Below are 105,207 nucleotides of genomic sequence, written 5' to 3' on the forward strand. Positions count from 1 at the left end.
ATCCCTCAGTTTGTCTTTCAGCTTGTTATCTCTCTATGGTGTTGCTCATCTTTAAATAAAGCCAAGAGTCTTACAGTCACCTCCTAGTGAACTGAACAGAGACTAATACTCCAATTCCCACAACTGAAAGTTTTGTCTGTAATTTAATATTAAGTTCTGTTTTTGTACTGAATTTTGCTGATATTGAGAGAAATGCATTTGTAGGTACGTTAGGCAAAAGTGAATATACATAAATGTTTATTGCAGCAGATGGCTACACAGACTGCTGCAATCATTCCACCTTCTCATCAGTTTTGTCTTCTGTTCTCTCTGTGCTACATTTTTAAGTAAACCACAATCCCACAGTAAGTTCTTGTTAAGTGTTGTTTTAACTCTGCAGAGTTCCTGCAGGTTTGGTTCTCAGTTAAATAGATTGACAAGTTAATTAAGATGTGCCAAGGCTTTGATTTTTTTTTTTTTTAATCCTCTTCTCCTAACAGACATCTGCCTACAAAATTACTGATATACATCCCTTAATTATTGCAGAATCAAAATGTGCAAGTCAAATGAGGGATGTGTGTTTGTGCCTCTTTGTTTAAGGCTCTGCCAGCACTTCCATTACCAGCCCCACTGTCAGGAGTTCACAAATTCATTGTTTAGAAAATATCCTGCCTGAAACTTTGCACGTGAAACTTGAGCACAGCTGTTTTTGCCCTAATGAAAAGTAGTTTACTAAGCCTAGGTTGAGTGTTTATAGACTAAATGATGAAAGCCGTCACTTCTGTGTCAGCTTAGTTCAGAATTCCTCATAATTTTGCTCACTTATAGGAGGTCATAGTCAGCATATAAGGCAGGTGAAGAAACTATTTGCTTATATCAGGAGTAGCGCAGCCAGCAGGACCAGGGAGGTGATCGTTCCCCTGTACTCTGCTCTAGCGAGGCCGCACCTCAAGTGCTGTGTTCAGCTTTGGGCCCCTCACTACAAGAAGGACATCGAGGCCCTGGAGCGTGTCCAGAGAAGGGCTATGAAGCTGGTGAAGGGCCTGGAACACAAATCCTGTGAGGAGCAGCTGAGAGAACGGCTGAGAGAGCGGCTGTTTAGACTGGAGAAGAGGAGGCTCAGGGGAGATCTTATTGCTCTCTGCAACTACCTGAAAGGAAGCTGTGGGGAGCTGGAGGTCAGCCTCTTCTCGCAGGTGACTAGTGATAGGACTAGAGGGAATGGCCTCAAGTTGCGCCAGGGGAGGTTCAGGTTGGAAATTAGGAGAAATTTCTCCTCAGAAAGAGCAGCCAGGCGCCGGAATGGGTTGCCCAGGGAGGTGGTGGCGTCACCATCCCTGGGGGTGCTCAAGGAAAGGCTTGGACGTGGTGCTTAGGGACATGGCTTAGTGGGTGACATTGGTGGTAGGGGGATGGTTGGCCCAGATGATCTTGGAGGTCTTTTCCAACCCTAATGATTCTGTGATTCTACAGTTCCATGAAAGCGCACTACATTGTATGATATTTCATGATCTTCAGCATGGAGCAGCACCCATGTAAGGATGTGAAGCAGCAGAAGCTAAACCAGAGTTTACTCCAGCGTATTTAGGGTTAAAATCACCAAATAGCCTTTTAACACGCTCAGAATAGGCCAGAGGGGACACCCCGAGGCAAAGGCAGGGCTGCCGAGGGGCAGAGGAGCCCCAGCCCCACTCCTGCGGCAGCCATCACCTCACAGCTACCCGAGGGCCGGGCAGCGCCGTGCGGCCTCCTCGGGCCCCACACGGGGCTGGAGGGACGAGATCGTGAGGGGAAAGGACCGCGAGGCGGCCATGGGGAGAGGAGAGCGGCCGGCTGAGCGGGAGCCTCCCCTCAGTAACTCCCCGCTCGCCTCAGCCGAGGCCGCGCCGCCACCAGCGCCGCCCCGCGCCGCTCCCCGCTGCTTGAGCGGCAGCGCGGGCGGCCATTAGGGCGGCGGCGCTCCCCCACGGCCCGCCCTTCGGCGGCGCAAGCCGGGGGCCGGCGCTGAGCACGCGTGGCTGCCTGTGGGGCCGGGGCCCGGCGCATGGAGGCGATGCCGTGCCGCAACCAGCGCCTCGGCCCCGCGCCCGGCCCGCAGGACGAGCAGCAGCCGCCGGTGGTGTTGGCGGCGGCGGCGGCGGGCGGCGGCTGCTCGCGGTTGATCCGCTTCGCGGAGCCCGATGAGGGCGGCGAGAGCAGCCCCAGCCCGGATAGCAGCAGCAGCAATAATAACGGGGGGGTGCTGGTGGAAGTTCGCAGCCCCGCGGCGGAGATCGGGGCTCAGCTGAAGCTGCTGCCGATGAACGACCAGATCCGGGAGCTGCAGACCATCATCAGGGACAAGTGAGCGCCGGGAGGCCGCGCGGCGGGGCCTGACGAGAAACCGGCGGGCGGCGGGGAGGGAGCGAGGGAGGGGCGGGCGGCTCCGGCCGCGCTGAGGCGCTGGGGGGCGCTGAGAGGAACGGGGAGGGCTGAGGGGGCAACCGAGGAGCTGAGGGGGGCGTTGGGGGGCTGAGGGGGGCTGCAGGGGACTGAGAGGGGTGGTGGTGGGCTGAGGGACACGGCCCCCGGGGATGGGGGGGCGGGACCTGAGGGAAGCCCCCCTCCACCGGCAGCCCCTGACAGAGACACCATAAAATCAGAAAGTGGCTCGGGTTGGAAGGACCCTCATAAACCATCTAGTTCCAGCCGTGGAGAGCGCCCAGATTGGATCCGGGAGTGATACAGCGCCGAGGAGGGTTTTGCTGAGGGGCCCTTACCTCCTTAGGTCGCTGCCCTTTCAGAAGGCGTTGCTGTCCGCGCTCCTCGCTTTCTGTCACCAAAAGTCCGCGCTGCCACCACACCTGGTGGGACACGGAGGTGTCATCCCGCTTCTGCAGCTCTAAGGGGCAAAAATCCACGTGAGATTGGGCCCTGCTGCTGAGCACCTCCGACACGAGGTGCTTCAGGCACAGGGAAACAGCAGGGCTCGCATCGCACCTCACGTCAGGAGCTCTCCTCCCACCTGTCCTGTTTGTGTGCTATGGTTCCGCACGTGGAAGGTGATTCTACAGCATGTTAAATTTAGTCTGCAACGTAACACAAACGTACATGGAGAGCATCCATTAAAAGCACAATTTGCCTCCACTGATGCGAGAAGCCCCAGCAGATACAGAGGTGGGGAACAGCTTTTCAGTGGAGTGTTCCAGGTTCCCAATAAACCCTTCCTGTCCTGCAACACACGGGCTTCCTAACATCTGCAGTAACCAACTCGATTCTTCCCCTTATTTCTTCTCTGTTCTACCTGCATAGGCTGCGTTTTGGTATTTCCCAGCTCCTGAGTATTTAACTTTGCAACTGTAATACCACTAATATATTTTTATTTAGAATGAATCACCAAAGACAATACCTACGTTAATTGTACTGGCTTAGATATGCCTTGTTACCTTAAATTAGGAATTTTTGACTCTTCAAAGCATTGTGGAAAAAGCTGATCTCATTGCAGGCAGGAGCACAGGGAGCTAATGCTGGCTTGCTGCAAGGAGGGCAGTTGTGGCAAGACCACACAAAAGATCTCTGCAGGTAAGAATGTCTTCTGGCAGCCTTCCTGCAGAGCAGAAAGGGAAGTTTTATGCGGGCCAGAGACAGCGAGGCAGTCCAAACTCTGCTTGTTGCATGGCCTACAGAAGGGTTTAAGGTTAGTGGAAAGGGAATAACATTTAGCTTTGATATCTAGGTGAATACTAGCAACGTAGCTACTGTACCCACCTAGGTATTTTTATTATTGTTGCAAGTAAATTTTAACTCTTTCAAATATATTGAACAAGTTTCTGGGTGTATTGAATTTAACCAGAAAACAGCAGCTGATATTTTAACTCAGAAGAGATATTTTTTTTTTTTTAGAGTTGCATCAGGCCATTGCACAAGACTCCAGTAAGGCGAGGTGTAGAGTAAACCTTGGAAATAATGAAGCGCCCCTAGCAGCTGCAGCGCTAGCGCACCGTGCTTTATTCTGAGCGTGGCACTGCTCTAGCAGTGGGGATGTAGCCGTCGCTTCCAAGCTCCCTTCCTGCCCAGTGTAGAAAGCTGGACAGCAGACTGCTCAGAAAGGCTTTGTGTGTAACAACGGCAAGGAAACGCTGTTTTTATGTTCTGGCTCAGAAAGGCAGCAGCATTTCAGTGAAGAAAAGGCCTCAGATGGGCCTACTTTAATGCCCATCGTCCAGAAATTTGGTAAAATGTGTGCTCAGCTGCACAGGTGTGAGTATTTCTTATGCAGGGGTTAGAAACTGTTAGTTACCTTTCCTCGAGCAGGTGTAATCTGCCTTACGAGGACTCTGTCCAACTGTGCCATTCCAACCCAGTGCTAAAAGAAGCTCCTCAGAAGAACTTTCATAGTTCTGAATAAGGAGCTATGGCTAAGAGGAGTTACTGGTCTAAAAATCTGATTTAAACTGACAAAAGGCTGCATTCACATACAATGGAGAAGAGGGAAAAGCTATGTCACTGCAGGGCAGTTAGATCCCATCAGTGCATCTCTGTTTCTGGATTGGAAAAGAACAGGTAGCCCCACAGCTGGGCGAGTTCAAGGGGGGTGTTGGGATTACTTAGTGCTCATGAACACAGATGTCCCAGGTACAGCAATCGTGGAAAGGGCAGAAATTACAAAGCAAGCTGCTGGGAGAAACACCAAAAGGAGAAAACAGTCAGTTTGGGGCTATTCTGTGCAGTGAGGAAGGGATAGATGTTCTTGGTGCAGTGCAGACTCGAATCAGGCACATTTACATCAGCCTAAGGATGGACAGGCTGGATGCAGAAGACCTTAGGGACTCTGTGTTGCCCATAGAATGAGAAGCAAAGAAAAGTGGAAAGGAATTCAGGATGCCGAGGAACGCAACACAGCCTTTCAGTTGGAATTACTGTCCAGTAAAAAGCAAGACAAAAACCACCTTCATGTTGCTGGTCTCACATGCTGTGGCAGGTTCAGAGATGGCTAACTGAATCAGTGGTGAGCATTTCATAAGCTAAAATCACAGTTTATGTACTTAGCTTCATTTTATGTAGCTGTCACTACAGTTAATGAGGTCTGCGAGCCAGAATTAGGAAGGCAGATATGTGGCCTTGGCTTGTGCGTGTGGGTGCGCGCGTTTTCCCCCGGCTTGCTCAGTTCTGGAGCCTCAGCCATGCCAAACGGGTGGACAGGTGCCTGCTAACACTGTCGGGTGTGAATTCTGAGCCCTCTCTTAAACTGATGAGTTTAAGTACAGAGTGCCCGGGAGCAAGCAGTCAGAGCCTCTTCTGAGGAGGGTGTGACCTCGCAGTGGTGTCTGGCCTGCACAGGTTGGAACCAGCGATCTGGAAGCTGAAATGAATAGTGTGGCAATCTGCAGCCCAGAGCCCTGGTTTCTGCAGGAGGAAATTCATTAGCTCAGATGGGTAGTGGCATTTGAACTCCCGGTTTAACAACAGACGTGATTTAAATGCAGGTATTTAAGGGTTATTGTGTTTTTTTATGTGAGATGATTGTGCTGTGTTCTGCTGCGGCTTCTTATTCCCCAGGGAACGGAGCGAACAGCGCAGCAGTGAGGACAGCAGAGCAGCAGGACGTGCAATCCTCACTGCTATACAGAGTGTGATGATTCAACAGCGTGCCACTCAGCCGTGATGAGCAGAGATGGCTTTGCTGCAGGCAGGCAGGTTGGGATCCCTTTCACATACCACCCCCCCACAGGCACTGAAATACTGAGTACTTACACACAGGGCTCTGGTTCTCTCTCAGAGAGGATGTGCTCCTGTTCCCAGCTGCATCACTGCCCATTAATGGCACCAGGTTCCAGTGCCTACACTTCTTATAAAGGTCTTTGATGAATTCTGTTTGGGGAAGCAGCTTTTTTCCAGCCTTGCCTTCACAGCACCCTGCTGTCTCTGGAGGAGTTCTCTTGCAAGGTGAACGGGAGAAACAGGAATTACCGAAGTATGTCAGACCATGATGTGCCTACAGGCCTGGCAGTGGTTGTAACCAGTACCAGTTACTTTATTAAGAAGTTTGTAGTCTGCTGTAGATCATTGCTTTGTATCCTCATATCTGATTGTTAAGGTGAGCAATTCCAGCGTTTTCACATGAGCCTTTTTTCTGGCCCCTAGAAATCGATTTTCTCGTGGTGTGGGGCTTGAACTCTGGTCACAGCTTTCCAGCTGAAGGTGTGCACGAGGTCTGTCATTTTCAGTATTGTTATTATTTGTCTCTAATTTTTATGCATGCCACCACTATTGTCCTCCATCCCCTTAAAAAACAGACATAACTGACCACTGACCAAGGGTGTTCTGTGAACAGTTTGTAAAAACATTAGCCTCCCCGTGCGAGGACAGAGTAGCTCATTTAAAGCCTCATAATCTGTATTAGTAGCCCACAGTATGCACTCTAAACTTTTATTGCTTTGCAGTCAAACCCAGAGCTGTGACATGGTCAGGTTTGTCTTACCCTCCTTTCATGAAATATGGGTAAGTTTTCTGACGTGCCACACCCTAGTCTGGAAAAACCTAAGAACACACCACCTGCACACTTTGCTACCTGCTGTTATTTTTTTTTTTTATATATGCACACACCGCAGTTGGGAATCTGAATCCCTTTAAAAAATCTTAACAAAATCAGTTTGTGTGACTGCAAGCTCGTTTCTTGGTTATTTGATGGGGCTTTCTTCAGTTCTGGTTTTCTGATTAACATCAAAGTAGCAGAACATTAAGATTATCCCGTCATTGCCAGAAAGAGCAAAAACCGAACAGCATTTTGAATAACAAATACTGTGGTGTTGGCACAAGGAAAGAGATCAGATTAGGCTGCCGGTCTTTTAAAACCCAATTTTCTTAATGTGGCAAGGTTAGGAGCAGTACAGGGAGTAGGCGGACAAACGTCCTGACTTCCACTCTTGTAAATAGAAGATGTTGCAGAACCTTGGGGATTAAGTGCAAAACTATCTGTGGTATTTCAAGAGACATCCAGAGTATCGTAGCTTGAAGATGAGAGCGGGGTATGCCTAGTGTGATTAACAGACAGTTTCACTAAAAGTGGCCTGCCTGTGATGGTGATTCCTTGCCAGAGGATGTTTAAGGCTAACATACTGGAAGTGTTTTCTCCATAGTTGGAAGTTTGTCCTACTTCTGTGTGGTGAGAGTTGGTCTTGACACAGGAAGCCAGGTGTTCCAACCTGGCTTTACGACTGCAGCTGTCAACGTGGCACGTTTGCACAGCATGGAGCAGGAAGAGGTGAGCTTAACCTTCCTGTCTTCTGGACGGGCCACCAGCCAGCAGTCGTGGTAGCAAAAAGTTCCACCTAAGCCAGTCAGCCAAGAGAGAGGTGTTTTTGTAGCGCTGCCTGCTTGTCCCTGCTCATTTTAGGCTCAGGCTCACTAGGCTTATCACACTGAGTGCATTTCAGATAAGATAGGATATCCTGCTTGTCAGGTGCGGTGGGTCAGTCTCAGCACTTGGGATCTGCTTCCTCACTGTCCTGTGGTTCAACTGACTTAAGAACGGGCAAAGCAAAGCTCTCCTGCTTACAGCTGTAGAGAACCTGCCAGGCTGGCACAGGTCAGAGCTGCTGAGGTGTTTTGGAAGTAAGCTGGCATGGTGGTACAATGGAAAGCCTACAAAATATCCTGCTCATGTTTTCGTGCTTCAATTGCTACGTGTGCGGTGCAGCAACATGGCCAATGGTAAGGGCAAAGCCCTGCGTGAGCTCACTGCACCTCAAGCTTCTCCACCTGGTACGAAACACTCAGTGGGATCTCTGGGGGATGAAGTTGGAATGTGGCAGGAGACCCTTCTCCAAACTGACTCTGGAAAATGTTGTCCTTCGAGTAAAATTATATTTAAGCAATGTTCTTAATTATTCCCCAGTTTAAAATAGAAATTGTTACCTTTTTCAGGACAGCCAGTAGAGGAGACTTCGTATTTTCTGCTGATCGTCTGGTAGGTGAAGAATTTCTTCTTCTTGGTGTTGTGCTGTGTAATTCTTTTATAAAATGGTCTTGTGAGCTAGAATAATGTTAGTGTGAGGGCAACTTTTCTAAACAAAGGAAATTGCTGTTTGACAGCAACTTTCTGCATAGGGATTCTGTTCTTTGTTACAGTGTCTTCATCTCAAAGGGTTCCAGAAACTAAGTTATTATAAAATACTTCAGTACAGTGAGAAGTAGCAACATGAGAATGTGATTTAAAAACCGATGCACAGAGGCCGTAGATAACTTAGCGTTAGTTTGAAACAGTACTTCTGATCTTGTCAACAATTTCTTACAGTCTAGATGTGAACGACTGATTGCATGCAGAGCACCTCGTGACACTTGTTGTGTGGTAGATCAGCAGCTCTGGGTGCATCCACCCTGGGAGCGGGCTTTTAACCATGTGGTAGCTGCTAGCAGGGACAAAGCAATTTGAAACTTTCACACACTCTGGTAAGTCAGGACAAAGGCTGGTGGGAATGCAGCAGTTATCTCACGTAAATTAAATGCCTAAAGAAGCCCACAGCACTTGCTACCACACATGTACTGGATACGCCCTTATATTCAAGAGGGAGTTTCCTATTTGCGACTCCAGATTCATTACTGAGGAAATCCTTTCCTTCTCCCTCTAACAATCAGTCCAGAGAGCATTCAGTCACCGGCACTATTTGCTAAACCAGCCAGGTTTCCTGTGAGGAGCCCAGTCTTAATCCATGCCTGATGCAGGCTTGCTCAGGGCTTACATACGACCCTGACCTGACGTGTGACTGCAGTGCTTTTTATCTCTGCAGCTTGTTCCACTTTCCCCGCTGTTTTTCCCTTCTCGAGAATGTTTCTGCCTCTTCCATTCTCCAGGATCAGTGAAAGCCTGAGCCAACAAAACTCATCACTGTAACTATTGGGTCAAGTTACCCACCGCAGTGTCCCTCTTTGCCTTCATAAGGGGCAGCCACAGTCCCACCTTCTTTCTGAGCCAGCAGTTCTCAGCAGACATAATGTCCTTCGCAGCACTGTGCAAGTGGGAACAGCACGGGAAGCATCCACAGCCTGTGCTAAACCAGCTCAGCTGTGGGGCATTCTTCATCATCAGCCAACATCAGCAACCCCGCGTACTTACAGGGCGCAGGTCTCCAGTCCAGAGTCAGGCCCCCTCCCCACCAGCACTCCTCTCTGGTTAACATTCTTGTTTTACCTTGTAGCAGCTTCCCGTCTTCTCAGGAGCATTCCTTCCCATCAATTTCTTCGAACTAAAGCAAAGCAATAAAGATTCTGTTCGGTACTTTAAAAATGAGATAAACAATGGCTATCCTGTTACAGACAGGAGAACCCTTATGGGTCCAGGCACGATTTATCACCATTCATTAGTGTGACAGGCCTCTCCCACCTACCGTCTCACTCTGTTTGGAGGTGGTCTGCTGGTCTGCTTTTCATTCTGTAAGAGGAATATTACGAAAAGCAGTGTGTGACTGTCCCATTTGCTGTTACCACAGTTTCACATGGGACGTGGGCTCTAGTAGATGCACAACCATTGTTAAGGCTTGCTGCGCGTTTGTGATCTGACTAGCAGACAGCTGATTAATGACAAGATGCAGTCTGAAAACAAATGCATGGAGCTGTAGAGTAACAAACTCTTGTTGCAGAGAGAAAATGAGAACGGAGTTACGCTTGCTGCTAGTTTGGCAGTTACTGGTGGCAAGTATCTTGTAAGGTCACAATAGGGAGAGGGTTCAAGGAGGAATCTGATGGATGGGTAGCGGTACAGTTTTTCCATCTGGCAGTTTGTTTCTCACAGAAAAGGATGGCAAAAGAAATGGTCAAAGATATTTGTGGAAGGAGGGAGTTAAGAGGTGGTAAAGGTTAGCAGAAAGTTCCTGAAAGTGACTGCTGGTGGTGTGGTCCTGCAGCTGCAAGCTGGGGGGCTGAAATCATGAATAAGATGACAAATCATCTTGTGTCTGGGAAGGAAAAGGGGCAGGCGTGGGAAGTAAGCCCCTAGCACAAGAAAGGCTCGATCATTAATGACTTGTAGTAGTAGATACCTGAACAGATAGACCAGAAGGTGCTAGGGAGAGCAAGCTGAGAACCACCAGGCATCGTGTGCCTCAATTTGGGGCAAGGACCAAGCACAGTTGCCTTGCAGCCTGGATTCAGGCAGGGGTTTGTCATCTACACAGCACTGCCCTGCAGCCTCAGCTGACAAGTGGGGTGAGGTAATGTTGGTCACTCTGGATTTTAGAATAGAAAAGTTGGAAGGGACTTTCAAAGATCATCTAGTCCAAGTGATTCTTTAAAAATTCATTTTTAATTTATTTACATTCTAGCTTATTTCATTTCATTGCTTCACCTCTTTCCAAACTGCAGGCAGGCACAAGAGTTGTGACATGCAGCCACTCAGGATTACAGTTATCTGTTCAGGTGTCTCTAGAGGGGCTCTCCCTTTTCAAGGTTTGTCTGGTCAGAGACACGCCATCCCTAACTGCACCTCGGCTGCTTTCCCTAGTTTGTGATTGCACCTCTTGTAAACGAGAGTGCTGGCAGCTGCTTTCTCTAGGTGCCTATTATCCCCATTTCTCTGTTCGTGGTCCCTGAAGGACTGGCCCAACCTGATTTCTTCAGCGGTATTTGAGAGTGGTAAGGAGACTTGATCCATGTGTTTAACTGGCTGAGAAAGGGTAGGTTCACCAGCATCGTGACATCCTCAAAACACTTAGGTGGTGGTTAACTACAGCTCCTCACGCTCGTAGTAGCTGTGGCTTTTCCTAGCAGTTCTAACACACCTTGTGCTAATGAAGGTTCAAAGCAAACAGCATTTCCCTTGCTTACTGCAGGGGCAACCTTAAACATGTAACTAATAAATGAGCACACTGACTATATAATTTTGCATATCAGCATTAAATGCATAACCTAACACTTCAGCAGAAGTCTGTGAGCAGTGACAGTTTAACTAGGCCTGCTGGAACTTAACATGGTTAGCTCCCTCCCTCCTCCCAAAACCTCATCAAAGAGGGACTTTTAGTTTACTAACTCCTAACGCAGTCTGTGTGCGTGCTAGGAACTGGGGCAGGATGGAAGAACAGAAAAACCTTCCAGCCTGCCCTGCTTCTGGAGCGTCTGAAGTGAGCTCGGTCCCAGGAGCACTCACCTGGTTTCTGCCCTTATGCAGTGACTTTTGCTTAATAGGCTTCATCTTTGGCTTGGCGGTAGCTTTCCTTGAGCAGTCCTGGCCTTCGAACCTTTGGCTCACCAGCAGAGAGAATTCTGTATACCTGCCATACCCAGAGCTTCTCTCCTGGGCAGTCACTCTGAGCTGAGATGAATGCATTTCGTACCTTCGCCTGGGCTACGGCACAGGTTTCCTGCCCTCTGGAGGGCCGTGTGACGCGCCAGCCACAGCTCCAGGAGCGATGTCCCCACTGATGCTGGGCCATCTGCACCCTGTGAACACGCAGGGGCTGAGCAGTGTGGAGTCATCAGAGCTGCCAGGGGGGTGATAAAGAGACTTGCAGATCCACTGACACGTCTTTGGGCGCTTGGTGGTATGCTTACAGCGCTGCAGCTGTTCTGGGCAGCCCTGCTGCGGCTTCTTGGAAATATGGATGTTGAAACAGGCCTTAGGGCCTAGCTGATGGGGAACTGAAAGAAGGGGGATTTTCCTTTTTTTCCTCACTGATATATTCTGTCAGCAACATGAAGTTAATTTAACATGGGTGGTCCACTTACTTGTTGAGAAACATTTGTCTCTGGCTTTATCTGCCAGACAGAAGTTAAGCCGGTTTTCTGAAGGCATTATAGATGTACCCCTGCCCCCGTTTTGTTTTTTAATGCCTTCATTTCATGTGTGGACAAAACATACACATTGCCCTATAAAAGCCCTTTAAAGTCTATCCCTAACTACTAGTAAAAGAGGATGTTTTTGGCTGTTAGGTGTTCACCTAGTACTTGCAGGAACTCCTAATGTTTAGTATCTTACCTGGATAGGTGACAAACCCCTTTAAGCTGATCTCTCTGGTTCTACAGATCAGACTTGTGGTTGAAGAGGGACTGAATCAACTGCCGTACACGGAATGCACGGTGACCACTCCAACAGGTACGTGGGAAACGTAGGACTGGAAGTGGAAGCTGAGTTAATATAACCATGTGGAACTGTTACAAGAGGCTGGAACAACTTAACACTCAGGCTAGAGTACAGAGTTCAGGTCCCCTCAAGATATTAAAAAAACCAACTAGATGTGCAATGACAGGACTGAGCAGAACACAGTCACAGAGTTGTCACCTTACTATGGTTTTAAATTGGTCTTGCAAAACTGATAAAAACTTTACCAGTGTACGTGCAGGATCACCTTACTCGCCCGTATCACACCATTGAATTAAAACTGATGACATTTCACGTGCCCGTTACAGAAGAAAGCGCTCAGCACAAGCAGTTCTGTTGTGCCAGCAAAAATCTGCCTCTGTTGCAACCGTGAGTGATGGTAAGCAGGAAATAAGTGGCTGTGTTGACGTTAGAGGAAACCCACTGCAGTACTTTTGGTTTGCTCCTATGAACCTTACAAGATACGTAAGGTTGCATGGGTTACTCAGAGGTAGCGTGGTTGCTGCTCAGTGCATCAGCCACGTCTGGGGAACCTCAAGCACACCCAGAGCACCTGCAGTACCCCTGTAGGACAGGCACCGGCTGAGTCCTCCTCCCCTTGAGGATTTTGCTGAAAGTAGTTACAGAAGAAATGGCCTGAGAACGCTCGGTGCTGAAGCTAGCTAGAGTTTAGGAAGGCGCCCAGGAGCCGCAGTCACTTACCTTGGCTCGCTTTTACCTAAAACAGCAGCTACTTCTTGCGGCCTGGCTTCACGTCAGTCCCAGGTCAGTCGGTGAGGGGCGGTTTGATGGCTGTCGGCGTTACCCACTTTGTCCCAGGTCCCCTGTGAGTAACGCCCTCCTGATGCTCTGCAGTTGTTTCCCAGTGAGCCACTCGCCTGCCTGTGGGGAACGAGCGCCTTGGGCCTGGCCCTCTGGGCACACGTCGCTGCGGTGCGCAGGCTGACTGCTGTTACTGCTAGCCCTGCCGTCAGAGCCTCAGCCCTCCCACCCTTACCCGCGCCCAAGGAGGGAGCTAAAATGGCCTCAGACACACTCATCCGACAGGAAGCCTGCCTCGAGAACGCAGACACTTAGCTACGAATTGTTGCTTATTTATACTTAACTCTTTCCCTCCAAGCATCTGCAAGCTGCCACCAGCACAGATGATTTGTACTCGTTCAGAAGCAGAACGGCCCTCGAGGCCAGCAACGAAATGCCCGGTCGGCTCTCCTTTAAAAGGAGCCTTTGGACTTTTTTCAGCCGGGCAGGAGAATATGCAACACCCATAAAAACACTGCCACGTCTCTGCGGTGGTACTGGGCAAGTTCAGGTTAGATCTGAAGAACTCCGAGTGAGCTTACCTTGCTTTGCTGCCTTTGAATTCAGAACCTTGAACTCGCAGTACTGGCAATCTCTCATACACATCCCCTTGCCCACTTCTGTCCTTCAGTGATCAGGAACGCAGCGAGAGTAGCATCATGTTTTGGTTATGCCTCTTCACCTGCAGCACTGGAGTGCATTTACTTGCTTACTTCGGGCACGTACTGTTTATCCTTATTTTGGATAACATCCTTCATCTAAAACAATCACCTGCATTTTGAGTTATAAAGCATACAGACAGGATCACACCTGTGCTGCTCTTCTGATGTAACTGTCACAAGTAACAGTTTCATGGCTCTGGTCCTGTTCCCACGGCTTGTTTGAGGAGTGCACGATGTGGCGTGCAGATGGTCCCTGGGTCTGTGGGGGAACCTCGTTTCCATTCACACCAGGGTCACTTAAAACAGGATGGGGCAGAGGGGAGCGATCACTGCCACTGACCCTTGGTTTCTTTCCTTTTTTAGGATACAAGTACGAAGGAGTGAAATTTGAAAAGGGAAACTGCGGAGTCAGCATCATGAGAAGCGGTAGGCAGGTTTTGGTTGTTGAAGGGGTACGAATGAAATGCTTTTGAAACCAGTAAACAGCTTCCTTCTGAAAACGCGCAACAAACTTCCCTACAGCAAAGGTTTCCCCCAAACTGCTAGCTGACATTCTGTAATCAAGGATACCTAAGAAAGAACAGCAAGTAATACGTTTCTTCAACATTTCAGCAGACCAATAGCAGCAGCAGACTTCATCTGACCTCTTCTTTAACAACCATTAACTCTGAGAGACCAGGCCAACTCTCCTTCCTCGTTTGCCACTAGTTTTTCCTCCTCAAAGACAGCTCTCCAAATAAGCCACGCTCCGTGGTGCTAGAGGCAGTACTCCTTTGTCCAAAACTATGTAAAGCTTTTTATGATATTAAGTCCCGTGGCTCCGCAGGTTCCTGTACTGTGTTTTTTACCATGGTGTGGCTATGCAGAGCTCAAAGTTGTTTTTCAAACCACGCATGAATTACAACAATATTTGTTTTCATATTTCTACTTCTTTCCTTTGAAAACCTGCTTAGCACTAGAACATGGGAACACAAGTACCTGCGAGCCAAATGACACCGAGTAGGCTTGTTTTTCTGTCTAAACAGAGAGAACGAAAATAGCTTAAGGTCTTTTTAAAACTTGAAAGCAAGAAAAAAAACTCCTTTTGAGAACTCTTCATCAATACAGTATTGGGACGGTCCATTTAATGCTAACATCTTGTTGTTGTGCCCTTTGCTATCATGTAATATTTCTTTTTCTGCTCATTTTGAGGCGAAGCAATGGAACAAGGCTTACGGGATTGCTGTAGATCGATCCGCATAGGAAAAATCCTGATACAGAGCGATGAGGAGACTCAAAGGGCAAAAGTATACTATGCTAAGTTTCCCCCAGACATTTACAGGAGGAAAGTTCTTCTTATGTACCCCATACTAAGTAAGTGTATTATTTACGGTGACTGTTCTGTATTTAAATTAAAGCTTCTGAATTTCAGGGGCTTTTGTTAGATTTTGGCTTGATTTAGGTGACATAGTAGGGACCTGATCAGGCTGTGCCAGAATACACATCAGTCAGCCCACATCAGCGTGAACGCAGAGCAGATCACTTGGGTTTGGCTGCACTTGTGAAAAAGGCAGATACGTTCAAGTCCGATGGCAAAATTTTTTAAGAAATGAACTTATATGAGAAAAGACTTGAAATAGTATTTTCACTATTAAAAGACTTTTTGAGGAATAATTCTAAAGTAAATTATTTTAAAGTTAAATGCAATTAAAAGCACAAAATAAATCAATGTGGTAAGGGCTTTGTCAGGATGAAGGAAATTTTCCAGCCTAAGATGTAATTCTGGTTCTGCACATGGAGCTCTTAATTGCTAACTTATTATTTTAGATGAGTTTTCTTGCCTCGGGGCTTTAATAAAATCTACTGACTTCAGTGTTTAAAACCTGGCAGAGATGGCTATTTGGGTGTAAAGATTAAATTCCTTCGTCAGGCGACAAAAATTTTCAGTAATTAATGCTTGCCGAGGTGACAATCGACCAGTGGGACAGGACAGGATCGTCATTCAGCCCCACACCAGGATTGGTGCAGGTAACCCCGGCTGCCTTAGGAAGAGTTCTTCAAGCAGGAAAACAAAAAAATCTCACTTTTTCCCCTTCTAGGTACTGGTAATACTGTAATTGAGGCTGTCAAAGTTCTTATAGAACACGGCGTGCAACCAAGTGTCATTATCCTGCTAAGCCTATTCTCCACACCGCACGGTAAGTCAAGGGGCTGTGAGGGGGGCAGAGGTGCTCGCACCTCTGCGTTCAGCGGGGAAGGCTTCTGGCAGTCCCGCGCTCCAGGCAGCTGCCAAGAGCTCCTGTGAATGACACCAGCAGCGCTCTGCTCAGGAAGGATTTTTTTTCCCTCTGAATTTTGAAACGGAGAGCAAACACTGGCATGTGTGGCATGGGCAGGGGAGAAGGCTAGCAGAATGAAAAGGGCCTGTTACCCATAACGGCAAAACTGCGAGTGGTGAAGCATTCCTATGAGCAGGAATAGGTAAAGAAAAATGCTTCGACGGCGCACAGAGCGCTGTAAGTCTTCCCTGTTGCTCCAGAGCACAGCAGCCCGTGCTGAGTTGGTCAGCCACCAACTAACACCAGTTCTACAGAATGTAGATGTAAAATAAGCTACAGAACTGGACTGTCTGCACATTAAAGATCTTTTTTAAAAGATCTTTAAAGATTTAAAAGATGACCCTAAAAAGGGATATCTGTTTCTTTACGTAGGAAAATGGATCTTGTGGGTTGTTCTAAAAATTGCCCATGGCAGAAGTCACTGTCAAAAAATCGACCATGCTGCAGAGAGTTATTCCTGGCAGTCTGTAAGCAAAATAGTGATTGGATTAAATAGTGAATAGATTAGTTGGGGAAGTTAAACGTATGGTGAAGAAAAGAGAAATCCCTGTAAGAAACCCAGAAGAACAATCCACTGAATTCTGGAAGTTTTTCCTCACGGGCAGGCAGATAAGCCGGACATGAGGCAGAAGAACAGAGGCAGACTCACCCACAGCATTCTGCTTACCTTGATGTGGCGCTGAAATACGGCTGCGGTGTGCCATTGATTCCTTTGATTTCTCTCCTCTCTCTCCAAAGGTGCCAAATCGATCATCCAGGAATTCCCAGAGATCACAATTTTAACTACAGAAGTTCATCCTGTCGCGCCAACACACTTTGGACAGAAGTATTTTGGAACGGACTGAGGCACTTGGAACAAAGCGATATGACTGTATGATAGCACAAACGAGGTTTTTTCTACATTTTATTATTATTTGTAGCAGAGTTGATTGAGGGCATGTTTAAAAAATCTTTTTGGCCAAAGGGGGAAATACTTGACCTAGATTACTTCTGGTTGGTTACTGCCTGAGCACTGAACCAAGTGCAGTAACAAAGCACTCTGAATCATTGCAAAGTCAAGCGTCTTCATGCTGTACTCGTATAAACTGCTACACTCTCTGCTTTAATTTATTTATTCTTCTATAGCCTGTTTTGTGGCTGCTTGCAAAAGTGAAATAAAACAACTAAATCATGAAGGTGTGTCCTTCATTCCTAGTGCTGCCGTTGACATCGCTCCAGGTTAGGCAGCACAGCCACTCTCACCAGTTCCAGTACAACAGGTGCACGTGGTAGCAGCCTCACTGCATTCCTGGCACAGTTTTCAGTCTTGGGATGGTGGCCAAGAACCAAAGCTGTAACTCTCTGAATTTTGCTCTAAATAGATTATTTTCAACGAGTAGAACATCTGCAGTTATCTTGATCCGTGGTACTGAAGAATCTTCCTGTTGCAGTGTGTGTGCCCTAATGGGGTGGGAATTGGGAAGGGGAGGAGTGCTGTCTACAGAAGTTCTGCTCACACTGTGGTTGAGTTTTGCTTCTTAAAACTTCCGTGGACGAATCAGGATCACTGACCGTTGTAAAGACCAGGCAATGGCAAAAAGCTGGCCTCAAATTCTAGCTCTGTTCACAGAGCACCAGGGCTTAAAATCAGAAGACAAACACCCTTCCAAAACAGCCAGTGCAGGGACTGTGTGAATCACACCAGGCATAAATCTACCAATCTGATTTTGGAAAATTAACATACAAAGACAGCGCAGTCCATTATTTCTTCTTAAATATTCTAAAAAGTGCGGGATTACACAACGGCATCGCAGGCTGGTTACCTCTTTGTCAAAGGGCTGGAATGTAAGGGCTGGGCTGCTCCAGCCAATGCCTTGTAAGACAAGGGGGCACCATCTAATTAATCTATTTTTTTGGTACAGATGAAGCACGTTCCTCGCTCCAGACAATAATACCAATTAATTAAAGTTCTGTAAGGCTTCCAGCAATGGAGCGTTTGCCCTCATCATGGGCTAAGTCATAGGAAATAATCACTCACAAGTATAATAAATTAACCAAAAATGGTTTTAATGCAGTCCTTGCCTGCAGTACAGTATAAACTGTGCAGGCTTTCTAGTATAAACCATAATAGAAAATGACAGAGCAGAACGTACAGGATATCCAGCTGTAGAAACCATACAAACACTCGGAAAATGCCAGTGAAACATACACAAAGCATTTATATTAAAGACAAGGTTTGTTAGACAATAAAAACAAGTATCCAAAGCTTTTGTAAAAACCCATTTGATATCAAAAGTCTCAATGCTGGCAACAGCATTAAACTCCTGAACCCTACTACACATCCCAAATGCTGTCAGCGGACCATTTGCAATGTTCCCTGGAAAACATTTACTTCCTATTAAATTAAGGGATAAGAAATTAGTATTAAACAACCCAACACTGAGTGTCAAGTCCTCTGCTGAACAGAATAGTGTTGACTGTATGCAAAGTTTGCAGCCTCAAGATATGTATAAATACCAACACCAGGCCATCCTGGTTTCCTAAAACGCAACTGAATATAATAATAAATGAAATTTATTTTACTATTTTGAATAATTTAGTAGCTATTGGCACAGAGCCCACTAAGCCAGTCTTCCTTGGTATGAGAAGCTCTTGACACTACAGTGGTTTACAGTGAAAGTTCTGACCCGGCTGGAGAGGCAGTGTATCGGCTCCCAGATGGAGCTTCCTAATCCAAAAACAGCCATTTCAGTTCCTACTTCACGCAAGGTTTCCTGGTGCATCAAACCCCTTCAATTAACACCACTGAGGGAAACCCCCCGCTTTACTTGAAAGCAACTCAAAAACTCCTTTTAACGTTGCATTCTAACGAACAGAGAGGTTTGTCAATATCTAATCCTGAGATTTCATTTTTATATTTGAGACACCCATTTTCAAAAAGACAAATGATTCTCAGCTGAAAATCAGCTGGACAGGTAGAATAATTTATAGCAACCCGATCCTTCCTGTTTTACGTTACTAGCAAGAGGGAAGGCGCAAGAGAAGCTCCCGGCTCCTAACAATGCAATCTGGAATGACTGGGGATCGCTCGAGTCTGGATGATCAGGGAGCACAACAGAAGTTACACATTAACGTAATTATTGCAAAAGAAGAATGCCTGCGCACGGAGTTAATTCAGAACACCACACATTCCACCTACCTCTTCACACAATCTGAGTCAGAAACACCTTATCTCCTCCTCGTGGAGGCCACATCAGCACCCACCCGGGTTCGTTACCTCAGCAGGATGCCAGGTGCTGATACAAGAACCTCCTGTTGGTACACATCGTGGATCCTCCAGGAACAGCCACGACAAAGAAAACAAACCAACGTTTTCAAGAATCCACTGGATTTTTGTGTCTCATAAATTTAGGAAATGGCGATCTGAGGAGGTGCAGCACACAACCCTAATTCAGAATGGAGATGGGGAGGACAAAGTTGTTTTATTTTATTTTTTTCCCTCTCTCCAGGCTTCCCACGGGCCTTAGCCCCAACAAAAAGTTTTAAGTCTACTGAGTATCGAAATAGCAGAAATTCCACCAGGTAAAACACCTTTGTGTTACATAAGCTGTTTGGTATTAGCGTTTGATGCAATCAGGTTTCTTTGTTGCTCTTTTTTTTTTTTTTTTTTTAAGCACAATTGGAATAAGAAGCAAGGATAATCCCCTTGTGCTTTGTTTCCTTAACATAAACCTTTTTTTTTTCTGAACAGAGCTGTTATCCACTAAAGCTTTACACATGCTGCTGTAAATCTTAACCTTATACAGAAAAAAATAAACCAGCGTGAAGGCGTAACCAGCTCATATGCTCATATTAGAAAAGTGAACTTACATTGTACTTCACAAGGTTCACGTTTCAAACTGAAGCTAGAACATGAAGAAATAAGATTTATAGGGAAGGGAAAAGCAGTGCAGGAAGGTGGATCCCCCTGCCCTGAGCAAAGCAAGCTGAGTCTGAATGATACAAGTCACAAAGCGATACCTGACGAACATTAAGGTTAATTACAAACAAAGTACATGGCCCAACTGTTTCAAACGACACCTGCTCATCTTGTTAGTATCCAAAGAAAACAGCACAAACAGCTGAAAGCTGATACATTGGAGCTATGCGTTCGGGAAGAAGAGCGTAAAGGGAGATGGAGAAAGGACGGTTAAGAATAAAACTGCAGCAGTGGGTATGGGCTCAGCGTTCATTACCAGAAAAGGAACTAGCGCATTAAGCAGGAAGAGTACATAATAATGCCACAACCTGGAAACGCTCGTCACTGCCAAACTGTTTGACAGAGCGTTACTTTTAATGACAGAAGCCACCCTACCATGCATACGCTTTAATTGGTGGCTGCGGAACAAGTTTATTTTTACTCGTGTTCTGAAACGAAACGGAAGCTGATAGAATTGGAAAAATATCAATAAAATCCAGGTATGTTCAAGTACTACGGATCAATTTCAAAAATTTGTACCACAAGAGTCACTGAAATGAAAACGTGACTCTAAGTTAATTAATTCTGGCTTAATAAACAAGGTCAACAGCACCTCCTTAGCCTGCTAATTCAACACGTTCAGGAATGAGCCAGCTATGCAAACAGCAAATCTGTTCTGCTGGCTTAGCGACTACACTGGAGGCAGCTGGTCCCTGAATACATTCCCAGACATCTTCCTTTACATCTAACTACGGAGAGCAAAGGGTTAAGTTCTATTTTTCCCTGACGCTTTACATTCATACTATGTTACAGACGTTATGCATCGAGGTTTGTAACTACTACTAAGTTGTGCTTTCAGTCCACACCAGCATACAGAATATAAAAATCTACAGTTACAGACTTTGCTGAATCACACCTCTGGTTTGTTCCAGGAAGTAAACATTCATTGCTGCAGTGCTGTTAGAAAGCTTCCCGGCCTCCATCAGCTACAGCACACTACATGCACTAGTACGGGCCTACGACAACACACAGTACTGCTCCTTGCTTAAAGGAATACAATCTTATCCTACTCCAAAACCACACGGTGCCACTTCAGCAAGAGAAAAAAAACCTGCAGTGCAGTGATGCTAATTCAAGTCCTAATTCCTTGGACAGCACTCACTGGCCAGGGACAGGACTCAGCGTAATACAACCCACAGAGACATCAATATGATGTCTGCTCTAAGGGAACCGTACCTGAATGTCAACGGGAGAGACGGGGAGAGGTGAGGAGGTGGCTGTTAGTGAATTATTTTGGAGCATTAGCCTCAGAGAACAGGGATATCTACCCTGCAGACTGCACCAGTCGATTTTACCCCTTAAAGAGGTAAAATTTTATTTGCATGTTAAAAAATCTAAAATGCAATCAGCTGAATACTTCACCTGTTTTGTTACCTGCAGCAGTGATTACAGGCAGCCTGAGGAATTTGTGTTCCAGTGCATTTACCTGGTATATCTGACAGAACCTCACGCATCCTGCGTTTACCACACTCGTATACAATTTTCTTTCAGAAGCTAAGCAAACAAAAAGCCAATTAAAAAGTAAACAGGAGCCCAGCCATAGGTAGCAGGGCGTGCAATGAAAACGACTGCTTTTCTGCTGCCCTGGTCTCTAGTTAACAGTCTTAAAGGCCAAAAATGCCAGCTGAAAACACTGCGTTCTTCTTAGTAGGTCATCTGGAACCATGTCTGAATCGTCAGCTGCACTAATGCACTGAGCAGAAAGATCTCAGTAGCAGCATGTGGGGGAACACTGAGCTTCCCCAGGGTGACCCAGCTGTGCATTGACAGGCTGCCCTGAAGAACACAGGCTCATTGGGGCTTCAGCAGCCAGCCCCCAGACTCCACATTCCTGGGCACCATCACCTGCACGGCAGCTTTCTGCACTCGGCTTTAACCCAGGGGGGCAGAGGAACCTGCCCAACTATTCTGCTGCGCTCGAATTCAGCATTCGCAGGCCGATTACTAGGCTGTGGGAAGGGCACCTCGTCCAGCTCAGCAGAAGAGAACAAAATGGAGTTTGTTCAGTCACTCAGACACACCGGGATTTGTCCGCTTCAGTATCTGTTTCATGTTTCACTCTGAAGCTTTCAAAATCTGACGGGTGTGAATGTTGACTTATGGCTCTGCAGCTATCAAATTATTTATCATTTCCACCTGCACAAGAGTTTGTTCTAGCTAAGTGAGGCTGAGCAGCTGTTAAGAAAAAGAAAATTTGCCATTACCAACCACAAGAAAAATTACTTAATATGAGTATGTTAACGAAAGGTGTCAAAGCATCATTTAAGCACCTGGAAACCTTTTAAAGCTGCTTCTGAGCTGGAAAGCTGCATTATCATAAAGACATCTGTTTTAATAATAATTAGAAGACAAAATAGATTTTACTGGCTAAGGAACAAAGCTGCAGCTAGACAGCAGGCAGGGATCTGCCTGTAGAGCTAGGCAGCTCTTCTGCTGCTGTTTGGCAGAGAAACAACCCTGCAAGGATGGCACGGCTGTGAACAGAACCAAATCCGGAATGGACACAAGAACCTGCTCAGAAACTCTTGTAAATCCACTTGGCTTCAAACACAGCTTTGACGTTCCTGTCTTAAAAACACATTTCAGTTGACAGGATGGAAAGTAGAGTTAGCGATTTATCCTCCTGCTTTTACAAACAAGGAATTTAGTGGTTTAAAGGCACAAATACACAACTAGTGGTGCTAAATTCCTATACATTTCCTGCTCTGTTTAGCTGCCACCTTCCCCTCTAGAACACATTTTGCCAGCCAAGAAGTGACCAATTCTGCTGCCACCTTCGACAGCTTAAGATCCAGCACAGGATTTCTATTAGAAATGAAGGATTAGATTTAATAGGAAAAATAGCTTTGTTGGTCGACAGCTGTCTGATGAGAGAGCCACCCACCAGAAGTGGGAACATTCAAAGAGCCTTCGGTAACAGCCAGAGGAAGGAGAGGAACCTACACTGCGACTGGGAGAACCCGCCCCAATTCCTAAGACCTCAACTTCAGCAATAGTAACACATTCTAGAGAGCCTACCGCCTCTTCTAAACCTAAGTATAGAGCTTGATGTATAAAATATCTGTCCAAAGGGCACGGTTTATACCAGGTAGTTAAACTTCTACTCTTATGGACAAAAATCTCTGCAAGAGTCTCTTCTATCTCACTAACACATTTCCGCTGGAAACAGCAGCAGAGTAAATAGAGGAGAGAAGACAAGTATGTAGCCAAGGCCTTTGTCACCAAACAGACACTTACCAGGTAATTTCTCCTGACAACTGCTTCTGTAGTCAAAGTCAACACAAATGGGCTGATGAACAAACAAAATCAGGATAGTAAACACTAACAAATGATCTTAGACCCAGTATACAAACACATTAAACATGCACCTAATTCAAACATGAGATGGAGTTGCCAGGCCTGAATCATGCAGATAAAAGAACGACTCGGATCTAGAAAAACGCGTGTCATCCTGCCAGTACATTCTAGTTCTATTCCACAGAGTAAAAATAGCAAGACATTCCTTTGACTGCCAATGGAGCAAAATAAAGAAGAAAAACCATAATCACCTCTCGGTGCTGAAACACCTTTAAAATCCCAGTCAATACATTTACTGAGGAAGAAGTTTGAAATAATCAAGTTTACCAAATGTCTCTTCAGCATGATGGGATTAAAGCCACTGCTGCGGAGCGTAAACTCCAAACGCTACTGTTGGAGCTAAATGTTCAGTGCACATTTCTAACTCGTGTTTCAAATTTACTTCTTCCTTTCTTCCTTCCTGACTCTATGAACACAAAAATTTCCATCAAACACTGATCCAGGAACGAGCTGATAATGCTCTAATTACCATGCAAACTCTGTCATTTTAGCCCTAGTAATTAATGCACATTGTAATGTCTAAAATATCCGTTTGCATTTTAGGTACCTGCAAGTAGGATTGGGCTTAAAGGGCACTGTAACTCAAAATCTAATGTAATTACACTTTCCTAGGAAAAAAAAAGCATCTGTGGCCACAATATTCTTGAATCTTGATCCTGGCAGTTTGAGTATTTTGTTTTTGTACACAGTTGCACGTGTATATATACACGTTCAGCGCTTTGTCTTTCAACGAACGTACATCCAACTATCAATTTAGTGCCAAATTTACATGAGTCTGTCTCTCATTGAGTTGAGCTGACTCGGAACTTTAAGCACATTAGAAAATGCCACTTGTCAGAGAAGGTTAGAGGATCAGTCTCAATATAAATACCATCCCCAAGAATATTATGGCTTGGAAGAATTTTGAGAACTCAAGTCCCTGATGTTTGCAAAACGAAAAGGCCTTTGGAAATGCACTCGCATCAATACTTTTTACCTATTTTGAATAAAAAATATATATTATTTATAAAATAAAGAGAGCAGGCCAAAGAAGATTGGCCAGAATCACTCTATAAAACTGTTCTGTTCACTCCATAACTTAAACTTATAAAGCCTTGACACATCTGGATAGCGGGATTTCTGGAGAAGCACTCTAGAATGCAGATTCCAATCAGATGATACTTCATGATGTTTTCTCATCTTGAAGATCCACTTATTTTCTGCCCCTCACAACTGAAGTCCATGCAAAGAAAAGGGATGTTGACTCCTGAGAGGAAAGCTGAAATTCAAGCAAAGAAAAACGTGTAACTATAAGAGCACTGATCTGATCAGAAATACATGTCTAGTCTTGACTTGGAGCATCATTTTAAAGCCATGCAGAGTAACAGGGAAGGTGCTGTTTTTTCACCCCCTCAGTGGAAGGGCAGTACGTAGTCCTCATTGACGATCTGCAGCAGAAACACTGAGGTTTTTCTTCTCAGTGCCAGAAAATGGGATCACACATACAATATGCAAGAAGCCCACTTATAAAAACTTTGAGTTGCTCTATTCTTGTGCAAAACTAAGCAGTGGATTACAGTGCTTTAAGTCTCAACACAGAGTTATTCAACATCCAGAGCAAGTAGAGAGGTGAGCTCTATCTAATTACTCCACCTTCTGCACGTAGGACAGCAGAAGATACTCCTTGAATCCTGGGCAACAATACTGCACTGAGAAAAGGCTTCGTGGAGACCCAAGAGGACACCACGTGCAGCTGATTGCAAGAATATACGTGCAGGATACCTCCCCCCGTTACAAAAGTCAGGACAAATTATCAACCAGTGAACATTCTGGTAGCAGCAAACCGTATCATCTGTTGTTGCACCCAAGTTTCTTCAGAATGAAAGAAGACTAAAGAAGAGCAATGGGTGATGTGGGTATTACCAGCTACGTCCAATTACTCACAAGTGTCAAGTGAGACACACCACTGTTAAAGTCAAAACCCGTGCAAGATTACCTACTGAATTCCCTGCAGAATGGCTGTTCTGAAGATAACCAAGAAAGATATACTGACCTTTCTGAACAAGCTTTGTACTGCCACCATTTTCGAACCGCTATGTCTCCCTTTCTATGGCAAAGGATGAAGCTTCAGTGGAATCTATACAAGGAGAAACAAAGTAGTTAGAGATGAGTGTTTTTCTCACCAAGAATGTATTTTTCACTAAGTATGGGAGCGTGTCTTCAAGAATCATTCCAAAACAAAAATAGACAACCACTTGTCAGAGCTAACTTAACAGCAGTGTTTTAACTGAGATTACTCTATTATTGGCTTCATCTATTTCATAACCGTGTCACAAACTGTAAAGCCACTATGACAAATAAAGATCTTTCAGTTTTAAGGGAACATTTCAGACCCTTCTGATTAGAAAATTATGTTGGTTTCCTTGTATTGTGTGAGATGTAATCTGAAAACTCTAAGCTTAGAGCTTCATTTGCAAAACAAGAAAAGCAGTAGTGAGAAAACAAGCAAGAATGAGACACAAATGATGATGTTTACGATGAACTCTCCCCATACCCTTCTGTCAGAAGGGAGTGAGGGCACCAGAGCTTACTGAACCAGGAAATCACGTTCTCTGAATACATTTGCATTAGTACAGCAGAGGTAGAAATACATGATAATATATTAATATATGGAATATATCATTCATGGTAGTTTATTCCTAACATTTTCACCTGCAAAATAAAATCATCATGTTTCTATAAACACACACAGCCCAAGCCCTGGAAAACTGAAAGCAGTGCAGGTCAGATGTAAGCCAGAGGTAAGCAGAACAGACATTTCTACTTTAAACCTATAAGGTTGAGGCAGTTGGGCTTGTTTAATGTGGTGAAGAGGAAGCTCAGGGTCAACCTAATAGCGGTCTACAATTACTTAGAGACTGTTTAAAACAGCTAGTTTATCAACTAGTCTGAAAGCAGCTCATACCTCATGTTTACTGGAAATAGCATCCTTCTAATTGTAGGTGACAATCCCTTTTTGCTCTAACTGTAGAACTGTTATTACAGCCACTAATGCACGAGAACCTCAAAAGCAGTCTATATGCATAGATCTATCTTCACAGCCTGCCTGAGGAAGATTATCATACTGCACTTCTCCACCTGCAAAACACAGTTAAGTGAAACAAACTGTCCTATTAAAAAAATGTAACAAAGACACCCAACAACAACAACAACAATCTGCAGCAGCTGTAGGATGAAGACTCAATTCCCTAATGTAACTTACAGAGTTGATCCCATGCCTGTTAAAAACAGGATTTCAAAGCTGTATTGTTCTGTAGACATCTTAACTGACCTGGCGCTGTTCAGTTTTAAAATCCAGAGCTCACTGCTATACATGATGGTCAAAATGCAAGAGCAGCATCAAGCAGTGTCAAAAATCAGCTTGGCACTGAACTTTCTTAAGGTAAAGGAAGAAAAATGAACAGCAAACACTTCCCCCTTACCACTCTACAATACGTACACAATAGATTTGCCTAGGCCTTTTGTTTCTTTACTGTGCACACAAGGAACCACTGCTATTTCCATATTTATTAGCATAGACATCTATTTTATCATGCCAAATCTATTTATTCAGATGGGAAGTTCCAGGCAGCAGCCTTTTACACTGCATACCTTCAGAAAAAAAAAAGTTTGAAGTGTCAAAGGGAACTGATAAAAGGACATATAGATCTGCTACCCTGGGACATGCACCTCGCTGTAACGTCACTACCAACTTGTTATGGAGTATCTTTTTCTCAAGTAATTCATTTAGCAGCTGCAGGTCTGATCCACATACAAAACAATATTGGTTTTACTAAATATATTTACCGATGCATCTGGTTAAACCGATGCGGATTCCTGCACAGGTGCCCCTCTGTCATTTGAAAACTGATCCGAATGCAGTCAGTGACGCAAGGTTTAGCGCTGCTTTAACTTAATCCTTCTTCTGCCAGATGCAATTTAAACATTTATATCACGCCTGAAATCCAGAGATGCAAATCTAGGCTTTTGTCTCAGTTTACTGAATTGCACAACACACCATTGTACTGTCTGAGCAATCTCTGCTCGCTTCCAACATCTAAGTAGCTTTTTTAATTTCTCGATGGATAGAAATTTAATCCCTACAATCACAACAGATGACTTCTCTACTCAAAGGACCGCTACGCCAAATTAGCTGGTATCGCAGGACATGATGCTCCTTTAATTAGACTCCTACCAATCTGAATTGAAATTCCAAGCACATGCCTTCAGACACCTGAAGCTTCATCCCATCAGCAGAGATCACGAACTTCCACCTATTTCTCAGAATGCTGGTTTCTGCTGGAAAGATGTGACTTAGCGCAGATGACAAATTTTTGAAGATGACAACAATCGGGGAAAGATTTGATTCACACTGGAGCCTTTTGTACAAGTTAAAATGAAACATATTATTAAATTATTAATCAATCTAAGAGATCAGATGTTGCTATAAATGTACACAAACGGCTGTCCTACCCTAGGCTCCATGAGACAAAGAGCATGAGCATTCACAGTACTGACACATCCGCAACCAACGCGTCAAATGCATTATAGATGAATTCTTTGAAAAAACTGATAACCTTATAAAAGCTGCCAGCATGTGATTTGGGCTAGCTCGCTGGCTAGACAGATTAAACAGATGCCTGTGAATAAGGGATGAGCATTAATAAATCTGAAAAAAAAAAAATCACTTTACCATGACTTTGGAAGCAAATGTTTTCAGTCTCTGGCTAAGAAATGAAACAAAAGGTTCCCCAGAATATTTTTTTGCCCCTAAGTGAAACATTAAAAGCCTTAGCAAGTCAGGATATATATATACAAATATATATATTTATACATAAAATCCAACCAGGAAGGGAAGGGCAAACACATTTAAATATCTGTATCACAGAAAAAAAGGACAACCTTATGGTAAGATGACTAAGAAGGTGGCCTGTACACTCCTGGGACCCCAGACGAAGCTACCTCACCTCCCTGCTGTCAGTTGGGTTTGTCCTCTCCTCATGAGCCTCCAAGTCCCCTTAGTGACTGATGAGGAGAGCCCTCGTTACTATGCCCTGCTACATAACACAGGTGCATGAGCAATGGCAGGTGAAACTCCAGGAGCAGAGAGACCCCACATAAATACAACAGGGCAGTTATGACTCTGATCTTGATGTAGCTGGCAGTGCCATCTCCTACGACTGCAGGATCCAAATACCTGCCTTTCTGTGCTTACTCAGCTCCTGCTTTGTCTATGGGTGATTAATGTCCAGGTGATGTCTCCCCCAACATCTTTTACATTACTCAAAATGATAAAGAGACGTCTGTTATCTGCACAGGCACAATGGTACAGTGACAAGTTTAGAAAAAATGCTCCAAGAGACAGATTTATCATGTATCAGAAAACTACTTTAAAATATTTTACATGCGTTGGTACTGAATCAGTTGTGACCCTACCTGGTGGTCATGGAGTGAAGACTCAGACATCCCTTGTCTGCTACAGAGCTTTTTGATGAAAGCTCTTGTGCATCCCTGCGCTTGTGAAACTAGATCATTGACAGAGCTGAAAGCTGCATTACAACGGGGAGCCATGCAGGTCTATAGCACCGGCCACAGCAACATCCAGGCAAGGCCGCTAGCTTCCTCCCCTCCCAGCCACACACTCTCTCTCTAATCCCCTCGAGGGATTTTATCTTGCAAAATTCAGGTGTTCAGACTGAGAGGTGAGAGGAGGATTTGGCTGTTTGTAAGAATAATAAGGGAAGTGGATTCCTCTCAATGTTTGCACTATCAGCTGAATTCCAGCTCCAAATCACTTGTTTGTAGACACACAAGACACATTGTCCTTACCTAGGGCATTGTTTTATTTCTTGTTTCCATCTTTACTTCACACTCTCTACAGAAAGAAAACAAAAAAACCTTCTCCAGTCATGGCCCGAGGTCCATATCCTAACAGCTAGCCATCCCCGCATGGAATGCGCTCGGCCTGTTTTCTCACTTCTGTGTTTACCTGTGCACAGCCTCAGTTTGCCTTTTGTAAGGCAGACAGATGTTCTATTCTACCATCGTTACAGCTTTACAGGTTCTTGGATTAGAATTACAAATGTTTTTTTTCACCAAGAAAGACCAGTAAAGGCCATTTACTTCATAAGCACTGCCAACTGTGGGACTTCATGTAAGCTCCAGATTCAGATTCTGGGATCCGACTTGGCCAAAATTCATGTCACTGTCAAACATTTTCATACTTATGAATTAATTCTTTATTCAGAGAATTTTGTACTTTGGAAAAGTTGGAAGAACTTCAGGTTGATTCCTAAAGGAGTTATTTTAAGCATCATAAGCAATACACAGAGATGCCATATTTTGTTATTTTTACAGTCAATTTGTGTTACCTTATCACTGCCAAAATATATAGAACAAAACAGGAGGAACAGATAGTTTTCTACCCACACAAACACTAACTAATTAAAGCAGTTAATCTGAAGTAAAGCTGAAATGAGCCTCTTTAGCCCTATTCACAAAATCCTGGAGAGTACACTTTCCCAGCAGTTCATGCAGCATGCCTTGGAAAAAACACAGGCTGTTTATTTTGCAGTGGAACAAATGGTTGCAAGTAAAACCTAACCAGAGACTGAAGAGCAAATACTGTGCTGCTCAGATTAAAGAGCTCATTGCACGGTATTTCACACACCTATACAAAAAGTTCACATGGAAAGTTCTTGTTTTCCCTTTTAACCAAGACAACTGCCTTCCTCATGGGTTCCCAAACATACGTTGTGCACCTATCATTGAAACGTATGCCACGAGAGGGGACATGATGGGCAAAGTTTCTTAAAACTGTTCTGTAGCCATAAAGAAAGTGACTATGGAAACCAAGTCTCTGAGCAATAAAGCAGTGGTATTTGGTTCTCCAAGTATACTTGCTTAATCCATTAATTACAGCAACCTTAGAATTAAACAGGCTTTCACCATTCTGTAGAAGTGAAAAGAACAGGGATCTGATGATGTTTCTTTCAAGGGAATCTACTTGTCTTTCCTATAGCATGCAGTAAAGTTGCTGCCAGTTTTACTGTTACTCTTAAGTGTGGATGACATCCTTGGTCTACAGAAAACAAAACAAAACAAAAAAATATGAACTCTTGCTTAACTTAGCAGCAGGATTTCTGAATCCTGGTTACATGATAAATATGAACCCTGACATTAACCCTGATATTCTGCTACTTACTGTAATCTCCAACGACCAAAGCCTGGTGATAAATATGTAAGAAAAAACCCCTCAAGTTCGAGCAGAGAGTAGTAGTAGTAACAAACCATTAAACTAATTTTGGATGCATCTCACAAAAATCAAAACACAGATACATGTAAAGGCCTTTTTCTAATAGGACATCCATAGCATAAAAAATACGTTATCCTTTCAGAAACTGGTTATATCTATTGTACAAACATGCCAGTTCACCCAAAATTGCTCTCAGCATATATATTTCATGAAGATTAGATAGCACATAGGTACTGTCTAATCTGTCAGTGTTACAGCATCAAAACCAAATGAACTTTTATCGTCTTGTACTGAAACTGAACAAAGTATCAAGTAGCTTCCTAAATGTAACACTACATTAGGGTGCTTGGATGCACATTTTCAAACTCTCAGAGGATAAATACATGTAAAAACCTCTTAGGCTTTTTATTTTTGGAGGCACAGCTTTATGTCTCCAGTAACTGTGTTGCACACAACAGCGTTTATATATAAATAGTTCAGTTTGTAGTAATTTCAATTTCTTTCTTTCTGCAACTTGTAACAACCTCTCAGTCCATTTATTTGCAAGTATAAAGCTACTACTAAAAAAAGACAAACAAACCACACACCTGATTTCAAAGTAGGGCTTATTTTTAGTCTGTGTTCATTAGTCACATCAGAGCTGCCTAGTGATTTAGCCAACGCACTTTTTAAAAAATTTGATTAGCTCTCATAATTCAGGAATTAGTCACTGTAGCTCAAGACACAACTAATTTCCTTTAGGGCTACCTTACCACGAGGCTCTTCATCTATTCCATCATCTTCCCACTGCTCTTCATTTGCTAGGAGAGGATTCTGAGCTTCACATAAAGCTCTCATGGGGAAAAAATGTCCATCACCCTGGCTGCATACAAAAATATAAAAATGCTGTAAAGAAGTAGCAAGTGATTCTGAAGGATTATTATTTCTACACATGTTCTTTCTGCCTCTGCAATAAAGTTTTCTTTTGCCTGAATACCCAACATTTACTTAATATGCTTTAAAGTTTTGAAAAATACCGTGTTTATTTTTTGTGGCAGCTGATACTAAATTTTACTAGTTTCAAACCTGAATTCTTTCAAGCTCTTTGGAAAATAAAATTAAAACCTATGTCCTGAATGAAGTAATTTCTAGCTGAATTTAAACATGTAACTTGATCAAAATATTTGGATGCAATAGAAAAAAAATAACTTACGGACAGCTAGAAGCAAGAGGGAACTAAGGAAAAGATTTATGTAGAAAGAGCAATTTTACCTGTTTTTATCCATACCATAGACTCTTCAGAGCAGCAATTATACTTAAGTGTTTGAATGATGCCTCATAGGAAATGGCCCCAGTCTTAGTTAAATGTTACTGAAAGACAAGACCGACTTTCCTGTGACCTAAACCTGTAAATAACGTGGGAAAAAAATACCCCATGCAAAAAATCTAAAACTGGAAAAGCTGTTTTTCCTTTTCTCTACCAAATATAACTATGTTTGTGTGTCTGGATATCAAACAAATTACTGAAATTCATGTAAAATAAACTAACAAGGTTAAAAACAGGATGTTACAGATTGGTCTGCCCCGTATTTCAATTCTTAACATCCAGCAGCCTATACAGAGGGGCTGTAAATTAGCCGAAGTACCTTTCTCTTCTGATAATTTATCCTTACCCAAGGAAAATAACCTGGGTGTTCTCCCTAGGATTGCTACACGCTCTGTTAACGTGCCTCTAACTAGCATTCTGTGCTGCCTTTCATGAACAGAAAGGCTTCCTGTGCTAATCTTTTCCCTTGGACTATATTTAGAGGCAGAAAACAGATGGCGCTTGGGATGCGACTGGGTCTTAGATCTTACACACCACTACTTGAAAAAGTTTCAGGTTGCTGTGCTATGAAGTTATTTTAAATTGTGTGCAATAACTAAAGGAATTTAATTGGAGTATACTTTACTGCTGGTCGACCAAGTGCCAAAATGACACCTTCCCCTAAATTAAATAGCATAAATCGTTTCAGCCACAGGAGGGATGAAGAAATCAGCATCTTTGCAGTGAACACCCATCCACACGTTGCCAGGAGTCTGAAGAGAAAGTTCAAACACCCTGGTGCAGTGCGTTTACCTGACAGAAAGCTTTCACCTCCAGACTTCTTGTGTACAGGATTAACACAGGTGGTGCTTGCTGGTGCATTTACAGTGATCTACAACAGCAGGCAGCCAAGCCACACAGTACTAGACATAACACGTGAGGCCATGCGAGAGATTTAGAAGTCAGTCCCTTTAGTTAATTCTATCAGCTTTTAGCACTGACTCGATTATTACTTACCTAGAAGCAATAGGCAGTAACCACAGCTTTTTTTCTTCTCCAAACACTTGTTGAAGATTCTTTACAAAGCCAAGATTGAATCCGTTTTTATCTGGGCCGTTTTGAAACACTGGAGCTGAGAAAGCCTCTACATAGAGATGCAATTTCAGTGAAAAAATGAAAATCAATTCCAAATACACTGAAACAGGACTGTGCATGTTGTAGCCATCTAAGGACAACATGATTTGCCAGATTATTAGCTAGCATTACAAAGGCACAAAGTGTGAAAATAATAGTTTTTTTTATTATTATTTTGCAAGCCTGTAAAGACTTTTAAACTGAAGGTAGGAATTTGGTCTTGGAAAATTAACTGCCTGGAATAATCAAACTGAACTAAAATCAGCCTGTTTAATCTACAAAAGAGTTAGAAGATCTTTGCATGAAATTTGTTGAAATAAAGTGGGTAGAAATTTCTAAATCAAAAATATGCAGAATTAAGTAGGTCTGTCTTCAACGCATACTGCAGAAGTGGCACTGGAGACTTAAACTGCCCCATTGGTTAATGATATAATGAACAAACATATGCAGACAGGCCCTCTGTTATGCTGAGAAATAAAATTAAAAAAGAAAGAGAGGGGAGGAGAACCTCGAGTGCACTAGAAACAATTGTATCTACCTTCTAAGCTGCTGCAGAGGTCTGATGTTTTGGGCTAGATGAGCTTCAGTGCCCCTTGAAATGAGTTTTAAAGTTATTAATTACACAAAATCTGAGTATTTGCTCAAACTCTTGACACTGTTTTGTTACAGAACTTTATCCAAAAATCTTTAAAAATTGAACAGCTTATCTGAGGAAAGAAAAAGAAATCACTCCATAAAATCATACTGCTTCAGATTTTAATTTCAATGGCTTAATTTTACAGTCCTAATTACTTTGCCTTTGTTACTGAAGATGGACATTGTTTTTCCCAACCTCACTAGGCTTAGGATGCACTCCAGCATATGAGCATAAACAACCATTATTCCTGAAAAGCTGCACTCATTTCACAGCAAATGCAGTTACGCATATGCATAACATTTGTATAATTGGACTCTTACACTTTAAAGCTCTAGTTTCCCTAACAAAGCTTTTGTCACATCAGCTAATAAATGCAGCTCATTTGCAGCAAGAAATTTCTGCAGCACTGTGCCAAGACCTTAAATCCTCCTCCCCTCAAAAGCCAGCAAGAACATACAGCTGAACAGAAATGTATTTTTTCCCCTCTTCCTTGTTACAACACTGCTTAATGGTGTGTCTCACCTAAGGAAGACACAAGAGCCTTACCTAACGTAGATCTGTTTCTGCTGACAAGCCAACAATGGTAGCCAAACAGAAACATAAGGCTTACAAAGAACATAACCGCCACAAAGAGAAGGAAAAGGACATGAAATTTGGAACGTCCATTAGTCAGTTCTCCCTAGAAAGAGAAGAAACAGAACAAGTGATAAGAACAAATAAAAGCTGGTAATTCTTTCTTCCTAGAGAAGAAAGATATCCTCTAGAACACTTATTTTGAGTTATCAAACTATTATACAAAAAGTTGCACCTTACTATAAAAAGCAAGAAAAGACAAAGAAGTGACCTGACTCATTTCCCCTCCCATAACCAAAGCTGAAGGAGTGGTGTGCTACTAACTTTCTACATGTGACAGCCAGTAAAATCACACTGTCTTCCCACCTGCGCACAAAACTGTCCTGTGTCCACAGGGAAACAGGCAGGCACAAGCTCTTGAATTCCTCCTTATAAGTATATATCTACAGATGGGCTGTGGGGACCCCAAAGCAAAAAAGTTACCTCTAAGCGTTTGTACACCATACATATGCAGGCAGAGAGTTAAAGTCTCTGTGCCTTTCTTAGCAGGAAAAATAATTCCTGCCAGTGTCTCATGAATATCTCAGGAGGCATTTTATGTAGGTGATTAGCCATTTAAAATAAAAAATGAATTAATAAGTTAATGCACAGCAAAGTTAAGTTACTTCAACGCTGTCATGTAGAGTTGACAGCACAGGGGACATGAAAGAAAACAGACCAGAGACGTAAGGTCTCCCTTAGCTTACTGGAGTTGCCAGGTGGTAAATGATCATTGATAACTGAATAAGAAGCATGTTTTATTTCCATCAACTTTTAAATCAAGAAAGGAGTCATATGGGGATTAGAAAACGAACAAGTTTTTTGACATTGTTCAGTAAATATGTACAGATCAGTGCTAGGATGTTTTGCTTTGATATCAGAACAGAGAAGGGAGCTGATACTCTTCAAAACATCAAGCTGCTGGAAATCATCAGTTAGAGTGAGCAGTATGGTGGCAACTCCAGGTTCTGCAGTCTACACCTTCCTTTACTTGCTCTATCCCTATGGGCAAGGGACCTAATCCTTAAGACAGGAATATAGACAACGGTAAAAGAAATATGCCCACGCACTTCAGGAAACAACATAAAAGAAAAACACCCACCCACAATTAATGGTTTCCTGTAATAAGACAGAATTACATGGGATGTATTCTTGCAACCACTTTAAAGGCATCAAATGTTGACAGCTAAGAATTTCTACCTAGAAGACAACTATTTCCATAATCAGAAGAAGTTGGCTGTTGTTGGCTTTTTACACCCCCATCTCCTCCCCCCCCAATAAGGAGGTCTGACCAGCCAACAACAGCTGTATTCTGATGTGGGAAGATTAACCACGTTTATGTCTAGGAGGCTAACCCAACTCCAGCTGTGTTTATCCCTATGCACACCTCTGACTCTGGTGATAGGTCTGATGATACACCCTATTGTATATTGAAAAATCACCAGAACGTTTTAGTGAACTGCAATCCTGGGCTCTCTTTCAGTAAGGTGTATCTTCTTTTGAATGATATTTGAGTTTTCTAAGCTAATAAACTTGTGATAAATTCAATAGAATCTGAGATACACATGTTCATATACATTTCTACAAGAAATAACTTCTTTTCCAGAAGCTATCCCTACGATCTGAAATCCCCCAAGTCTATTTCTTCCTCACTATTGGGAGTTACACTCAAATAAGGGCTCAAAAAACCCCACAGCTTATGGAACAAACACAAACCCTCCACTGATTGAAAGCAAGCAAGTACCTAGAGTGCCTAAATCCCACCAGCTCAGAAGATACAAAAAAGTAACCAGATTCCATGACTTACTGTCCAATACTTAATGAAATACTTGAAGACTGTTGCAGCAATATACAGGCAATACAACAAAGAATAGGCTAAGAAGAGTAGGAAGAACTTGTAGTTAGAGAATCCAATGCAGTTATTCACCCTAGAGAACAAAAGCAAACGTAGAATCAGAATATCTGCAGCACAGTTATAACACAAGTTGAACTACCTGTGGTTGCACTACTACATTGTGGGGGAGGTTATTAACCCTCTTCATTACAGAATGTAATTTCATCAATAAACAGCTCCCCTTAGTGGTCTAAATGAAATGTAACTGAAGTCTTTTTGCTTTTCACTTGAAGACTTGTTCTGCCAAGTAAAAACAGTTTGTGTTTTCGGGAGCTGTTTTAAAGTTGGTACTGCTGGCAGATTTGTCACAGAGGTAGATCCTAATTGCTCATGTCTGTTTCTGGTCTGCAGAGGTACTCAGATCTGGGATTTCTGTTTTACTTCTATTCATTAGCACAGCTCAGAAACCAGATTCACCACTTGTTTGATTACATATAAAACAAACAAATTTGATTATAATTCTCCATGCACAGGGCAACTCTAAAAAGAGACAGGGGAGTGCAGAAAAAAACATAGGCATTTCTTTCATAACTCATATTTGAAAACCCCCTAAATTTAGGAATGTCACGGGTGTTCAGGTGGAGAAGTGTCTGTGTTGCTTTTGATTTCTGAGATCTTCCTTTTTTTTTTTTTTTTTTAAAAAAAGGAGAACTCTAAGAGATTAAGTGGCAGCATTTCTCAAAAAGAATAAAGCTTAATGTTTCCATGCACCATTCTACACACAGTATCTTTGACCACGCACAGGTGGCAGGCTTCATTTCACAAACAAATTGCGTGCAAATATTATTATTGAAAGCAACCACCAACTGCATGCTCAAAGTACTACATAACCAAAATTAAGGGGTAAGTTGAAGTCCATTTACAATTTGAGTAATAGTCACAGTGAATTAGCAGATGGATTTTAAATTACATCTATAAAACAGCTTTTTACATGTAGTTAATAGAACAAACATGAATGATCTGTCTTTCAAAAATAAAAATGTTTCAGGCGATTTCAAAGTGTAATTATTTTATAAATCTCCCAATATGGTCCAAACTGAAAGAGGCATACAGATGCTGTTCTATGGAATAAATTTATCTAAACAGCCTCCTTTTTCAGAAAATTACAAACCAGTATCTAGGACATACATACCATGGACAGTGATGATCCATTTTTAGCACACATCTGCAAAAGGACAAAAAGGAAAAATGGAAGACTTATATTTGGTACATAATTGGCAACTGCAGATCAGTAGCAAAAGTGTGTCCCCCCCCTCTTTTTTGGGCAGATTTCCACATGACACAAACTCAAGATGATACTGTCATTGAATTTTTTTTTAAGGTAGGTATAATTTTAAGATGGAACATTTATTACTTTTTCAAGACCTGCCAATGTCTTTGGTATTCTGCAAGATTAAAAATAAAATAATAATAATAAAAAGGTTCCTGCCCTAGAGCACCTTAAAACTTTTGCAAAACACCACTTGTAAAGGCCTACTATATTAAAAAGTAAAAATTGCACTTTATTTAACCTGCTACAGGCAATCAGTTCATCTTTCATCAGACAGCAAGCTTTCTATCAACTTAACGCTCACAGATTCGTAGGTGTGGGAACTGCAAACACTTCAGGTCCACAAAGAGCAGAATGCAAACCTACATGCTGTCACACACGTACATATGCTGTTGGCTGCAGCTGGATCAGAGCTACTTGCGTACCTTTACATCAAAGTATGCAAAAAGATACGTGAGGAACCGGCACATTCACATAACTTAGTGGGTACGTTCATTTCAGTGACAAACAATCCATTAACTTACATAGCACAAACAGAACAATGGTGACAACGATCTGGTTTTATTAGCTGGCATCTATCACAGAATCGAATACCTGTAATGAAAGACATGTTAACAGCAAATAACAGAGGTATTGGTCTCTTATTTTTTTCATATTTGTTAATATTTTGCTCATTTTCAAACTATCTATATTCTTTTCCCTTATCTTTGTAAAAAATGAGTGCATTTGCAGCTGAGATTTGCTGCCAGGTCATAATCAGATAAGCAATGCTCACAGTTCTTCTAGAGACTTGCAGGCACAGGGAACTCTCCTCACTGCAAAGCATGCGATCAGCATAAAACCACTAAAATGGAACTGTACACTTCCTTCTGGCTTCTACATTTACTCAGACTTTCAGTACATTCCATGTTGATAAGTGGCTATACAGCAGCTCCTTACTTCAGAATTCTTTGGCTTGTCTGACAGAAACGAACAGGCCAGAACTTCCAGTCTGAAAATGGATTTCCTTTATGCTTGGAAAGGACTGCAGTATGCATTTACTCACAGAACAATTCCATGAACAGATTTTTGGACCTTATCCCCTGCATCTCTAAGCTACTCTTTTTGAAGTAAAAATCACTACAGATTTTGGTATATTATTGTTACTACTGTGACTACTAAACTCAGACAATGTAAGTAGGCTGTTGAAGTACAAAGGACAACATATTGCTACTCAGAGCCAGAATTTGGTACTTCACTGAAGATGACCAAGGTGTTAAAGGCTTTTTTTTTTTTTTTTTTTGGTTTTCCCAAACATAAAACCTGACAGGGAAGATATGAAAAAACTTAATACAAATTTATGCAGTGGCATCAGGATTTACTATAATCTAGATTGTCAGCATATGCTACTTTAGACTGTTTGATAAGATTTTGAGAAACAAAACACTCTGCTTAGCTGACCTCCATTCCCCGTTCTTGTGTACACTGGCAACTTCCTGGCAATTTCAGCGAGAATCTGCCTCTGCACCTCTGGCCTTTCTTCATTTTCGTAGCGTTCTTTGTCAGCGTAGGACATATGGTACTAGAAGCAGAAGTCACGAGAGAACCAGTTACTTGGGGGCAGAGAATATAATTTTTCAAATCTAGTCAAGCTTGGAAGCATTTTTATCTCACACTCCTTCTAACAGGATTAATCTAACAGGAGAATATATTGGTTAAGGAGATAAAGTGAGAGAGCAAGTGCTGGACAGGCAGAATACTACACAGTACATCAGGAAAAAATGCAGAAGTGAAATTAAGATCACAAAGCAACATACTCTAATTGCTACTACTGTTGCTGCTTAAGACTTTTTCACAAACAGCATTAATAATAACAGTGATAATGACATTTCAAGCACTTTCCTTGTGAGCAAGAACCTGTCCCCCAGCTACATTTTGCTAACTCTGGAATTAGTTATTTATAAACTCATATTCTTGTCATTTGGATTAGATTATGGCAATGAATATTTCAAGAGCCACACACCATCATCCTCTTCTATTGCTCTAAACACAGAGTTTTATTGGTATTTTATAAAGCAGTAACACAAAATGCAAAATAGTTTGATCTGACCACCACAAAAAAGTAAGTATTTGGCAGAAAAACAATAGAAACAGATGTCTGCCTGACTGTCCTGCGCTCTAAATCATACTCTTGCCCTAAAATAAGCTACCTACATCAAAAAAACAATACCATATCCTTAGCTAAAGTATAACTTCCAAAATAACGTGCTTTTGTCACTGTGCACCCGTTTCTCTTCACTGTAGTATATTCTTGTATTTATCTTTTCTGATGCTGTCGACCAGGGAAGTAACAAGCACTGGTGTTACTGGAGCTATCCATCACCTAGCACATGCTATGCACATCGCCACCGTCCTCCCTCGCAGCCATGTAACATCAGAATTTCATCATGTTTAAAATTAAAATGATTCTTCTATTCCTCACTGTCACAAGAACAAGTCTGACAAATGGGACGAGCTTAACTGCTATGAAGAAGCCTACTCCAACTAGCAAAGGGTTACAGGCAGTGCTGAGCCTTGGAGGCACACAGAATGTTCCCACCACAACAATCCAGCTGTGGAGATCAAGAAACCCCACTGCCATTAAAAATGCACCCGTTTTTACTTGTGCTGTGACATCTTCAAGGAAGACAGAAAAATAAAGCCATAGTTCCTTACTCACAGGACTCCAGAATGGCTAGGTTAAGCAAGGTTCTCAGGATTTCACTTCCAACTTGTTAAATGCTTAGAGATCAAAGCCGCTATAAATATGTAAGTTAATAATCATAAATCCTATTATTCTCAACATTAACAATCCTACCTGTTCCTGGAACACCTAAAAAGTGTAGCTGTATACTTAACACCATGTCTGATTTAAATCATGCTCTTTGGGGAGTCAAAGGATTCTCAGAACAGTAAACTACTCAGTTTTTATGGATAGCTCTAGGTTATCTTTTCTGAGTTTTCATTAGTATCCCTGCTTCACTCTACATTGACTGCAAAGTGTTTGGATTCTTACCTTTTTGCCTGGCTGCACTGGGAGAGTAAAAATAGACTTCCAATACGTCCACACAAAGAGCACAAAGAGAATATGGAATATTATAAGATAGGCCACTAAAAAACAAACAAACAAACAAAAAACAAGAGCAGAACAATAATTTCTTAAGCAAAGTTTCATTTACAATGGGCAGAATTCCAATCTTTCACAACAATGACAAAAAAAAAAAAAAGAGGAAAAAAGGAAAGTTTATATTTCAACCAGTATTACAGCACTGCTAAACCTTAAGGCCAAGAGGTCAGTAGAACTTAAGGGCTTTGTGGCTGCAGTGAGGGGATACCTATCTCACAAACCTCCCCATCTCCACCCAGCCCACTTGTATGGGTAGAGAAGCACACAGCTATGAGAGATGTCACCCACAGGGCAGGCGACAACACTGCCACTGGGCATGGCAGGATTCCTGCCTCTTTTTCACGTCCTGGGCACAGGCAAAGCAGAACTGGCTGGTGCTGAGCAGCATGACGGCTAAATACTGCGATACTCCAGCAGCTCCAGGTTTTGGGTTCCGCTGCTACTGAATGCACTTATACTCACGGTACCACGTTATCCCTGTCCTGCTCATCCATGCAATGCATTTTTCACCACTTACAACATTTGAAAGAAATAGCATGCTCCCGCAGAGGTTTACGTCACCAGAGAAGTCAAATGTCTTATTCAACATCTTTTGGCCTGCCACAGTTGATACGATAAGATAAGACAGGAAAACACCCCTCAAAATAAGGAAAACAGGTCTTGTGATTCCTGAGAAAGAATTGTAACCCACTGGATACAACGTGGCCACATGAAATCCGGCATGCCTCAGAGTAACCTTATTTCAATACACAAAGCCTTTGGGCACGCACAAGGCATATCGTGGTTCAGAAAGTCACATTCAGAAAGGACAATTATCCTTCAGCTACACAAACTATTTATTTTAATAGTAAAGACTCTCTAAGACATCTCAAACAGTTTTATTTAAACACACCATGCAATTAGAGTAATATCTTCATTTTCCCTGTTTCTTTTAAACTTCAAATTCAGCAAAGTAAGATTAAAGTAACTACTACTAGTGGAAAGAGAAATCTAAAATCCAAACAATTCCTAACTTTCCAGACTGACTGTGTGAAAATGCTTTAAGAGTTTCTGAAGAGATGGGCACACCTCACAAAGTACACCTCACAGGAATGTGATGGGATGTGGGACTGATCACGTGAATCAATGATAATTAATTACTGCGCTCTTAAGTTTGAGATGTAATCCTCATGCTACGTGTAGATGGAGCCCAATCATTTTAAAATCAGTATTTAAGGGGAAAAATCTTACAACTGTTTAATTTAATTGATAAAGCAAAACAGCATATATTACAGGAGGCTGACCTAGAGATGCATGAAAATATTTGGCAACCAGTAACATTTGTTTGCTGAACAATCATCATCACACTTTCTGTAGTTCCTCTCTAAGAGTTTCAAGTACTAGGACAGTCCTCAAATGGAAAGAGAATTTACTTAATACAGGAATCCAGAGGATCCTTCAAGTGTTAGCTGGCACTGTTCTCCAGGGAATGGTTTGCCATCCGAAAATGGCAACACCTTCTGCTACGCTTCATAACCATGCCAAAGGAAAGGGAGGTAAGAGGCCATCGGTATGAGCCAAATGCCTAACGCCAAAGATAGCAGATGAATACTAAAATGGCCACTAACTCCTTACCCTTAGAACATACCGTGGCCTCCAATGGTGCAGCACTGGGAAAGGTCTCAACAAGCGATCTTGCTGCTCTGCCCGAGGCGTTCGGTGACCATCTGACACTGCCTCAGGGCTTTCAGAGCAATGCCAGTCGCGGCATGACCACGTGCACCTGAGAAACGCTCAGGTCGAGCAGTAACGGCACAGAAACCTTTGCTCCAACCCCTCTGTGGCAGTAACTCAGTTACTATGATCCTACTGATGTACGGATATTGGCTAACTGAAACCAGCAACATTTGTTTTTGCTAAGGCTTCCCCATACAAGGCATATGAAATAGCTTCCACTGGAAGATTAAATAAAACAAGGAAAAAAAAAGGCAAACCAAAGAACAGAATTGATCTCTTGTTTAGCTTGTAAAAGCAGCTCTGGAAACCTAAAATAGAAAGGAGGAAGAGATGCATGGGCATATAGGGACAGATGTGTATAGTTTTTTTTTTATTTTTTATTTTTTAAAAAAAAAAAAAATATATATATATATATATATATATATATATATATATATTTCAAGGAGATCATGGCCTTTTTATGTGGTTGTTCACATACTGCAACTAAACCGGGGTATTTCCCGCTATATCCAAAAGTTACAGCATTTCTAACAACGCATGATGTCTATACATCATGATGATGTGTAATTACAGGAGGGAAACACTGCAAGAATATGTAAGTTGAAAAAAAAAAATGACCGGACTGTATTTTTGGTATTTTAATTAAAACATTAATGAATCTTTTTACACAAGCACTTAGCATAACATTGTAAATTAAATGTACATACCTTTTTCCACAGGGTTGCTGAGAGTCACTGAAAAAGAAAAAAAAACACACATATGCTTACAGAGCAAATAGTATTCCCAGTAAGGTTTGTGCCAAATACAATTTCTAAATGTAAATACTTGGATTTATTTTTTTAAAAAAGTTCAAATTCAACACAGCAGACTAAAAAATCCTACAGTTTAGCATTCAAAGTATCCGTAACAATTGTTTACTCACAAATGACATCCACAAGATATTCAACCACTGCTACTTATGCTGTACATTCCCTTGTTAAAAAACACAGGTATCTTTGTATATTAAGTATCACAAAGAAACTGGTGACAGTCCTATTGCCCTGATACCGCCAAGATTATCTAGCAACTGCCCAAGGAGCATCTGTATGGATGTACTTTTAAGCCTGCTTTCCACTGATCTCTCAGTCGTCTTGATCCTCCATAGTAAGCCATGCCCCAATTCATTTCTCCACCAGCATACATAAAAATTAGCTCTTGTCTTGGCTTTGCTTTGTCAGACACAAAGGATACGTGGTAACAACACAACAGTTTTCATAGCTCCTACTCGCAGAGTTTTTACAACCCCTCCTTCCCTGACTGTAATCCTAACAGCCCCTACTAACAAAGCTACCTAGAGCAAGCAGCAACGCGGGCACTGCTCCGCATCTACCCATCCTGACTACTTTTAAAGGCAGTGAAAGCCCTCATCCAAGTTTAACAGAAAAGGTAAGGACACAGTGGCCACAGCTCACCTCCCAGAGTCAGAGTGATCTTAGAGAAACAAGATTGTACTGTTAAATGACTTGAAGATTTTCACCTACCTGTGATGACCTTTTTTTTTTTTTTTTTTTTTTTTTTTACTCTGATGGGAAAAAAAATGATTGAGACCGCAGCTTCTCACTTCTAGCCTGAGGCCAGCACCTGCAGAGACTCTACCCCTCAAGACTCACTCTGTCATCCTACTTGAAATCAACCTTGGAAAAGGTAAATCAGAGTAGGAACTAATACAAGTAGCTGTCCTCAAAACCATGCTAATAAACAACTTTGATCTGCAATCTTCGTGATACAAAAACGTAAATGAAAAGGGACCAAATATTTGTTGTGCCTCTGTGCGCTCAATTACAGATGAGCAAGACTGTCAGGAAGCTTTCAGTTTTTCCTTTCATTTGTTGCAAATCAACCTACAAAGAGCACATCAGCTTTTCACAAATACTGCTCTGTTCCCTCCTGAAGTTCACACCATACTTGCTGCAGAGCTCTCCTAATTTTACCTGAGAGAAGAGCAAACTCCGAAGTAAAGATTACACCAAAGTTTTATCCCAGGACACGAGGTCATTGTGCCCACTGTGGCAGCAACCACCAAGCAGCCGCGAAGCCACAGCCTGCTCTGAGTGCCAGCTGCTGGCTGTGCCAGTCACCGAGCGTTTAAATCCCAGCACCACGAGGCACCTCAGGACATCACCTCGCACCGTTTTCAACCCTCAGCAGTGTGCGCTACTAAAGATGAAGATCAGGAGTTAAAACAGAGTGTCAACGATTTGCACGCCTGCAACAGCTCAAATGGCAACACACAATGGGAATCTGAAGGAAAAAAGAAAAGCCACCAGAGAAACCCTTATATAAATTTCCTTATGTTGGGAATCTGGGCAGGAGGGAATGTCCTGAGCACTGATTTTCAGGTAAGTGCATATGCCAATAGTTCAGGTTCAAATCCTATAACTCAATTTACTCATTTTGACTTCTGTATAGATAATCTCTTCCACATGCAAATAAAATACCTGAGAGAGAAGGGTGAGGCAAAAAAAACCACCAGACAGTTGTGGGTAAAGCAGTGATTTTAAGCTGTGAACCTAGGCAATGAGCTGGGCTCCTGCCAGTCTAAGGCGTATTTTCAGAATAACACAATCCCAATCCAAATCCCACTTAATTCAGCAGTCTTGTCTAATGGCTACACTGAGACTTGGAATTAAGCAGTGTTAAGTATTACTGTATTGACACAGTGTTTCAGGAGTATACCCTATTTTTTTTTGTCACGTGGTTTAGTCAAGGGTTGTAGAGCTACTGGATATTGCCATGTGTTTTGGAGAAATGACTCCATGTGAATTCCCCAAAGAAAAAGCCCCCAGTTTCAGAGATGGAGTAAAATGTCACAGAGTACTTGGAGTTCCTAGCTGCAAATTAAACCAGACCAAAGCTTTTCTTTTTTTTTTTTGTCCCCATGGAGAAGAAACAATAGCTCTTACTGCACCACCACCCCTGTGGGCACCGCCTTTCAGTTTGCTGTGCCATGCCAGAAGGCGACACGGAGACGGCCCAAGGTGCCCTTCTGAGAGCCTCTGCCCCATTACCTGACTTTCCTCTGCCCAAGGGGCGCCACCTGCTTCTCCCCGCAGCCTCCCAAGCCCCCAGCTTTTGTCTCCACCTCTGCCATACCCTCCTCGGGAAGGCTTTTTGCACCCACACCGTGCCAGGACGTAACAAACAGGATAAAGTTCACAACTTACCGTGCGGCTTCGCGGCCACGTTAAGCTACAAATTCACAAGCCGCGACCTAAAATCTTAGGTCTGGCCGTGCCATTAACGCGCCGGCTTCGACCAGCGGCGAGCGTTGCTCAAGCAACCCTCCCCAAAACACGGGGAGCAAACCCAGCATCTCCCTGCCTCGCTCCCTGCTTCCCCAGGAGGCCGCAGCGCTACCGGGCGGCGGCGGCAGCCCCCGGGGGACAGGGGACAAGGAGCGGGGATTTCCACACACCGGGCCCGGGGCTGACAGCCCGGCTTGGCACGGATCGGCCCCCCGCCCCCCACCCCCCCGAAGGCCGGGGCCCGCTGAGGGCCGCTCCCTCCCCGCCCTGCCCGCCCCCAGCGCGGCTCACCCAGGCACAGCTCGCAGACGTAGGCGTAGTAGGACCAGAGGACGACGAGGGCGATGATGAGGACGGGCAGCCAGGCGAAGGCCCGCTGGCAGCACCGCAGCCCCCGCGACAGGGCCATGTTCCCCGCCCGAGCAGCCTGGGCGGGCGGCACCGGGCGCTGAGGCGCCAAGGCGCCCCCTGGCGGCGCGGCTGAGGCGGGAGGGGAGCGCCGGCAACGGCCGGGCCCGAGCCTCGGGGCGCTGAGGGAGGCGGGCGGTGCTGGTGTACTTACTTACACGAGGCGCTGCACACAGGTATTTTTTTTCTTTTTTTTGCCCTAGTTTAAGGCCAGACGAGGAGCCCAGACCGCGATGTCTGCGCACCCGCGCTCAGATGTCCTCGCCCCTGCCAGCAGTGCTGCAAGGAGAGCCCCGGGAAGCACAGCAGCCTTTTCTCAGAAGCATTCAGTTTGGAAAAGAGCCTTAACATCAAGCCCAGCCGTCAGCTAACTACCAAGCCCAACGCTACACCATGTCCTTAAGCACCACATCCACGTCTCTCAAAGGGGACTCCGCCGCCTCCCAGGGCGGCCCCTTCGGATGCCCAACAACCCTCTCTGGGAAGAAATTCTTCCTCATATACATCTAAACCTCCCCTGGCGCAACCTGAGGCCGTTGCCTCGCGTCCCGTAGCTTGTCACCTGAGAAAAGAGACCGGCACCCTCCTGCTGCAGCCACCTGTCAGGCAGTTGTAGAGAGCAGTAAGGTGTCCCCTCAGCCTCCTCTCCTCCCCTCCAGTTCCCTCAGCAGCTCCTCTTACATCTTTTCTTCACACAGCATCCCTGTGGCACTTCATAGGCCTCATACGCTCAGGCGTCATTCCTCTGTGTTGTGGTGGATGAGTCCTTATAGGAAAAGCTCTTCTTATTGGTAATTACCCAACTTGTACTTCGTTCATCTTGTTCATCTAGTTTTTCTTGTGGGATACCTTATGCTGACACCACCAACTCTGTATTCTCAGACTTCTCAGCACAAAACCAGGTTACACAGCAACGCTAGATTCAAGATAACCTGTGGAACAGAACTAGCATCCCCTCTACAAGCTGATAACATGGCACTTGATGTAAAAAACATAAACACCTTCTCAACTCCCCATACCTCACCCAAGCCTGTTCCACAACCACCTTTGAACTCCTGTAGGAATCTGTCATTTCCACATTCAGTAACGTGTTCTGAATTAATGCTTCAAGTCAATTAAATCCACTGTATTGCCCCTGTTAAGGAAATTAGTTTTCTCATCAAGAGAGATTTATCTAATTGAATGTACTGCTGATAAAGCCCTGGTGTGATTTGCCACACTTTCCAGTCACCTCTTTATTTTATTTTTTTCCCCCTTAGAATAGACTGCCTATTGTCGGTATCAAGCTTGCAGTCTGTCTCTATCAAATTTTCCCTCTTTTTGAGCGTAGATACTGCATTTGCCATTCTCCTGCCAAAATCCTAGTTTAAACATCAATTACAAATCCTTGGACCACACTGGTAGTTTCAAGTTGCTTTCAGTGTTTTAAGATGGAGATGATCTACAACCTTTGTTAAATAATTTGATCAGTAATGAGGTGACAGCTACCTTACCCTCCTGCTCTACCCCACTCAGAGTCTATATGGTCATTATTCTTTTCTTGACTTTTCTTGACTATCTGTACTGAACTTTGTGTTCAGTACAAATCTGAACTTTCTGGTATTTAAGTTTCTGCTTGTGGTCCAGCCTAACCAGCCTTTTGGATAATCCCTACTATCAAAAATTATTTGAAGGGATCATAATGTTCATTGGTCTGAGCTGCCTGTTACCATAAACACTGAATCTCAGGCATCCAGCGACTGAGATCCACAGTCTAGGTCCTAGCTAAAGTCAGTGGACAGAGAAATGCCCCCTTCCAGAGCATTCAGGAGGAGATTTCAGACAAGCAAACAAGATGTTCTGAGGATTCTGAATCATTTGATGTGACACCTGCTTGCCTCCTTCCACACACCGCACAGAGCTGAGAAGCCAACAATTTTGCCAGCAATATATTTTTCCAACAGTAAGATTTAAAAACAACTGTTGTGAGCTAAATCTCTACCTTAAGCAACGCATAGAATCTTCCCTCTCCCCAAATCTCAGAACTACCAGTCATATAGATGGGAGGCACAGCACATCCACGGTTCATTTTTCATGCCTGTGTGTTTATGAGGCAGGAAGGCAACCTGTCCAACAGATAGCAGTGGAGCTCTGTAAAAGTGAGCAGACATTTTCAGATAATACCTCTGTAAATAAAATTAAGACTATTTTTTTTGTTCAACAGCCAGTTTCTCTCTGTGTTCTAAGATCCACATGGATTGTCTTCAAAATTCTTTTGTTTCATGGGGTTCCAGGGGAGACTTAGTCATATAAACACAAGCTCATCTGAGGTTTGAGATTCCCAAGTACAGCTCTTTAAAACAAAAATAATCATGCGACCTTGAAATCTTGCAATTTTTATACCTTTTTTTTTTTTTTTTTTTTTTTTTGCATGTGTATTTCAAATAATAGCTCCCCACTTGAAATTGCCAGCTGGAGTTGCTTATAACTGGTACAAGCTACCTTGTGCCCTTTTCAGAAATCAACGCTAGAGATGTTATTCAAAATAAGTGTTGAATCTGAAGTTGAGTTACAGCCAATTTTATACAGAAAGCCCTCTCTGGATGTGCGGCATAATTAGGCTCCATAGCAACTACAACAGCTACAACTAGCCTGATTAACAAGAGTGGTTTAGGAAACATGGAATTAAATATAAACATGGGTTAGGATAATCTATAAAGTTGCATTCTGACCACGAGCAGTTTTCTGATAATACACACCACACAACTCTTTAAACAGGGAAACAAACTTCTTTAGAATTCAAAAAGCTGTGATTTCATCCACCTGCATGACTAGACTATTTAAAACTGTCAAAGAATGCAGCACTAACTAACACAGATGAAAAAAATCAAGTACTAGCAGCTTTAGGGGAATTTTAAAAAGCTTTAAACTTAACTTTTATACTGCAGAAAACTCTAAAGGACTACATGTACCAATTTCACCAAAATGGCTGTTATTCATATGAGGAAAAGCTCCGAGGAAAATCTACATATGGAAGAAAATCCTTAATTGTGTTGCCCTTTTAAAAGTCATGACTGGAAACTGCAGTTTATATTTCCAGTGTTGAACATGAAACTGAGCACAGACTACAGCAGACATTTCAAAATGACACCCAACTCCAGAAAATCAAAGTTGGGTAAGTTACTTTCACCACTGTTAATTTCGAAACCTTGCATAAATTTGTAACGTAAGCCCTGCGGGTATGTGGAAAGATAGCTAAAAAGCAGTCGTAAATAGCAATAAGCCCAAGCTTGTGAAGATCTCACTTTTCAAACTACTTTTGACCTGGTGTCTATAAAATAAACACAAGATGTTTGTTATTGTCAGATAGATTTATATCCAGGTATACTACCCATTGCTTATCAGTAACAGAGACATCCAAGAATTTGTGATAATCCACGACCTTAAAATGGAACCAACGACAACCCTGGCTGTCAGCTGAGAGCCCCACATTCCCACCTGCCCTGGTGATCTGAAAAGGGCCAGTGGGCCCAAAAGCTGGCCTATTTTATCATTTACTGACGGACCACAGTAATTAGATAAATCTTCCAACGCACACTAAGACCAATCCTATCTGATCTGGGCTTTATATCAGGAATGCTGCACCCCAGCTTCCACAGAATAGTTAGACTAGGATTTTTCAGAAAAAAATTGAAATGAAACAGCTGATTACAGAGAGGGAAAAAAAAAAAAAAAAAAAGTGTTGGTCCAGGGCCAGCCCATACAGGCTCTGGAACTGCTAATTAACATCTTGGCTGTTGTCCAGACTGTTGTGTGTAGTTACTGCAGTGTGAACCACAGCTCACATGGTTCACAAAGGCAGGAGCAGCTTTTTGCCGTGGCTGGAGATTCCTGGTAGCCTTCATGGTTTGTTGCAAACAGGCTGGGACTCAGCAATTCTGTCCGACTGCTGTCGTATCAAAAAGTTCAAAGGACTAATGGGCCAAGGAGACAGGATTACAGAACACTTTTAACAAGAAAAATTGCACGCAGCTGATCATCTTCAGACTTCAAAAGAGATCCTGTTACTTGTACTGGTGACTTCTCAGAGTCACATTTTACAAAAGCTTTCCCTTCTCTTTCCCATTTTTCTAGCTAAGTAGTGGGAGAGGGCTAAAGTTTAATGAGAATTGATTGGTACTAATCTACCAGAAAAATGCACTTTGCCATATTCAGTAAGAACTCTCCACATGTCCTAAGATGTCATATTTACACATCAATGCCCTCTCCCTTCCTGGAAATCCCAGGAATACCTATTTTCCATTACTTTTGGAAGGACCCTGCAGCTCTGTACTGTGACTTCTGCATTTTATGTGAGTTTGTGCACACATACAATGGTCTTACCGTACATTTATCCACATAATAAGATAGCATTATGATACTATCTTGCAGTGGATAAAGTAAATTAAGGAAACTGCTGGAAAGTACTGGCCTAACGTAAATCTGAAAAGCTCTGCTGAAGTGAGTAGAGCCCTGGTTGCACATTCCAGCTTAAGATCTCTCTCTGCAGCTCTGGGACAGCAGTCATTTGGACAACTATCCTACCACTAATATTAAAACCAAAGTGGACTGAATCCCCCCACACCCCATAGGTTTCCCAATTTCCTTTGTCTGGCAGGGTAGTATCTGCCCTGCCTTTGCCTGGTGTCATTGCCCTGAGTCAGCACCAGCTTCCTGCTCTCTCGGATGCCTCAGCCACCACTTCAACATTTAATCACAACTCGATGTGGAAATACGTGCAGGGTATCCGGAGCACGTAACAGGGTCTATCGGCCCAGATTGCAAGCAAAGCCGTTTCGAATATTACAAAACTCGTAATTATCACCAAGTGAAAAAGCAGCCATTTGCAGCAAAATCTGTCTCGTTACTACAAATGCAGTCAGCTTGTCTGTAACTATATAGGAACGTATGGTGAAAGAGTGCTTACACCATTAGAGGGTGCCGGAGTCCGCACGATACCGATCCACACTGCAGGCCATCCAGTTCTGTAGCTGCTCTGATACGGGTCTCAGCGCTGGTGACAGAAAGATAAGTCATAAGAAAGTTTTGAAGGAAAAATCATGTGTCACATTTAGAGCCTTGACCAAATATCTTTTGAAATATTTTCCCCCAAACTCTTCTCTTCAGATAACCCAGAGAGAGCAGAAATCTTAATAAACACACTTGTGCTACAGGTTTTTAGCTAAAAAGTCACATGAAGTGCTACAAATGTGACATTCCCTATTTTCTGAGTTCTTCATTTTTGCACCCTAAATAGCATCCTTTTAATAGGACAGTTAATACAAACCATTCCATATCTTTTTAAGGGCAAAATACTGAAACAGATTTAATTCCAGATACCTACAGCAAACCTGCCTTCCCCATCCTCCTTCCTCCCCTTAAATTATCAAGTGAACCCTAAACTTTTATCACAGACATTTACTATTTGACACCGCGATGATTAAATCTCTGTATTTTTCCAGTATATGGAGTCCTTGCCCTGTGTGGCACCCTCAGAAGAAGGAAAGGGAGGCTGGGGACAAACCCTGGGCAAGGACCTATTGTACAGCAGCTACAGCAATGCCAAGAGCACGGTGTGCTGCTGCTGCTGCTTTGCAAACCTTGGACTTCAAAATGGGCACGCACGTAATAGTTGCAGCACAGGCAATTTCACAAGGGGAAATACAAATAAAAGAAAAGCTTCCTTTTTGGTGGCTTAAATCAGTTGAGTGTCAGTGCAGTTCTCAAAACCAAACCAGAAGCATTTCCCAAGCCAAATAGCTTCACCGATCCCCAGCCATGCTGCACACTGAGCAAGCTCCTAAAGTTTCAAAAGAGCATCCCATGGCTTCTTACAACGTGTTGGCCCACGCGATCCCAGCCAGGAGCCCCACAAATCAGAGCCCAGTTCTGTTCCAGGATGTGCAGACAGAAATGGGAACAATGTCATCAAATCTCCAACAGAAGTACAGTCCTTTTGGTCCTTGATTCTTACATTGACCCAGTTCATACCAGAGTACTGTAGCAGGACACCTGTTTCTGGCTTCTAAAATAGCTGTATTTTATGGTGTTTATTTTATTCATTTATATGTCTCTCAATCAACCTCTGGTATCTATTTTCCCTCTCACTGCTGAGCTTTGAAACCAGATAAACACACTTGTAGCCAGTTAATTATTTCCTTACCTTTTAAAAGAAAATATTGTGAAGTTTTGGGTCTTCTGAACACAGTGAAGCTTCAGTAAAACTTTCTTTTTTATTTATTTTTTTTTTTTCTAACTTAAATCAATGCTGTCTTTCAAGAACGAGATACAGGCGATGTGTAAACTCGCCAGGTTTTGCAAATTGATCGTTTTGCCGATCTTTGGACATGGCAGACACGATTTCAGACCTGCACAGCAGCGCTGACTGTAGGCAGGCAGCATATGCCATGCGTAATGTTTTAATTTCCTGGTAGCAGCAATTCTTACAGGCACAATAGCAGGTTTGTTTGTTTTTTCTTCTTCATCAGGTCTTTTATTAACATTCTGTTAGATCTCTTGACTGCACCTGGCCTGTTGGTGACTGAGCATAATGGCATCTTTGCCCTGGGCTCTTGGAGACAGTGCATATGGATAGGAAAGGCAACAGATAATATGGATGCAAATTTCAAATTACTACTTTTGTCCCTGGGGCAGTTAAAAAGGACAATTCTCAAGTAAGTAAGGAGAATAGCACAACTGTGTTTTTAGTTCATACTGAAGGTATAGCCTTGAATACAGTGTTCATGGGCCTTGCAGTATTTTCCTTTGCAAAATACAGAATACAAATTTATTTCTGTCTGGGTAACTACTCTCCTGATGAAAGCTTAGTCCAGGGGCAGATCATCAAAAGCACCATGTTTACCAGCCAAGGCTTAAAGAAGAGCCAGTCACTTGCACAGGATCGAGATACCAGAAATCCAGCAATGTGGATTTCAAGTCTGATGACCTGATGAGCACACATTAATGATCACTGGCACAGAACACACTGATTTGGACTAATCACTGCAAGGAGCAGCCTATAATGAATTGAAAGGGAGGCATTTTCAACACTCAAGTCAATGTTCTCTTGTCTACAGAACCAGTCACATGAAAAAGGCAACTGTCTTTTTCTATTTATGTTATTTTGTCTTACTGCACTTTTTTTTTTTTCCTTCCTCCCTCTCCCCTTTTCATGGTTTCATACTGATAAAACACCTAGATATACCACAGAACTGATCTGGTGTGACCCCAGCAGCACACTGGTATTCAACCTATGAAAATAAAGCACAGCCTGAACCTCTGAGCTGGAAAGATTTATCAGGTTTTGCTATTCCTGAGATTGAGCTCTCTTGAGCAGTAATGTACATACTTCCCTAGTTAGCTGCCTCACATCTTCCACTGCATTCAAGCACATGATAAATGCCAGTGCTGTAGAAACCTCTCAAACATACTGCTACCTCCTCCACAAACTGCCAAGAGAGGCTTTGTAAGAAAAATGAGCTTCATTTTTAGGTATTTTTTAAGAATCAGTACGATAATTACTGACTTGATGTGTTTTCTTACTCTTTTCTCCATTAATGCATACCTATCTCCTGGAGGAGGCTCCAGCCTCATTTGCATCTGATGTTTCTTCCCAACTTCAGAATATGTGTCAGTCTGGCAATCAGTTTGAAGACAGAATTAATTAAATTAGATTAGTAGAATGAATTCCGTAATACCCTGGGAAGTCTGATATTTGTAATCAGCTATGTAGCTATTGCTAGGACACTGGAATTGCTTTTTTTTTTTTTTTTTTTTTTTTTTTTTTTTTTTTTTTTTTTTTTTGTTTTTTTTTGTTTTGTTTTTTTTTTTAAAAAAGGTCTACTAAAAAGCTTGCCTTTCTAAAACTACAGTTCCAAGGTATACAGAATTTTAGTTGGACCTAGAAGCAATTTTGTGGTGCTTTCATATAAGTAATATATTAACTATATTAACTCCTGATTCAGAAAATGCATGAAAAAATCCACAAGCATCTACTGATATACCTATCAGATAATTCCTAAAACAAAACGTAACATAGCTGATGAACGTTCAGTTCCATGAGCTTTTTCCTCACCTGCCAGGCAGCAACACATCATCCTCTACAATATAAAAAATATGCCACATTGAAATACAAAGGACTCAGTGATGAAGTTTGTGCCACCTTAACTAGATTGACTGGAAAGGACCAAATTTCTGATTCCACCCTCAAGTTCTTTCTCAATTTCCTGTCTGTAGCCCCATAGGAAATACTGAAGAGCTCTAACTTCCTCTCCAGAGCTCAACTGCAATTACTTCTAGAAGGCTTTTTCATCCTTAATTGTCATTTATCCAAGTTACAATTATTTAATCCTTTAATCTTTTTCAAAAGTCAATCATGAGCTCTTCCCTGCTGTTTTACTTTTCACAATGTTCAGCCACCTGAGCAGTAACAGACGTACTCCAGCAATAACTGCGATACGTGCAGGGCATCATTTTCTGGTGGTAACCACCCAGAGGTACCTCTTCCCAGCTGTCCTTAGCAGACTCCTTCAGTTAACTGCACTGCTCTTTGGCTCTTTCTCTACACAGTATTCTACCGCATAATTAATTTTAATTATGTCACGAAGATAACGTCCATTTTCTTTATTATTTTGCCTTCTATTCCAGTGTACATCTCCTTCCCCTTGATTATCTGGATAAAGACTTGGTGGCAGAGAAGCTATAGGTATAGAGAAGTCTATAGCTGATGAAATATCCTCAAAGCAATCAGAAGGAAAGACCACGTTATCCACATGGTTTTATTTCTGTTTTTCAACTGGCAAAGTGCGGGTGAAAGTCTGCTTGCACTGCAGCTGATTTTCAAAATCATGTTTTAATTCCTAGCAGAGACTATTTCTCTCCTCTGCACTGGCATACAATCCATCTTCGCTTCAGCCCAAAGTTACAGCAACTTCCTTTCACTGGGATACAACCGAGTCCTGCTGCAGCTTTATGAAAGCAATGAAGCTGTATCAGTGTCGAATGACCTGTTCACCCTACCATTAATCTCCAAACAAATCTATTCCATGTAAAAACAGGATACGAGAAAATACCTACGATTGTCACCTTTTGTCTTCAGTGTACAAAAACAAGTGTAGTGGTTAAGCCTGCTGTTGACCGTCCAAGTCATTTTTCTCTTGCCTTATGCAAGCTTTGGCTAGTCTCGATTCCGACTGCTACGAATGTAATGGATGTTGTGAATTATGGCTGATGACCCTGAGAAAAATGCAATTTATTGTCAATTGTCCATTATAATCTGTGGGAAAAACAAAATAATTTTCTTGAAATGCTGTGTGAAAAACAAGTTTTGGCCCAAATTTTTCGGAACATAACATAACCACTAGATTCACTCTTCTCTTGTAATGCCGATGAGCCCCAGGAGTGCTTATAAATATTGGCAGACTGAAGTAGGCAGTATTTTGCCAGTTTTTTCCTGTTGAATTATAGTTAGTGTTTTTAACATAGTGATACATAACAACGCCCTTAATGCTATTCCTTGGAACTTCATCCTGAAATTGTGTTTCAACTCCCTTCAATCCTAGGACACGAAGATCAGCTAGCACTATTGCTGCCAAAAAGTAGTTAATGAACTTGCTGATAGACCCCGAGAAGGGGGTCTACATTTCAAACAGCTGCACTTCAACTGCAGCAGCAGGAAGAAAACTCATTGTTGTACTTCCAAGTCGTAATCACTTTTGTTCCACGTATATCAATGAGATTGACTTAAAAGTAGCATTCAAGGTGTCCTGTTTCTGAAATTCTTACCAAAACAGCTTCTGCGTCTCTACCAGGCCCTGTTCAGACTGAGATGAAAGTGCAAGAAGACAGCTGAAACACGCTGTAGAGAAATCCTCCTGAGACTTCACATGAGGCTAAGAGCCTGTTGCTTTTCTTTCAATAATTAGCTCATGCTCAGTTGATTATTATGTTGAGATCTAAAATTTCATTTCATCTCAATTGGTATTTGCCTCTATCTGGACACTCTCTAGATTAACGCTGTCACATTATTTCAACAGAAGTCTTGTGAATGAAGAAACGAAATGCAAGCAGGGACACAGAGCTCATTCGTCATCATGGCTATGTTAACTAGAAACTCTGCAGTCTTCCCAATAACGCAGTTTGGGTTATAGTTGTCAAATCTGTTCCTGTAGTATCAATGGAAAGTTTGCTTCTTTACAGTTTCTGCTAGGATACCAACGTATTTAGGAATGCTTCTAGAGAACCAAATACAGAGTCAGTGGCTACACCGCACCAGGGATGACAGGTACATTACCAGTGCATCAAGCATAAGTTTGCGAGATGCTAAATGCTGTGGAAATGGCTCAATATCGTAACTGAGACTGAAGCATCAAACCTGGCTGGATCCATAGCACGTTGAATCATGAGTTGGATGTTTAAAGTCTCAGACTTCTCAGGGTTGCTGTTTTGCTCAGGACAACAGCCCACACATGGAATATTATCCTGTTTTTCAACCTTCTAGTTTGGTTGAAATTATTTCTCCTAACAAAACCTTTTCATCCCAAATTGAAACCATGGCTAGTGCGGCCTTCTGAACCACTAATGAGATGTGGCTGTGGGAATCCTCAAGACCAGTAAGTTTGAGTCTTGAAAGGTATTTGTGTTTATGTAGTGGAAATATGAGAAAGCATATTTTGACTAATGGTATCACCCTAGAGGGAAACATACTTGTTATAAATATGTTCCATTGCAATTGCTGGAAATCTAACAAGATTGCCATAAACAGGACTTACATCAATGTTTCTGCTTGACCTTTCTGGGAGAATAAAAGTACCTTCTGGGAATGCAAAACAAATGAATTTTTTGGAAACAAAATGAGTAACACAGCCCTTCCTCTTTATAAAATGGAGCCCCGCTATAGCTGCTGCTGCTTAGTAACAGTTCCTCAAAATGATTCATAAAAGCACCAGATGTAAAGGTGCACACGTGTGTTTAACTCCAGGCTCTGATGCAAAACTCAGAAACACTCATGCTGTGGGTATGAGAATTTCAGATTTTAGATGAATAGCATTTTCAAAATGAAAACCATATCCTTCTAGACATGGATAAGCTATGCAATCAACTCCCTTGACATTCTTGTTTCTGCCAGTTGATGTGCTGTTGGAACTGCAATAGCTGTTGCACAGCATTTCCTGGTGCTTCCCTAAAACAGCTAGATTATGCCTTTGATAGCTCTCTTCTACATTTTCCCCTTAGGAGAATATCTTGTCTAGAACAGAAAATCGGCCAGAAATAATCTGATGAAAACCCAGAATTTTTGGGAACTTGGTTAACCTACAAAAATACTATCAGCACCACTGAAGTTGAGTATATTTAATAGGACTGGAAGGGTACTAAGATGCTTCATGCCAATAATACTTAGTCCTTCTGTTCATAATTAAGTATTATAGCCTGAACCCTTACCCAGCTCAAGCTGCTGAGGGAAGAAACGTGAATTCCTCAATTCAACGTCCTCTTCAAAAAGCATCTTTAAAAGAGAATAAATAATTTAAACCCAGTTAGAATTTCTGATGCACTTACTGCCCAGCAAACACCAAAACCCCACCGCGTTTCTCTTATATGATTCTATGATTCTTGCAGAGCCCAGTAAGGTGAAGTGAGAAGTTCCCCACGCCACTCGCAAACCCTCCTGAGCAGACCTCTGCTTGGCAAGGCAGCTTAAACCCAGCCAGGAGCCCTGCCAGCAACAGCACAGACCCAGCGCATTTCTACGTTGGCTCTTCTCCGGTGGCTTCTGCCAACTGGCTCCCGCGCCGTGGCGGAGCACAGAGTGAACTCCTTCACTTAACCCCCTGCCACAACCCGGCAGAGACCGAAGGCTGGCTCCCAGCCTCTCCACGAGAAGATCTCACCTTTCTCAAAAAGCCCTGGGACCAGAGAGTGTGGATTGCACAGCAGCACTCGTGCAAGCGTTAGCAAATACACGCTGTCCGGCTTTTCAGAAGACATCAGTAGACAGAGTTATTCCCACTCACCCCATCCTACACTTCTCCTCTCCTGCCTCTCTCTCCACACACCCACGTGTTAAAATTAAGTGGGTCTTAACAGATCCATAAGTGGGATATACCCAAGTGTTTCCAATTTACCCTCAGTGAACTTGAATGAAAAACATTTGAAAATGAAATTCTGGGTGAAATCTTACAGCCCTGCTACAGCATATGGAGCTAATTTCAAATAGCACTTTGATAATGTCATGATCTATTAGAAAGTGTTCACCTTATACTGAAGATATTATAAACTCAGTTGCATCACTCAGTATACGTTCATCTTATGATCCATAAGAAAGCTATTTAGTGGATTGTGAAATGCGAACTTTGGCCAGAGCTGATTTAGAAAGCTCGGTGTACGGTGGATGGTGGAGCTCGTTTCTTCTGTGAGCTCCATATTATTCAACTGTTCACAGCTAGTAAATTCACATCTAATAAGCTGCAAAAGTTATCGGATGAAACCCAGCCTATTGTAATCCCCACATGAAGCAAGTAACTGCTGAAAAATTAGTTCCAGCATGTGTAACGTATTTTTGCAAACAGCATCTGATAAAGGAATTGGCTTTATTAACAACCAACTTACAACTCACACAACAGGGAAAATGCAAAATCTGTTCTCTCTCTACAGGCCACAGCATTTCTCAAATGCTTACCAGGGAAGAAAAGGGCTTAACTGGAAACAAAAGCACGTACAGACCACATCTCCCGGCAGGCACATAGCTTGGCACGGGCAACGTGGCGGTAGAACGACGGTGGAGTAGAAGGGATTTAGGAGAAGGGATTTGCAGGACATGAAACACAGGCGAAAAGGTGCCGGTGCTAATGAAAGCTTTGCTGTAGGGCTGCTGTAAGAGGCATTGACAATGCCAAGGAGGCCATTTTCATAAGTTTAGCCAAACCGTTCCTTTCTCTGGATTTAGGAGTAGTAGGTTTACAGCCCGCTTCTCGAGACAAGGGCCAGAGATTCCTACTGCGAGTCCAACTACCTCTGGGTTCTCCCGAACCCCAACAGGCAGTACTATAACCCAGAGCTGTGCCAGCAACCGGGGCAAATGGCAAGGTAAGCACAAATACGTGCTTATCTGGGGCTTTCCCCTCTGCCTCTGTGAGGACAGAGGGAGGTGTGAAGCTGCCTGAGTCAGATTCGTGCTCCCCAGAATATCCCCAATTTGCAGGCAGTTCTTAAGAGCCTCTTGACCCCGTGTACAACAAACACGGGGTGGCAGAGCCTACAAATCCTTGGATTCTCCCTAAAACAGGGAGCTTTCAGGCACTGTAAACTGGGATATCAGAAGCACTGCCTCAAATCTGGAACAACTCTCACAAGTCAACTTCTTTGCTACAGACCAAAATTAGGTCCACTGCTGAATTTTAGAAGCCTGCTTGCTGTGTAATACTCGAGACATCACCTGAGGGTTACAGAAATGTTCAGTGCTGGCAGTGATTGCTCCAAGCACTGAGGGGCACACCAACTAGTTGAAGTGAAAGGCTCTGGGTGCACGACAGCTAACACGAGAACAAGCACTAAACTCTAACCACGAATCTCATTCACTAAGTCCTGGGAACCTCGCTCACTTTTTGCTCTTGAATTCACAAACTCCCACTATCATTAGAGACAGCTGAAATAAGAATTAAGGAAGGTCTTTCAGGATTTAGCCTAAGAAAATCAGCGTTACGCCTTGTACTAGGGACAGCCTCACACACCAGAGGTGGTGGTAAATTTCGGTCAGTCGGGACAGATTTCCTTTCCCCTTCCCACTAAGGGACTGACTTCAGTCCCTTAGCGGGCAGCAATGCTTCTCCTTAACAGCCCCAGGGGTTCTCAGGTACTAAGGGGGGATCAGCCCCTTTCCTCTGCCTCATTTCTCCAGCAGCAATTCCTCGGCCTCTGAAGTCTGCCATCTTCTGTTGCCAAAGAGAAAGGAATTACAAGAGCGTTCAAAGAAAGAGAAAAACAGAGAAATCCCAAGCCTCATGTGTGACATAAAGAAAACAATTCACATGATCTTTATTTTTGTAACCCTCGTCCTCCTCTCACCCCCCTGCCTGTTGTTATCACTCAGCATGTTATTGTTATTACTTTAAATTTGTTTTTAAAAGTGCCTACCCAGTGCTGGAGGTGCCTGAACACACATTGAAAATATACAAACCATGTGTCTAACTTAGACCGTATGTTCCCTGGGGAAGGGCTTGTATCCTCTGTAGTACACTCAGCACACTTATGGCATGAACAAATTATAAACAATAATAATAAAGAATAACTTGTGCCTATTTATCTGTTTGGTCTATGAAACTGATCAGTCAGTGACCCTGAAAACTCTCGGTGACACACACTGCGGTTGAGTTAAAACCAAGCTGCTCTTTCCAGCTTTTTTTTTCCGAACAGCTTGAGTCAAAATCCCAGGGTAGGTGACACAGAGCGACCCTCCTGCTTTTGATGTGAATGGGAAAGGATTTGTCTTTTTGTATCAAAGCTAGCTGGGAAGAGGAGGTGGGTGGCCATGAAAGGGAAAAGCCATGAAATTGCCTCCATTGGTTTATAAGAAACAGCCATTCGATAGGATTTTGGGAGGGGGAAACCTTCTGAAAAATGTGCTCGTGTGATTCCTCTAGAGGCCAGCACATCTGAGCCAAGCACTCATATCAAGTGAGGGGGGGCAGGAGAAGTTCTTCACTTAATTGAGAACACACTTGTTTGCAGAGTTCAATGTCGGGAACTCCAACATTGTTTTTAAAAGACAGAGTATTGTGTAGGTGTCGGAATTCAGAAGAGGCAAAACAAAAGCGGATGGAAAAAGGCAGCTGTGATGATTTAACTCTCCGAACACCTTCAGCCGTTTCCCTTCCTGTGCCCCACCAACTGGACCTTGCTCTTCTCTCTTGGCTGCTGCTAAGGGGAGCGATCCTGTCTTCCCTGACCCTCTCCAGCGTGTTTTCCCTCCAGCCGCCCCATCCTGCCCACACCCGGCTTACCACACCTCGCCGCCTCCCTGCCTGCTGCTGCCGAGCCGAAGCACAGCTCCCCACATGCCGTACCCGTTCCTCCTTCGCCAGCCCTGGCTCGAGAGAGAAGGCAGGGACTGGTGCCACCAGAAGGAGTCGTGGCAAAGCTGGCCGTCTGCAAAGGAGGGGAAGTTTCTGGTGGGTGACATTCAGGTCAGGGGTTGGACGCTGCCTCGGCAGCCAGCCTTTCCCAAGCAGCCATTTCTGGCATCACAAGACCCTTATCGTTTATACGGTTCTTGTGAGCTTAATTAGGAATTAGCCGTGCTTCACCCGGCCAAACCCAAGTGGGATCCTCTCGCTGCGCAGAGCCTACAGCCTCCATCCCTCATGTTCTGTCTTAGGGAACTTCTAAACACAGAAGTCAAATGACATGTCTGTGTCTGCTGAGTACTTCTGCCAACTCCAACTGAATACAGTGCCACAAGATACATCACAAAAAAAATCCTTTTAAATCCTGATTGTTTTTCGTGATGAGGGCAGTTTCTATATGTTAGTGGGAGTCCTGTCGAAACACAGGCAAACCAGAGAAAGAGGCTGAAGATAATGAGGAACTTCAGGTGCTTCAGAATTCAGTTACTCCTGGTCCGATGCACCAACAGTTTTGTATTCCTGCTTTTGAGGCAGACAAATGAAGAGAAGGTAGCGTTACATAAATCAGGTCAACCTTACCTAAACATCACTTTTATCTGCCAGATGATGCAGTCCCTTTAAATGCAATGAAGAATTTGAACAGAGTACAAATACTGTTAGTCTTTTTCCTCAAAGGCTAGAATATTTCTAGGCCAAATCCATGAACTAATTGACCGCTGTTAAATATGTAATGAGCCTGTTCAGCAGTTACTTGCTCTTTACAGAAAGAAAGCAATCGTTCATCACAGCTGACCTGACAGCAGAACAGTGACACCACTTCTGACTTAAAGATAATGGAGAGACAAGCAGGTACCGATATGCAAAAGGAGTGCAAAAACCCTGCAGGGCAGAATGCCAGGTTCAGGCTGATGTAAATGTATCCTTCTGCGTGACTCCTTTTATCTCAGCCTTTACATCTTGGCTGCCTTTACACCAATAAACGCGGCTCCTCCTTCCCATCATCATCACGTAGTTAAATCGATGTACCAGCTCGATTGTATCAGGGGAGCTCTGCCAGAAGAGGAAAACTGGGAAGAGATGTTCTGAATGTGAAGATAATTAGTACAGTTTCATATAATAAATTAAATGACTATAGCTCTTGAAAGTCACGGTTAAAAGGTGACCTAGCAAAAAGTCTAAGCGCTCAGAGGGAGTAAAATTTTACTTGCAAGAACACTGAAGGACAAGGAAGTTTAAATCGCTCTGTTTTAATCACACTGCTTAAATCACAACAGGTAACTGGCGCTGTATCATAAAAAAAAGCTTCTGGCATAAACACATTTTATCGCACGGTGCATGTGCTTCTTGCCAGCTCAAGGCAGGCAGAATATATCGCCACTGAAAACCAATTTAATTCAGTTATTATAACAATATTAAAGTGTCTCTTACAATTACAAGAAGTATTTTATCTTCAAGATTGATACACAGGAAAGAAGGGGAGATACTGTGTTACCCCCAAAAAGGTGTGTTACAACTTGCTTTCGCATAATGTCAGTGATATTTAGAACCAAAAAGGCGTATCACAAGTTTCTGACGTGAATATTAATCACTACAGAAATCCCAATAGCGGGGATAAAGGGTTCAATTATTTAGTTAAAGGCAGTTTCTGGTATTACCTTGTGGTTGACTTGATTTGGAATCAAATTCACATTTCAAACTAAAAAAGCCTTAAGTTAAGCGCAAAGGTTGACATGTTTGCCCATCTCTTTCAGCCAGTAATTTATGTTTTCTCAGTATAAGGGCCAGAGTGGAAACGAGTTCTCTGATTTTTTCAGACTTCATTTAAAAGCAGGAAACATCTTGCAATATTTGTAGGCAGCTCAGTAATATTTAGCAGAACTGCCAGCTTCCACCACTGCATTAAAATCCTGGAAAAATTTAGGAAGAAATTGCACTTACGCATCATATGATTGCGTGTGCTCAGGTATAACCGTCAGGTATGGGTACAGCTCACACTAACGTTTATCAGGAGACCGTCAGTGTAACCAGACTATGGAGAGAGAGGTTCAAATAAAAACTTAATCCAAACTTGTGGTATTTCAGTTTTGAATTTTTCATTCCCTTAGGGGTGAGGCTGAAGGATTTGGAATCTGGATCTAGTTCCTAATTTTGTGGCTTGGTCTCTTTTCCAGTTCCCGCAGAAACATGTTCATCAAGATCTCCTGACATTTCTCTGCATTTTTTTCTTTCTTTCAATGATAATTTGAAGCAAGCCCTGCCCTTTTCCACATAACCTTGTGCTTTTTACATGACTGCAGCATGTAAACACTAAAAAATGCAAGCATAGCAACTCTGGGAAATACATAGAAACAGATCCGAACAGACCAGCCTGTTCCACATTTTTATAGGAGCTGCACAGACCTGGGAACGCAGATGCAAAGCAAAGCAGAGTTGCACATAAACCAGAGCCCCGGATAAGCAGACTGGCTGTGACTGCATGGACTGACAAAGATGAAGGAATAGGAGATTTTGGTCCTGGCCTGCCACTGAATCATTTTGCTGCAGTGGGTGTGTTGTGATGCCATGTATTATCCTTACCGATGCCTGTCTTGGGAACGCAGGTAAAAGCTTCAAAGAAACGGGCAGTTTGACTGACTTAAAAGATTAACAGTGCTTTAAAATTTGTCCAAATAAATGGAAAACAGGGACTAAAAAATAGGCTCACGTCCAAGAGATGAAATCAAAGCCCTGATACCTTTTATGATTGTCTCATCATAGCTAATAAAATTTCCATAATTATCTGAGGACACTGAAGCCTTTCATCTGTGATGAGTGACAGAACATTGTGTGTCTTGAGTTACCAAGATAAATACAATACATGCCTGTGACAGCATCTCAAGAAACAAAAATAAACAGTGATCCAATTACAGATGAATACTAGCTTAATCCCGAAATTGCTATTTCCCCTTCCTTGCTCTGCACCTTCCCAACCTCCAAATGACCACTGAGCTGCTTGCTTTCTCCCATGTGCTTCAATAGATGGCTATTTTTGCCCATTTTGGCAGAAAGTGGGCCCCAAAATACCTTTTTTTTTGTTTTGTTTAATCACTGAAAGTAGCCTCATCATTTAATCAAAAGCCTCTGCTTTAATCAGTGATCTCCTTCCACTCTAGGCTTACAAGGAACAGAAAGCATTCTTCTGTAACAAGCCTCTTTGCTCCTGAAAAATGAGGGATTGTGTAGACATTGAAGGCTGAAACTCCCAATTTGCCCCAAGGGATGCCAAGTGCAGCTCAGAGAAGTACAAAGGGAACCTGTTCTCATTGCTTTTCAACTGTGGCCCTACTTAAATTGCCATGGGGGTTTCACATTTCATTCTCCTAAGGTTACTGTCTCAGGCTTCTCTGTAGAAAACATTAAGGACGTAGGCCCTGCTTTAAACTGACTTCCCTGGGAATAAGATTGGGCCCGTAATCTCACAGTAACTAACAACTCACATGTTTGGTATTGTCTGTATTTCATGCATGAATCAACCGGCTAGATATTCAGAAAGAACTCCTAATTTAATCTGTTCATATATACACACAAACACACGCACGGCACACACGGGGAATGGAAAGAAGGTAAGATAAAATGAAAGCAGTGCTTTGTACTTCACGCAGACTTCACAGCTGAAAAATGCACATTCTTTTCAGACATTTGATTAAAAATCTCTCTCCAATCTTAGCGGCACAAGCCAGTAATAGATATTATGCAGGAGGATCACTTGATCTACCGTTGAAATGCTGCCACCGCAGAGTGGAACACAGCATCTGTTTTATACATTATAATGGTTTGGGACATGAAATGAAAGTTCTTATAGCCACCTGAAGCTGTAAAGGAAAATGTAGGTAAAAGGAATTTTAATTAGCTGAATCACTGCAGCAAGAGCCCTGGGAACGCCAATGAATAAAGCAGGTAAGGGCCTATTGCTAATATTTTGACTCTTCTGACAAGGCCCTAAATCATTTTATATTGCCTCTAAAAGATGTTCTCACTTACCTCAGCTTAAATCAAGACTAAGTCCACTAAAGTTGCAGAATTATGCCAGATTTAAACAGGGGCAATGACAGCAGCACTGCATCTGGCAAGTGCAGCACGTGTTACAGCTATCAGCTGCATCCCAACTGCAGTTAAGGCACCCTAGTGCCACGCTGCACTCTCCTACAGCCGGTGCAGCACGAAATATAAAACAGGAAGACCATTCCAGCCCAGGGAGCGACAGCAATTTCAGGGTACGTCTGCACAGACAGGTGCAGGCAGAGGAGAGCTCTCCAGGCCTGCGTGGCTCTGTGGGCAGGCAGCCACGCTCCCTGGGCCGCAGCCAGCTCCGAGGCCGGGCAGAGCTCGCGTCTGCGTCGCCCAGCATGGGAGTTTTGTGGGTGCCTGTGTTTGCTGACAGTGGTTAAGAACTGAAGCACAAGGGTACTGTTTATCAACTTACATTAATTGCAGCTCTGAAGGGCGATTGACTGAATGAACTAGGAGGCCTTTTCTGTTTTCTTTGCAGAAGCTTATTTAAGAGTCTGTGAAAGAGAAAGAAAAAAAAAGAGTATTGTTTTTCAAGGGTGGGTAAAGTGCACATACGCTCATCTTGTCTCCCCTCCTCACCTCCTCCTCTTTCAGACCCACTCCTTCTCCCCCTGAACATCCTGATCCCCTAACAGATCCCATAACTCCAGTTGGAAACGGCTGCTGCTTCCAGCATGCATGAGATGAAGAAAAACTTACACCACAGCCCACTCTGTCACAGTGAGAAGACAATAAATCGTGGATGGGGTGATCTGAGAAGTGTAATATGGTTTCCAACAAATTCAGCTCGATCCCTGGGTTCTCACTGGCACTAGCAATGTGCAATAGCCAAATAAACAGAATATTGCCAACACGTCCTCTCACCCAGCAGATGTGCAGCTCTTAGCGCTGGTGAAGATACGATATAATACATGTGCAGAAGATGACTACAATTTAATTTACACCAGTTGTACTAGAGAAACATAAGCCATCACACAGCGCTGAAATCATGCGGATGGTGCCATCTGTATGTAATTGTTAGGGTTACGTTTTCCATTACATTTTCTTCTGGAGGAAGGCGAGGATATACAACTGGGTAGCAATCATAACAATCAGGCCTTACGACATATCAGTCAGAAATCACACTTTCATTCGCTAAAGGGGTGATTTGCATTTCATTCTGACACATACAAATGGTCTATTTCTAAACAATGTCACAGAAAATTATATGAAATTAAATTTTTATTCCAAATATTGTAAAGCAATAGGCCAAACAGATGGACAGGTATGGCATTACTTCATCTGTGGCATGCTAAGCTTGGCTAAGGGCCTACGCAGCACAAATGTTTCAGCAGTCCTTAGGGGTTAACAGGCATTATATCCAGCGAGGCCCAGAAATTAAAAGATCTGGCAATTGTTGCTTTTTCTTTTAACCCTGGAAGAGGCTGCTAGACTGGGAAAGAGCTAAGATTAATCAGCTTGCTGTTTTTAAAGGCAAACTTAAGCAGATTTAATTGAGACAACTGTAAAGAAAACCAGAATATGCTAAGCCTGAAGTTATTTAATTTGTGGCATTCGTTTTCTTGGAAAGTGAGTATGTAACAAGACCCCAAGTAATCCTCGTAGATCTAAGAATATTTTGGGGTATATGGAAAAAAAGATAGCAAACAGAGTAACAGCATAATTTGGTGACGGCTTAAAATTAAGAAATCCCACTGGTTACTCACATGCTTAAAATTGTGTGTGCAAACACTGGCAGACAGTCCCACAGGTTCAGATAAATACGCAAAGCTTCAGACAGGCGGATCCTTCTCCACCAAGTCTTATCTTGCATCTTTCTAATGGAATCACTAATAGTTTACAACTAGGAGCTGAGGGTGCACCACCTTCCCCTCCCCACCCCGTGCGTGCCCTTGGTCAGCTCCCTCCCTGCAGCGCCGACATAGCTGGCTGCAGGGCTGAGCCCTGAGCCCCAGCAGGGATACGAGGGGATGGGGAAGCCTGGCACTAAGCAGGCTGTCTGAATGAAGATCACAGGATGCTACCCCAAGGCACCGAGTTCCTTAGGTCTCTGGTAAGAACTAACCAGGGACAGAGTATTTTCCTTCCAGAGCCCACGATGGCAGCAGCTCCTGCAGGGAGTCCAACACAGGGCGCTGTAGCTGGAGAGAGAGAAATGGCTTTGATTTGAAACACACTTTTGCTGTGTATATTTATCTAACAGTTCTGAGTTATGCCAACAGAGCCAATTATTTGACATTCCCCTCCAAAGTTTGCCCAGGTTTTGTGAGGACAATTTTTTTTTTTTTTAATCCTGCGAAACCTCAGATTTGCATCTACTATTTGCATTCCTAGCCAGAAAAGAAGAAAGAGGATAACCAGCCAACTGCACGAACCACGCACTGCAAAATGGTCTGAGCCATTTCACATCGACACTTGGACAGTCCAGAACAGGGATTCTTTTCTTTGAAACTTTGACCCTTAGCAGTCCCCTATGGATCTGGAAATACAAACACTGAGGGAAAAGAGAAGTTCTGCAAAGCACTTGCTCCTCCAAAATGACAGTATACCTGCCGGAATAAGGCCCTCCTCTGACATCTTTCACGATGAGCACTGCAGCCAACATGCACTTCTACCAAGAAATAGCTAGAAAAACCTACGTTGAACAGTTTTGCCAGCGTTCACCCATCCATCATTCCGTGGAACAAAACCTCTGGCAAAACTGTTGCAGCCCAAGACTTTGATGGATAGGGACTGGGTGCCCTTCCAGGGAAATCAAAGAACTTCAGCTTAATTGTTTTAACTGTTAAAAGCAGCAGTTTTAGAAATTATGCTTGAGAGATGCTACAGAAAAAATAGTTTTTGTTATAGTTAGGTTACAATGTTTTAAAAACCCTTCCAGGCATGTATATATGCGTTAAATAAAATTCAGGTCCACAGAATGCAAGGGTTAAGCTTTTGTCCCCTTCATGTTAAAGTGTTAAATGTTTCCAGAGAGGCTGGAACCATGACTGGGTAGTGCATACTTAAAGCTAACTGGCAAAGAAGTGTTGCTTTAGGCTTAGAAGCGCTGTCTTTTCACTTCTGGGGCCTGGGTCTGTTCCAGCTTAATCCAACTACAAATTGTCGTCTTGAAAAGCCTGCAGCTTCTTTTCAATGCTTCCCACCCCCCTGCCTTGTAGAGTATAATTACCCAGCAATTAACATTCTTGTTTACCAGTGGTGATTTCTGAGTTGTGTCAGTACGTGTGTGTTTACGTAAGAGACAGAGCTGTTATTAAAAGCTACATGAACTGACCCAAAGCTCTTGGGAAGGATAAGACAAATTGGTGAGGAAAACTGAAGGATCTTAATGATCCAAAGGGGAGTTGAGTATTAAGACAAAACACAAAAATAAAATATCTAATTTGTTTTTTGCTTTGTTTCTTTGAAAGACCTACCACAGAGTTGTTTCCCCTACCTGATGTAAATCACTGCTTCTGCAATGTCCAGTCATTCAAAGGCTGTTGTGTTAGAATCGCTGCAGGATGATAAAGTACTCTGGAGATAAGTTTACAGAAAGAGAAATTAGACCTATCCTGCCAGAATAGTGACTCAGCCTAATGTGCTAGTTTATAGGCTGCCCTGGCCTTGAAAATCACCGTTCAAGGCTTGGCAGCGAGATCCAGGTGAACATCGTGTCCTTCACGTGGAGCATCGAGTTTCTGGGGCTTTGGCTGCCTGGCTCACGTGCTCGGAGAGAGGTGCTCCTGCACGCTCAATTACACGGTCTCACTGCCTCAAGCAGCAAACCCCATCTGCCGAGTTTCTGTGCAGCGAGGTGCATTCATTCAGTAGCAGAAGAGGCCCTTCAGAAATAACCGCAGACTTTAACGAGATGCAAGGTGTTCCAGGAGGGTTACGCTCCAGTCTGCAAGAGGACCTGAGAAAGCACAGGACCACTGCCGGATGGTATGCAGCGCAGGACGAGGCCGTCTCTAACGCATACCGAAATTAAAAGAAGCAGGCTGGCTGCACGAGTCTCTGCTCCAGAGACAACCAGGGGAAGGTGATGAGGGCGCTGGTGTGAATCCCAGAGGAACTGACCGGCGGCTGCTTGGCATTCTGAGCCCGCTGAGGAAGTCTGGCCGTAACCTCTCGTTGGGAACCAGAGAAACAGTTGTACCTGCTGGTGAAAGGCCAGATGCTGTCGTGCACACATCGGTTCTGTTGATGCTGGTGGCATGCTTGCAAACCTCTGTTCCCACTGTGAGCACTGGCTCATCTATTTTCTGTCACCTAAGACACTCAGATGTGCCCTCTGCTCATATCTCAGCATCTGCTGCATGGAGGAGGAACAGGCAGTGACAGAAGAGAATTCTCAAATGAACGAGTAGAAGGTGAAGAAGGAACGTATATTCTTTTCTGCTTTGCCACTTTATATCTGCCACTTATTGACACTCCTCATATCACACTGCTTGTCCTTCAAATAACGAACTGAAAGGTGAATGAAACCATTTTAACAACACGGTGATAATTTGCCTTCTGTCATAGTTTCTACCTTCATTTCTCTTTTTCCTTTCTGTAGAATCTCAGTAACTGAGAGCCCAGTGCTCGATGATGACTGAAGAAAGAGGGAGTAAATCCAGTAACATATGAGTGAAGACAGCACACACAGTACCTGGAATTAGCGTCCAAACAGCTCCACGTAGCCCACTAATGGTCCGGGTACCAGAGAAAGCTTTCTGCCGCTCTCCCGCGGAGCTACATTACCCTCACTGCATTTTCAATAAGTAGTGTAACACTAAGCACGTGTAGCAGTCTAACAAATGCTGAGCTCTGACAACAGCCCCACTCCTGCAAGAAGAAAGTACCACTGATAGGAATGGAGTTAAAAGAGCAATGATGGAAGAACTCTTGCAGCTTGCTAGCCAGTGCAAAGGAGCTGTTTAACACCTGTTTGCTGGCTTTGGCCGAATAACAGCAACCTGGTATCAACCTGCATTCTTCCCACTAACAGTTGCTCCCCTTTCTACAGTTGACTTTGCAAGTGTTGTTGCAAACGAAACATGTAAGGGTATTTATCAGAAGGATGTTTCCTTTGCTTAACTCCTGCTGGATGTAACGGCCCACTAAAATTCATTCATATCTTCCAGTGCCTGGCATCTAGTAGCTATTCTGACTCTTCCCTCTAAAAAGATAGGCAGCGTGCCTATAAAACGTACTCGCTGTAACAAACAGCGTGTCACAACCAGCTACCAGCAAGTGCAGGGCACCGCAGTGACACTGCGATGCTAGAAGGACATGAAAGTTTAGCTGCTTTATTTAAAAATCGATGCCGGTGGCAAAGCTACGTTTAACAGCTACCTGTTCTTGCAGGTGGTCAGAGACTGGCCCAGACAGAGGTAACACAAGGTCTGTGTCACCTCCCCATCAGCCCCTGCCACCCCCCTGGGGGCAGCAGTGGAGTGCTCTCACCTTTGGGATCTGCAGCCTTCAGCATCTCTCAACAACCTGCTCATGTTTTCCTTTAACTCCTTTCCTCCTGGAGGCCTAGGAACCCCTCTACTTCTGCCCCTGCTTCTTCTGGGAAAGGAAGTAACCAATTAGACTTCAACGAGCTGAAGAAGCAATTTCAATAGGAAGTCAAAGACAAATTTGTCATTTCTCGGAGGTATTCATTCATGCTGTTTTTCCCATTTTCCTTCTTTTTCTCCTTGCCCATTAGCTAGGCACAGGCCCGCCAGTAAGGGCTATTTAAACTCACCTGAGCAGAGCTCCGTAAACCCTGGTGAGGCAGCAGCAGGACGGTAACTGCCCGACCCAGGCTCCTTCAGCTGGAGCCACGGGTCAAACCAGCAGGTGCTGAACCTCCCTCTGATGACAATTAATGCCAACACGGAGCTGGTGACCAGCTTTACAATCACAGAGCCCGTTATCAGTAACGGCACTTATATTAAATCTTCAGTACTCCAGGAAGAAAACCAATTCTGGTCACTTTAATGAGTGACAAAAAAAAATAAGGCAAAATGAGAGAAAGAAAAAGTAATCTGCTAAAGCCTGCCTCAACACCCCTTGCTCACATTGGATACGGCTCATTTGCAGGAACACTTTAAATGCTTAAATAGTCAGATTGTAAAGCCTTCTACAAAGTTTAAGTCTTTCCAAAATTTTTTGTGAGTTAGCTACAAGTTTAGAATTAAGCTGTGCTTTATGCTGACATGGAAGAGTTACTACAGATTTACAAGTCCACAAGAATTCCTTCAGCCCTTATTAATTTCACTTGTCTTAAAGCACTACCTAAGCCGAGTTCTGGGTGATCACGTGTTTATCTAGAGCTCAGTTTGGGATTTGAGGCATAAGATTGTTGTCAGGCTCTGAAGAAGATACTTTGCTCCACTCGGTCAGGTCAGAACCTAAGGTAATGGGCTTACTAATCCTGTGCGACAGGTCACAGTGTAGAGGAATTTAGCTGTAAGGCATTCACTGAAATAACAGCAACAAAAGACAAAAGGCTTGCATTTTTACATATCTGAATGCAAGTCCGCATGTAGGAAAACATTACCAGGCCAGGGAGTAGCAAACAAAAAATTTAAAACAGAAGAAGAAAAAAGCTCTAGATCTGTAGCAATGTTTGGCAAGCAGAATTTGGCACTTTGGGATCAACATGCTTTTCTAGTTAAGAGTGCAAACTATACTATTTGTACCAGAGAAGGATGAATCTTCTGGATGCAGCTGGAGGGAGTAAGAATCTCTTGAACAGCCACTTGGGTTTTCAAGTCTGTCTTGAAAAAACTTTTTTTCCTGTAAGTTACAGGCATCTTTTCTCCCCTCTCTCCCACCCCTGCCCCTAGTTAATGAATCTTGCCTGCTCTTGATTTAATTTTAACTGAAGGAAGAACACGGGTGCCCAGTAGAGCTAACACCTTACCCGGTGGCTGTCACCAGGGTCACTTAGCTAGCTGCGGGGTGGCAGTGCGTTTAAGATGCACCTGTTCCAAGAGCACGGGTTGCTATTACCTGCATGAATGCAGAAACAGTACTGGTAGCAGAGCATCTTCCTCCTACAAAACCCATAAGCTCCTGCCTTCCGAAAGGTGGACAGGACTGGGACCGGATACATCCGCAAAAACATCTCATGTTCCAATTCTGAAGTATCCCAGAATTGTGGTTTGGGGTTTTTGAGCTCAAGAGCGTTAAAGGTCGTAAAGAGCTCTTGCAGCTGTGGGTGGAAGATGGAACATGGGGAAATTACTGTGGTTTCGGGGCGTGGGGTGCAGGTGAATCCAACTACAAAAGCAGGAAATTCAGCTGTGACTTAGTCATTATGAAACTATCGCAAATGCAGATGAGGGTACGCATAAGTTTTGCGGTGAACGCATGAAACACCCCCAGAAACAAACCGGGGAGCCGGTGCAATCATATAAAGGAAAAAACGAACAAGAATTTAATAAAATAACAATCTCAGCAGTGAAACGTCTGAGGTGTTTCATAGCTGAACGTAATGCTAAAACCACCCTTCCCCAGCCTCAAGAAAAACTGTGCACTACAGCAATGATGAGAACTTGATGTAGTGTATTTTCCAAAGCACAAAGAGCCAAGAATAATATAACATCACCGAGCAGACTTCAAAGCCCAGTTCCTGCACTCACTCTTTGCTCCTGTGCATCCCGCCGATGCCAAAGCACACACGGATCGGAGGGCCCTGCTCAGCAGCTGCTCGCAATGTTTGACAGATTTCCCAAACTCTTACAGCACTTGTAAAAGAAGTTTCCAATAGAGGCAGCATTTTGACCGTAGCGTTTACAAGAACCAAAGATAAAAACAAAAGAGAGATTTGTTTATTGATTGATTGACTGAATTTGCACTTGGTTCCTGGAAAAATGCATCACTGTAATAGTGCAGAGCATTATCCTGGGGACTGCAAATACATACAGAACTACACGGGAAGACTTCATGCTCTAGAAAGGAGTAAAGTCATCTTGGAAACCACCTACAGATAACAACACCAGGGGCTTGTTCATTCTGTGCATTAATTGCTTTACTCTATGACCTATCATAGGCAGCAAAAATGAAAGCATCCAATTTAAAGCGTCAATAGTCATAAGCGTCAATTCATACACCATCTACTAAGACTTCCTAAGAAGTCAGAACACGTGGTATCAGACTAAGAGCAAGAAGCACACTGGCTACACATTGATTTACAAACCAGAGAAAGGGGTGGAAGTGACCCTGCAGCACTGCAGAGCTCCAGGCTGCTGCCCTGGCAGTGCTGGTCGGGATTTTGGAGCGAGATCAGCAAAGGGAGCTTTGCAGGCACCCAAGTACAAAGGTTTTAAATTTGCAGATTGGTAACAAAGCCTCAAACCTAAAGCTATGAGTCAAGGCCAATTTCCATCTGGGTTATTATCATCATTATTCATAATGTATTGAATTTTAGAAGTGTTTCTGCATCTGTATGGAAAGGAAACATGATGGGAGGCCTTACCGAAAGAAGTCAAAAGGTTGTTTTGCTGCCACCCGTAGCTGCTCAGTGAGTTTGAACCAAATTCACAACTGGGAGCAAATCTCAACCCCAAGTGAATTCCACATATCTTGGATGAACAAAACATTCACCCTGATCATGCCCAACACCCACCCCAAACATCCCATTTCGCTGCCCACTCCGATAATGGGATGGGAAGTGGTTTCCATTAGTCTCCAGCTATTTTTTTTTCCAGTTTAATAAAAGGCAGCATCAAAAACTCATTCTCACCCACAAATGCCACATATAGCCAGCAGCACGATCAGGCCAGGATACTGGAGGTTGGTTGTTCCCTGTAAGACAGCATTTCCAAATGTTCCCTTAAGGTCAGATCAGTCCCTATGTTCCCTAAAAGAAAAGGGGGGGGAGCATGGAAGACAGAGCCTGGCTGTAGTTTTGGTTGTTGGTGGTTGTTTTGCCCATTTTCATAGGGGTTTATAACTTGGCCATAATCTTGTGAGCTCTTGGTTGCATGCAAAAAGGATTGAAGCCAGAAAGCACATTTGCTAAACAGAAGTTTACAGAAAACACACACACACAAAAAAAAACTTTTAATATTAAAACCACTGATTAAAAAAAAAAGTGAAGTGTTAGAAGTAATAGAAGCCATATGAGCTGAGGGGAAGAACAGGGTACTTGAAGGTACCCTGATGTTCCCTACTCCACAGCTTTCACATCAGCTCTGCCACGGGTTTATTTTTTTCATCAGTTTCCCTTGGCTGTAAAACAGAGAAAGTGATACTCATGCTACGAAACTCTTCTGTATTTAATAGGTTAGTGTTTTTAAAATAGCTTTAAACATGTAAGCCATATATATATATATATATATATATATGTGCTGCTGAGGTGGTTTCAGTTTTAAACTCCATTAGTTTAATGTGTGAAAATTTATATTGGCATTTTAGAAAAAACACACCACTGAAGGTATCAAGGTTTGGAAAAATGACTAAAATCTTAGAGCATGAACCAATGTTACTAGGAACAAGCATCTGGCCTTTGTTATATCACTAAAATCCTTTTTAAATCTTTTTTTCTTTCTTTTTTTTGGGGGAACAAACAGTGCTATCAAGCACAAGACAACATTTCTGCTGGTAGATACTGTTCTTCAATTTTACTTTCAACTCTGCCTTCCAAAGCGCAATCTGGAGATGATGCATGCTCTGCAAGGGTGGTCCCTAAGCTTTCCTGTCAAATCACATTAGATAGTCCAACATTAAAACCAGTCCTATGTTGCCAAAATGCATATAGATCCATCAGTTCGCTTGGACAAACAGCAGCCCATGTCCTGACAGGTACTCGAGCCCTAAAATACTTTCCATTCACATCAAGAGGACAAGAGAACAAGATCAGATCCAAATGAGATGCTTTTGCACATGTCTTGAAAACCGCTGTATGCCTTGAAAACCACTGACCATGCTTTTCTACGACTTGGTCCACAAGAATACAGAACTTGGATGTCCTCAACACACTGACCTTGTTCTTTCCCTGGTAGATGTAATCTCTTCCTTTTAACCTCCAGATCTCAGAATGGCCACAATCTTGCTCTGGGTCTAACAAATAACTCCAGCAGACCCCAGAGCTCTTCTAACCCTTGCCCTTTATGATCTTCCCTTTTCCCTCAGCACTTTGGAGCTGATAACTTTTGGCTTGCTGTCAAACACCCCACGGATGTTAACGTTCTCTGTATTTCAAAACTAACCTCTTCCGCAGCACATTTTTGATCACTTTCCTCCGCTGACTACTCGGTAGTTCTTTGTGTTTAGCTAAGTAATGATTTTACTTCCAACAGAAAATCCAGTAAGATTCAAGCCCTGGTACACTTGGGAAACAACTCACCCTAAAATTAGTTATCTGCATGCACCCACTTGGAATTTTACATGCTTCACGCACTACTTCATAGCACCATAGTCTAACAATTAACTGCACCGCAGACTGCAATGGCTTGCGTAGAACAATGAGGATCTTTTAAAAACATGTTTTTAAAGTAGCTTTTCAGCTTCAAATTTAGGTTTTGCAATAAAAGGCTTTCTACAAAACATTATACCATTGGAAATGCTTTAAAGAAATAAATTGAATTTAGAAAGTTCATAGTTATTTTTGTGAAGGGAAATGTGGTAGAGAGTTTGGATTCGAGATCGCACGACATCATAAGTCTTGGAATACTTGGAATTCTTAAAAGACAGCGGAATTTGCAGAGGACTAAAAGAAAGCTGATGGTATGCCAGTTCTGTAAAACGGATAAGTTGGACAGCGTGGCCAAATACAGCCTGGTCAGCTTCACTTCCTAGACAAGAAAGTATAGCGATAGTAACACGCACAGGGCTTCGACCTGTTCAACTCAATTAAAGAACATTTATATTTAATCCAGATCAACATGGGTTTACAGAAAATGACTCTGGCCAAACTTAAGAAATATATGTTTACTGAGAAACCAGAGAGATACAAAGTCAACACCGCACTTATTAGGATTAAAATTAGCTAAATGACAACTCTTTGCGTATAAACAGGAAGTCAGAAATGTACTTGCTTGCTGATAACCACAAAGAGATCTTGGCACTACATTAAAATATCGCATTGGTGACTAGGAAGAAACAAAAACAATATTCATCAGGGATTAATGCAAAAAAAATTGTGGGAGCAGAAAATGGAAAGAGCTTGGTCACTGATAAAGAGCGATCTGCATCACTTGGTAGCCTGGCCAACAATATCAACTTCAGGCAAACTACAGCCAAAGGTAATATCATATATTTTGTCTACAGCCATACTTCAGGGGCTTTCATCTGCTACATCGTGGCTCTAAAACCTGCGCGGGGCTCAGTGGCTAAACAGTGCAACAAGAACTCTGAAATGCAACGGCATGGCTAAAGCCAGAACACATCCAATACAGAAAGTGTGGTGACATTAACCTGTGGTATGGCACCTGTGCAGGTGCTACTCCAGCACCATCACACGGTTGGCACCTACACGTTCCGACATGTGCTTTCTGACTTTGGTTCAGGACTGACTATTAAAGATGCTCTGGGGAAAGGTGTTTAGGAGCTACACTGGTTTAACTTCCGAAGCGGAGGATTCAGAGCTAACTTTGTACGTACCTAAATGAAGGGATCGAAGAGCAGAAGCATTTCAGTCTGAGACAAGGACACTTGCAGCTCTACTGGGTAGAAAGTCTGCAAATGGAGACCAGGAGTTAAGCAGCGAATTCAAACACTCTGGTAACCAACTGCTGGAATAACTGAAGATACACTATGTTTACTGTAAGACTGGGAATCTTCTAGTTCAATTCTAAGAATTAATTTCTGTGGTCCACGGTCATTCTGCATGAGCACAGTAGCCCACTTTTGACTACAATCTTTATGATCTATAGGTCACGGGGACATATCACCTGCCCCAGACTAACACATGGGAGAAATGCACAAGCTGGGCACTACAGAGAAGCAGGGTACCCAAAGCATAAGCATCAGGGTTAGCATGGTTATATTTTATGTTTTAATATGTAGTCTGGGTTGTGCCTCACTGCGTCTACACAGCACACTTCTGTACCATTTGGACATCTCAGACAGGAGGATCAAAGGGAGCTCAGTCAGAGTTGTTTTTGTTGTTAACATTTGAGCAAAATATAATTTGGCATTAGCTCCAAGACAAAAAGAAAATACTTGATTTAAATATTCATACTTTAATAATACAGAAGGTTTTATTACTAACACATGCAAAGAAAATATTTTAATGTGAGGTTTATGTGAATATCGCATGCTTTTATAAACAGTGATATAAGTTCGTATTTGTATTCATTCTTGTCTGTTGAATAAATCTTCTGTGACCTTTCTGGGATGCAGACTATTCAAAATAATTTTTTTTTTTAAAAAAAAGTTCCTTGTTACCTAACAGCTTTGAGTAGGTATGAGGGCACACGATGCAGACTTTATAAATTTTTATGAAAGATCAAAAGAAGAGAGGAAAGCAGCCAGCATCACACAAGCACACGTTATAACAAATAGCAAGGACACAACTTCTGTGACCAACACTAACTCAAGAGCTTGGATGTTGAACTCCTAGTCTGAGTGCCCAGTAGAGATGGAGTGAGGACCCTACGATGGAATTTCCTGGCTGTCGTCAATTCTGTCACAACCATAATGTGTTTCAACATGTTTTCAGCTTTTAAAATTTTCCCTTCTCTTTAATATAGCCTAAAGTAGACACAAAATGGAAAAAATGTAACATTTCCACTCAACACTGATGCCTTTGACATCTGCTTCCAAGTGTTATTCATCACCACACAGTGTAACAATCTGCAAGTAAGTACAACATACCTTTTGGAAAAAGTGAGTCTCTGTGATTGCTTCTCCTAACAAAGCCTGCCCTTTCCCCCAGTAATTAAAGCTTTATGGATGCTAATAAAAGAAAAGTACAACAGCCCACCTCACAAGCAGTAGCATTTGCATTGTTTCTTCTGAGGGTCAAACAGCCCACACCTCATGGATGGCCAAAGGGACGTCCCCATCCATCCAACACAATCATACTCCTTTTTTCCATGTGTCGTTACCTATATATATATGTATGTTTTTATCTAGTCTCATCCCACCATGGCATGGTTGTATGCTTATGACAAATTTTGAGTAAAGAGCAAGGAAAGCACTGGTTTAAGGGACAGTTGATGGGATTCCTGAAAATATTGTTTATTCCACTGCTTTAGTCCACAAAATATTGTTAAGTCAACTGGGGTCCTCTGGGGTAAAAGATGGATAGTGCTAAGACCTGCTACTCCCCTGAGCTGGCAAGTCAGGGAGCTATTTAAATCAGAACAAAGCAGATCCTAAATATTATATTAGAATGCTTTAAACTTGTTTTACAAAGTATAACTCCAAAGCATATAAGGCAAGTAAATATTAAGCTCATTAAGTAATATTTTGTAATATTTTATTATATATTAAGCACTGGGGATGTAAGCTAGATGCATTTTTTTATTAAGGGTGTGTTATATTGCCCAAAACACAAAACATGCTTGTTTTCCATCTGATCTCAGAAAATCTTAACTGCTCCTCCAGAGTTTTGACATAGACATCTGAACTGCTTTGTCCTAAAACTCATCAACAACGAGATCTGGGTGGCAAGTACTTGGTGGTGGGGAGATGCGCATGAATCATGCCTGTTTTTCCTTACCCCTAAGAGCCAGCAAGGCTCCCGAGTTGCAAATAAAACATTCTGCTTTGCCACCAGAACTTTACCTTTTTCCTAGGTCACATCTTTTCCAGCTCAGCTCATGGGTGGATTCTTGTGTCATGCATGGAAGCATCACCCCTGGGTTGCAGTGACTCAATTATTTTGTGAAAAGATCGTGTGGAGCAGAGGTTTTAGGACCACCATCATTTTCTTCTCCACCCATCCCTTATTTCCAGTGATCGTCTAACCCCACCTACCTTATTTTGCTTATTTGTGTCTTTCTTCCTTAGTCTTCAGCTTTTGCTATCTTATTGATTTCCTATTTGCTTTTTTTTTTTTTTATCCTTTCTTTTTCTGGCTTTGCTCCTCTTTTCTACAGCTGTGCTAACCATGAGAAGAATGTTTGCATCACTGAGCAGCAAGGAGAGGATGAGATGGATGATCTTACGTGTTCCAGTCCAGCAGAGCTGGGGAATGATGATGAAGTAATGTAGTGGAAATAGTCAATAAGGGATAGGTACAAGGGGTTGAAATCACAGAATGGTTTAGGTAGGAAGAGACCTTAAAAATCATCTAGTTCCAATCCTCCTGCCACAGGCAGGGACACCTCGCACTACGCCAGGCTGCTCAAAGCCCCATCCAACCTGGCCTTAAACACTTCAAAGGAAGGGGCATCCATAACTAAGTGGTTATGACCCCTCGTACATTAAGAAAACTTACTCTAAATGAAAGAAAGTTACATACCACTAGCTGGAATTCTTTTAAGAGGTGTGATCTCGGTGTATGTGCATGCTTTTGCTGCAAATACACCCAATTACTCAAGGCTGGATGAGTTTTCACCCTATCATTACTTGTAGGGTATGCTTTTATCGCCAAGGTTCAATTGCCATCTCGATGCCATTTCAGCACCCTGCTTTCTGCAGTCCTAGAGCAACAAGTTCTCAAAAGGATACTGAAGAGTAGGAGGAAGGAAAGAAGCTCATAATAAACACAGAAATACCTTAAATATCCTCTTTGTGTTCTGCCGAGGAGCAACTGTCCATCTGTACATTTATGTGGGTAGCTCCAAATGACAGTGCCAAAGAGCTATTTGGAAACAGACCGCAGAGTCCTTCAAGCTTCACATCACTGAAGGAGAGCAACTGAGCACAACAGGATGTCAGTGTCTATTGACTGTGGCTATGTGAAGTCCCTTCTCTCGGTTTTCTCACCTGTAAAACATCACTAACAGTAGCTAACTTCCTTGCAGGGCTTCTGGGCAATGCAGATCCTATACAAAGTCTGAAGAATATTCAACAAATGTAACAATGCAGGGGCTCTTAGCAGTACCACTGGCACTAGTGGTTACCTGTATCAATCCAGAAAGTTGTTAGTATCATTTACTAGAGATTTAAAAAAATAATCAAGAACAACAAACAGGTGCGTGCTTTGAACCTTTGAGACCCAACACTATCTTTTTTACCCAAAGAAACCTGGGTTAAACTTGGTCACAAATGAAATGATCCAGAAAGATGATCTGGAACAGACACCCAAAAGCTGGTGTCCAGAATCTGAAACTTTAGCTAATGGAAGGAACAAAGAGAAGGCCATTAACGCTCCTGCCTTATACGCTATTAAGCAGAATGGAAAGTTACCCAAAAACATAGTATGAGTCTAGAAGATAATACCCTTTCTCTTCCAACTATTTTTACTTCTAAGCATCTTTTATTCTGAAGGCAGACTTGAAAAATAGCACTTGATTTTGACTCTCTTTATCTACCCGTTCAGTTTTAGGTAAGGCCACATTAGACATATGAGTGGACCTGTTCTTATCAACTCCAGCTTCTCTCTGTGGTGAGCAGCAGTAGCAATTCAGAGTTTTTATGTTTTATCTAGATAAATTTTAAACATTTACAATTTAGGCAGCTGGAACTGGCTACTGCAGGTACTGCAGTAGGAAGGAAGGGTGTATAGCTAACACTATTCTTCTTTTTGAAATCTTTTATAATATTTTCCATACCAAGTGAATTGTTTAATGCAGGTAATTAAAAGATGATTCATGTAAGAGACTTGACTCTGCACAATTATTTTCTCCTTTCAAGATCGTATTTGCTTGCATCTTAGTTCCAAGCATCAGAAGGGGGTAAATAACAGGAAAATTGCACTAAGGTTACAGCAGTGATGTTTGTCATTGATTTTTACTTTTTGCAGAGAATTTGATTCAGTTCATTACATGAAGCCTCTGGCTTCATGTGTTTGACACCAAAACCAGAAAACTGAATAAATGTGGATCTCAACTGTCATATGTAGCACACTGGAAGAAGAATGAAGTTCTGGGTAAGGATTTTTACTTTACTTTTTGAATACAGAGCGTCAGAAACAAGTGATGGCAATTACCACTAGTAATTAAGTAGATCTCAACTTGCTGATTTGTGCAGCAGTAAAATGAATTTGGACAATTTCTGTGACTAGTCATAAGTCAAAAACCAAAGTCTGTGAACAGCTAGCTGCTATGATTTCTCATTGGTCCTGTATAGGACACTTGTGCATTGTGCTGCCAAGATCTTATTATAGATCCTAGCCAAGGTCTACAGAAATCCAAAAAGTTATGCTCCATGTCACTCTTTGAAAGAATCTGGGCTCTGACCTGGGGTGCAAATTAACTTCAGCATACTCGTACAAAGTGTTGACACAGAGACATTACTTAATTCTTGTACAGCAAGGGTGACTTGTATGGATCATTTAGGACTGTCAAAACAGACTGTTCTGTGACTAAGGACTTGCTCTAGATGAGCTCAGCTTGCAGTATCAAATTCATGTGGAAGAAACCACGAGCCTATTGCTCATACCTTTGGGGAACAGGTCAATTTAAAATCTTTTAACACAAAAATACTGTTCTTTTCAGGAAAAAAAAATCATTGAAATATTACAAAAAATAAAAAAGAAAAAGAAGGGAAAGAAAAGTGAGGGCGTTGTAACAGAATTATTTTACTTGCAGTCTCTAGTAAGCACACTGGCCAAACAAAAGAACAACCTAGCTATGCCAGTGCTCATTTCAGCAATTTATTTTCCTTTGCATCAGTTTTGAGGTTAAGCATACCCCATCTCCTCCCAGGAATAACGACCCCCCTATGCTGGTAAATCCAGGTATCCTCCTGGATTGTCCTAATTCTATTGCAAAAGCTACCAACAACACCGTGACTAAATTCAGAACAAGATGAAGGGAATTAAGAGCAAATATTGGAGCCAACACTGAACTTTTTACACTTGTTAAGGAGCAGAAAGAGGATCTTCGTTAACAGTTTGGTAAGAGAGAAGAACAGCTGTAAAGAAATGGCTGAAGATGGCTTACAAAAGGCACTGCTGCCCGTGCTCCCTGTCGCTGTTCAGCGCTCAGCGGCAGAAACCGCATGGAGGGAGCTGTTCTCCGCTCCCACGGCAAACACGCGATGCTCCCGCTAATGGGTTCCAAGCAAAAATATATGAGTAAGGGCTCATGTAGAAGTATGGATAGAATATTTTTTCTTGAAGAGCTTACCAGATTTAAGTACAAGAAAGAAGGTGCTTGGCAAAGTGACGGCACAGAGAACTGACAGGGAATTGGCATGTTTTCTTAACTGAGTATCAGCAAAAAAGTCTCACCTTTCTGGTGAAAAGGAGAAAAGATGCAGTCTCTAACAGTGTTGCGCATGTAGGCAGCCCTTTTTGCATTTGATCACCCTCTCTGCAGGATCCAGTGGTAACAGCAATGTGGGGACAAATCCATCAGTCTCCTTACAACCTCCCTTAAGCTGGTCCCCATCCTGCCAGTCCTCAAAGCTGGAGCACACTACGGAATTAACGTCTGGAACAAAGCACAAATTATATGGCAAGCAACACACAGAACACACTTGAAATACCAAGTCACTGTCATGACTCTGATTAAAAAAAAAAAGGAATTGCATTGATATTTACAGTGCCATTTTATTTCTAGCGCAGTTATTGCTCAAAAGGAAATTCCTTTATTTCAAAGCATAAAGCTCAGCTATAAACATAAACTACATACTTACATTTCAGTTGAGGAATCACATGCTATCTATTAATAGAAATAGTTTATTTTTGCTATGAGAAAAATAATTCTTTCTTTTTTTGGTGTTGTTTTCTCCCTACCTTTTCTTTGGACTATTTTTGTTTCTTAAAGAAAAATCACTAAATCACTTGCAACCTGCTTCCACCTCCATAAACTTGCCTAAAAACCACATCAATCCCAACAGCATTTCCCTTCAGAAAAGGACAGCAACTCACTTAAGCTGCACATTCTACTTGCACTGAAAACATTCTGTGTGTGATAGAAAAAAGACTAATTACAAAAACATTAATTCACAGCTTCCATATATTCATAGCAAACTCTACTGCTGGGACAGAGGCACATGGTGGTAGGAAACACCACCACCACAAGTCCTGGTTCATAGCTAGCTCACTTTGGATACATCTTACAGACCGGATCATTAATACTTTCTGCATCAATGCAAGGTAACAGAGATCAACGAGAAATCGAGAATTCTGAGCTTTTAAGAGCTGTTAAGGGTTACTTTATTATTATTATTATCACAAATTCTTACCACAATCTCTCTTACCTTCTCTCCATCTTCTCAAGTGCTCTGTTAGTTCTTCCTAAGAGGCTGCAGTCAAATCAAGAACTGCAGTTTGAGCTTCTATCATTCAGGCCCACGCAAGTCCCACACATTTTGCTCCTAAAAGCCACATTCACCTGCTCTTTGCTCTGGTTGCTAACTCCTCAATGGTAGCATCGCTGCTGTTCCCCTCCCTTCCCTTGCATCTTCTCCTAATGTACCTGCCTCTGATCTGGGTCTCAGAGCAATTTAGCTCACCCCTGATGTGCCAATTGATTGCAACACCTGCAGCATTCAGAAGTAGTGTTAAGCCAGACGGCTGGCTGGAAGCCATCCTCTACCTCCAGCAGGCCAGAAGAGCTGCTCAGCTACTCACCCATTCTCCAGCCTGCATCCTCTTTCCACTCTTGAATATAACACCAAAAAGGACCAAACCTGACCATTAGGTTGTCCCCAAGGGCCCCAAACCACGTGGGTCTCCATAGGCCACGACCAAAGCAAGTGCCCACATTTCATGCAGCTAATGGTAATTCTGCTACCGTCTTACTCGTGGCTCCCAAATGGCACTCCACGAACCACACGTGCATCACCAAAAGACTTTTGGGTGTTTGTGAACCAAGGACTGAGCTGCTTTGCTTTTGAAAAGACGTGAAATTAAGAACAGGAGAAATACTGCCTAGTTTGACCATCTAAACTATTTCCGAGAACAGTCTTTTTGTTTTAAATGGAAGACAAAGATATAAAGAAAAAGTTTTGAAATGCAACTGAATTCACTGTTCCTTTGCCTAGCTACATAGTATGAACATGACTTTATTTCTGACCCCTTCCCCTGGAGTGGACACAGCAACATCCCCAGATGGAAAAAGTGAAAGCCAAGCACGTCCTTTCAGCTGTACCTATCTGCTGCTGCTAGATACCAAAAATGCTCTGTTGAGAGCGAGAGGTGAAGCAGAGGTTCTGTTTGGCATGGCACTAAAGGGATAAACAAAAGGCAAAACATCCCAAAGTGCAGCTGAAAAGCTCTTTTAAACTCATGGTGTAGCCATTTAATCAGAAAACAGCTGGGATGGAAAATCTGATATTTCCTGGCAGCCTGTGTAACATTTTCTTCTCGCTGGTGAGAAGTATGATCCCAAGGGTTTACAATTAGGCAATAATTAATCAGGCATACGAGCACCTCAGCAAATGACACAAAGCTTCAACATGTCCGAACATTCCTTCGCTTCTTTCTGCTTTATCCAAAATACACTGGGAAAATCAAACTCCAAAGCTACAGCCTGAGAGCCTGCCAGGTGAGGTGCGGAAGTTCATAGCACCGCTCTACGACAACATTGCAACGTGAGCAGTTCTGCTCTACAGCTAAACCAGAAGGGGAAGATCCGTGCACACGCTACGGCTTAGCAAGGTTTTGCAGCCTGAAGGAAGATATTAAATGGAAACGTACAAAGAGAGGTGGTCCGGTAACTGTTTGACTCCAGAGTCAACGGAGGCATCTTACTTCAAGCTTCAGTTTGGTGTCCCACGAAGGGGGAGTTACCTGCACAGCCCGGAGCTGGACCTGTCCAGACATCAGAAGGGCCCAGAGCTGGATTTCTAGTTATAAGACACTGCATTGCGCTTGTGTCGTGAGATGAAGTTCAAAAGCCAAGTGGCAGCAGTGGCTTTTTATAGCTGTCTGTTCCATGCCGTTTTCAGTGCTTTCTCAGCACTCAAAAACCCACCATGATGCTAATTGTTGACATATCCTCCACTCCAGCAGCCTGAATTAGAGGAATATTTTCTTTTAAGATGGCAACAGTGAAAAAACACACCTGTCAAGTGAGCCCCATCGTACAGAAGCAGACGTATAGACCACAACTGCCATTGAAGGCAATGGCAAAAGATGAAAAAATGAAACACCATCTTTTGACTTAAAGGATAAACTTTGCTTGGGATGACAAAATATTCAAAATAAAACCCTACTCCCTTTGTTGTCATAGTAACTTCATTCCACTTAGAGCTGTATCAGATTGAATTTTTTGTAACATCTTCTTTTTCTACTTTTTCTTGAAATATCTTGATTTTTTTATACGATAGATCCACAAGAGAGAAAATGAGAGTGCAGACAGGACTAAAACCTCCATAGCTGTACTGTGCAGTTTATTCCCATTACCTTCAACTTCCGTTAATCTGCAGTAGAAATGACCAGGCACAGGTGGAAATGGTCAGGGTGACAGCCAGAGAGGTGGCCTTGTGTTAGGCTGCTTTCAAGCACAAAGCTGAAGAGAAGGCTTTGAAGATTTTTATTCCCCTTCTTTATTTAGCAGTTGCTGTTTCTAACCATTAAATGGCTTTTGCCTCTTCTCAGGAGTTCTGGTGATCTCTCCTAGTGACAGCTACTTGGCCTTTGAGTTGTCTATGATTTTGGTTCTTTCTTTTAGGTGGTGAGGACACGTAGCCTGAAATTAATTAATTTCCCTCTTGAGTCCTTAGGAGATTTGAAGTCACAGAAAGACAGCTAGTGCTTTGGATTTCAGGCTTTGCAAGGAAATTCTGTATTGCCATTTACAGCCCGAGAGAAGCAGCTGGGAAACAGAACGGTGACAGAGACTGCTTGCTCTGGTGATTGGTATTTTCCAGCTCCAACACAGCCTGAAAACAGGCTCTTAAATTAGTTGGCACCCAGATAATATGTTTTTAAATTTCTCTACCTTGCTGGCAAGTTATCATTAAAACATTTACAGCTACAGACCATCAGCTACAAGGTTCATGTCTCTTAATGAAGAACTGAGATGCTGGTGTGCTCTCACTCCTTCACTGACAGTGATACCCAAAGAGAACGTGGTCAGCAATGCTGCCCCCATTACATGCTAAAGCCAGGGCAAAGATAGGAGGAAGACATCCTTATAGCAAGGACTACAAAAAGAAACATTTAATGAAGAAACTTTCGGATCATGCTCACATAATAAGTACCATTTAACAGTGCAGTGGAAAACACTGTTGGAGGCAGAAATACCTACACTGTAAAGTTCTGCACCTACAGAAAGAAAAGGAAAAGATTCAGGAAAAATCTTTCTTAGGAAAGATTTCTTATAATGCCTTGATAACCCCCCTCCCAACACTAATAACCACTTAACACACCATCTTGCTAGTCCTGCCTTTAGCCAGAAAGTGCATGTTTAACATACAAAAGCTTTCCACGGACTGTACTGGAAACAATCAATATAGAATTTTTAAAGAAAATGCCTTCACCTCTATCTAAGGCAGCATAAGAGATGTGTCAAGAGACGCAAAACTTCTAGTTCCACCTGCTCAAACCCCAGCAAGCTAGCTGCTTAGCGTTGCTGAAATGTTAAGGCAGCACATAAAGTTCCTTCGCAGTTCCCGTGAGTGAGTGCGAACTGGCAATAACCACATTCCCAAACAAGTCAATGACTAATTTGCCTGGTGCCAGAATGGTGTTTTTATACCAAGCATTTCATTCCAACACTCACAAACCACTACGGTGCCACTGAAACAGAGCCACTTCTGTGGCAGACAGTGGCAACTGAAAACACATCATACAACGTTTGGGGGAAACAACTTTTTGGCAGAGATAACGTTGTGAAAACTCCACTTCTGTGGGAATCGCTCTGGGAACTTTCAGCTGAGCTTCACGTACATGCAAGTATTTTCAGTTAATGTACTTCTGACTACATAAAGCAGAGGCAAGACTTCAACATTATGTTTTAAGTTTTCTTCTTACCTGCTCATCCCGACAACCCAGTCTTTCCTTAGAATAAGCCAGGTAATACCGGGTTTGTACTTCATCTTCTCTGACTCATTGTTAAGACCAGCTTTGTTACACAAAGGTGAGGAAAAAAGTATTTGCTAAACTTATGTTTAACTGGGGAGAGTATTTGACCCAGAGAGAGGTGAAAAAACCAATGCTGCTCCTGGTTCAGTGACATGAATATATACGGCAGGAGCGCTGAAACAGTTGTGAACAGGAATTTACTCTCGTCATTTTGGTCCAAGCTCAGACATAAGTGAATAGAAATTGCACGCTCAAGTGTATACATAAAATGAAATATAGTCTTGCCAGTTGAAAATTAATCAAACTATATAGTTATGCTATATTCTGAACCTGGAAAGAGAAGCAAATGGTAAATTGGCTGAAAAATGCATCTTCAAAGGAAAAGAGGAGGGAGGGTCAGGATAACAACATTAAGTATTTTGACATTTTATTGTTGAAGATATTTATGCTTTGAGCTTGACATAAAAAGGATTAGGTCATTTAAGGATACAGCAAAATTTATTGCCAGTTTATCGTGAAACAATTTGAGGTGACCAAGAATTCTTCAGTTCTGTCACCAAAATGAATATTTCGTCATTCCAGCCACTGCACTCAGGGGAGGCAAATCTGGTTATCAAGGAGCACACCTGGGGCTAATACCTAACAAGGAATCGTCTCTAGCTAGAAAAGAACTGCCAACAAGGCCTCCTAGATAATATGGGAAAGGGGAATGAATATTCACCAAGGAAAAAAATCTTAAGGTCTTCATAATGCACATTCTGTTGGAACGAGTAATATTGAATAATTACCTCTACTTGGTCACAAAACAAGCAAAACCAAATATCAAATGGACTCCAGGAAACAAGAACTGTTTTCCACATGATGTGCAGCCCGAGCACAATACCAACACACCTTTATACAGCTGCTTAACACTGTGCTGAAGGGCTGTGGCTTCTCTCTCTAAGCTATCGTCTCTTCCTGCTCAAACACGTGGGCTCTACGGTGATTAGGTCTGGACAGGATAACAAATTATGTTTGAACATGTTTCTTTGGGGAATCTGGTTATCTGTTGATGATATCAAATATAAGCAACATTTAAAGCCATTACAATGTCCCTGTTGGAACTTCAGTGTTATCCAGTTTCACCAAGTTGCCAAGAAATGCTATTAAAAATTGGCAGAAGCAGTGAAGAAGCACTGCAGTGCCATGCCTTGTGCTCATGACAGCTCTAAAGCACAACGGGCCTCCTCCTGATTTTGCTTATGCTGATGGAAATCCAGCAACATCAGTGGAACTCCTCTTGGTTGGCACCCATCTAAACAAGTCAAAACAGGCTTTACTTTGGACCAAAAAAAAAAATCAAGCTACTGTACCACCACCTGGGGTGGGATCACCCTTTCTGTTTTGTTGATTACTTTAAAGAATTGTCAGAACTGGAAAGCTCAAGTCCTCTAATATAAACTGGGGTGCTACCAGCAGTCTTGTATCGCATTTCATACAATCAAATGTATTTCTAAGTTTGATAAGGCTCAGGGTCAGGCTGCAGCAGACACTCGGAGACCTGACAATGATAGGAAGAACTTTCTAATGGGGTTCCTAACAACCAAGCTGTGTTCAAGGATTTTAACAAGAGCCTGCATATAAGCTAACAGCAACATTAAACAGCTATGGAGCAGATATTTGAGTCTGAAAACCCAAAGAGAAAAACAAAACAAAACAAAAAAAAACACATCTAAACTTATTTTCTAATCAGTTCAAGATTTAACTACAGATATACTAGACTAGGAATTATAACTTGTGAGACAAAAGGTGCATTTTTATAGCCATTACCAAGAAGTACGCAACATAAATCAAGGTATGGCTACTCATTTGTAGGAAATAACTCCTAAGAAGAAAGACATAAGACTTACAAAGTCGTAAGCTGACATAATAAACCCACAAAATTAAAAGAACACAGATGATAGCAAGGGATAGACAGATGCAGCTCAAAAGAGTGAAAATGTAACTATAAACCACCTGGCATATTGCACCTGGTATATTGTAGAGGCAGTCAGAAGTGGTAAGAAAAAAAAAAAGGATGAATTTGTAAAAGATAAAAATCTCAGCATTAAAAATAAAATAAATGCAAAAACACACTTGAAAGTTGGTGATTTGAATGTGAAAACATATTCCTGACATTCCAAACCACCTAGTAATTTGCTTGTATGATGGGAGTTTAGTTAAAAAATAACTAATTCGTGGCAAAAATACCTGCACAATTTACTAGTTTCTGATTTTATATAATGCTATTGTTATACTAGGTAGATTTTATTAACATTGAAAAAGTTGGAAATCTACAAGTAATAAAATTTGTTTCTGGTGGTGAATTTCTCTGCTGTCCCTCCCAGGAGTGAAATATTTCTAGTGATTTGTCAAATGGTAAATAACATTTCCTATAAACGTATACATATATTTACATATAAATCCTAGACATCACTTTGCCAAGTATTACATAAATAATTTTACAGCATCTTATAAATAGTTTTATTCCTTCATGACGAAGAAGTTGATGTGAGAACAAATCAAGGCAAAATGCTCAGAAATGGTGAAAGAGACTTTTCAAATGTTGGGTAATGGTGTGGCCTCAAAGACAAAGCTATGATTTGAAAACCAAACCAAACCAAACCCCTCTGCATATACAGAAAGTTCTCTATAAATAGTGATTTTAAACCTGGTAAACACAACGCTAGCCTACATTTTCTTTCTCACCACTATTTGCTGGTGGGATCATCAGGCCCTCAAGAACCCCCAGCACCAATTTCCTTCTTTTTGCATCTATTTACTTCAGTGATTTCAGCAGAAAAACTCTGAGGATTCTTCTCCATTTGTTCTGAGCCAGCTGGGCATAAGACCATATGCATCAACAGAATTAATAGCGACATCTCTGTTTGACAGAATAGTTTGTAAACTATGTGTGAAGGCTATGGTGCTCAGGCTTATTCCTGTATTTTTATCCATTATTCCAATATTTTGAACCAGAAATCAGGAATCTTCAACAAAAAACTATGAAGGTCATGTCATTCTAAACTTTTTCTAAGCTAGTCATACCTATGAGGGATCCACAATATCTGAGCAGCACAATCCATGTGCTGAAACATCAGTTCCAAGGCCTTTTGGTAAGCAAGCATGTTTTTCTGGAATATCCCCTTTGAAATGTTTTCTTTAAGTTTGTTAAAACAAGCGAGGCCTGCCCACCCTCTTATGTCTTGTTTGATTGGTTTCTTTCCAAGTATGACATGATCCCAGTCCATATGGTTTAAATTAGGGTGAGGTGCTTTGCAATGCTGTGACAAAAAAGAATAAGTCATAACAAAGCCAACCAACTGCACTAACATGTTTAGCAAGACCACAAATATGATTGCTTAACTCTACAGACCGGAGCCACGTGAAACACGGCCACAGACCTGACATGGCAATGGCTATTGGAAGCTTCTCCTGCAACATCTCATTGCCATCCAGGATATTCCTCTGCCACCTTCTGGTGTTATCATTTGCCTCCCCAGTCATTTAAATGTCAATTTATACTCAGGTTTGCTCAACACCTTTGCAGCTGCCCCTTAGTCAATGAAACACAAATGCTCTGGCAGAGCCAAAGCTGTTTAGACAGTTTAGCCTTGGAATTACCCTTCACGCTACCTCAGCTTTCATGTCTCAAGGTCTGAATTCATTAAGTTCTTGATATCCTCTAAAGATGACTCTGGGTTCACATGAGCTGAAATTATGAAGAGGTACAACTTTGGCAGCCATGGCCAACAGAGCAGCACAGAAACCGGTGGGTTCAATGAACTGGGTATTGCCTCAAGACATTAGTGATAGCAACTGGGGAATAACTGGAAAACTTGGTACTAGCAGAACAAAAGGAACAATCCCCCCTCAAAAACCCTAAGCTGAATCCTCATGTAAGTCTGTGACAAACTTGCATTGCCAGGGAATACAAACAAACATTCTTCAAAAGAATGCAACTTCTCAGAGCATCACTTTGCAGAAAAGCAGGAATTTTGGAGCAATATCTGTGCTGTCATATCAATAGAAACTGAGGCTGACAGTAAATGGTCCTCAGATTGACTTGGGAGTCTCTTACAACTGGATATAGACTACCAGCAGTTTTGCCCCACAAGCAGGAAGGTAACTTCTGTCAGGGTCTGCCTGGGCTCTCAGCCCTGCATCTGACAAGCTGTCAACAACCAACTTCCCATTACTAAGGTACCTAATAAACTGAGACCAGACCAAAGCGGAGCTACAGACTGACCAGCAGGCTCCACCGGTTGTTTACTCCATTACAAAATCAACCTAGCAGCCGTTACCTGCTACTCGGCCTACGCATGAAGGTGCAGGCCCTGTAGGCCCTTCTGTAGGCCCCTCTTCCAAGCCTGCTCCTGCCTTGCTTGCTTTCTGCTCCAAGTTCCTGATCATCTGCATTCCAGATTCCCTCCATCCGTTCTTCTGTCTGCCGTATGGGTTTCCTGGTTCCCTGATCTCCAGGCAACCTGTCACAACGCTCCTGGGAAATCTTATTTGGTACAAACATCAGTATCTTTGGGTCCTAGCGACTGATTTCCTTCCTTACGGTATTTGTCTCCCAGTCTTCCCCCAGACATCCCACCTTCCAGTTTGTCTTTAGGGAATACCACCATGAAACGGTGCCGCAACAGCGATGGCTTTTACAGTAGTGTGAATGAACACAACGAAATAACTGAAAACACCATCACTAGACAGCTCAGAGACTTGTCAATAGGTTTAACCACATCACAGCCCCAGAGGCTGTTTTAACACTGCCAGCAGAACTATGTGTGACTTTTCTACAAGGCCGTATACAAGCACTGGAATGGATCTTTACAGCCTGGCATTGCTGCTGCCCTCTGAGGAAGAACAGTATGATGAGGTGGGAGAACAGCACCGCGGCCTCTTTTTGGTCTAATGGATAAAAAATGCAGGCAAACTATTTTTAGATGAAAGCATTCTGCTTGAATTAAACTCAGAACCAACTTTAAAAAGCAAGAATAAATTTAGGATGGGAGAAATGCAAAAATACTCTTAGGAGGAAAATATGTTTACAATTCTCTAAAAAGAGTCTGAAAGACGCACTTCCTTGCAAACTTACATGGAGCTTAAAAATGAACCAACAACCGCACTGTACTCTCCAAGCACTCTTTGAAGCTGCCTGCACTCCCACAGGAGTCTGGAGAATGCTTCGAACGAGCACAGTGATGGCCTGAAGCAGCATCCGTGCTAATGAGGATAGCAGCCTCGCCCTGGCAAACTGGCCTAAATCGGTGCAAAGAGGAGATGGTGACAGCGAGTGGCTTTTCAAGAAAGGTCATTTAGAAAAGCCCATCCTCCATTTACGTCCTTTTAATTACCCTCTGTCAGCTACAATCCTTTCTTTCTACACATACTTTACTCAGGCTTTACTCAGGATAAAGGTCTTAAAACCTGAAGCTGAGCAGAGCAGGGAGGGCTGGAAGGGCGCCAGCCTGTGATTTCTCCCAAGGATCCTAGTCCAACCCCATTGATTGTGCCAGACCCTCCTGCTATGGTTGCTGTGTGTCGATCCCTCAAACAGTTTCAAATTGATTTAACCTAGAGATAAAACTTCTTTTTAAAGAAAAAGATGCACACATTGCACTCTGCAGAGACAAAAGCTGAACAACTGCACGATGTGGCTTTATATTACTTAGTCAGTGCTATCACTACAGTATTTGTAGATATTTTGTTTAAATAATGCTAGAGAAATATAGTGTTGCAACTATCTCATCCTATGTGAGGTTTTTCTCATGAAAAAATACATTTTCAGACTTGTTTTCAGGAGGAAAAAAAACACCAACAGTTGCAGCTGGAACATACCAGGTTCATCGTCATGCTGTCCAAAGTTACTCCTACACAAGTACCAACACCAGGTCACCCAATAGCCCAGTTTGATCCAGATCAGGTGTGGGCACACAATTTAGTTTTTCTAAAATTAACCAGAACCCCCAAAATGGAGTTTATGCCAGCTTTATGTGGCCTCCTGCCAGCTGCAAGGCAACAGAGAGTTCCTGGCCTAGCATAAAAGCGCACCAGTGCCGCAGAGAAAACCTGAACCAGAACAAAGTCAATCAGTACTAATTTAACCTACTTAGATACTCTGAAGACATTTCGATGAATTTACACGTGGAGAAAACTTGCTTCTGAACAGGTACTAGGAATGTGAAAACCAGACTTCCTGTGTTTTTAATCTCTGGGCCAAGTGCAATGTGGAAAGGCCAAGCTGACAAACATCTATTTTGGTGTTTGGCACTATCTGGGAACAAAACACACAGCAGGAACAGGAAGGCAGTCTAGCAGAGAAAGCAATTAACGGAGAGCTGTAATGAAGCAGCCTCCTGTCACAAAGCACTGTTCCTTTTAACCACATGATTCCTAGAAGGAGGACAACCTAGTAAGGCTGAGGGAACCATGCTATGTATGGAGGGCAGTTATGCTTATTTTACCTACCCAGAGTGTAAAATCTGGTGCCAGTTCAGGAGTGTTGGCGACACCATCAGCTTCCAGACAAATCAAGCTGACGCATCAATCTCACACTGAGGACAGGTTGCTGCAGTTAAGGCGGGTTTTTTCCTCCCCTTGTCCCGGACCTTTCATCCAGAACCTCATTTCCAATGGAACTGGAGCTTCTTACACTGAAGCAAAGAACATGGATGGGAGAAGTGAGAAAAAATATCCTCACTTTTCAAGCAAAAAGATTTTTTTGACAGCTGGAAATTAATGAGGAAGGCGCTGGGGAGTGTAATGAGAAGCAGAGCTTTGCTCGTGTCCCTTCCCAGGAACTGCTGCCTTTTGGCCCTGCACACAGTATCTGACAGGTCACCCACGCGTACTCAACAAGATAGATATACTCCAGTACCAGGATTTAATAGCGACAACTTCTCCACAGGCAGGCATCTGGTTTCTCTGTCACGCAGGAAGGACCACCTTTTGGTCACTCCAGTGTCACTTAGCATCATTTTGAAGCACTAGCTTCTTACGTGCTGGTGGTTTCATTTAAGCATCTGGCTGGTGCATCACAGTGAGGAGTTAAGTTTGCAGAATGCAGCCTCGTGCAGCGAGATGGACACAAGTAGGTTATAGGCAGGAATAACATAAAGGGCTCAACTCTGGCTGGAAAGCTCATGAAAATAGCCTGCATTTTCTTCTAGTGAGTTTTGAATTAAAGTTTTGCTTTCTTTTTTCTTCTCTTAAATCTGTTTTCAATAACTATGGAGCTAAAAAATATGAAGATAATTATAGCTGTCTGTGCAAAACAGAAATGTCAGACCTCACATTTCCCAACTGACCTTTCATCAGATGAAAATTCCCACAGCGACTTTCTCCAATCACAGAGTTAGGAATTAGGAAAATTTGCAAAGCAGCTTTCTGTCCAGTAACCTTGTGCATGTGGCAGACGCACAGGTGAGCGGTAGCATGATTTACATAGGAGGAATAGCAGAAAAGTAATAAAAACTTAGTCCAACTTTAAAAGTTGTTCTGTAAGAAGGCCTGCTCTGAACAACCAGAGAACGGCCTTGCTGAGGTACTGGTTGTGAAATCTTGTATGCTGGTCTTCGGGCTGCAGGAACAGGAATGCCAGAAGCTGCCAAGAAAGTCTGAAAAAACAGTGAAAATTGTGTATTTTTAAAACATGGCTTGACTGGCTCCTTCCATTCATTCTGGAGTGCCGCTCTGAAAGTCATCTGCAAGGAGAACATCCCCAGGAAGGAGCAAGGGAAAAGGCTCTTCATAATAACACTGTGATAGGAGAATTGGCTTGGGTCAATAAAAAGTGAGGGAAAGCCACACAAAACCTCAGCCTAGCTGGAAGCAGCTTAGTACTGGATATCATAAAAAGCATCTTAAAAATAAATTATTTTTCTCCCCAATGTACTCTGCTGGCTAGATGTAAAAATATCACATATTTTGTGTGCAGAGGGAACAGAGCGCAGTGGAATGTACATATATATGTCCAAATGGCTCGGGGGGAAGAGATCTGGTAACTCCCAAGTCCTTATTTCATACCTGATTACAACTCCTCCTGCAGCCACAGATCTATCAATCCTCTTCGTTTTCACAGCGTGTAGAGGTTTCTCCTCGTAAACTGATCCCGGCAGGAATCAGACCCAGCTTGAGTTCCCTCTCCCTACAGCACAATGAGCCACCCAAACCAGTTTTGGTAACCGTCACGGGTGTCAGGCTGTCCTGCCACGCTCCCACGCACACTCGCGCATCTGGCAGCAAACCAAGCTAGCTGACTGCAGAGCCGACTGCTCTCTACAGTCTTCTAAAAGCTGCTGGAAATACCTGATCAGCACACACGTGGGCACGTCCCAGAGGATGCTCGGCACTCTGCACAGCCCTCAGTTTTTGTATTGCTCACATCGCTCTACAGGCTGAGAAGGAAGAGCAGGGAGCAGTTTATAGGAAATGTAGAGCCAGCTTCAGTCCTACCAGCATCACAATATCTGTTATGCATTGAGCCTTTACAAGAGGGCTGAGGCAATTACTAAGTCTTTTCCTTGTTGTAACAGATTCTCAGCTGCTATAAATTGACATAACTTCATTGATTTAAAGGCAGCTATAATGATTTACAGCTGAACACTGGGCCCACTTTTATGAAGGACAGTGCTTCCTGACTTCCCCTAAGAATTGGTTTTCAGATACAGGATGCCTTTCCTTAGTTACTACATAAGGAATCAAGATCTGCTAGGTGCCACGTAACTACAGTCTGAAGGGCAGCAGGCTTCCCCCCACAATCCTACTTTGTGCTGAAGCCCGATTTGTCCTACGCTCCCCGTTCAGCTGAAACGCAGCCAGCCATTCACAGGCTATATCAGACACCCCTGAAATTGTCAATAAATATGAAAGGTTTCAATCTTTTCACATGCGGTTAAGTCCTTTTGCTCCTAAATTGTAAACTAAAAATAGCACACACAAACAGGGTATGTATTGTTCCACCTGCAGATACTTCTCTCAAGAGAACGAGCATCTCTTTTATGGAAATGTTTGGTTTTAATTTCTTCTTTGGTCATGACAAACATTGTCAATGAATTTGCCTTATGAATTTAAATGACAAGATGCATTCTTACAGAACGAGCCAGATCTAAACGGAAATGGATCAGGCTAGGTAAAGGAAGAACAAATAAAATAAGAAAGTGAATTCATCTCTATAAAGGCAGGAATACAACTGAAGACAAGTGTTTTTTCTTCATTTTAGATTTTGCACATGCTTTTCCAGTCATCATATTTCTAAGGGTAGCAAATCCCATTTTAATTATTATTTCTTACTCTGTAATTGTATTTTTACGACTTGTACAACCAAGTAGGGAGATAAACTCTTTAGTAAGCTGCATATCAGCTTTGAGAGAAGAAATATTTTAATATCAACTCACCATTACCAGTTTTACACACTGGTTCACACAACTACGCTTTGTAACATTTCCCAGCCTGTTTTCAGGTAAATCACAAGCCTAGGAAAACTCTGAAACCAGCAAGTAAAATCCAGACTGCAAGTGAAACAACTACAGCTGCCCCAAGACTGCACTTTGCAACCATGTCTTTCTAACTGATTTTGATTAATAGCATTCCTAGAGGCAATCCACTGAAATCAAACGGGGCAGTTGCTGGGATCTGTTGCCTAAAAATAACAAAACCAAAATGGAGCATTTACTTCTCCACTCACTAATCAAACCTTCCCATCAAAATTTCTTACGGAGTGATTTAATTTTCAATGAAAAAAAATCATTTTTCAAACCTGGCTTTCAAAAAAAGCGTTGGGTTCTGGAAACATTTTGCTGCGAAAGGAAAAGTTCTGCCAAAGCGTTCTGGCTGACAGCTGAGGTTAAGGGAAAACGGGCTGCTTAGCCTTTTGCACGACTTGGACAAAATTTTTAAATTCCTACAATTTTATAAACATTGTGGTGAAAACTTTTACCGTTTTTCAGCAAACATATTCTGAAAAAAAAAGTCTTCTAGACGGCACGAGTATTCCTTGGGGAAAGGAACGACTGCAGGAGCAAGCTGATGCCCTCCACGGGGTTTAGCGCTGCATAAAGGTCTGATGGCTGGTTCTAAACCTGTAACATTTTTTTCCCATGTTATATTTTTAACCAGAAGTCTCAAAGCACATCTAAATGTTATCACCCAAGTGATGTTTCTCCATCCTAGTCACTGGAAAGCTGAACATGGCCAGGGCTTGCTTTACTCTGACAAACCCTGGCTAGCAACATGTCAGTGCCACCGCCCAGGTTGCGTAGCACGTTCTACCTCCTACCCAAGTTCAGAAATACCCATTCCACTTGAGGAATCCAGGCACACAACACTGTTAAACATCTCAATACCTATTTAATCCACTTACCCCAAGTCCCACTGCATCCAGGCACCGTATGTTGTTTCTAACCCATGTGCAATGGCTTGCTCTAGATGGGATAAGCCACGTGCTACATGCAGGACTGCAGAGCCAGAAATAAGCAAAAAATCTGTAATAGCAAAAGAAAAATCATTCAATTAAAATATGACATGACTAGCGCTCCTGCCCACTTGTACACTGCTGTTTGCATTAGGCAAGGTAGAGATCCACTGCGGAATACGCAGAATAAAAGGTGCTAGAGGATGGAGATAAAAACAGTTAAGGGCCTTAACCTCTGAAGAGGGTTCCTAAAGCTCCAGCGTCCTTGTCAGAAGCACAACTCTTAATAATCCCATGGCTGTGATTTATTATCAATGTATGTGCACATTCTGAAAAATTCCCAGGGGGTCTGTAAATTGCGTATGTAACTATAGATTAATGCTCATAATCCCTGGTAAAAGCTCTGCAATAACACTTCTATAACCCACAGAAATTCTCCCACTAATATTCCTAATCCTTTCCCATTGGACTTTATGATACTTCTGTGATTTTCAGGCAGTCCAGCAGTGACTAAACAATATTTATGACTTAACTCCGCTTGTTTTGATTTCCAGCCTTGAGGGGTTTTTAATTTTAAGTTACACCCACGTACGTAAATAGTGCCTCCTAAATATCCAGGAAATGAGAAAAAAAAAAAAAAAAAAAGAGAGATAAGAAACGAGAAGATGCTTGTGTGTCCTTTATTGCCCTTCCTACCATTACATGCCCATTTGGAAATCCACATTTACTGTCAGATACTTGAAAACAGACCAGGGAGCATTAGTGACCTTCCCCTGCTACTGCTCTAGCATCACACCTGCAACTGCATACATGCAAAGAGTATCTGGGGGCAGGACGAATGGAAGGGTCTTCTATTTTTTTTCCCTTTTCATTGCATCATATTTAGTCTCATTCTTCTTAGACTGAAAAGCTGCCAGTTTTCAAGTGTCCCTCATTAACTTTTAAAACCTAAGCTCTGCTGAAGAGGAGTTATTACTTTTTTCCTGGCACTGACTGAAATTGCAGTACCCATATAAGAGCACTAAATCCTCATAGCTACTCAAGGCAAACTAAGAAATAAAGGCTTAACGTGAGATGTAAAATTAAGTATTGTACACAACAGGTTGTCATGTGCAGGAATTTGAACTGTAGGTGAGTATATGTACTGCGCTTTTGGAAAGATAAATGATTGAGCTGCCTTAAAGGAAACCCACCTTTAAAAAAATCAAAGCATAAGAGAAGACAGTAAATAAAGAGAAGAGAGTAATTAACATTTCCGTACTGTTTTAGGGAGAGGATTTCCTTATACAGGTACGCAGAGAAATTCTGTTTGTCCTTAGTCAACCTGAGCGCTGATATCACCTCATCCAGCCAACATCGTTATTGCAACCTGCACCAAAATTGTTGGCCTTATCCTGCGGGGAACAGTCCTAAACCTTACGTTGCGTGCCTTCACTTCTGGCCATATCCCCACGTGCTTTAAAAAGAGGAAGCAGCAGAAAAGCTTCAGGAGTCAGAGGCTGTCTTGTAGGACGGCTGTACGTGGACTTCTTATGCTCAGGAGCTTTACGAGTGGTTAAAGCCAAACATCTTGCAGGAAAACACTGGAGCAACGCAACCAGGGGAGGACTGAGTTTCATTCTGAACTAAGTTTAGAATGAGGCCTGGCTGAGCTAAGTTTACAGTATCGGTGGCTGGCCTACACAGGGTTGAAACTATCTGTAAGGTCAACCCTAAATAGCAGAATAAACATAAACAGAATGCCTCTGCTAGATCCTGCTCCTCCACACACCTCTCAGGTGCCCTGCACCTCATCAGCTGTACTCACACTCGGTCAGGGATCTGGGCTTTGATTAACACCTGCTTTGGGCAAAGGGAAAGATGCTGAATTAAATATATTTAAGTCTCCTTTTGGCATAATGTGTGATAAAAAGAATCTAAACATTTTCACCAGAAGGCTACCTGTTTGCTCTTCCTGTCAGAGGGGAATTACAGCAACGTGAACTCAGACTTTTTATAAGCACATGCACATACCCGTATAGATGTAGCAGCAGGGTTAGGAGGACATAAATCCCTACATGAAGTATTGTTACCTTGTTTTGAAAGCATTTATATGCAATAATTCATTTTTTTTTTTTTTTCAAGAATCACATGCCTTACAGAATTTCCACTCCAGTTTACTGTTTTCTCACAGCTCTGCTGAGCAAGGGGACAAATAAAAGCTACTTTCTATTACGCAGCTATTCACTCAGTAGCCCAGTAATGCCAAAGAGACTGCCTTCTGGGAAGCTGCAACATGTGCTTGGTTACTCCAGGGTACCTCAGCTGATTTAAAGGGGATTATTTGGGATTTATACCATTGTGGTGGGGCAGGGTATTAGAATTTGAACCCCCCACTTTAGACTCAGGAAAACAGGCTGGAGGGGAGAGCTAAGGCAGGGTGTTAGTTCAGGGTAATGGAACTTTTGTTATGGCTCTGTACCATATACTTAGCGCACTGTTCGTCTCCTGAATTCAGGAGAACTCACCACCACTAGCAGAACTTGTTTTCAGTTGACGGAGGTAGGAAGCTCAAGCAAAGAACAGGTGATCTTGCTCTGGCTCACCAGCATGAGATATACTGACTCAGGGAACAGTTGTGATTTCTTAATAAAACTAAATTTAATGAGAATGTGCCAGTTTGTTTAGATTCTGTGACTGTAACTTCTGTTTTATAACACAGAAGATATCATTTCTATTAAATCTCATGTTACAATAACCATTGCACTGTTTACAGGACAACCTGTAACAATGACAAATAATGTTTGCACAGACTTATCTTCACAGAACTATACTCAGCTCTCACACACAACACTGAATCACTTCAGATTTTACTTTGCCCTAAACCTGTTCAGACACCAGTCAAGGTTTACAAATGCATATCCTTTATTCTTTTGTCTCTGCACTGAACCAATTGTTTTTAAAAAGCAGAGAGAGGAAACAAAAAGTAACATATACAAAGTGCTTTGGAAAGGAGGAAATTATTTATTTTGCAGAGGCATAGGTCTGACAGACCTATAAACGTGGTATTAGTGAGCTAATCACACAAGATGGAAACATTTTCCTCCTTATACTCAAGCTGTTTAACACACACTTTAGGAGAATGGCAGCATTTATTTACTAGACTGCTGTATGACCAAAGCACAATGAGAAGACACTTCCCCTCCTCACCTCCCAGCGATCATGGCTTGAATTCTACCTAAGCTTTGCTACCAGAAAGAAACAAGAGTCCAGAGATGCCGGTCTTGAGTGCCAGCCAAGCACTCCTGAACTCAAGTTCAATGAATTGCCCCATCTGAACTCAAGTTTCATGAGACTTGGTTGAAGAACTAGTGGGCTAGTTCCCCTTCTCTTCCTAGTGGAACACAGCAAGCAAGCAGCATACATCCTCGGAAGCAGCAGAATCTTCCAATTAAAGGTCTGGCCTGCTGTAAGGCAGTTACCTACCTGCCCAGTGCCTGAGGCTTGCAAAGGATCTATTGAAGAACAAGCTATTAGACATCCAGCTTCTAAAGATTTACAAATTTATGATGCTATTGAATAAAACCACTGAAATATCTCAGTACAAATGGGACATCAAGACTTCCCAGATGTAATGATCCTGATCAAAAATGAACTCTAGCACCTGATCTTGACTTAAAGTTGTCTCTTTTCCCTTCTCCTCCCCCTTAAATTCGTTCTCTATCCTTCCTTTTATTAAGTGTGGGACTGCCGAAATTCCTGTAGCGAGGTCCTAGATCAGTATTGTACAACCAGTTCCCTGGGAATGATGGCCTACAGCAGATGAAGGAAGAATATCTTCTAGATGCTCACAGCCGCTTTCACAGTGCTTTCATTTCCAAGACATGCACCTGTAACACTGAAGCCTTCTCACTTAATCAGGTGGACCCAAATACACTCTCCTCAACACCTTCCAGTATGAACAGATGTGCGCTTGACTTTAGGAGAATGCCAGGGATGTTTAAGAAAAATAAGGCTGAATGACTCACAATACCTCTTGCATTTTATATTTCTTCCTGTGATGTTTGCTATAAAAGCGTAGGAAGACTTGGGAGCATGCATACAGGGACTTGGAACTGCAGAAAAACACATGATGCTCTTGGAGAATTACCTTGGTTTTGTTTATGGCACAGCCAGTAGCAGCACAGACGAAGCAGCCGAGCTCTGCACCGTGCTCTGTACACCACAACCAGGCAGCTGCCCTTTAAACACTGCAAGGCACAGATAGATCTCAAGCAGTTACATAAGATACTGCCATGTGCTTACATTTGCACACACGCGTGCATAGACACACACCATTAAGAGATTTCAGTTCTGGGAAGTTGCTTGAGAAGTTGAGTGTCTAAGCAGGTGTGCTGGCAGACTGCGAACCACAAGACTGTCAAGCTTGGAAAGAAACTCAGCTGGGCCAACCCAGTCCATCATCCTCCTCCTCAGCAGGAGTGATTTCACTATCCCTAAACAATCCCCCGAAGATGTGTGTCAGACTTAGCTTTGAATATGCCAGCTGATAGGACTGGTCACCTCCCTTGGCATCTCACTGTGTTGACTAACCCTTCTTAGACTTAGGCAGTTTTTCCTAAGTTTTCTCTGTTCTGGCCTCATTGCTCAATCAAAATAATTGGTCCCTGTCCTCTTTATAACAGTACTTGAATATGTTTGCAGCCACTTATGTTTCCCAGCAGCTTTCCTTTGGTCTAGACTGAACGTGACCCTTGAATTTTCCACAGAGATCTGACTGGTTGATGATCTCCCCCGGGGCTCTCGCTGCGCCTGGCCGCGGCTGGTAACGCAGCTGGTAGGAGGGCTCAGCGCGCTCTGGAGAGAGCTATCGACATAATTCTGTCACTCACAGAAACAGGTTGAAACATTCCTCTCTGTCACCACATTATGGTGAAATTTTAGTTTCTCCAGACCCACAATCATAACTTATTTACTGCTGTTTTGCCTTCTGAAGCAGGCTGCTCTTAAGAGAAAAGAGAATTTGGCTCCGCTCTAATGCGTGGGCTAGTATGCTGTCCGCTGCTGCTACGTGCAAGAAGCTGGTCCTGTGTCCACAGTCAGAAGGGAGTTTCATTAACTAAAGAGAAAAACTTCAGGAAATATACATAATAATAGACCTGAAGAAACCCAATCTATCCAGTTTATCACAGGAAAAAAAAAAAGAAAGAAATGATTTCAACACAGTATTCCAAGAATTACCTCTATAAGAAAAAGGTAAGAAGGCTTTCACTTAGCAAAGACATACTAAGATCCAAACTCTGGAAGTCAGCTGTATTCAAACTGGAAACAGGATGGAAATTTTGAACACCGAAGACAGGTTACTGAGGAACATCTCAAAGTCTCCACCACTCTAGGTTCTTCAGTCGACGCCAAAGTCTTTCTAAAAAAGACATGTGGAATTCTAAGGACTGCATTATGGACACAAGATTGGATTATATTTGTAATTATTATTGTAATATTCCTTGCTGGGAATCAAGTCCCTATTAGACAATTTGCAATTTTCCTGATGGGAAATCAGCTATAGCATATTTCAAGACAGACTAGACTGCTGAGCTGTGAATTAGTTTCAAATGAAACTGCAAGTCCATAAAACGTTATGAAAGGTACCGAAACCTTGTCATAACTACAGTTCTAGGAGGGGGAAAGAAAACGGAAGAGATGAAAAGTAGAAGACTTGTCTAGGTAAAATTTGCTCAGCCTGAAGAAAACAAAAAGGCTTTGGCATATTTAGAAACTTTCCCCAAGTCTTTCTTTTTCCTTTTTTTCTCCCCTAGGTTTGCTTTACTCCTTGAAGAGGGCCTAGTGGAACGTCTCTTATTCCCATTTCTATACCAGCACAGAAATTATGCACTAATTATAACCCTTATCTGCTTAAGCACAACATGAGCTCCCACTTCCCTTCTGTTTTGTTTTACTTTGTCTCCTCCTTCCCTTCCCCGTTGCCAGAATTTCAGACCTGCTCTTCATTTCTATCCCATCCAGCCTGCTCTGGTCCTCTTTAAATGCCTACCCTTTAGCTTTATGGCCACCGGTTGGCAATCACACATTTCTGTTATTAGAAAGGTTTCCCCAGTTCTTGAACGAACACTTCAGGCAATGGAATTCCTTCCTTAACCTTATTAACGTCAAGTTCTATAGCCGCTGTGGCAACTAGAAGGTAAATTAGATCAGTTTTGGGGGATCTAAAATTGGATTATAGACTGTAGTCTGTAAGACCCGTTAGAAATGGGAGTAATAAATAAATAATTCAGTAAGGCCCCATGGCTGTAGTAACTTACAAAACATAATAGGGGAAAAAATGGCCTTTGCTGTTTGAAAACAGATCAAAGTATTAAAAGGGTGTCACACTGCAAAAGGTTAAGGCCTATTAAAACATTATAATTTTGCAGTCTCTAATATTATTAGTATTTTCCACTTGATGCTGCCAGATAATAAGTAACAGTGGACAGCAAACATCCTGCCTTTACTGTCTTAGTATGCGTAGGAAATATCCTCCACCTTTAGAAGAAAAAAAAATCCCTAAATGTAAGGCTGGGGTCCCACATGGGATGGAGCGGTGAGGCTGCCATTTTGTAGCTGCAGAAATAAAACAAGCATTGCTGTACTCAAACAGGTGCTGCTCAGAAGTGTTCCTTCCCCTAGACAGGCAGGCAGGCACTATAAACTATGCCTCATTTCATCTTGTCGAGCCTAATTCTGGTGGTGTTGTCAGTCACGGAACAGCGGGACAGATTTCCGAATTAAATAATAATCAATAGCGTGACTTCTGGCAGATGGGATTTCCCCACCCCCCCCCCTTCTGGAAAAATTTCACATTTACCCTTGTCTTTAAACGAAAGCTGGCTTCAAGCTCCCTTTTAGCTCATGCACCGCTCCTTTGGCTAGTAAATAATTTTGATGAATGTTCTTCCTAAAGTTCAACCAGAGAGCAGAGGCATGACCTGCCAGCCAGGGTATCTGAGCAACACGCGCTGCAGCAGTCCTCTAACGAGCTTGCTAACCAGAGAAACTGACAGCTAGACATTTTCAGAGGTTATTCCCTAGTGCCATGGAAAGCAACTTCATCAGCCTGGGTGCTTAGAACTGTAGGAGAGTCAAGGCACAAGGTCTGGAGTCATGATCATGGCAAAGGCTTTGATGGAGCTAACAGCCAGCACCACCTAAGGAGGACCCACCTGGTGTGCCTACACCACCTCTAGCCACGCTTGCTGTGCCCGCTATCTGTCTTGGTCCAGAAAGGGCCCCAGCCTGAAGACTCCACTGTACCTGTGGCCTCCATGCATTAGGTGAGGCTCCTGCAGAAGCGAAGCATTTGGTACTCCATCAAAGCACTTTTCCAGGGGCTCTCAGGACTAAGTTGCAGCTTAGGTAAAGAAATGAAGATATTTACGTTACTGACAACTAGTAAAAGGAAACAGAGCAGCAGTTCCCCCCAAAAACAGGATACGTAAAGAAATCTATTAAAATCTTTCTACCTTTACAAACATTTAACATTTATTTTATTCTTTTACAGTTTAGGATACATTTTTTTTCATAAATACTTCAACTCTGTAACACCCTCAGGCAATGGAAACATTTATTATGGGAAAACTAAGATGCAGTTATTTAAATAATATCAAGGAGGAACAAGAATAAAAGGAGTTGTGAACCTATGCTGTGCTCTAACCACTAGGAAACGTTGCATCCGTATTAGATGGACACTGCTGCAGCCCTTGA

The 105,207-nt window shown here is 42.6% G+C and overlaps 2 protein-coding genes and 2 long non-coding RNA genes across 6 annotated transcripts in view; 1 reads left to right on the top strand and 3 right to left on the bottom strand.

Annotated features, from left to right (window-relative positions):
• The first annotated feature begins 1,950 nt into the window (after window positions 1-1,950).
• Window positions 1,951-17,005, top strand: UPRT (uracil phosphoribosyltransferase homolog). Its single transcript, XM_035325850.1, has 7 exons — window positions 1,951-2,322; window positions 7,885-7,927; window positions 11,974-12,043; window positions 13,876-13,938; window positions 14,704-14,865; window positions 15,591-15,689; window positions 16,569-17,005. The coding sequence occupies exons 1-7, from the start codon at window positions 2,024-2,026 to the stop codon at window positions 16,673-16,675; spliced, it is 843 nt and encodes a 280-aa protein (XP_035181741.1). The 5' UTR covers window positions 1,951-2,023; the 3' UTR covers window positions 16,676-17,005.
• Window positions 17,006-19,461: 2,456 nt separating this feature from the next.
• Window positions 19,462-45,896, bottom strand: ZDHHC15 (zinc finger DHHC-type palmitoyltransferase 15). 3 transcript variants are annotated; one of them, XM_035324221.1, is made up of 12 exons: window positions 45,726-45,895; window positions 42,858-42,884; window positions 40,324-40,340; window positions 38,730-38,850; window positions 37,814-37,883; window positions 37,152-37,184; window positions 35,933-36,053; window positions 34,060-34,192; window positions 32,760-32,886; window positions 31,210-31,319; window positions 25,217-25,300; window positions 19,462-24,442 (listed from the first exon to the last, which is right to left on the bottom strand). In XM_035324221.1, exons 1-11 carry the CDS (start codon window positions 45,841-45,843, stop codon window positions 25,257-25,259), a joined length of 921 nt encoding a protein of 306 aa, XP_035180112.1. In that variant the 5' UTR covers window positions 45,844-45,895; the 3' UTR covers window positions 19,462-24,442; window positions 25,217-25,256. The 3 variants fall into 3 exon arrangements, with proteins under 3 accessions (XP_035180112.1, XP_035180111.1, XP_035180113.1); XM_035324220.1 differs by having other exon boundaries at window positions 40,324-40,418; window positions 45,726-45,894; XM_035324222.1 differs by lacking the exon at window positions 38,730-38,850 and having other exon boundaries at window positions 40,324-40,359; window positions 45,726-45,896.
• A 16,329-nt stretch (window positions 45,897-62,225) lies between these two features.
• LOC118165861 lies at window positions 62,226-70,897 on the bottom strand. The gene is made up of 3 exons (XR_004750265.1): window positions 70,755-70,897; window positions 65,442-65,523; window positions 62,226-62,886 (listed from the first exon to the last, which is right to left on the bottom strand). It is a non-coding gene; the product is annotated as an uncharacterized LOC118165861 (long non-coding RNA).
• Window positions 70,898-82,383: 11,486 nt separating this feature from the next.
• The window catches only part of LOC118165862, a 46,476-nt gene continuing 23,652 nt past the window's right edge, over window positions 82,384-105,207 (bottom strand). The window contains exons 2-3 of the long non-coding RNA XR_004750266.1: window positions 97,420-97,540; window positions 82,384-82,491 (exon numbers count right to left, since the gene is read on the bottom strand). This is a non-coding gene — a long non-coding RNA (uncharacterized LOC118165862). The remainder of the gene's footprint in view (window positions 82,492-97,419; window positions 97,541-105,207) is intronic.

The sequence above is a fragment of the Oxyura jamaicensis genome, chromosome 4 (assembly GCF_011077185.1).
Source record: "Oxyura jamaicensis isolate SHBP4307 breed ruddy duck chromosome 4, BPBGC_Ojam_1.0, whole genome shotgun sequence".
In the NCBI taxonomy this organism is placed as follows: Eukaryota; Metazoa; Chordata; class Aves; order Anseriformes; family Anatidae; genus Oxyura; species Oxyura jamaicensis.

Coding starts and splice junctions, on each gene's coding strand:
- UPRT (XM_035325850.1), top strand. CDS start 2,024: ATGGAGGCGATGCCGTGCCGCAACCAGCGCCTCGGCCCCGCGCCCGGC. Junction 2,323..7,884: donor CAGACCATCATCAGGGACAA/GTGAGCGCCGGG, acceptor TACCTTTTTCAG/GACAGCCAGTAGAGGAGACT. Junction 15,690..16,568: donor CCTATTCTCCACACCGCACG/GTAAGTCAAGGG, acceptor CTCTCTCCAAAG/GTGCCAAATCGATCATCCAG.
- ZDHHC15 (XM_035324220.1), bottom strand. CDS start 45,843: ATGGCCCTGTCGCGGGGGCTGCGGTGCTGCCAGCGGGCCTTCGCCTGG. Junction 37,185..37,813: donor CATTGTTCTGTTTGTGCTAT/GTAAGTTAATGG, acceptor GTCCTTTTGCAG/ATGTGTGCTAAAAATGGATC. Junction 25,301..31,209: donor AATAGATGAAGAGCCTCGTG/GTAAGGTAGCCC, acceptor CTCCTTGTATAG/ATTCCACTGAAGCTTCATCC.